The following is a 137,084-nucleotide window of genomic DNA, read 5'->3' as shown; positions in this document are numbered from 1 at the left end:
ACTGCCTTTTGCAGGGATGTCAGTGCTGAATGCCTGAAAAATGCAACCAAATCAGAAAGACAAGCGCAAGGTGAGCAAAGGCTGACCGTGCCTGGGCAGTGGCATTCTAAACAGAGTGCCAGGAGAGATTCCCCGGCCCCTGTGCGGTCCCACGGTCAGGCCCGCTGCAAAGAAACAGTTTGCAGAGCACATGCTGTCACTTGGCGTGGAGAGGCCCCAACCCTGCAGCCCCAGTCAGAGTGCCGTGTGTCAGCTGCACTCGGGGACTTTTCACCTGGCTGCTGAGAAAGCGCTGGCTCCGCTGCCCAGCTCCCATCTCGGGCGTGACCCTGCAAAGTGAAGGCTGCTGCTGAGGCTGTGCAGGTGCCCATCGCTTCCCTCCCCGTCTTTTCCCCACACCTGGAGGGACCTCAGTGTCTGCCCCCCCTTCCCTTGTAGGGGACAGTTGTGGTAGGGCTGCTCCTGGATCTCCGCCTCTCCAGCACTGCTTGGAGGATGCAGGTTCACAAGCTACCCTGGATGCAGCTGCTCATACATACAAGCTTGTGTCTGGGCAGCAGGTCTTCTGGGCTCCGTTCCCAGCAGTGTGGGCTAGTGGTTAGACCACTTAAGAGCCAGGCTGCCCCCACATCACCCTGCAGATGCACACTTCCTTCCCTTGAACTCTCTGTGGGAGCAGAGTCTGCCCACTGAGGGCAGAGAGGGCAAGAATAAGAGGTTGTTTGTGCAGACTTGAAGTATGATAAATAATATTCCCCTGGAACTGCCCTGCTGCTGCTGGTTCCCGTTCATAATAATGATGTGTGAGACACTTTAGGAGAGCAAGACTGTGTCTGCCCTTGATGCCAATGCTTTTAAGGGTTCAGTGTGCTGCCCTGCTCCCAGGCACCATCTGCAATGCTCTAAGCCAGGGCTGCTTTTAGCTTCTCAATCAATTGGATTCAATTAAGTGATAACGTGAGCCTGTGGGTAGAGAAGTGATTGCTTATCCCTTAATCAGCAAATTCTCCCAGGTAGGGCAGAGTGCTTTGCTCTCAGTGTCCATGCGGTTTTAGCGCAGATGTCCTCCGGGTGGGAGATGGGGGTGAGCGCTTCTGGCTCAGCCCCCCGGAGCCCTGACCTCCAGCTGGTGCCTCCTGCCCTCGCTGCCGAGCCGGTGGTGGGAACGGGGGGCATCCTGCAGCCATGGACTGGGCTGCCTTCGCCCTCCAAGGACACTACTGCTGGGCCCCGAGGCTGAGGGTGAACCCTTTGCTACTGGGGTTGCTGCCCCACACTCGCCGGGAGAGAGGACCAGCAGCACAGAGTGGAGGCTGGGGATGCTCAGCACTGGGGGGGCTGCACAGACAGGAGCAGCCGCCTCAGGAAGCAGAGGTACATTTATTTAAAGCACTCTCTGTTTTTTACTCTGTCCTCAATGCCACGTTTCCACTGGGAGACGCCGCCAGCATCCACCCTGACACGTCTGGGAGCAAGTGCGTTAGGGAGGCTGTGGGCATCTTGGTGAAGCGGAGCTAGCTCTGCCCCTCTCCCCGCTCCTGCTCCGTGGCCATGGGATGCGCAGGGCACCTCGGCTATCTGAGGCCAGACCCGGCTGTAAGGGATTTCAGACATCAATAAACATCAGTGTCAAAAAGGACAGGAAAAGGTTATTTATCAGAAAACAGGCCAAGAAGCAGGATTGCAGCAGGGGTGACATGTGCTCTGGCCACGCTGCCGGGGCCGCATCCTGTGGCGGCTCAGAGGGGTCAGAGCCACCACTCCAGCGCTCGCATCCCCACACCAGCTGATAACTGTGCCTCGGCCCTGCAGCCCCTGTGCTGCGCCCGGGGCCAGGCTGTTGCCACCAGCCATGACAGCAGCCCGATATTTCTCTCGCTTCCTGCGGTGCGATTAGGACTCTGTAGGAGTGACAGTCTCCTCGGAGCAAGTCAGGCTTGGAGGGGGCTGAGGTTTCAGAGCGAGCTCTGCTGCCCCGCAGTGCTCTCTTGGCTGCTGGGCTCCCCGGGCTTGGGGGAGCTGTTGTTTCTGTGCAGGGACCAGGGGCTCTTGGGCTGCCAGGGAGCGGCAGAAAACTGTTTGTGGGTGCGTGTATGTAAATAACATGGTGGAGATTTAAGAGAGCAATATTGTACAGAACAAGAATAGAAGAGGTTATTAATTTTCAAGTAGCACCAACAAGAGGAGAATACTGAGTTGCTGTTGAACTGTTGATCGCTTTCTGGTGACTATGGAGTAAAGACCCTCGTGTGCCACGCGGCCTCGTGTTTCTCCTCTGCTGCCACAGGGGACGCGCAGGCTGTGCCGGTGCTGTGCACAGGGCTGACTACAGCCCCACTGACCACAGCGGGGTTAAGCCCGGCGGGCAGTGGGGAAGGACCCCCGGGAGGCCCGGTGCTGCAGACCTTGGCTCGGGAGCAGCGCAGGGGACGGGCGCAGGACGTCTGGTGGCACTCCCGGTGCCAGGGCGGTTCCCGCAGGAGCATATAACACACCGAGGCCTGAGGGACGCCATCAGCACATCCCCGGCATGGCTGGGAGGTTCTGCATCCTTCAAACCTGTCCTGACGCCGCAGTTCAAGGTACAGCCCCGGTGCTGTACCCTTCCGCCCCCCCATCACCTACCTCTGATTAGAGCCCTCAGAACAAACCTGCTAATGCCTTTCCCAAGCTCTCGCCCCCACACTTTTGCCATATAAATCACTATAATTAAAGTGTTTGGAAAATGCTTTGGGAGCCCAGACAAGCATCCCCACATGCTACACACCCAGCTCGGCAAGCCCGACTTCCTGCTGCACCCACCCCGCTGCCCCGGGCACTGCATCCCTTCCCTCCCAAAACACCCGGCAGGACAGGAGAGAGGACCGTTCCCAGGCTGTGCTCGCCCAGGGCTGTGGGCCTGCCTTCAGCCCGGCTCCCGGCCGAGGCTGCGCGCTGAGCAGCTTCACCCAGCAGAGAGGAGCTCGAGAGACGGGGCAGGACCCCTCACAGGCTCCTGGCACTGCGAGCAAAGCCTGGACAAGGCGTCCCGCGAGGGGAGACGAGGGTGCTGGGGCTGCTGGGGAAGTCGCCGCTGTTCACGTCTCTCTGTTACAAGCTCAGGGAACCAGTGCTCTCCACTGGCCGCTGGCACTCGGATGCCGAGGAACGTGGGGAGAAAGCCCCGTCGAGAGGGCACGGAGGGCACAGCACGCTCCACCCTGCACCGGCCCTTCTGCTAATTACAGGGGAATGAGCCCCAGCGGCCCGTCCACGGCCACTTTCTCACAGATGCGGAGGAGGCAGCGGAGGTGAGCCCCGGCGGTGCGGGCACGGCTGGCGGGAGCCACCGAGTGCTGCAGCCGGGGCAGGGAGGGCAGGGCTGCTCCGGGGACTGGCAGAGCCTGCCAGGACGGGCTGGGCACTGTGGCATGGTCACAGCTCGCCCCTTCAGCGTGGGTCTGCGGGGCAGGAGCGGGTCCCAACCTGCCCTGAGCCAAGGCACGAGGAACCCAGGAGGTTTTGTCCCCATCTGTTTAACTTGGAGCCGAACAGTCCTTCAGGAGTTGGTGTGAGCCACTACCTGGGGGAGGAAAGCCATTTTTCAAGCCATGGGCAGCAACATCCATGAAACATTAATTTTTAACAGTGAGCCCCTGGAGTGAAGATCAAAGCAATTACGCGAGGAGGCAAAGGCAAAGGGAAGAAGCGGAGCGGCAGGCGAGGAGACGAGAGCTGCCTGGGTGGGAGCGGTGCGGGCAGGAGCCGGCTCTCCAGGACCCCTGGAGCGGGGCTGAGCGGGGACCGGCTCACGTGCTGCCCAGGGCACGGCGCCCCATGCAGAGCAGCTCCTGGCAGGGGGTGAGCCTCTGGGGACACCGGTGTCCACACGCAGGGAGGTGGTTTCCTGGGCTCGACTGGGTACAGAAATGGCACACATGTCAACATCCCTGTTGGTGGAGGAAGCGCTGGCCAGGGGTCAGGAGGAATCGGGGCTGGAGCCAGTCATCGGTGCCCAGCTGGGCCCCGGCGTTTGCCGCGGCAGTGGGGGGCATCTGCCAGCAGGAAGGTGCCTGACCCCGGGACAGAGCGCAGCATCCCGGGAGCCATGCACTTGCTGAGGCTGTCCGCAGCGGGCTGGGGCCCGGGCTGCCCCCTGTGCTGGGCTGCGTGGGGCTGTGGGCACAACTGAGCAGTTAAAGTCTCTCTGTGCTCATGCAACGTCCTTTTTGTCTTGCCTTGTGAAACAGGAATAACTGCAGCTCCTGATCCCAGCGCCCCTGGACCCGCCATCGCTCGGCGGCCTGGCCCCTCCTGGCCTTCCCCCGATGACTCCCCCAGACCACTTTCGACGGGCGTTCCCAGGCCCCTCATCCCCGCTCCTGAGCCCCACAGTTCTCTGCCCGGACTCCTCCAGCGGGTCCCTGCCCGCTGGTCCTCCTCGCTCACGCTGTGCTCGGCTGGCACCAGCTGTGCCCCGTGCCAGGAATCTTTGAGTCACCCGCACCTTCCTGTTCTGTTCCCAAGAGCCCCGCTGCTCCCGGGTGCCAGCACTGCTGGCCCTGCCACGGCAGCCCCGGTGGCACCCCGCAGCGAGGGCACCTTCCCACCCAGCTCCCCAGCCGCTGCAGCTGGTGTTGAGAGTGGGGAGCCAAACACCCCAGCCTTTTCCCCTGGGTTCAGCTCCAGAAATGGGAGCCAATTCCCTTCCAGCCCCTGTGTGCTGGCTGGCAGGAGCTGGCGGGTAGGCTGCTGGCAACACCTTTTTGGCTAGCAGTGGTCACTGCCGTCCCCCTGCCTGCTCCAGCCCCCTGCCCGCCTGCGCCAGGATCGCCATGCATGGGCACTCCTGCATCCCCTTCACCTTGACGCTCCTCCTCAGCTTTCCCAGTCACCCAACAAGCCCGAGACCTGCATGCGAGGGTCTGCGGGCTGTCCTTGAACAGTGGGCATCGCGGTATTTCACAGGCTGACAGCCTGTGACCAGGTGAAGGTCTGTCTTTTGCTGCCGCTTTCCCTTCCCTGGCAGGAAGGGTTCAGCAGCCCTGCTCTCCGTGCAGACAGAGCTCAGCCCTGCTCTCAGCTCCTGCTCGGCATGTATTTTTCACCTTTTAATGAAAGCAACTGAACTGTCTGAAGTTGCCTCTCAACTCTTCTCTGGGGCTTGGATTGCCAAGAAATGATTGACGCATTTAATAGAGGCAGTGGGTGCAGAGGAATTTGGCAGGAGTCCAGCCTCATGATACACAAAGGACACTGCCGTTCCTGCGCAGGTTTTCTGAGCTCCTGCTCTCTTGGAACAAGCTGTCCTGCGCGGGGCTATTTCACGCTCGCTGGATAGCTCTGCGAGCTCGGGAGCAGCCCTGGGAACAGGGCAGAGTCTAAGCCATGGGCATGGTGTGGGATATCCATGCCGGTGCAAGGGCTTTGGGCAGGCAGGGGTTTGCAGGGGCCCCAGCGCACAGCACTAAGCACAGACTGGGGAAGCCAAGCCTCTCTCGGTGCCTTTCTGGTTTTTTTCACCACTGCTTTGAGATGTAAGCAATCTTGTACCCATACTGAGTGCGAATGTGTATGGCGGATACTTGCATGTTTTTGCATATACATGCTCATGTGTGAACCTGCATGTGAGAGGTTTTTTCTTACCTTTCCTGGAGAGAAGCCCCCGTGCCATGCATAGACTAGTTTGGGAACAGCCCGCACAGATTGCGTTCAGTACACGCACCTCTGCATGCGTGCTCCTAAATACACTTGCATGCACATGTATGTGCTCACGTATACGTGCAGGTGTATGCACCCTGCACCACCACGTCCCTACAGACTGAGCGGCTGGCATGTGCTGTGTGCCACTTGCATGCAATGCAAATGTCAGCCTGGGCTAACCCATTACTTAGGAGTAAATCATAGTCATTACTTGACTCAGCCTCCCCTTAGCAAAGGAACGCTTTGTCAGCCAGCTCCAAGGTTTGGGCCAGTACAGTCTGAAGGCTTTCGTTTCTCCAGCCTTCCTGGGAGGTATCAGCGGGTGACCCTTAACCATTTCTTAAGCTCAGGAGCAGAGTTAGGAACAAAGCCCCCCTGTCAGTGCCTGACCGCAGTATCTGACCTCGGCTTAGCTTTATCCCATTGAAAGGCACCATGAAGCCAGTGCTGATATTACTAATCTCTCCCTACAGCAGAGGGAGCTCACTTGGGTATTTTCAGAGGGGCACCCATTTCAGATATCCCTAGAGAGTGACTTGCAGGAGCAGACTAGATAATGGGTTTCTTGTGCATTCAGTGTGTACATTGCTCATCCCCTGGAGCTTCCCATCTCCTACAGATATAAAGGGCAATTTGTGGAGCTTACACAGGCTTATTAAAATATCATTGTGAAAGTGTGACATAAGTACCTGAACAGAAAAGAATAGAAAAGATTTGTCACATTAACCAGAGACTTATAAGTCTTGTTTCCTCTTCCTTGTGTCTCTTCCCATAGGAGTGTAACAGTCATTTATTATCATGCGTGGAAAAAAAGCCTTAGCTCTTTGGAGGATGTGCTGGTTTCTTGCAGGAGAGCGAAGCCACTGTATCTGACTTGGGATCTGACGCAGGCAGGCTGGTGAAGGGAGCGTGCCTGGTGCTCAGATGCCTGGCACATTCTTTCAAATAATGCCAAATGAGCAGCATTACCCTGAACGCAGTGCAGCCTGAACCTTGTTTGTGTGGCCATGGCAAGTGTGGGCTGGAATACAGCTCGGGCTATTATCATGTAATGAACACAACAATTACTCTGTAAGGGGGGAAGAAAGGGTTAGGGCCAGATAGAGTCTTAAGAATAAAGGCTTGTTTGGGAGAATTATTCACTGGGTCCCTGCTGTAGGTGGACGGCAGCAGATTAGAAGGAAACATTATCTCTCAGGGCAAGTTCAGAAGGACAAATGAAGCCAAACTGGCACGGGCTGAGTATCTCAATACATTATTCTCTTTGCTCTACAAATCTGTGAGAACAAAGTGCTCAGTGTAAATGCTCACCAGGGCCTTTTTTTCCCCTGTAGGACCACAAAAGTTCACCATGAGATGAAGGGCCACGTGTTGGCTATTAGTCCACTACAAAGAGCATTTGAGTTTAGAATTTAGAGTCTCATAAAAACATTATTGTCTGCATCCTGGGACATTTGTTTGTTAGGGCAACACGGACTGAAAAAATGTGACCCTCTGCGCAGCTGTGTGCCTCACCGCTCTTGTCATCGCTGGCCCACCTAAGGGGCTACCTCAGGCCAGCCCCCCCAGCCTGGCTTCACCCTGCAGACAGCCCCGGCGCCCTCGCTGCCCCAGCGCCCCAGCCCTCAGCGCGAGTCCTGCACCCGGGGAGCCTCCCCGCCGAGCACGCACGTCCTGGCCTTCCTATCCCAGGCTCCTCTTCGCCGACCCGTCTCTGTCACGAGACTGCTCCAGCTCAGCTCCACGGGGAGCCCCGCGGGGCCGTGCAGTCCCGCTGGCACAAGCAGCTGAGCGGCTGGTGCTCTGCGCTGTGGGGGGCCAGAGCGAGCGTCAGCCAGGAGCAGCTCCCCGGACCAGAGGGACACCAACCGCCGGAGCAGCTCGCAGGAGAGACTGAGCTCATCCTTCCTTGGAGTCCTCCGGAAACGGGTCTGACACCTGCTTCTGGGAGAGATGCAATGGGAAGGCTGACCGGACTCGAAGCGGTCCCGCCTGGCCAGGGCCCCCTGGTCATCCACCACCTTTGCAGCGTTGGAAGGGAACAGGGAGGTTTGCATTGCCCTCAGGCATGTAATGCACATGCCCTCAGCAGGCATGTCATGCGCTTATAATCAAATCTCCTGCTTTGGGGCTATGTCCTGTCACCTCCAAAGGTGAAGAAGGATTTTTGCCCCAATGAACAGTTGGCCTGATGTATTTTGTTGGGGCAGGAGGTTGCACCTTACCCAGAGGCCTTTCGCGCTACGTGGAGCGAGGCACAGGACATCATGCACTATGGAGCAGTGCCCTGAAGCCTCCGTCAACGTTTCTGCCTATGCTCTGCTCACACACGTCTGTGGTTTATATGTTGACCAGGTTTGAGGCAAGGAAAAAGTTTACATCCAAGTGAAAAAGCCAAGGACCATAGCGGTCTTGCTTTCCTCTGCCCCAGGGGTCACGATTTTGCTCTTGGGAACACCCAGACATCTTTCCCCTCAGCACTTCTCTGCCATCACCGAAGCCCTGGGCAGGGGTGAACCTCCCGCTTGAGGCTGCTGTGGCTCGGCCTCCTCAGGACTGAAATGCCAAAACCCAGCTGGAGCTGCTGGACTCAGTTTTGGCGCTCTGAGTGAAATGCAGTGGATGGCAGCATGCAGGCGATCAGAACACAGGATCTGACAGTCCCTCCTGGACTTGCAGTCTGGAATCAACAAAATTATGGACAAACATTTGCAAGTACATCTATGACACTTTTGGGTTGTAAGCTGCTTGCTGCCTTCCTGGTTTAGAACGATTTTGACAAAAAGCATCCGTATGATCTTGATATAGTTAAGCCCATGGCCAGGCTTTATAAGATGCTTGGCAATCTATGGGACAGTTTTTAGAAGCATTTTGTATCGCATTTGGATTGTCTTCCAACTAACAAGATGATCAGCTTTGGGCTTAGTCAGTGCTGGGAGGAAGGTTTTAAGGACCGTCTCTCCTTTGCAGCAGGAGACGTGGGACTCAGCAGGGCCACTCCAGGTCTGCAGCTGCCCCAGGATGCTGCCGATGGTGCCGTGAGCTGCAGGCAGGCAAGCGAGCGCGGTTCAGAGCAATCGGCATTCCCCCCAGATCTGCTTGTCCTCCTGGCCTTCCAAGGCAGCCTGCATGCAGCAGCCACAGCTTCCTCCAACTGCACTACGAGAAGGAGCATGTGCTTTTAAAAGGCTAAAAAAAAGGTGGAATATATTATCTGTTCACAAAGTCAGTGTAAATATTAAAGAGCCTGTGAGGGGAAATGTCTCTGATGATGTCTTTTCAGGAGTGTGGGAGAAAAATCCATCCAAAGGCTCTATTGAGGGGTATGGCCAAAAGGCAGCAATGCTTTAAACTTGTTAAAAGCCACAGGTCAGCAGTCTTTCTGGGACTGCAATGGGAAGCAGCTGCCCACCTCTCCTCGGAGTCAGCTAAAAGGTCACTTCAGCAAATCCACAATTTAAATAAAAGAAAGTGAATCCCAGAGAGAGCCATTTGAAAATGAAAGGCATCAAATGTGAAGATGGATGTGGTACGTCCGGGTGGCAGAGGACCTGGAGAACTCTGGCTTAGAGAGTGCCTGTCTGTGCGGTGCAGGGAGAGGACGGGTACCCCGGGTGCTGCCCAGCGGTGCACCAGCGAGCGCCTGCCCTGCAGGGAGGGAACGGGAGCCTCCATCCCCGTCTGCGGGGCGCAGAGCAGCCTGGGCCCTGGGAGACCCTCCTGCCCTGTCCCACCAGCGCACTCAGGCTGAGGAATCTCATCTCTGCTGTCGTGGGCCGGTATCGCAGCCGGGCTGAAAGAGGCGTCTGCAGAGAGGCTGAGAACTGGGAGAGAGGTCTGGGTTTGGGGGACTCGTCTCCGGTGCTCCCGAGCTGTACCAGGGAAGAAGGACAGCAGATTATTAAAAACACCGAGGTGATACTTTGATTGATAAAAGCAAACAAAACAGTCCGCGGTGTTATGTAATGCAGCGCTGTTGAAACAGTGCAGGAAAGTTGCCTTGTGCCAATAAATCAGGCGGCAGCCACGGAGGAGCAGATGTGAATCACACCTTGCTTCATATGCCCTGCAGTGTTTTCACTTATTGTTCCAGTTTTAAAGATTAATGGCACTCAGAGATGAGTATTATCTACACTTCTATTTCATACTCGTTATCAGAAGGGCTTTTTTCAGCATAATTAGCATGGATCAAATTTTCCAAGTGGCTCGGCAGATGTGCTGCTGTACCTTGGCTGCCCAGGACGCCTGGGACATCCTGCTGCTGCCGCTGGGCACACTGGACTCCAACTCCCCACAGCACCCTGACCCTGTGCTGAGAGGAAAGCCAGGGCTGGGGCACCCAACCGGGGTACGGGGGGGCAGCCCCCCCGACCCATGCTGCTGCCTCGCTCACGCACTGCTCCAGGACACGCGTCCTCATCAGAGGGGCAACAAGGCAGGTGGCGAGTGGTCCCCTCTGCCCTGCCCAGCGAAGACAAGCAGCCTGGCGGAGACGGCTCCCAGGGAAGGATGCAGCAGCCCCACCGGCCCTGGCCGCAGGGAGCCAGGCTGCCCGCACCCTGCGCCCACAGTCCCAAAGCCAGGCGGCTGTGGTGGGCGCACAGAGGGCTGTGCCCTGTCTGCAGCCCCGCAGCCCCTGGGAGCCCGCTGCTCCGGCTGACCCAGCACAGGCTGGGCTCCAGCGGCGGAGCTGCCGACGCCAGCCACAGCAGAGCCGGTGGAGGCACAGCTCTGGGCCCTGCGCCAGGACATCCCTGTGGGTCCTGAGGCACGAGAGCTGGTGGCACATCTTGCCTTGGGTCTGAATAGGGTTTGTAGCCTTCAAACATGGAGAGAGAAAGGTCACTGCCATCTCCTCCGTCAAGCAGAGCTGCAGCTGCTGCATCCCAGAAACAAGGGTTTCCTGACCTGGGCTGCCAGGAACCCCCATGTTCTGACACAGCACCCCTGCGGAGCTGCAAGGGGCTGACGGCCTCTCTGTTTTCAAACAGGAGGAGAGAATGTTCTCGCTGCGGTGGGTGGACCAGGAGCAGGTGCTGGTACTCACCCACCCTCTGGCCGGCCCAATCGGCCAAGGCAGCAGAAGCCTTAAAGCCCCTGCCGTGGCACAGGCAGGGTGCAGGCAGATAGCTCTCCAGGCTGCTTTTTGTTATCTGGGCGCTGGTGCCGAGGTGCGCAACGAAGATTAGGGTATGGAGTATTTGATGCCTGGAGGGGTAAAGGAGGTGGGTTCCTTGTCCCGGGAGCCCAGCCTGGCTGTGGGGCAGGGGGGCTGGGAGAGGGTGGAGGAGGTGGTGGCTGGGGAAGGGAAGCCTGCTGGCACCTTCCACCTGGCCCATCGGGGACTGCCAGCGTGTGGTTAGGGTTCGTGCACGCTGTGCGTGCTGTGCCTCACGGGTAGGTGTGCGAGGGTTGCAGGGGCGTGGGTCGGTGTGTGCTGTGTCCGCCTGCATGCGGAGGTGTTGGCGGTGCATTGGGGCATCGGTGGGGAGCAGCTGGGCTGTGGGGTGCTTGTGTGGGGCTGCCTCTGGGCTGGAGAAGCCCCGGGAGCACAGTGCTGAGCTCCCTGCTACATACGATCAAGCCGTGATCGTTTCTATCATGAAGATAAACTGGCCATTGTTGCCAAAAATAAATGTTAGTGTTCCAAATCCACACTTCAATAGCACCAGCTCATTAGAGATGCATATCATTTGGCTCCAGTCCCACACCTTCCAGCTCGTTATAAATATGCAGTTGCTGCTGGCTCTACCCCAATCATCTCTGCAATCAGAGCTTTTAATTAGGTTAATTAAATTGTATCAAACCTCGCAGGGACGCAGTTCACTGATGCTGATGAGGCAGCCAAAACAGACCTTAACTCTAGCTCTAATGAAGGCCCTGCTGCCTGCTGCAGCTAATGACAATGCATAATAAATTAGAGCTTCCCTAGAAAGGTGCATCAGGGCTTGTGCTTCAGTAAATGATGATCTATATGCACTAACTTACTATTTCAGTCTTTAGGTCTGCCAAGCCGGGGACATCCTGGGAATATGTTCTCACTAAATAATGGGCTCCTACCTGCTCGAAGCAATGCTGTTCACCTTGGTTCTCTCAAGGCACTAAAAGCTTCCGGTATGTAACTGTAGAGATGGCAAAGCAAATATTTGCTGCTTTCACCTTGCACAGCACTTGGTCTGCTCTGGTGCCTGGCTTCTCCCAACAGAGGCAGCAGCAGGTATTTATTTATTTGAAACCCTCTGTAATGCAATTTGGGCAGGAACATTCTGTTTGGAGGGAAATGGAGGGCTGTGTCCACGTGCGTGGCAGTGGGAATGGGGATGATACCCTGTGCCCAGGCTGTTTGCAGCCCCTGTGCTGCTCCCAGCCAGGTAGGGAAAGGTCTGGGTGGCCAAGGAGCCTGTAGAAAAGAGAGGTTTAGGGCAGCCATGTTGAGCAGCAATTAGTCATTCCTGATTTACATCCTGCTCTTTCAACTCCCTGCTGTGCCGCTGCTTAGGCTTGAGTGGAGGAACTCCACCACCCGTTTCTCCTTGGTGCCCTTGGGCAAGTCACCTTAGCTGAACCTCGCTGTAAGGACATCAGGGTCTTAGTGGCAGTGAGAGCCAGGGCAGCGGGTCCTGCCAGTTGGAGATGCCTGTGATCCCACGCCTGGACCACCGTCCTGCCGGCAACCCTGGGACAGCAGCATCCGGACGGCGAGCGGGGGCTGCTGGGACTCTGGGCTGTCCGACCGCTGGGCTCACGGTGAGTGGACTCGTAACGCGCAGTACAGCACCTGCAGGCACGGGCAGTGGGATGGGTGGGGTCAAAGCCTCCCAGCTCTGCTCTGCTGAAAGAAAACGGTGAGGAGGCTGTGGGGCTTCCAAGTGTCCCTCCGGCTGCCGCAGCGCACAGCTGCTGGTGCAGACCCGGCAGTGGCTGCCCATGGGGGGCTGCGTGGCCTCCCCCGGCATGTCAGCTTCTGTTGCCGTGCCCCAGGGACGGGGTGAGAGATCCCACTGTGCTGGTCTCCAGTCTGGTTCAGGCTCAGAAAATGGGGCCTACAGGAAACCACCCGTGAAGCCTAAGGGCTGGTGATGGTTCTCCTGCTAGTAATATATTGTTGCAGTTGCCTAGAGATAATCCTGCAAGCGTTTTAATGTAACCTGCTATTAACTTTTATAGACAGTCATTATCAATTGAGTTCTTCAGCTTGAACAAGGAATTACATGAAATTATTATACGGCACAATATTATTCTGAGTCATCTGAAACCTGAGCTGTGAATCTGTGGGGTATTTTGCTATCTGTACCTTGCAAGCTGCAGGGAATCTCCTTGCTAAAGAACCTGTTGGTTCAGCCTTTGATACTATAATTATCACAAGCAGAAAATAGCTGTGGGCTGTTTTTCTCTGTCCTTCCCCACAAGGGCCCAGCTAGAGGATGGCAGATCCCACCAAGGTCTCACTTCAACTCTTGCACTGCGGTCGAGTGGGCTGGGTGTTTTGTTCAGTTATAAGGTTTTGACTCTTCCCAGACCCTTGCAGAAACATTTCAGTGCTTTAGGATGAGGAAACTAAGCTAAGGACTTTGGGAGTCAAACCAAGAGCAAGGTCTGAGAGGTGAACTGAAGGGAAGGGTTTGGCCCTTTGCCATGTGCCCTGCGGGGAGCTGTGACTGACCCACAAGGACACAGCCCCGCACCAGAGCCGTCTACTGCCATACAGTGGCAACCATGTCCTAGAAGCCTAGAGACAAACCATGTTCTTCCTTAAACATCTCTTAGAGATAGAGGCTTTTCCAGAACCCCCTGGAAAACATCATTTCCAGCCCAAATTTGTTCCTGGGCAGCTCATTCACAGTTCTGTCTGTGCCAGGACTTTTCTCTGCCGTAAGTATTTTCATGCTGTTTGCTGTCTGTAAGCTTTTTAAGGCACTTGTACAGCCTTTATCTTGCTAGGCTGAACAAGCCAAGTCCTAGTCCTGTTTGTAAGACAGTCTCAATTCCCTTCTGCATCTTAGAGGCTCTTTCATCTGTCCCGTTGTGAACTGTCTTTCTTTAATCCTGGTGCCCTGCATGTGGTGTTCCAGATGAAGTCTCATGACAGTCCTGTAATACTTCCAGTATTGCCTCCCTGTTATATTGGGTTTTTTCCTCTGGCAGCCTGAAGTCATTCTGTGATTGCACCCACAAATTCTGCTTTTTATTTTTTTAAATGTGGAATTAGCATTAACAAGTATTTGTGCAAGTGCACACAGATAGCTGCTATATGAATAGGCACCTGACTTCCCTATTAAAGGTTAATTGTGAAGCTCAGGGGAGAGTCCAATGCTCTTCATAAAACCCTCCTTGTCCTTGTTTATTGCCTCAAATCTTTAATTGTTTTGGAGTGTGATGTTGGATGTGGGAAGCTGTTTTCAGATAGCTCCTGTCCAGCTTCTTTCAAGACAGGAAATGGGACTGGGGATCTTCCTGAGAAATGGCCAAACAGAACCTGGGCACCATTTTTGCTCCCCACACTTTCAAAAATGCACAGGCTTGTCTGCCAAGGAAAATCAAAACAGATTCTCCCTTCCAGCAGGCAGCCCATTTCCCATTCATCTGCGCTGTAGGGAGCCAGGTCTTGGCACCAAAAGATAGTGTTTAACCTGTGATGGTATTTTCAGCATTAACTGCTTGAATGCTTCTCTCGACACTGAGCCACAGTAATACTGCGAAACACAACGATGGATGTTGGTCAGATAAAAGGACTTTGGTTTTGCTCTTTGAGGTGATGCAATTTTTTTTTTTTTTTGCAGAGATCCCAAGAGCCGTTGGGATCTCTGCAGGGCAGTAGGTGTGAGTCAGCCCTCTCTGCTAAGGTGGAAGTTCAGTGATCAGCACCCACCAAATCCCTGAAGGTTGCAGGCAGGAGTAGGTGAAACGTGTTTATGCATGAGAGCTGGCACCTCCTTTCAGTCTGTTGCGGCCACAAGATGATAAACCACTCCACAGCCAACTGGATTTGTACCTAGGCTTTTGTGGTCAGGGTCCAGCAAGAAGTCTGCTGGATGTAACAGTGGATGTACCACGGACGTAACAGTGCTCCGGTTTCCCTTTTCTAAGACTGTCATGTTTTCCCAGGGAAAAGTAACTTGGAACAGGCCCTGCTTTTGCTCCTTATATCCTGTACAGCGAACATGAAACTGTTGTGTCTTCACTGACAGCTTGCAGCTCCTGCGTGCCAGCAGACAGATGAGAACTACCACCAGGAGAATAAGCGGTATGGCACTCGACCTGTAATTTTCCATGGTGAGAGCACTGACCGCTCAAAGCCTCCCAGCTACCTGCTGCATCCCATAACATCTTGCTGCTTTACTGGGAAGAGATGGCTCTCTGCCAGGGATGAGGTCACTTGCGCCCATTGCAACACTTGATCTACCAATGGGACCGGAGGCGCGCCGGGCATTTCGAGCATCAGGCTAATTAGCTGTTCTCGTTCAGGTTGTTACTTTTCAGCTCCTGCCAGACAGTCATTTCTTTAGGGTCTTCCAATGGAATTGCTGGTTTTCTTTCCCATCCTTTCCAGTAACTCTCTTGATGCAGGTAAAATTAACCAGGGATAAGGATCAAATATTTATCCCTTTAAATCTCAATCTAAAAGATTTCACTTCAAAGACACCCAGCCAGTGTAGTGGGGACCTCGACATGCGTTTTCAAAACGATTAAAAGGTCCCCCAAACCAGAGGTGAACTTGACAGTTGCCTTAAAATCTAGCTGGCTTTTCATTCCTCTCGCTTTTTGTAGTTTGCTGAATATTGCCAACTTAAGCTTCCACAGTCAATGAACTATGCTTACAAAATCTTCAGGTTCTATTCAAAACAATCATGAAGGAAACGCAGCCCGCTCTCCTGGCGCGGGCTGCGTGGCCTCGAAGGCCGGAGCCCGGGCAAGAGCGGAACGCGATACTCTCTTCTTAGCCGAGCTGCGGGAACGCGGAGTTCCAGGCAGCCGCCGGCCCAGGGCAGGACTCGCAGCGCGGCTTCGAGCGCGGAGCTCGCTCTCCCGGACGCGCCGCCCACGGCCGAGCCCGCCGGAGAAGCGCCCTGGGCAGCACCGGCCCAACGCTCTCCCTGGCAGGCCGGGACGCCGGGGGCCGGGCTCACGGGAGCCGCGGGCGCCCCGGGCCCCGGCCCCGCTCCCGGGCCCCGGCCCCGCTCCGGCCGCGGGGCGCTGCTGCCCCCTGGCGGCCGGGCGCGGCCAGCGGCCTCCCGGAGGACCGGGGTCCCGCCGCCGCCGCCTCTTGCCGTCTCTGCCAGCGGCGGGGAAGCGACTTTCACGGGAAAAGGCGCCGCACCTTCCAGTCGCGCGTTTTCCTGTGAGGAAGGGAAAGGAGACGCTTTCTCCCACGCAGCGTGTTTACTTTTCCCTCCCGGTCGCCTGGCGCGGGGGGTCCTAGCGTGCCGCTAACGGCGCCACCGCAAAACTTCACCTCCTGCGCGAGAGCATCTTAACTGCTTTTAAGAGCAAAGCATAGTGCCTCCCTTCGTCCTTCCCAGACAGAAATCCACCCCACAGTCGTTGCCAACTTGGGAATCTTTGCCATGGCAGAAGCAACGTCTGAAGCTGCGTTTGAGCACGTAGAAAAGCTGCGTTTCATCTAAGAGAAGTCAGGAAAACTCCCCAAGTGGGAAGAGCTTGAGAAGAGCATCTGGTTTTTTTACCATCTTGCATAGGCATGTGCTTATTATTGGCAGACAGCACAAGAGAGACAGATAGATAAGAAAAGGAATGTTTACGCCCAGGCTCTCTTAACTTGCCTGAACTGCTCCGGGACATCTAGGATGTGTCTTCATTGTTCTCAGTTGAAACCCCCTTCCAACCACCAACACTGCAACAAGCAGGATATAAACAAAGAGGACAAACTTCTGTCCCACGGTTGGCTTCTGTATTGACTCTCCCTACACACAAATTTCGGTATCATCGCCTCTGTTCGAACTTGGTAGGCAACACTGGAAATTCCGTGTGGCGCGGGCACTACCCCATGGTACGGTAGAAGACAGAATAAGCACAAGCAGCTCCTCAGCTATGGCAATTACTCATAAAGGTCGAGTTTTTCTTCCTTTCTATCCCGTGGAAGAAACAATTCCCTGCTTCTAGCACCATTCCAGAATAGTCTTTGGCTGATACAGTGCCTGAATTCAGCAATGCGCCCTTAGCAATGCCTTTCACCTCCTATGTTTTAAAGTAAGTGAAATACTTTGTGCAGATAAAGCAGAATGGGAAAGTTAGAGGGATTTGGGGGTGGGAGGGCAAGTGATTAGAAAGATGATAACTCAACTTTAACCTGCTTGAAAAGACAGCTAAAAAAGCTGACCTGAAATCTCTTACGGTTTTGGACATGTCGTGGTCACCGGCCACAGAGCTCAACGTAACAACCGCAGAGCACCTTTTCTGTCTGTGTGCAACCCATCTCCCAGCCTCTTAATTTTGACCTTGACTATTCAAGGATTGTTTATGATGTGTATTACTAAGACATTCAGGCACCTCTTGTGGCTTCCCACTGTAAATACTAAGAGAACAAACTCTCTGATTTATTAATCAATTAATTAGATACAATATATTTATGGCTACCGCAGGCCCACAGTAATTTGTTTTAACAAAGTGCTAGGCTGCAGTGAAAAAACAAATTGATACGGTGCATCAGTTCTTCCTAAGGAGAACCCTCTTTCTTTTGAAGCAAAGACGGTAACAATTATTTAATGGAATGGCTAACGTTTCCGCTGAAATTTGAATTTGTAAATAGCTGGACCACTTGTTGTCTCTTTCTTCACCTTTACTTTATGAGTTTTGTCCTGGAAAAGAGAACAGGAAAAAAAATATTTGCTGGCATGTAAGAAGAAGGAAAAAAAAAACCCAAACAATAACAACCCACTCATATAAATAAGAAAGTCCCTGTCTGGGACTAACAAGGCATTGGTGAAAAACGGTCACTTTTAGGTGGGAATTATATTTCCGTCTGCTCTTTCGGCCTTCAGGTTCTCAGGCCCAATCTGTGTTGTTCACGAGCACCAGTGAATGGTGAGTCCCATTGAGACAAGTAATTTTTTGGTCGTTGGGATTTTGAAGATCTTCTTGTAACCTACAGAAATGGTTCCTTGCCTCTGCTACTTGAAAGTATTAATTTAGTACTTGAGAGATGGCAACAGTACTTTAGAAAAGACTTGTGAGCACCATTTCAAAGTTGAGTCTTTGTCCTTGCTGACCTGATAAGACTTGGACTAGCAGATACAATTTACTAGCCGTGGCACAACTGGAATGCTTCGTGTCCTCGCTTTTTCCATATTAATAGAGGATTACTTATTTTTGGGAGTTATCTGGAAGTGTCAGTATAAAATCAGAGTGAAGAAACACATACATACAAAACTAGACCTAGTGACCTTAACGAAACAGATTCAAAGAACAAGAACTAAATCCCTCACCAAGAGATCTTTACGTGTCTGGATTTTCTGTGCAACAACAAACATGGCCTTTTCTCTTTCAATGCGCTGCTTCAGGAGGTCATACTGATTCTTCCTTTGCTGGGATAATTTCTGGAGAAAAAAAAAAAGGGCATTTTTAAGACAGAGAGAGGAACAAGACGCTATGGTCTATAACTGACCTATTCTGAGGCACTTGGACCTTACAAACATTTTTTACATGTTTAAATCATAATCGTCTTAAAGAACGCTGCTTCAATTCTGTAGCTAGATTCCAGAGAACCGACTCAACCAACCAAATCAACTTCTTGATTCTCATACTAGAGGTTTTCTAGTTAGGACTAATTCTTTGTGCTTGTTTTAATCTCCTAAATTCAAACATAAAAAAACAAACATCATCTAACCTAGTTTAGATGCTGCGTAACCTTGTCCAGTAAGTGGCTGGAATTTCATTTTTCTAAATCCTCTGAATTTCAATGTTGAGTGCAAGATAACATTTAACTCCCTAACGAAAATCCAGGGTTGGTTTTTTTTTTTTTTGGGGGGGGGGGGGGGGGAGACCAGAGACCAATTCCTGAAGTGCTTAGAAATTGTGCAGAGGCCTCCCAAAATGCAACTTGTTTGGTCACGTTTACCTACTAAGAGCGGATGGCTTTCCCAGCACAAAAATGGTATTACTGCAGATGTGATTTAAGTAATTAAATTAAGGAGAACAGATCCCAACATGCTTAAAATATGACTCAGACATTTAGAGGAGAAAACTTGTCAGTCTACAACTTGTCCAACTGCTTTACTGGCAAGCCAAACTGAGACAGCTGGCAAGAAGAAAGGGACCACAGGGTGTTTGTTATCTGACTTCTGATTCAGAAAACAACAGGTTACAAATTTACCAATCGACAATTTTAGACAACTTTATTTTTTACCTTACACATACCACCTCAAGCTTATAGGACTGCCCAATATATCTAAACTAATTAAGCGGAATTTACAGTGTTAAAGCTGAGTGTCGCTACTTTTAGGACTGAAGTGCTGTGATATTAAAACATCAGAATCAAACTTGATTGCGTAAGCAATTCATCCTGAAGGATCATGAAACACTTCAAATTAGGAAAGCCAATACATGAGATGATAGCTTAAGTGTCTTTAAGAAGATAAGGGGGAAGACAAATCCTGAATCTCAAGCCACTTCAGGCTCAAAACCTAACTGAAAAATACCATGAGATCAGAAACCCAACAACAGATGCATCTATGTTGGAATAAGCTGCTTCACATCCCTATTCAGGGGTGCAAGGGTTTTTGGGGAGGTATGAGGGGAGACTTAACAGTGGATGCTACAAAAATCACATTTAAAACTGAAGCAATCTAATGAAAAGATAGTCCCATGGGTGTATGTCGTGTAATGGAGGAGAAATATATTAATTTTGCCAAGGAAACTACCTAATCAGATCTATACCATTCCTTTCTGGCCCATATGTCACAACTCTTGATTTATAATCCACAGTGGACTGGGATGTCTCCATGGGGTTTCTATGTCTCCATGTCTCCACTGAACAAGCTCTCCATGCCAGTCCAGGAGAAGATTTGACTGTAGACTCCAGGCCCTCGATGATTAAGTGACATCCACTACAGCCTTGTGTCACCAATAAAAATTCTAAGACAACAGAACAACTTTGATCTTCTCCACAACAGTCCAACAAATCCTCTTTAGTGCTTATTATATAAAAGATGTAAAGCATTAAGAAAACTATAATACAAATAGTGGCAGTACAAACTACCTTTAAGTGGGCAGGATCAGTAGCTCCTTTCAGTGTCTCTTTCTGCAGTGTTGCAATGGTCGGTCGGTTGTACACTCTATCCACGAGCTCTGGAACAGTATCCAGATGAGTTGCAATATCAAACTCCTGAACTATAAATAAAAAGAAATTTAGGAATAAACTCACATGGACTTCTTGGACTAATGCTCAGCAAACCTTCCAAACGTGTAGCTTAAGTACAGTCAGTGATGGAAGCCCCAGCAACATAGCTCCTGCAGAACTGAGGTCTTACCTAGCGATCAAAAGAGATTTCTAGAGCACCTGAATTATTATTCCTGAAAAAAATCTTTACGATAACAGCATAAAGAAAGCACCATACTATTTTAACCAGCCTACAACAAAGCATGACAGAACGAGTTTTCTGATACGACCTATTTAAATCTCACCTTCTTTATGGGTATCGAAAAAGAAGACGTGCTTGTTGGGACTCTTCCCCTCAGCGCCCAGCAGATGGAGCTCCGACTTCAGCCTCTCGATTTTCTGCAGGAAAGAAAAGTTAATCTGTTTCGCCAAACATCCATAACAAGGTAAATAATGTCTCCCTGAAGTAAATGCCTGTTTGTTCCTCAAGCATACAAGCATCTAAGCATCTGAACTCTTCCTTCCTTTTTAATCTTTGAAAATACATCTAGCCTGTATTTATGTCATGTCTTCATAACCTTTTCGGGTCATTTCCGGTATTACCCAGCCAAATATGTACAAATCAATTTTCAAAACAGTAAGTTATCTGTATGGCAGACAAAGTAGAAGTGATTACTGTGAAATCACTAGCAAAAGTATGAAGGAAAATTCAAAGCTGACTTAATTTTTTTATCTGCAGTGATGGTGTGTGGATCAACATCAGAACATAAAACATTTTCAGAAGCGGGTCATATTTCTGTTGATTGTCTGCCTACCATATTCAAACAACCCACTTCAGTAACAATAATCCTCAATTCTTTATAAATACGAGAAGCAAGAGTACATGTTTAATGTCTGAAATTTACATAAGAAATTGCCGTGTTTTGTAAGAACACATGGTATAGTTTTTATTATTCAATATACCTTTAGGCTCTGTATACAGAGCTCCACTGACATTTCTATCTATCATTTCCAGTATTGCACAAATCAGAGTTCACTAAACATAAACATGATAGCCAACAACAACAAAAAAACACAATAAAAAGAACAATTCTGAGCAAACTGGCAAATGCTGAAGAAGTGAAGTCTTACCTTGGCTTCTGCCACTCTTTTCATTTCCACGTATTTAATATCCTGTGTCCTCATCAATTTAACCTGTTCCGGCGTCACTTCATCCTTTGGCTGCTTTATTACATGAACTCCATCCTGAAACAAGGCGGAACATAGCACTTACAGACAGGTACCATTCTAGCTATAGCGTATTATGCGTCCCAATAACAGAAGCAAAAGAACCTCTTTGTCCTTTGTCCCCCATTTTCTTCAAAGTCGTCCACAGGCACCAAACCTGTGATCTGCTAATTTATTTACTGCTAACAAGTCTGCTAATTTATTTGCTAATTCATAAATTAAAAACAAAACAAGGTAGGAAAAAAATGATGTTACTTAGAGCAACAGAGTGTAACCCTGCTTGAAGGCAACTTAGATTCTCACCTGGAGCTCTGCACGTATCATTTTAAAGTAGAACTCATCAGGATTCTTGTCCAGAGCTTTCTTTTGAAGTGCTCTGAGGGCATTCTGTTTCTTGTGATAGTCACTGGCGAAAAAAGAAAAAACAACAGAAGCTGTTCAGCAGTTTCTCCATGTTCACACCCCCGATGAGATGCTGAGCCCTTAAAAGCGATGCTCAGAGCTTTGAGACAGCAAACAAGGCTCCACATATAGCGCTGGACACCAACAAGCGCCTTTACCTTTACAGTGTATTCCTTAGCAAAGCTGGAAATGAATAGCGTCCAACAGTAAGTGTTAGAGGCATAATGGAAACACGTTCACCCCCTACGGAGCTGCTATGGGCTCCCAGATCTCCTACAGAATGAGCCATTAAGGATGGAAGATAACGCTTATAAGTTTTGTATTAATCACAACAGCGAGGATTTTGTGAGGCCTTCGCCCTCCACGCCCCCTTCCGCTCCGACTCGGCCACGGGAATATGTGGCTGTCCGCGCACGTTGCGCTTGGTTCCGTGAAAGCGCCCGCTCGCCGGGGCCCGGTACACCGCTTCCCGCGCCCTCGGGCCCACCGGCTCTGCCGCCTGCGCCGCTGCGCTGCCCGAACCACCCCGGCCAGCGGGCACCGCGCTGGCGCCCGGCGAAACGCGCGCAGCCGCCGGGGCCGCCCCCGCTCCGCCCCGCCCCGCGCCGGGCCGGGCCGGGGCCGCCCGCCTTCCCGCCGGCGCCCAGGCCGCGCCCCGCGTCCAGCCCGGGGCCAGCCCCGAGGCCGCCCTCCCCTCGCGCGGCCCGACTCACTCGGCGCGGAGCCTGTAGTCCTTCTTCTTCTCCAGCAAGCCCAGCTTCTTCCGGGAGGCGGGCTAGGAGGAAAGGCAGGAACGGCATGGATGGGCGGCGATCCGCCGCGGGGCCCGGCCCGGGACAGCCCGGCCGCGGCGGACGGCGGCCCAGCCCAGCGCACTGACCTGTGCCCGCTCGCGGTGCGGGCGCTGCCCCGACTTGGCGGCTTTCCTGAAGGCGGCCGACATGGCGGCGGGCGGCGGCCTCCGCTCGCCTGACTCGGGCCTCGGGCCTCGGACCTCGGGCCTCGGGCCTCCCGCACCGCCGCGGTGCCCCGCCCCGCCCCGCCTGGCCCGGCCCGGCCCGGCCCGGCCCGGCCCGGCCCGGTCCCGCCCCGCCCCGCGGTGCCCCTGCCCGGTTCGGTGCCGCCGCCGCGCTGTGAAACGCCAGGCGCTCTGCACGGGCCGGAAGGGGCGGGGCCTCGGGGTCAGAGGTCGCGCGCGAGGCTCGCCGGGCGGTGGCGCCGTCTCCGTGGCGACGGCGGGTCCCGGTGCTGCTCCGCCCGCCCGGCGGGGTCCGAGCGCAGCCCCGTCAGGCCGCGGCGCTGCTGCGCGGTGGGAGGCGGGACCGACGCGGCCTCCCCCGGGGCGGGGGCGTCTCTGCCGGCCCTGAGGGTCCGGCCGGAGCGCGGGGACCCGCGGCCCTTCTCGGCCGCGCCCCAGGCGCTGCCTGCCGCCGCCGGCTGCTGCTGCTGCTGCTCGGCGGCCGGACCCGCTCGGGAGACTCGGCCCCGTCCGTCGGGCCCAGGCGGGAGGGGCGCCGGGCGGCTGGAGGGCGCGGGCCCGCGGGTGGCTTGAGTTTTATTGTGGAAAGGGCCCCGGCGCCGCTGGGGACCGCCGGGCTCCCGCTCGCCCTGGGCGGCCCGGGCGGGGCTTGCCGGCGCCCTCCCGGGGCGCGCAGGCCGGGCGCTGCACCGCAGCCCCGGTGGCCGGTGCGGCCAGGCGCCCCCGAGCTCCACGCGCGTTCCAGCCGCGGGGCTTTGCCGCCAGCCCACGGCTGCGCCGGGACCAGCCGCGCCGCGAGGGAGCGGCGCTTCCAGCAGAGGGAGCCGCAGGGCCGGCGGCGGCGGGAACAGCGGCCGGAGCCCGCCGCCGCCGCTCCCCCGTCCCGCGGACAGCCCCGCGCCTCGCCGAGCTGAGCAGCGGGGCCGGGCGGCCCGGGGCGGGCGGGCTCTGCGGTAGCCGGGCACCGGGATGGCCGCTCGAAGCGAACGCGGAGGCGAAGGGATGAGCGCCGGGCCGGCTGCCTCGGGAGGGGAGTTCCGCCGCGCACCCCCGCTTCACGGGGCACACGGGGAGCAGCCCGCGGGGCTGGGGTACGGGCGACGCCGCTGCTGGGGCGCACGGACGCCCGGGCTGGCGGGAGCGTCCCGCTCGCACCCGGCGGCGGCGGCGGCGTGACCCCCCCCCCCCCCCGGCTCTCGGAGCGAGCGCTCCTGCGGGGCGGGCACCGGCCGGCCCGGCCCAGCCCAGCCCGCCGCCCCCGGTCCGGCCCAGCCCGCCGCCCCTCGGCCCGCCCCGCCCCAGGCCAGGCGGGGCCGGGCTCCGCGCCGCGCCGTGGGGCTGGGGAGCCGCGCCGAGCCGCGCCTCCCATCGCCGGGACGAGCAGCGAGCGGGGCCGCGGCCCCGGGACGCCGACCAGGTGGGTCGGGGCAGGCCGGGCCGGGCCGAGCGGCAGCGCCGCGGTGGGGCGGCGGCGGGAGCCGGGGCGGGAGCGCTGCGGGAGCCGCCGCCGCCCGCTTTGGCCGCAGCAGCCCCGGGCGGGTCGGGGCGGTCGCGGGGCGGCGGCGGGGATTGCCCCGGGGGAGCGGGGGGGGGTTGGAAGGGAAAGCGCCGCCGCGGCGGGTGCCCGGGCGCTGTCCGGGGCCGGGGCATCCCCGCGGGACCCGGCCGGGCTCGCCCTGTCGTTACGCGGGAGGGAGCTGGCTCCCAGCGCTCCGCTTCGGTCTGTGCCGGGAGCAGAGCTTGCACCGTTTTCCGAAAGAAAACAAAGTCTGCCGGCCGAGCCTCCTCCCCAGACCGCCAAGTCGCAACGCTTAAGCTGCGTTTTATTAAGCAAGCTCTGAAACCACCCGACCGATCGGCTCGGAAGTAAGCTTAAACCAAACGCTCAAACGTAATGCAGGGAAATTTTCGACACATCCCAAATGGTCGCTGTGTTTCCAGAGAATCCCAGGGTAGGTACGGGGAAAGACTGCTCAAAGCCCTGCGCTTTTTATGTGTGTGTTAAACAAAGACTCAAAAGTCACCGTTTGATTCTTGCTATTAAAAAATAGCTCAGCATCTTCTCAAAATGTTTTTTTACTGAGCACGATTTTGTTTCAGATTGTTACGTTTTCTTAAGGTAACGTTTTCTTTTTTGGTTTCCAGTTTTGTCGGTATTTTGTACTTGTGGTTACACTAATCGCTTCGACTCTTTCATGAGAATTCATGGAAATGTTGGATATACTTTGTAGTTGGCCTGGGTGAAGCGCGTTGGTAGGAATTGCTCCGCACTGACTCAAAGCTCAAATGGATGGCATACGATGGTGGTGACTTATCTTCACCGTGCAGGCTTTGATACTGAGGTCTCTGTACTTAGGTTTGAATTTAATACATTCACTTCTTCCCAGCTATGATAGTCGTAAAGAAATCTTTCCAAAGGGGAGAACCTAGCGTAGGCGTGCCGGGAAGGCCACCCGCGGCCAGGCCGAAGGTCCGATGAAGGCAGCGTCCTGGTGGCAGCACTAGTGAAGAGCTGGGGAAGAGCGCGGGGAGATGTCTTTTACTTTTCTGACTCCCCTACCAAGCGTTAGGAATTTGTGGCTCTTCTAGCTGCTATGAATGTGTGATTGTCAAATACGCCTTTACTGTTAATTTTTGAGAAGCGTTTTCTTGGGTATTTCCTTAGGAGTCTCTCCTATTTGAGTATCTGCCTTTGGCATGAGTAATATTTTTCTGGTGTTCACAAAGGTGTTGAAGCTGCCTCATTTCCCTGATCTGCTTTGTCAAAACGTGGTTTAACTTCCTGATAGGCAGGCCATCAGCAGGAAAGGGGAAGTCTGACATTTCTCCTGTCTTATTTTTGTGCCATTTTCTTTCCTTTTTCTAGGATGGAGACTGTATGGTTGCCTCCTCCTCTTGCTGGCTACTTCCTTAGAGGCACAGAGTTGTGAGCATTAGTTTAATTCTTACCCTGCTAGGTCTGTAATTTTGTCTAGTTTTAAGGCTGGTGGCATAGCATAGGAGACAAAAATATAGGCAATATAGTTAGTTGTGGGCACTAATTATAGTGGATGCTCTACAGCAAAAAGTATGTTTTGGAATAAGAACTCCTTAAACCTGTACATAGGGAGGGGTGGGGACACACCGAAGGCAGGGTGGCGTTTGGAAATATCCAGAATTCCCTAGCAGGGAGCCCTGTGAACAGTTCCGTGGTCTCAGCTTCTGGAGCACCACTGTCTCTCCACGTTGGATGTTTTTGAGGTGCCTCTCTGTGGAAAATCTGTGCATCGTCCCTGCCTGCAGAATAGCATCCGAAGAGCTGAGCGGTGACTAGCGTGCCGAAGATCAGGCTGGTTCCTTGGTCTTTGGGAGGTCGGTAGATCACTGCCGTTCCCTCTGCAGGATTTGCAGCCATCTGCAGCACGTCTGCTGTCAGCTCTGCTTCCTGTTTACACTGCAGTTCGTTTTAGAGCGGACTCTGAAGCAGCCATGCTGTCCAAGGACACAGCCGGCTGGCTCCGCTCTCCGAGATCATCATGGGGGAGAAAGGCAGGAGTCTCTTTCCTGGCCCGTGTCATTGTGGTTGCCCTCATCACACATGCTTTTTTTTTTTCTGTACAGTACCAGCCTTGTGTGCCTATGGGCAGTGTTCACTGGGCAATACATTTCTGAGGGGTACAAGCTCAGCGATGTTCTTTTGGGTTTTGGACCTAGCAGCTTTAAGATGGAGGTGAACCCTTAACTGATGGAGCCAGGAAAAACTTCTCTGCGGGCGGGTTACTGCAATACCCAGTGCACCAACTTTGGAAGCACTTGGTTCTGTTCACAGCCAGGACTCGCTTGTTCTATTGCTTGCTCTACAAGATAAGATGCTTTCTGCTGTGTTCCTAATTGCAGCTGAGCTGATGCTGTACGTGGCCTGCTGTTTTTTGAAATGCCAGCAGGAAAATGGAATAAATTGATTACTCTTAGTGCTCTAGAGATTCCCGCCCCCTCTCCCTGGAAAAGGACTTTTACGGTAATCACAGCACTGATACACAAGACTTCCATGGTGGCCTGCTGGGGTCCTCGTTCATGTCGGTGGGATTTTCACTGCCCTTAGCTTGCATGAGGTCATGCTTGAAGAGCCCTAATTGCATCAGTGGCCTTGGGAGAGAGACGCGAGTGTAAACCTTTTTGCTTCTGCCTCACCTTTCGTGTGAGAACGTTTCCATAGACAAAGAAGGTGTTTATGGAAAACTGGGGACCGACTGGCTGGCTGGTCTGAATAAAAGCCAAACTTCTTAACTAGACAAACAGCTTCATAATTTCTTGTAATTGCTCAAGTAAGGAAGCCATTTCTCCTCTGGTGTTCTGTTCATTATTCAGTATCCCTGGTCGACATCCACTGTTCTTGGGTTGCCTGTGCCCACCATGGAGCACCCAGCTTGGTCTGGCAAGAAGGTGATGCGAATGACACTTGCAGTTTTGCTCAGCATTTGACTCCAGAGCGCAAGCTGCTACTCCTTATTCCTTAGGGGACTTTGACTATTTCTGCTGAAATAGTTGATAATTTTGATGGCCAAACTGGAAAAATTCAGAGACAACTTGACAATGTTTTGCCTGGTGATGTCATGAAAACAAATGTAAATGGTTTACTCTGTTAAAAAAAGAAAGAAAAAAGGACAGCTATAACAATAGACACCAGCTGCATCTAGGAAAAGGGAAAGACCAGTTGCTAGGGGGCAGAGAAACTTTACCAGTATTATTTAATCTTCAGATTACTACCAAGAGTTTAGGATCACTCCTAAAGGATAGGACATTCAAGTATGAGGGCTGAGAGTTTGCAAGCAAGGGGTTCAGCTGCACAGGCTTTGTTGGTTTCAATGGGACTTGGGTCTCGCAGCCAGACGCGACAGCGCTGGCTGCTCTCTGTGGAGCAGCTGCCATGAAGCTGCTGCAGCGTTCTCCGTCCTGCAGTCGTTCGCCAGAGAGGAGGTGGCGTTTCCCGTGAAGGCTGATATGTAGTCACTAGACTTTGTCCGTTAAGAAGTGGTGTGTCTTTGGCTACAGTTGGAAGAAAAATGCTCCATTCTGCAGAGATGTAGTTGCTGAGAAAAGTCCTTGGTCTTTGTTTCTTCTCTTCCTTCCGTTTTGCACTGGTTTTGCCAGGTGTAAAACACAATTGTCAGCAGTTTACAGGGAGGGGGAGTGTCAGTTTTCCTGTTGAAGACAGTATCAAGGGTCTGATTGTGAAAGGAAAGGGGAAACTGAAGAATGCCACATGGCTTCCACCTTCCTGTATTTCATCCTAGCAGAATTGCCTCTGCTGAGTGACTCACTTTGTGTCTGTTGATATTTGCTAAATGGAGAACAGCTTTAACAAATGATTGTGCCCTTACTCAACAGGAGCCACTGAGAGGATAATATTACTCTCGGGGGAATCAGAAAGACATCTCCGTTAGGGTTAAGTTAATAGTTAATCAAGAGTTATTTAGAAATGTGTTAACACAGAATCCAAATAGCAATGGAATTAAAATCCTGAAATTTGTATTCTTGTTCTTAGTTCAGTCTCACTTTGGCTTTATTTGGCCTGTGGTCATCTGACTGTTACCATTAACTCATATCATTTTTTATTTGGCTCTGAATATACTACTGTAGATTGTCCCAGGCTTGCAAGTTGCAGAGTTCTCTTATGTAAAGTATTTTGAACTTCTCAAATACAAAAAAATTTCCTAAATCAGCACCGTGGATAAATATAACTCTAGACCCTTCTGATTGGTGTCATCGCTGGACGAAAAGCTTGTTGATGTTTATGCCCAACCTGGCCAGTGCCAGTTCTGTTCGGGAATATAAATCCTCCTCCAGCACCAACCTGGTGGCTGATGCCAAGGACATAATCTTAACTGCTTCCTAACTTAGTTTTGAATGTCTGAGCTATAAGCCAGAGGAATGTGCTGTATCTAACCTGGAGCTGTTAGCAGCCTCCAATGTCATAAATCCAGTGAGTGGAGAAGCCAGTGCAGGTGACTGGACAGCTGGAGCTGTTTTCTGTACACACGAGGGGGAAAGGGACCTCTGAATAGCTCAGGGAAATGCTCAGTGTTGTTGGAACGGCTGCGGATCTGCTTCCCTAGTGCTTCCTTCAGCACATGTTACACTTGACCCTGCCAGTACTAAACGCCAATAGGAGTCAAGTCATTGTCCCCAGTGGCAGATTAAACCGCTTGGCCATTGTTGAGAGTCCAAGATTTTCCTCTCTCACCCTGTTTAAATGACTGCTTGGATGTGCAGCCAAAGTAAACATGAGCTAATAAAAAATTTAGAGATAACAGATACGGACTAGCTGTTGTGGACTAAACAGGCATGCTGTAGCACAAAGATGTCTGAGTTTTGCTTGCATCTTTTCTGCTTTAGTTTTGGAGCTCAATTGCCTGAAAAAGAGGTGGTACAGATCAAGTATAACTTCCTTTCTGTTGCGATAGGAGAACTGTATTTATGCGTATGCTTTGAATAAGAAAGGGATCTCTCAGGCTGCTGAGGATCTAGTGCTTGCCTTGCAAGTTACAGTGTGCAAACCCCAGGCTAGAACTTCCTCGCTTGAGAGCTGGAAGTGCTGTGGCAGCCCATGCAGCTTTGGAACGCTTTCCTGTATTTCCCCACAGCCCATTTCCTTGTTGGCAATAAATGCATTTTCAATTGACTTTTTACTTTTTCATTTACTCGGTGCGTAGCCTGTGAAGGCCCTTGCTGTAAGATAACATTGAAATCAGTAGTCTGTGGGAGGTTGTAAGGAGGCGAGATATCTACGCGGCTATTGGGAGTGCCTAAACTTATGGTAAAGGAAAGAATTAGATTGGGAGAGGATCGAAAATCTTTCTGTGTGTGAAGCCCCTGTGGAGTGATAGGGGTTGGATTGTCCCTGTATTCCTGTGATGCAGTGCTGTTGAATACCGTGTTACAAAAGGGGCGGAAGTGAATAGCTGGAGAGGTACTATAATTGTTTGGATATACAGCTGTTTTAAGTGCTTGTATGTTGCTGGATACGTAATCACTGTGTCTGAAGATGGCTGACCTGCTGAAGTCCTTTTGCAGTGGCTTTCTTCGCTTTCCTCTTCCCGAGGCCGGGGTTGGCATGCCTTTGGCTCCGGTGGGACAGTGCGGTCTTGCACTCTGTCCTCCAGCCTCTGTACTGGAATGGCAAGCGGTGATCAAAAGGTTATAGAGAAACTGAGGGCTGAGAGTGTGAGGTGACATTAAAGGACTAAAGGCTGCCAGGCAATAATTACCATAAACGATGCAGACAAGTCCAGATTTAGGAACAGTTTTGCCTCTTTCATCCCGAGCCAGTCGTGGCTCATGCTGACAGCACACCTGGAAATGAGGTAACTGAATACTCTGCCCACATTGTTCGGATTAGCTGGGCTTGGGCACAGACGTAGCATGTGTTTTCTCTGCTCCTGGGCAACCTTTGTTCTCCGTCAGCCAGGAAGTCTTACGGACGAAATGAGACAAGACAGGGTGCTTCTCTTCCGTTCTCGGGAAAGACGCTCCTAACCCACCTGTGGTGTGACTTTCCTGAGAAATACCCTTTCCAGATGCGGAGATCTTGCTGGTATTGAAGTATGAGGCGGAAATACTTCCAGTGCTGCCTGAACATGTTATTTAGGTCAATTGCAAGGAAGTTGGCAACATGAATCAGAAAAGGAGTTGGAAGAGGAGCAAAGTCATTAGACAGCACCTTGACGTCCCCTGCCAATGCAGGATTTTTCTCTGCCAGCACAGAAGCATAGTTAGAGATCACATTCGTTGCCTTCTGTGCTCTCTCTACACTCCTGTAACTATGAGTAGCTGGACTGGAAATGAAAGAGGAGGCTGCAAACAAAAGCTTTGCCTTTATCGCTCTGCATCAGTGGACCTATTTCCTGGTGCGTTGACTAATCTCTGAAACAGAGAGATAGAGCAAGGTCTCCTCCTTATCCCTCTGGAAAACAAGATACATCAGAATAATTGCTCTAACTGCATCCATTTGGGGCAAATGAGCCTCCAGAAGATGCTTTTGTGGAGGCACAGGCATCCCATTCTTGTGGCAGCGGCTGGCTGGTGGAGCGCCGGCCGGAGCAGCCCGGGTGATTCTCCCACCGGGTGATGGGCCGGCCATGCCGGGTGCGCGGCCGCAGCGCCGAGGCGTGCGGGGGGGCACGGGGGAGAGCAAAGCCGACAGCCCGGGTGCGCTGGGCCGGGTGCTGGGCCGAAGGGATGTCAGCGATGGTGGGAAACCTAAAAACGTCCCGTTGGGCAGGGCTTTGCCGAGCACTCCGTTTCCCTTCCCAGAGGAAGCAGCCTGAATTTACCCGTTGCTCTGTAGAGACCTGTAGGCTAAAACAAATTATTCTTACGCAGTAGAAAACATTGGGACCAATCTTAACTGATGAAGCAATTTGCCAGCTTTTAGCCTCAAGGTCCCTAGTCCCTCAGGGCTTTCCCGCGTAATGACTTGGGTCGGTTTCCCAGAAAGATTCTCTTGGATATGTGCTGTTGGCAATGCTCTGGCTCATTACTGGCCGTTTTATTTTTCCAAGAGCCAGCTCTCGTTAGCTTCGTTCTCACAGCATTGTTTTCTTTCTAGAAGAAGCTTTTGCTGGCTCTCCTAAACTATCGCATGGGAATTGCTTACTAGCTTCGATTTATTTTTTTTGTTTTGACCCAAAGCTGTGCTTCGCTCCCCTCTGTAACACTGCCAACATCATTTCCAGTCTCTTTTAAGCATATGTTTTGCAATAATATCTAAACTCTTGGCTCCAAATAACTGCCTTACAGAGAGATTAGTATCTTTTAACGAAGGAATTGAGAAGCAAATAGTGAGAACAAAAGCAGTATCTTGAGAGCCTGTAAGACTATCCTGACCCTTCCCAAAGGCCTCGGCCTAGACTTCAGCGTTTAGCTAGCAGATGGCAGAAATCAGGGTGGACTTCAGCTTGCGTAGTCCTCTGCCCAGTCGCTGTGTTTGCTGGAAACGTGCTCTGCACGTTGTTGCCATCTGGGCTTGACTGTACTATTCTTATGATCTCCAGGGAGCCTTCTCTAGCAGAGCTCATCTCTGATGGAAGGCCTCTTTGGCTGACCTTGCGCTGGGGCTGGCATTAGCAGCGTGGATTTTTGAGATTTGACAGCAGCATTCTTCTGAGGAAGAAAACCGGCTTGGGAAATGTTTTGTCCTGGCTGGGAAAGGAGGTATGCCACTCGCCGGCTGCGTTCTCCAGGTATCCGGCTGGGTCCGTGGTATTAAACGAGAGAGAGGGGAGGCCAATATGAACGATTTGAAAACTTCAGGAGAAAGCGCTACAGGAGCGCAAAGGCCTTCAGAAAACCAACAGAAAAATTGCCGTTGCTTTAGATGGGAGAACTAGAGGTCGAGGTGGGAAGGAAGCTGTATGAGGCCATTCGGGAAATTAGCAGCAGGGGTGGGAGTATACCCCATATCTTCTGATATTAAAAAGCTCCTCCTTGGTTTGCATCAGTGCGTGTCTGGGAGGCTGTGTCTGATCTGCAGAAATGAAGATTGACGGTTAGAGAGCTGGCATCTTTGGAAGTGAAATTTCTCTCCTAATTAGCAGATTGCTCAATTTGGGTTGCAGGCGAGTTGAGTTCCAGTTGCTTCATGCATTTTTATGAGTTTGTTGCTTGTTAGTGCATATGACTACATATGAGTGCACAGATTTCAGCATCTCCCTAGGACTAAATAGCACCAGGGTTAAATGTATTTGCTTTTGTTGAGTCTTTAGCTACCAAGTTTTGTGGCAGAATAGCAGAAGTGTGTAAAGCTGATGCTCTGGTGAGTGTTAAATGGGACTATCTACGCATACGTTTCTATCCTCATTGATTCTGCCTTTGTATTGCAGTAGTATCATAGATCTGGAGGGTGCAAATTTCAATTAAATTTGCGCAAAATGGCTTTGGGGCAGTTTCTGCTTGGGGATCTTTGTTGTTGTCCTTGTAAATATAAAACCTGATGCACCAGACTAAAATAATGCAATCAGAATGGATTTTCTAGAAACGTTTTCTAATCCTTCTGAATTGTGATTCTTAAAATTTATATTCAAATGTCTTCTGCCACACAGGTGGAATGAGGGCTCCAAATGGTGTGAATAACTGCTCTTGGCAGCACCATTTACCAAAGTAGTAGCTACGCTGGATACTCTTACGTTCTGACCTGCCCGAGTCACAGGTCGTCCATTTGCACCAGCTGCTGCAGTGTCCCGGAGAATTTTCTGCATTGCTTTTTAAAGATTCATGTACGCAGGGACAAAAAATAGATCAGAAGGCTCGCATACACCATGAAGATCCTTTCCTGATGTTACGTGCTGTGTAGCCACCTTTTCCTCCAAGCTCTTGCCAGCTGGCCTCATGTCTCCATGCTGTTCCAGGGTTTTTTACCTTTATTTGCATGAGTGAGCCTGGGGTTGTGGTGTTCTCTTTTGCTCATCCGTTGGTAGGGCAGGCAATTGAGTTGTGTTGAGCCTGGAGCTGGGAGTCTCAGAATTGCACGGGATCTGACTAACAAGCGGCTGCTTACCGAGGGAGGCGAGGGTCGGGTGTGGGGGTCCCAACGGGAGGCAGAATCGTCATCGGAATCTAAATGAACAGCCTGCTTTTCAGAGGAACTGAGCTGACTTTGCCTGAAATCAAAAGAATGGATAGGTGCTCAGCATCCCTGGAATTGAGAGGCCAAGGTACAGGCTGCCAAGTACAAAAACAAGGCAAGAACAAAAGCAAAAACCCTCCCAACCTCTGTTCTGAGGCTGTAACCGCTCTGGCTCGGATCATTTCAGGTGCAGAAGGGTATATCCCAGCTTGAGCGGCTGGTCCCGTGAGCTGTGCTGTCCTCTGGGGAGCAGGGTGTCTGTGTCCCCGTTTGCACTGTGCGTCTCGCAGCGTGCGCTCACAGACTTGTGTTCACTTCTAGATCACACCGCTCTGTACTCGTGACACTTCTATGGTGGATTGCTGGGCACTGAGCCTGCGGCACCCATTTGTCCTCCGCTCCCTCCTGCCTGTCCCAGCCCATCGTTAGTGAAGAGTCTCGCTCTTTCCTCGGCCTTTTGCGCTCTCCAGCCGTGCGCCGGTTGGAGCTCACTTGAGGCTACTTTTGATACAAACTCCCAGGAGAATTTGTGTGATGGTCCCAAAGCGGCTCCTCTCCACATCTGTCCCGTTGCAGCTTTGTCCCTTTGTTTCCCAGGCCGAGGGACTCCTGCCTTTTGCAGCCGTCTGGGGCTCAGCTGGCCAGCCCTCCAGCCCTCCTTCAGCCACGCTCTTGAGAAATCTTAGTGGAGAGTTAGACCTGGCAGATGGAGGCTGTTACCTCATTCCACAAAAATGCTTTGTTATTGAGAAAATGGAAACTGTCTGAGGTTTGGGAGCTGAATAGAGTCATTGGTGTCTGTTTTAACCGCAGTTTGGTGGTGACTGCTGAAAGTTCCCCTCTCCGAGCATTCCCTTTTCCTACACCCATAATCTTCAAGTCATCGGAGAGCTGCAATGATTTAACTCATTAGCTGAGCAAATGCTGAATACTGTTGCGTACTCTGCAGAAACTTTGCTAAAACCTCAGCATCTTCCAGCAAAAGAAAAATGGGTAGCCAATAAATAACGCTTTGCAAACTGTTGGCCAGAAAAGTGATCCCTATGGATACTAAGCCAAATTCAACTCTCTTTCACAATCTCAGCTGTGCCTCTTGTTTACTTGATTTTTAAAAAGCTGTATTAAGATTATGCAGGAACTTCGTGGAGAGAAAAGGCATGCATGGAGGCTTATGTTTTGTAATTCTTTAACACAGGTATTGAATCCCAGTTCTGAAGAGAAATTTCATCAGTAATTTTTAAAAGTAGATTTCAGCACTGGGGATTTGGGAGCATAGGAGGCAGAATAAAAACAGGGATTGAACTATTTGCAAGCTGGTTTTCATATTGCTGTGAATAATGACTGGAGTTAGTCAGTACAGAAGAGCATTAACCTAAATATAAGACTTGTTTTAGTTAACAGATATTTGTATGCATTTGTGAAACTGTGGCATCTGATACCTCCTGCTGAGAACATTGCATAAGCATTATTCACCAAGCACCCTAATAGAGCTGAAAGCAGCAGTGTTAGCTTTCTGGAAATAAAATGAACGCTTTATTTATGTATTTTTAAACTAATGAATCTTAGCAAACCAAATGAATGTCTTCCAGCTGCTACAGATGGTTTTTACATGACTAAATATTTTGGTTCATAGAAAAACCTAGAATACTGGAACCACAAGATATTAAATATTTAATTGTTACCCTGGAATGTAAATATGACCTTGATATTTTGAATTTGTTTACCCAAATTTCGAGTGTTCACTTAGAAATTAATCAATTAATACGGTTCTGATCTTGTTATCTGGGAAGAAGAGTGACTACTCAGCATCTTCTCCAAATTTCTTTAAATATCAGAGTGGGTTTCAGTAACAGGAATTTGCCTGACTGGAGAAATAATCCCAGCTGTTTCAGGCAGAACCCAGGATCAGTATTTTAGCTGTAATGAACTGTTTCCGTTCTAGATCCCTGCTTTCTGTGGGTTTACAGTGTAACCATAAAAATCCTTTCCAGGCTGAGCTCTGCCTCCTGAGGTCTGTGGGAGGTTTTTTTAATATAAAATGCAAATTGTAAGAACAACTAGCAGTTGATTTTCAGACTGTATCTTACCAGTTTAGAGCCTATTCTGGACACGTGTTGTTCCTGTAACTGTAAAGCAACCTTATTTCTTGAATAATCCAAGCCCACAGGATTTCCCTCATGTGAGTGCATCAGAGGTTAGGTCATTCCTGTTGTAGTTCAGATCTGTGTGGCCACAGATCATGCCATTTTCCACTAAAACAGCGTGTATACTAACTCAGCACTGCGGGTGAAAAATGTCTGGTTTTTAAGGCTCTTCTAATGAAACAAAATAAATTTAATAATAATATAAAATGTCTATCTGAAAGGCGTAACTTCAGCACGGTTGAAGACAAAAATTCCTCTCTGAGGTCCACATCTGATGACAGTATTTCTAGATATTGCTTAGGATGTGAAGATGGTGAAGAAAGAGCAGCAACAAAAAAAAGTGGATCCCGAACTGTCTCTGAGTGCAAGGGCTACTTTTGTCAGCATCATGATCCCACGAACAAGCCTAAACTGCTGCCTTTTGCCAGGCTTTTGACCTCACTTTGGAATTCCACTACCCTCATTTAAGGAAAACGTGGGGTTTTCTATTCTGAAGAACTGACACGGTTTGAACTGGCACGTAACTCCTAGTGCTGCACTACTCCAGCGCCTTCTTCCAGCTCAGCGTGCTCACTTTTAAAGCCCGGAGTTTAAATAGTAGGAGCGACTAGCGAAGGCATGGTGTTGCTTGGTTGAAAGATCTGGAGTCTGGATTAACTGTACTTTGTAACTGCACGGTGCTGTGTCTGTCTGTCATAGAATGGTTTGGGCTGGAAGGGACCTTAAAGATTGTGTCCTTCTCTTACGTCCTTTTTCCCCTGCTTCTCACAAAGGGTTCAGTTTGTGGAATCTATTTGGACGTAGGTCTATAACATGCATTAGTGGGTGTCACAGTTTTCAGGCTGACGGGGATATGTGCTGCATCTCGGAGAAGAAGGATGGACAGGGACTTGGATCTTGGCTCCATTTTTAGTTCTACCAGGCTTGCTGTGTGCCAAAACCCTCCGAGGTGCAAATCCCAGGAGGGAGATAAAATAACTCCCTGCCCTGCAGGTGTTATAAGGGTAAATAATGTTTTTGCTGGTGACAGCTGTTAGGGAATTGAGGAAGCAACAATCCTACGAGAGGTACAGGATGTCAGATCTGTGGAAACTGAGCGCTCTTGCATTTATGGTCTTGTACTGGATCAGCATCTATATTTGTGTTATTTGCAGTAGGGAGTCAGGGAGCTAAACTACTTTCCAAGTAAAGAAACTAAACTTCAGTTTGTGTCCTTAAATGTGGATTATTCTTTCTCATCTGCCTCTTTTCCCAGCACATGGAAATTTTCAAACAGAAAAGTCAGTGTTGAAGTTTTCAGGCATTTCAGTGGCTACCTTTAACTCAGTGAACACTTCATATCAAGAAAATTGCTGCGATGCCTAACTCAGGGGGTTCTGGAACATGTAGAGTAATAGTGGTACTTACTAAAGAGTCATTAATAGCAAAAAGTACACAGTGTGGTGCATGTAACTCAGCCCAGAGAAGTTTTATTTCTAGTATTTCTCAACCCTATGCAAACATCATGTAACTCGCAGGAAGATTAAATGTGGCCCATTCCGCTTGTATAGAAGTCTTGGATGTGTCGCTTTTGGAGAGCCTGAAGAGCTGTGTGTGGAAAATCACAAAGGCACTTCAGGTTGGTGAAGGTGTTAGACCATGTGCACAGGCTGTATCATGCTTCATGCTCTGTGAGACAATGACTCAACTGTGGAATGATGAAATAAGTGCTTTCAGATCTGTGATAGCTTTGAGTATTAATTTTAGAAGAAGACGCAAAGCGGGACTTTGAATAAGAGTGGAGGAGGGCAATGCAGAGATTTTGAGTAAGTGGTCCCCAAGGAGATCGTGCTGTTTGAATAACACTGACCCTCTCCAGTGGAAATCAGTGAGTTCTGCTGCTCACCTCGCTAGCACTGGACTTGGGAAGTCAGGCTAATAATGATGTCCATTAGCTTTTCACTTTCTGCTAGGAGTTTTGCTCGTTCTCTTTTTTTTCCTGTCATCGTGACATTGAGAAATAGAAAGGGCTTGGAAGTGAAATACATCTACACAAAATTGGAATTCTTATGTCTCTTATGAAAACTTAGAGTAACTTGAATTGTAAGTATCCAATTTCCAGTCACAAGTAATGACATTTAAACCTCCGTAGGAAATGCAATCCCTGTGCTGATGTCACCCTCTGGTTTATGATGCGACTGCTTTTGTTTCTGGGCAAGCACTTGAGCGTTTTGCTAGTGAAGTGATGATTTACTAGCGAGAGGCTCTTGCTGGCCGCACCTGCTCTGTCTGCAGCCCGAGTCACGGGAGAGCCAGCCGCGCGCTGCCGCTTACAGTGCCGCTGCCGTTGGGGCTGTTGGGGTTTACCTGGTCCATCACGTTCGGCAATGCAAGGTAACAGAGAACTGGTCTGAGTTTTTGTTTCCAGGGGTTTGCCAATTTGGGCCAAATAGCTTGTAAATAGAGCATTTTTGTTCTGGCCGGTTAGGAGAACAGAGGGAGGGTTATTAGGGCATTGGTGGTGACTTGTTGCAGTGAAGCCCATGATCCTCGAACTGCCTGAGCATGCAAACAGCTTTGGAAAATCTTTCCGTCTAGTCAGAGAGCAGGTTGCTGTTGCTTCCTTCAGCGAACGAGTGTGGAGCATCTTCTCTGCAGCAAAGAAATGGGGCGTTGCTTCATATCTGCTGCTTCAGGGGCTGAAACATCAACTCTTCTTGGTCTCTACCTGGAAGTCATCGTGAGAGGAGTCTCTGTTAGTTAAAATTCTGACCTTTCGGTTCCTTTTCAATCTGTGACAAATCTGTTTCATGCAGGTTTCCTTGTAAATCAGATTCGAATGAGAGAATGAGGTTCTGTAAATGAGCCCCAGTCCTGGATCAGGGGCTCTCTAATATTGTTACTTCTTTCTTTTGATGTAGGGTTTTTTTCTGTAAAGGAGTTTTCCTCTCATGAGTTTTTAGGCACAGTCAGCATGTGTGCTTTGCCGTGCCGCCTGCCAGCAGCAGTGCTCCGTGTTGCCCAGACCGAAGTGCTGCCGGCGTGGTGAGCAGCAGCACTAGTTCAGAGAGCAGACACATCCAGTGGGCAGGGGCATAGATGTTGGAAACTCAACGTGTAGCTGTGTGATACAAAGGCATTCATAAATTCTGTGCCCCTTAAAATAGCTGTTTCCACTTAGTCTTTTGGATGTGGCACCAGTTTTCCCTTTCATGGGTACCACCAAAGACTCTTTATCTCAAGGTGTGGCAGCACAGCATGGCAGAAATTGGAAATTCTTGCAAATTTCTTTTTAGTGCTTGCAAGGAGTTATATCTTAGAGATTCTATGTAAAATATATGACAGTTACAACTGATGGCTTCTATTACTTAAAATGTGCAGTACTTAAGAGTAATTTTTAAAGGTGCTCGTGAGAAATGCTTTAACAGGGAGACTGATTTGAAGATAACCGGCTCTGTATAGTAAAAGTAAATGACACCTGATGACCAGATCACCTAGCAGAGAAATCTGCAGCCACAGAAGAAGGAAACCTGTTTCACTTCTACGTTGGCAAGGCAGTGGCTAAAAGAAGAGGTTATCTTCCTCTCTCAATGATCCCCGCTATGTCCCCGTTCTGTACTTTCTTGTACTCTGAGGGCTCAGCTATGCTGTCCTTGCAGAGCTCTACCTTTTTTCAGGAGGGTTGCGGCTGGCACATACAGCATCTCCCAGGCAACAGATGATCTTAGTTTTGTTTCGGACCACAGGCAAGCAGTTCTCGGGATGGTAACCTGAGACAATTTGTCTTTGCCAGGATTCAGCCCTTCCCCAGATTTAGAAGCTGCTCACATGCTGCAGGCTACAGAGCTGTAATTAATTGCCTTTGCTTGCAAGGGACACCAGCAGCTGTACAAAGCACTTTAGACGGAGACTGTCCTTACTTCTCGTGCAAATAGCCAGCACAGGTGGAGAGGCCCACAGTTAGTGATCGGGACGGGGGGAGAGAGGCTGCTGGGCAAGCGCGTGTGTGGCACGCGAGTGTCATTGCAGTGTCTCCCCTGTCACCTTCCTGGCTTTCTCTTCACTCTGCTGATTTTGCGTGCGGGTGGAGATCCCTGAAAGGCACGAAACTGCCAGGGTTACAATGCCGGTTACCTTTCCCAGTCGGTACGTCTGCTTATACGCAAGAAACCGACTACAAATGCTCATGTTTGGGAGCCAAAGAATCAAACCGGAAAGGGACTATTTTGACCAAATTTGGTGAAAAAATTCATTTTGCCCTTTAAGTAATAGGCATGCATTAAATAAAACATGTCTGGTTTGTATGTCTTTTCCTGCTACTGTAAGTCAAAGTTGCTTTGTTTATTAAAAAACCCTGAAGTTGAGCAGAGCCTTAATCAGCAAAAGAGCTGCCAGGCTTTCTGGAGAAGACAGTTAATAAGGGATTGGGCTCAGACCACGCAGGTTTGCTTTTCAGCACGTGAGCACAAAACGTGCACTCTGACTGCATCCGTCTCCTGCAGCCGGTCTGCAAGCTCACATGCATGCTTGGTCAGAAGCAAGCTTGAAGCAGCCCCTTGATTGTCTTTATGTGCAAAATAGAGGTATAATCTCATAAGTACCTTTTATTCAGGGACTACAAAAAGCTTTGTAAACACTAACTGAAATTATGTATCACCTCAAAAATAAGAATGGCTTCATCCTCAATTTAAAAAACAGCTGCCTCTAAGGGAAAGAAAAGTGAAAACTACAGCGTAAGGCTAGAATTGTAAGAGAACTTTAGGGAAGTCGAGTGGAATTCCATTATTTTGCGGTGATATCTTTACTGAGATGCACAGATTCCAAGAACTAGCAACTACACCAGTCAGATTATTTTTTTCGGCATATAGGCTGTGATGTCTGATGGAATTGCAAGATTCTTGTGTGCTGAGCAGATCGATGAAGGTAAATTGGCCTCAGTGTGCAGTTAGTAATTTCCTGTCATGCTTTCATGTTTGAATTCTAGTGTACTGGATATGACCATTATTTCGTGGGGCAAAGAGATGTTGAAACACTATTGCCGGAGTCCTGGGTTTGTGCAGTTGGATAAGCAGTTAGGCGTTTATATGGCTGTGGGCCAACTTTGCTGGGTTACGTGGGCATAAATTAATTCAGTCCAAAATTAAACTTTCATTGCTAGATTATAATCTTCACAACATGCTTATTCTTTGGGACTCCCTTTTTCTTTCTGTAATAGCCAGGGCGTTATAAAGATCTCACTGGGTTTCTGCATTTGGAAGGTTTAGGACATCGTAGGCTCTGTGCAACAGAGTTCTGTCTTTTGAGTTTGGGGCATGGATGTGTTTTCCTGTTTGATCTTTGTGGTCATATGTTTGTTTCTGGAGAATACTGACTTCATGCAGGGAGCCTGTACCTCGTGTGAGGTTGTAATTGCAATGAGGTGTGGTGTTATGAGGCTGTAGCACACAGAACAAGAAATATGCTACAACAGGCAGGTAACATGAAGCACCTTATCTACCAATGTGTAGTTTCATGTACACTTATATATACTCTCTCCATTACTTTCTTGATGAAACCTCATCCAGTTACGATCCCTTCTCACCACCTTTTCTTGTCTGTCACTTCTTAATGACACAGGCAAAGAAGATTCACAGAGAAATTATACCACTTCTAAGCAACGGGCATTTCACTGTCCAGATTAGCTTCTGCCTAGACCTGGTGTGAAACCTGGGGCCTGGAGGCCAGCCACTGCCCATTAATTTGTTTTATATGGTTGATGACTATCTTTAGGGTTTGTTTTGTGTTCTTGCATTACTGTTTGTTGCCAGTAGGATGATGGTTAATGTACCGTCTGCAAGGCCTATTGAGCCCTGCACAAGCAACAAGTTCCTCATTCTTGCCCCATTTTCTAGTTGAAAGAGGAAAACTAAGGGAAGTTGTGGATTTGACATTGGCAGACTCTCATGATGTGATTTGTCAAGCACCCACTAGCTGATGGCCTTTTTGCCAGGGCTGTTGAGGCTGAGACACCACAAAGCAGAGGGGAATTGTGTGTGTTCCCATGTTGGGGATGTAGCGTGAGCCGATGGTGCAGTCCAGCGCCGGCAGCCTCTCTGCAGCGGCACTGGAAGTGCTGCTGCTGGGCTGGTGTTGTGCCCACTGGCTGTCACAAACAAGGAAAGCCCGAAGCTTGTGTGCACTCACTTTCAGTATGCACTCCAATGTTTTTGATATCACTGTTACCATAATTGAATGGGAGCGTATCCTTCTCTCTTAAAGGGGATGACTAACGTGCTTGAGAGGAGAAGGCAGCAGGAGTTCAGAAAGCAATTGCACGCCTGTTCCTTGCTCCTTTTTAAGAATTGATACGAGCAGCCGTTTCCCTGGCCTGCGACTCCCGTTCCTCTGATCACACTGAAGCTCCTGTGATCAGTCACGCTCCCTGAAGCTTGGCTCCGGCATCTTTCTTCCTATTATGGTCACCCTGGCCATGTCTGCAGCTGCTGCCCCTCGGCCCGTTACGAGCTTCAGTAGCAGGCTTGTGCTGTGCAGGCTAGCGCTGCCGCAGGCTCCTGCTTGGTCAGCGTCGCAGGTGGCGGGGAAGGGTTCCTGCGATGTGGAGCTTGGGCCAGGCCGGCGCTCTCTTCTCCCAAGGCTCTTCAGAGACCGGCCAGAGTCTCTTCTAGCACATTTTTAAGCCACAGATTTCGTAACCGTCTGGTAAAAGGGACTTCATTTGGCTGGGGAGAAGTTTCTGATGTGTTCGTATCTTACTCCTCTGCTCTTGGCCTTCCTCCTTCAGTTAAGTGGTCTGTTTGAATCATGACAGGTCCAAACTGCCCAAATGGTTTCAATTCCTGACTTCCTGTTGAGTGCGCAGAATTTGCTTACTTTGTATACATTCTGAATAAGATTAACAGCTGATCTCTTGAGCAAACATTCGGTTCTCATGTCAGCAGAATGACACAGGCTGCTTGTTCTGAATGTGTCCTGACAGCTCTGCTGCTGTTAGCTGTGCCCTCGGTCCAAGCTGCCCTCTGAAGAGGGAGGATTTTGTTCAGAACCTGAAATAGCTAATTGACCCTTACAGGTGTTTAGTAATGAATTTTTAACTCTGAAATCGTTCCCTCCTTTCTTCCTGGACAGAGTTTTTCGTTTTATGGTTGCATAGTAGGGACTCTTAAGCTTCTTTTCTGACCCTGGTAGAATTAACTTTCCCTAAAGAAAACAGGTCTAGAGCAAGGGCTGAATTGTCTGTTGCCTTTCTCCTTGTCAGCCTGCGCTCTGCTGTCCCTCTGTTGGGGTTTTGGAAGGTGGGTAGACACAGTGAAGACGGGCACCCGTGGGAAGCCTGGCGTTTCTCACTGGTGGTGCTTGAATTATCTTCTCTTTCTCTTCCTCCAAACCACGCATCTTCATGCTCACCATGTGGGTGCTTCAGCTCACAGCTGGATTCAGGGGACCTGCTTGGGTAGGAAGGATGTAGGGAGGAAAAGGACGAAATAGCTGAAAACCAAATGCAAAGCAAGGTCTTGGCCACAAGAAATTACAATTTGAATCTCAGATGGGCAAACCCGCCTGGTTTTCCACTGTAGCATGGAAAATTGGATTCCCCTGCAACTGTGTCCTCATTAAAAAGAGATTCTTTCTTTAAAGGGTAGAGAAGGGACAGAAGTCCCAGTGTGCACAAATACTGGCTTAGAGCTTTGTCCCATTACCTTGTATGGGGATGCTGCCTTGTGAGAGCCTGACTTACCAGCAGCAGGTTTTCCTTTCACATAGGAGAAGTTTTGGTTTATGTTTCCTTATCTTAGGAGAAAGAATGAGGAATTTAGTACTAGAGGGAAAAGGCCTATGAACTCATTGGTGTTTTGAACCTAGAGCAGAGTTTTGGAGTTCCTTAGGACCCTGACAGCCCCGTGCCCCGTCCGCAGGCACAACAGCTCACGGCCCGGGGGTGTTGAGAGTTCTTGCAGACTCTACTGGGGAGTCTGCAAGCACATCAAGGCCAAAACTATTTCCACATGCCGATAGCTGACTCTGCATGTGGGCTCTGTAAGGTTCGTTGGCCTTCCTGAGAGACCTGGCCAGTCATTTATGCTAATTCAAAAATTTAATTTAAACTTTAAAAAATCATTGCTGCTTTCCAGATCTTTTGAGTATACCTGGTCTGGCAGAATTCAGCAGGTACTTAGGCCAGGCATCAGTGGTCATTTTCCTCCCAGAATCAGCGTGCTGGCGTTACAAGAAAGCGTGAAAGTGAGCCTCGCCTCCTGGAGATGGTGCCTTCTGGAGATGCATCCTGTCACCTCCTCCTCTGTAGGATAATGCTGATATAGAAAATAAATATTAGCATACATACTGTGCCATGTCACTAATGTGTAAAGTGATAAAGACGCTTCCTGTCTCTCATCCTGTGTGTCAGCCTGTTGTTTGAGGCAGAGGGCACCTCTTATTGCACTTACCAGAGTAGGCTTTGTCTCTATTAGGTCTTCCAGTGCTCTCGTTGCACTTGTAACCTCACTCTTCAGCCTGCCCTCTCTGCGGGAAGCTGCTTTTGGGTAGGACTGGGCTCCGTGTACCTGCCCTTAGCGGCACCCTCCTGCAGCCCTCTTGCTGCGTGCGCAGGCACCGCTCAGCTTCGGCGTGCCTGCGCCTCTGCCTGCGCTGCCAGGGCCTCGTGTGAGTCCGGCACAGCGGCAGTGGCCGTGCCCCGCACCGTGATCATTTGCCATTGCTCACCTTGGACCGGGTGTGATGTCTCTGTCACGGCCGTGCAAACAGTGCAGTGCTTCCTGCAGGGCACCTCTGGGCAGGCTGTGGGCTGACATCAGGTGAGATTTTCTTGGCTTAAGGGTAAGATCAGACGTTTGTGGGACAGTTGTGCTTTTAGCACTTATCTTGATCTATATGCGGAGCTGTCAGGAGGAGTCCACGTGGTTTGTTCTTTGGATGGAGGACACCTCAGAGATCTCTTCTGAACATTAGGAAACCCTCAATTTGCCATTCTAAGACTGTATTAAAATCGTGCAACAATCTAGGCCTACCTTGTGACTTGTCAGATGCTTTAACAGTTTCTGCTACTTCTTCCTCTGAAAGTTGTGGGCGTTTTCAGAAAGCTGCCTACCTTGCTGAGCAGCAGTGATTCTGACAGCACGTATTTCATTTGAAATACAGGGTGTTTCCTTACAACTGTGCCAGCCATTTTGCTAAATCTGTTGCAGAGCCCAGAGCAGCCCATGACTGCTCTGGGCAGGAGGTTGGTCTGCCCATGCTTGGGGAAACGGCTGCGGTGCAGCTGGCTCAGCAGAGCTCGGTATACACACATGTGTAAGCGCAACATCCCAGCGGTGCAGGTGGGGGCTGTGCGGCCTTATACCCAGCTGATTCATTTGTCTCCTGCCTCCTCCTCCTCAAGGCCGATTTGGTAAGAACCAAATTTTCCCTGCGTGTTGGAGAAACGACCTGCGGCGTCCTCCCGTTGTGCTGGTGATGGGGGAGCTGCCAGGTGAGGTCCGTGGCTGCGCTGATGGTCCCTGCGAGGACTCTGCTCCTCGCTGCGCCAGAGCCCCCCGGAGCAGCCCTTCATACTTGAGACTTCCGAGCTGTCCGTGGGGAGGCTCAGGCTGGAAGGCAGCTTGGAGGCGAGATCTGAGGGCAGGAAGTGACTCGGCGCTACAAGCAGGCGGGTGAGGGCTTGACGCAGCACTGCTCCTAAGGGTGCTCCGTGCAAGCTGGGTCCAGCTGGGTCACCCTGATGAAGCACTCGGCACCTTTCTGGCAAGCGGCCTCCAGCCTCTCGCCCAAAAGCAGGATCCCCTCTAACAGCAGATGTTCCCACTGCCCCAGGTCTGCAGCCGCGCTCGTGGGTTTGGGAGCAGAGCAAGAGGGTACGGACAGAGGCAGCAGCGTGAGGAGGTGCAGAGAATGCCGTGCGGTGCCCCAGGGAGCTGGCCCCTGCCGCCCCGCAGAGCCTGGGCTGGCCGTGCCGGCCCCTGGCTGGGGCGCGCAGTGACCCTGAGCGGATCCGCAGAAGCGGTGTCAGGAAACGTGGACTGAAAACATTCCCAATCTAACGGAGGGGCTGGAGCTGCTCCTCAGAGCAGGCAGCTGGTTTCCCTTTTAGGGTCGTCAGCAGGCAGAAACAATTTCACACAGATTCCAGGACCCATAATGGTTCTGGAAAGCCAACAGGAACAAAAAGCGTTCTTCTCTTCTGACCTTGGAGCGAGTTGAGGACCGTCTTCCAAAGCCTTGTCCCTGGACGGTTTCATCCTTACATGGGGAACGCTCGCCTGTCCCAGCGAGGTTGTGCTTTTTCTGCATATCTGTTTAGGTGTGAACTACAACCGCACAAGCTGTGCTCAGGGCAGCCCAGGGAAGATGAGAATAGGCAGGAACCTGACAGACAGTCAAAGGCAGGTCTATTCCTGTGTCCTGGAAAGATTAAGTGTTTCCCTAGGAATAGCCTTATGGGTTGCTCTAGGATCACTTCGTGGAGCAGCTGGTTGTGACCTGACAACGAACAACAAACTGGTGTGAAGTTACATAGGGTTATAGGTTCACCATATACATGAGACCTCTCGCTGAAGGAGTTCATTGTAGCAGGAATCGTCTCAAAAGACTGATTAAACTCTTAAGTGATTGTGTGTAGCAGAAAGCCTGGCCCCGGACAGTCTGTACTGCCTCCTTTGCATAATAGGTCCCCAGTTTACCGACACTAAAATTAATGTAATAATCTCCCGGGGCTGTTGCTAAGCCATCTGCTGTGTTGCTGCGGACAATGACACCGGGGTGGTGTTAGGTGCATGTTACTCTCTAATTAGAAAGTGGACTCTGCTGCGCGTCCTTGACAAATTGCTGACCTTTCTCATACGTGAAGCTATTCTGAGCTCTGTTCCAGACTGATCAGATTTGCATCCCAGAGCACTTTAAATGTTGTTTGTGAGAGGAGCTCTTGTTCCCAAAGCTGTTTGTTCATGGGCACAGGAGAGGAACTGAACTTCCTTTCCTCCATGAGCACAGCTATATCTGTCAAAGGGAAAGGGTAGGCAGCTGGCAGGCATATATCTGGTGTTTATTTTTGCCCTCAGACAGCCAGCGAGGCAGCTGAGAGAATAGCCCACATCCAGCTCCACCATCCCCATGTATGAGGGACCTGCTCCAGTGGACCTTGTCCCACAGGGACCGCGGCCATCTGGTAGTGGGCAAGCAAGCACTCTTTGCAACTGGAATCCCATCATTTTAGGGCAACACCTTGGTTAGTATTTGAAGGCGTTACTTATAGCAGCCTAGCACACAGCTAATGTTTACAGGGTGGTGCAGACTGCAGAGTATGAGCACGTGCTAATTAGCACGCATAGTGACTGCCTATGTTGTGCCTTCTAAATCTGAGCCTCAAAGTTTTTTTTTTAATGCGTTTTAAAACCCTGCCTCTTTTCCTCATGAATGGAGACAATTTCCAGGTTCCTCGTTACCATCACAGTAAGAATTGTGGCTTTTGTGCTATTTCTTTTACTTTGTTTCTTTTGTCCCACCTTCCTCTTCTCCATGAACTTGGTCTCCGGCAGTGCCATGTCCTCAGGGGCAAGGATGCAGAGTTTGCTTTGGTGTTGCACAGGGCCTTGACACCCCTGCCCAGCACTGCATGTGAGAGCAGAACAAAGAGAGCAAACAGCTTATCTAATACAAATAACCCTGAGCAAACTTCCTGGGCCTCTTCGTTTTTCTGTGGAAAAGGCAGCACAGAGTCTAATCCTGTCCGCTCTCATAGCAGTCTCAGCCACGTGACGCTCTTGGGACGTGCCCTGCTGGCAGTCCCTGCATCTGCCAGCCCGCTCGTGCTCCGCAGCCTGGAGAGCAGGAGCTTGGCTCACACAGCACGCAACGGACATAGGTAGACTTTGGGGAGAAACTACTCAAAGCGGAGGCAAGCGTGGCACACTGACTTAAGGTCTTCCTCGGTATATCATTTTCAGAGGGATTATATGGTTTCCACTTCCTCTTCTGTGGCCGCTCTGTGTTGCGCGCCCTGCAGTGAAAGCGGCACTGCGGGGCACCCGCCGGCACTGCCTGCAGTATTGCTGGCGAGTGCCGGCCGAGGGCTTTGGCCAGCAGAAGCTAGCTGGGGGTCCTGGTGGGCTCGGGAGTGCCACCTGCCCTCAGCAGTGGAGGGGAGGAGGACTGGCACTGCTGGGTGCCTGGGTCTGGTGACAAACAGCATTTGGGATTGAAATGTTCCTGTCCTGTCGCTTTGTTTTTAATCCCTGTTTCGATCACGGTGATAGCTCAGCTGCCCCAGGGGAGCAGAGCTCACTCTGGCCGTGCCACGGCCCTGAGTGCTTGCTGTGGAGCTGGTGCTCGCACCCCGTAGCTCTCCTGTGGTTTGGTGGCTGGCACCAGGTCCCAAGGGTACGTGTGGGGCCAGGGGACGGCACGTGCTCGGGGCAGCAGCACCTGCCTTGTCAGGGTGGCTCGGGGGTGCGAGAGCCCCAGCAGTCCTTGGTGGGTTTGTCCTGCCCGCCTCCTGCCCCTGTGCACGGGGAAATGCTGTCCCTTGTTTTGAGTTTGGGGACGGGGGCTCACAGAGGGACAGTGTCTGGGTCAGGCGCAGCAGTGCTCGGGAGGCTGTGTCCGTGTCGCCGGTAAAACCCAAGGCTTCTCCCATCAAGTTGTTTTTCCTTCCCTCACGTTTTCTGACGTCCTCTGACCCTGTATTACCGGACCACACAGATAAAGCACAGCCCATTGAGCAAACATGGCAGCTCCCTGCTCCGGCGGTACCACAGCTCCCAGGGTAGGGGTGCTCATTAGAGGCCCTTTTATTACAGACACACCTTGGAAAGTTCCCTTCAACGGGGCAGGGAGGAGGAGGGTTATTAATTTGGTTTTCATTCTTTGCCAGAGAGAAAGGTCCCAGGTGGCTTCAGGGAGTGAAGGCAAGTGGGGCGGCAGAGGAGGAGGCGGTGGCCGAGAAGCGGCCAGGATCCGTGTGGGGTGCAGGGGGGCGCGGGAGCTGCTGGCTGGGCGGGCGAGCACCTCGTGGGGTGCCCCAGAGGGAGGGGGCACTGGGGGCCAGCCCCGGCTGGGGGCAGAGATGAGGCAGCGGGTCCATTTCGGCTCCCTGGCCCTGGCACCCGCCCGGCTCCCCTGTGCAAACCGCTCCGAGCGCCTGCCCCGTCTCCAGTAACGGACTGGAAATTGCCCGGCCTGGCCCAGGCCGCCTTGTTCCACGGGCAGCAAGCCTGGGGCTGCTGGCCGGGGCTCCGGAGGACAGGCTTGGCGGAGCAGTGGCCCCAAGCCCGCGCTGCTCGCGGGGGCACGCCGTGGAGCTGCTTCCGTGGCCGCAGCCACGCGCACCAGCCCGCCGTGCTGGAGGGCACGGAGCGGTCAGCGGAGCAGGCGACGGCCGGGGCAGCAGCTGGGTAACGAGGGTGTCTGAAAAGGGACTTTGTTCCCCCTCTGTTGGTCACGTAGCCATGTGGGAACACTGGATTTATTCACCGGCAGTCCTATCGGCACATACCAGGCTTGACAACAGCTGGGAGCTGTGCGGCTTGACCAAGAATAGCCCTGGGGAGCTCTCTGCCGTGAGTCAGAGCTGTCTGGATCGGCTCCTGCCCCGGAGGCTGCCTCCCAGCCTAAGGCAGACGGCCGCTGCGGCCGGGGAGCCCGTGAGGAGGGAGGCACAGAGGGTGGCGGTGAGCTCCCTGCCCCATTAAATGCTAAACTCTAGATTGAGCCATAATAGCTCTTTCTGAAGTGGGTGGGTTCATGAAGAAAACTGCAGCGTGTGGCGCTCTGCAGCTGACTGCTCAGATGTAATTCCATGGGCTTGTCTACACTTGACAGCAACCTGTGTTAAAGAAGGGTGTGATTTTGCAAGTGGAAAACTCCATATTTAGGAATAACCAGGTTAAAGCAAACAGAAGGAAGATATTCTTGTTCTGGAATTAGTGCTCCAAAGAAAGCGAAATAGTTCCACAAACCTCTTGTCTGAGAGGGAGACAAGGGGCAACGAGAGACATCTGATCTCCTGCGTGCAAAACCCCAGCACCCCTATTGCTTGTAAAACACCCACCCTCCCCAGCACTTTCTCCCTGAAGAGTGTTTGTAGTGGAGCAACGTGTGCGCAACGGTTTGCTGGGATGTGGCTTCATAGCTGGGCATAGCGTGGGGTGCCTGATTTCTGCTTGCCTGTGGAGCAGCTGCTTTAAAGTTCTGGAGAAGTTCCAGAATGTGAAACGCTGACAGCCCCATCAGGCAGAGCATCGGCTCAGCGGCCGTCAGGAGGAATCTTGCTGTTGGTCCAGGGCCATGCTGGTGGCTGAGCGTGGGTCTCTGAAGGGCTGCTTGGTAGACAGGTCTCCCTCAAGGTGGCTGGCTTTCTGATGTGACAGGGATGTGCACCCACACAGCCTGTGCACGGTCCTGTTTTGGGTGCCAAATCAAAACTTGTCATGCAAAAAAATTCTCTCTTTAGTCATCGTTTACACTTTGCGTCCCAGCACGAAGGCAGACAGTAAGAAGCTCAACTGCATGCTTACATGTCTAGGTTTCTCTGAGTGGAGTCTAAGTGCTCCAACTGTTGATCTTGAGTATAAATCTGAAGCAAGATTCATCCTAGGTCCTGGATGTGTGCAGGCTTTTTTGGAAGTGTGTACAGCCACAGAGCAGGCGCAGAGGCTCAGGTCTGTGTCCTGTCCTGATAGCGGCTGTTTGTTGGCTCAGTGCAGGGATCCGTGGTCCTTGCCCTCTGGAGATGGCAGGGCTGTGCAGGGACATCTCCGGTAGTGTAAGCTGATACTGACCCAGCATCTCCGGACCTCTTAGCAGGTGAAGGAGGCCCTCAGACTGGCACCATGACAGAGTGCTTTGACTGTGACAACTGCAAGGAGTCCTTGTATGGGCGCAAATACATCCAGATGGACAACGGCCCGTACTGCATCCCCTGCTACGATGCCCACTTTGCCAACACCTGTGATGAGTGCAAAGAGCTGATCGGCCACGACTGCAGAGTGAGTATGGGACCCTGCGGCCGGGCGGTTCCCTGGCACGATCGGTCCCCCCCTCATCTCGGCTGTTCTCCCCAGGAGCTGTACTACGAGGATCGCCATTACCACGAGCACTGCTTTCGTTGCTTCCGCTGTGACCGTTCTCTGGCCGACGAGCCGTTCACCTGCCAAGGCGAGGAGCTGCTGTGCAATGACTGCTACTGCAGCGAGTTCTCCTCCAAATGCATTGCCTGCGAGAAGACAGTCATGCCAGGTAGGAGCAGGCAGACTCGAGCACTGCAGTTTGTTCCTGGTCCCAGCAGCGTCAGCCGGGGCTGCAGGGTCCAGCGCTAGGGCAGCAAGGAAGAGAGCTGAATTTCTGCTGTCATGCCCCACTGTCACTGCACAGAGTGGGCCGGGCGCTTTGCTTGTCTGGCAAGACAGCAGGATCCCGAGCTGTGATCACCACAGCAGCTGTCTGTCTGTTCCCCTTTTTCATGGGGAAGTGAGCTGGGAGGAGATAACAAAGGGTTTCCTGGGCATTTTCTGGTGTGTGCTGACAAGAAGAAAAGGAATGACTGAAGGTGTGTGAGCGTCTCTACAGATGGCCTGAGGCAAGGGAGTGTCTTTGCTTGGCCATTCTGGCACCATCTTCAGATGTAGGTTACAACAGGCGTCTCTGCCGCGGCCTGCGTGCCGGTGCTGGGGGCATGTTCCTGCAGCCCTCCCCTTGCGGCTGTGGGGTGGGCCTGGGGCCTCCCCCTCCCCAGCTGCCTGCGGTCCCGCGCTGCCACGGGGAGGGCAGGCACAGAGCCGGGCGTGCAGGACCGCGGTTTGTCCTGCACGTCCTCCCGTGTCCCCCGTGTGTGCTGTGCTGCTCCCTCCCGTCACCCTGTGAACGGCTCTCTCTGCAGGGTCCCGTAAGCTGGAGTACAACGGACAAACCTGGCATGAGCATTGCTTCATATGCAGCAGCTGCCAGCAGCCCATCGGGTCACGATCCTTCATCCCAGACAAGAAGGATTATTACTGTGTCCCCTGTTATGAGAGCAAGTTCGCTCCTCGCTGCACTCGCTGCAAAAAGGTATGTCTGGCCTGACAGCCCGAAGCCACCAAGTTCTCTGACCCAGGGACACGTTCCCCACTCCTGTTTGAGCCCCGCCAGGGAAGAGTTCAGGTGCCAGCACCCCGACTAGCCATTGGTTGTGCACTGCGGCCTGTTTCCCCGTGCCTGTGTGTCACCAGTGTGCGCTCTCTTCCCGCAGACCCTGACCAAGGGAGGAGTGACCTACCGGGATGAGCCGTGGCACAAGGAGTGTTTCGTCTGCACAGGCTGCAAGACGCCCCTGGCTGGCCAGCAGTTCACCTCCCAGGATGACAACCCGTACTGCATCAAGTGCTTTGGGAACCTCTACGCCAAGAAGTGCAGCGCCTGCACAAAGCCCATCACAGGTGAGCAGAATGGCCCCGGTTACGGGGCGCTTCCGCAGGGCAGGGCGTGACCTACCTGCCCTGTTTCCAGACATGCGGCGACTTCTCTGGGTGAAGCTGCCCTCTCGAGTGCATGTGTGACCCAGGCCCATATGACGTTCATACGCGTCTCCACCATGCAGGCTTGCTCAAGTGTCTCCAGGCACTTAGGCCTCCTGGGGACAAATGCTGGGGAGTGCAAGGTGCCGTCAGGCATGTCTCCCACAGAAACAATGGCATCTGCTTTCCAAGGAACCCCATGAGAGAGGATCTCTTTGTTGCAGTGGTCCCAGGGCCACTTGTGTCCCTTCATCTGCATCTTTCAAAGCGGTGAACTGTCCCCCTTGGGAGGAATTCCCTCTGCCCAGGGGTGAAGGCTCCCAAAATGACCCCTCACAACGTGACCTCGTGTCTCTAGCTTGCCTTGTTTGAGGTTGGTTGCCACGTCCTGTGGAAAGATTGCTCACAGACAGGGAAAGCCAGAGACTTCCAGCCATAGCTGGAGCAGGAACTGCTGCAGGGGAGCCTGGACCTGTCGTACCTGCCGAAGTCAGGGGCAGCAGGGGATCCTCTTCTGCAGAAACCCCTGAGAGGGTCTGGCCACCTCCCTGTCCTCCCCCACTTGACCTTTCCCTTTGCAACCCGTGTCTCTTGCTGCTGGGAAGGCAGGCAAAGCCATGAGTCAGCTGGTGACTCAGAGGATGACTCTGGCTGAGGACAGGGCAGTTCCTGGGCACCCCGCTTCCCGTCTGGTCCTTATCTGTTTGTCGCAGTCCCGGGGAGAAGGGGGTCACAGCTGACAAGTCCAGTCGCCACCAGCAGAGGAAGGAAGCTGCCCGCGGAGCCTCTGCGGGAGCCCAGGCCTGGGCTGGTGGCAGGAGGGCTCTTCCCAGGATTTCACTAGCATTGTCCTTGGAAGGAGCTGCTCCAGGCAGTGCTGCCAGGAGCTCCCAACAGCCCCCTCGTTCGCTGCGATGGTGCAGCTCTGCTCCCTGCTCCTCTCTGAGGAGAAAATGGTGATTCTGGTCCAAGGATCCCAACCCTGCAAAATCTGGTGTGAAATCAGTTTGGGCTTCTTCCCCTCCAAGAGTGGAGATTCGTATTTCAGACGCATTCGATGCTGGGGGGTGTTTGGGTGCCACAGCGCAGCATTGCGTGTGAAGAGCTGACTCGGAGATGAGCAGGCCAAGACTCGGTCTGTGCAGGAAGCTCGTCCCGGTGTCCCCAGGGGTTCTAACGCTGCACTCTGTCCCTCCCATAGGCTTTGGTGGTGGTAAATATGTCTCCTTTGAGGACCGTCACTGGCACCATAATTGTTTTAACTGCGCCCGCTGCAACACCTCGCTGGTCGGGAAAGGCTTCATCCCTGACAACGATGAGATTCTGTGCCGCGACTGCAGCAGCGACCTATGAGCCTCCGAGGACACCGTGGGGCAGGGGCTTCCTCTATTCTTCAGGGTCTTTGTGCCAGATACCCCAACAACGTTTCAGGGGCAGGGCACAAGGCACAGGAGATGGGGCTGACCCCAAACCGCGGTGTGTTCCGGGGGTTCCTGTGCCCCTCCCTGAAGGCTAAAGTACGCTATGCTATGGCTCTGTGCAGAGTCAAAGCTAAATAAAGTTGAAAAAGGAGCTTCAAGACCCCCCATTATTTACTCTTTCCTTTTGCTTCCTGCCTGACCAGGCACGAGCTGAGCCCAGGGCCCCAGCTGAGCGAAGGGCAGCAGCAGCAGCTTCAGCGTTGGGCTGCTGGACCTGCACGCTGGCAGCATGTATTTGCTCCCCTTGGCATAGTGCTGACTTCTCTCTTTCCCCCATGCGCTTCCCTCGCTCTGTGTGATATAAGGCAGCAGCTCCTGGTCCGCGTGGCTTGGCCGTGCTGGCCTGCGTAGCGGATGGCCTTGCAGCACAGCCTTTTCCGTACGCACGGCTGGCCTGTGGCACTGCTTGAGCTGGGCATGAAGGGTGCGCTCTGCCCTGTTCGGGGACACCAGGCTGGAGCGTTGCCAGGAGGAGAGCATGTGTCTTGCCAGATGGGATCCACCTCTGGATTTCTGTAGCCACCTCCCCGTTTGCAGGCCTGACCCTTGGCTGTGCACACCTCTGTGGAGGTGCTCTCACTCAGATGTGGATGAGGAGCTCAAATCGCCCACAGATACGGGGCATTCTGCCCCCGCCACCTCCCTGCCCCGTTCCCGTCCATCTGTGCTGTGATGTCCCGCAGCTGCCCCTGCGGTGTCTGAGCTGGAGCTGGTGGGTATTGGCCCGCTGGTGGTCCCCCCCGAGATGCGCCTGGCTGAGCCCCGGAGAAGGGCATGCTGAAGGCTGAGAGCACCGAGGGCTTTATTCCTGCTCCATCCCTCTCACGGGGAACCTCGGGATGGGGACCTTGCTGAGCGCAGCCGCCAGCAGCACAGGTAACGCTGCAGACCTTCCGTCAGTTTGGGGAGGGGAGCGTTGCCCACAGGCTGTGGCTGCGCTCGGTGGCTGCTGGAAGCGCTGGAGGGGAGGGTCTGTGGGAGCACAGGGCTCCAGTGCGGGGGGCAGCCGCAGGGGCAGCCGGGGTGTCCACAACCTGCTCCTGCCAGGGCTGAGTGTCCCCCTCTGTGGCGGGCAGAGAGCGGCAGCTCCCCCGGCCACGCTCATCCCTCGCCGTGTCCCAAACGAGAAGCGAAGCGAAGCAAAGGTGGCCCCCGGGCTGCCCTGAGGAGGAGCTTTGCATCTCCCAAGTCCCTGCATTGGCCCTAACTGTGCAAAATAGGACATCTTGAGCCATCCCAGACTGACGTGAGGGCTTGAGCTACCCTTGCCTGATGGCTGAGCTGGCCCTGGGCCCCGCTGAGGCCCCTTTGCAGTGGGATGCTCGTGTCTGCCTTGTCTCTACATCCCTTTTGCTTCTGTCTTGCTGGGGCACTTTACGCTGACCCTGCTTTCCTGCTTAGACAGCCGCGTGCTTTTCTGAAAGCATCTTATTGTGTTTTTTTTTTTCCTTTTGTACTCTTTTTGTCACGAGTATCTGTCATTTTGTAACCAACTGCAGGATGAAGGGGCTAGCCCCCCCGGCTTCACTTAGGAACAGAAAATGTTATGCATGTTGAAGTGTTATTAACTCTGTATTCAGATCCTTGTTGAACCCTCGTTTGAAAGCTTTGATGCAGGCAAATCAGAGTTTGTGTGTTTGCTATTCGGAGGAGCTTGGAGCAGTCTCTAGAAGGAAGTGTCCTAAACCTCAGCCTCCTGTGTATTTCCCACGGCTTTATATAATAAACCGTTTTAGTGATCCTTGCTCTCATGTGTTTCTCGAACAGCAGGCACAGGGCAGACCGCTGCCTGAACCAGTGTTGCCGCTCTGTGCTCAGCCTTGTCCTCGCCCCTAACCCCGTGCTGGGGACGGCTGATCCCCCTGGTGCTCAGGCCTCCCCCTCCCCAAACCACCCACCCAGCAGCTCTCCCAGACCCGTGGGTTACGGCAGAGGAACAGCAGCTCCCTCTTCCTGGTGTGGGGCTGCAGTGGGGTCCTGGTGCCGGGGCCGCCTGTCTGTCCGTGCCTGCTGTCTGTCCGGGCACGCTCTTCTACAGGACGGGCCTGAGCAGGACTCAGCCGGTGCCGGTGCCGCACGGGCACGGTGCCGCACAGGCATGATGCCTCCGGGCTGGCTGTCAGGTCGGGCTCGGCAGCAGCCAGGATGCTGCACCGTCGCGGGAGCTGGTCTGGATCGCTGCGATACCGGATCGTATCCCGCTGTGCAGACGAGGTTCCTTCCCCCTGCGAGACGTACTCCCCAGTCCGCACACGGAGGCTCTCGGGAGGAGGTTTGGTGGGGAAGTTGCTGTAGTCTCCAGTGCGGGTAACAGTGGTCTCCTCCTGGCAGCCTTCCCCGGAGCAGTGCGTGCTCATTACTCACTTTTATCAGCCGGGGAGCCATTTATTCCCCTAACATCTGAAACTATTTTCCACAGATTCCTTTACGTTTACTAACAGTTGCCAGGACTTCCTCTGGGCTTGCCTGCCCCAGCCCCCTGCTCCCTTCCCCCTGCACGCTGGCTCGGCTCCTGTGGGTGCTGCTCCGGCAGCGCAGCACGGCCGGTGGGGCCCGTGTGGGACCACGGCATGGCTCTGAGCGTGCACATTCCTGGCTCCTTCAAAGGCTCCTGCTCTGGCAGCTAACGGGGTTTGTAAAGTAAGATTTTTGTTGCTGTTGCTGCCCTGTGACTTGCTCCGGGCTCTGGTTTTGCTGCTGCTTGGCCTCAAAGGGTGAGCGAGCAGCCCCAGCCCGGGAGGTTTCCAGCTGAGCCTGTCCTCCAGCAGGAGCACCACAAACCCTTGTTTCTGCAGCGCTGTTTCCAGGGATTAACCACAAAAGGTTTCTGTACAAAGGGCCCCTGGGCTCCTCTTTCAGTCAGCCTCAAGAGCCTCACGTTTTTAGCCAAAAAAGGAAATGGCCCAGCTGCACGTAGCACTGGAACATCTGGATTTTATCCCTGTCATGAATGGGTCATGGCTATGCACGGCTCAGTGCCTGATTTACGGGAGGGGGAGGGTGATGTCATGCACAAACATCCCCCGAGACTCCCAGAGCGCGGGTCTAAAACAGTCATGAAAATATTCTTAAGCACAGGCGAAGAGTGCAGGGGGGAGGGCAGGGCCGGGGCTGCTGCGCAGGGTGAGGTGGGAGCAGGGAAACTCCCTGGGAGTCCAGGGCAGCACTGGGGGCGTAGAAAGAGGCCCCGGCATTAACGAAATGTGCCCGAGCTGTGCTCGCTTGCACCGCCAGCACAGGGTCAGGGACTGCGTTTGCAGCCCCGGCAGGCAGAGCCAGGTCCAAGCCGCTGCCTGCCCCGGCTCCAGCGAGGTGTCCCAAAAGGGCTGCTTGCTCTGGGCCAGGGCAAGTGCTGGGGTGAGAGCAGGGCCCTGCCGTGGGCTGGCTGGTGCAGCCGCAGGGCTTGGGCAGGGATGGGGACGGGGACAGGGACGTGATGTTCCCCGGTGCCTGGAAGCAGCCTTGTGTCATGGCCCAGGGCACCAGAAGCAGCTTAGCTCAGCAGTGACGATGGCTGCTTGCTGCTGGCCGTGCAGCGGTGCCCGTGCTGGGCACGTGCCGGCCGTGTGCTTCCTCCCCTGGAGACGGACACGGCTGCTCCTGGCTCGGGCTCGCTGCAGGCAGCAGTTTCACTTCCCAGGGGTTTGTTCTCTTTCCAGACAGAGTTTCCCCCGAAGGAGAGCTGAGCCACTGGTGTGTCGGATGCGGACTGCGCGGCAGCGACATGTGCCCGTGTCCCAGAGCTGACGAGAGCTGCACGGCTGGGGAGCAAGCTCTGCCTGCTCCTGCCTGCAGCTGAGCAGGAGGGAAGGGCTAATTTCAGCTCCCAGCTGCCTGCTGGCGTTTGCTCCTTTTCCCGCTGTAGCTGCATACAGGTTCAGACAGCATTTCAGATTACTGTGCCGGTAGTGCCTTGCCTGAGCTCCCCAAACTGGGCGCGGACCTGCCTTGGCTGCTCCTGCGTCCCTCCAGGTGACCGGTCAGGAGGCTGCGCCGGTGCTGCGTGGAGCTGGAGGCTCGGGCTTGGCCCCGCAATGGTAACAGGCAGGTCTCCAGGGCAGTGGTTGCAGGTCCCAGGGCTGGTGGGAGAGCCAGCGTTGAAGGGTGAATAGCTCTCCTTTGTCTCTAGTGTTAGGAGGTAGGGATGTGGTTATAGCCAGGCTGAACTCTGCAGGCATCCTGTGAATACTCCCCCAGGTCTTTTTCGTTGTCCCTTTGTCCCCACCCTGCCAGAGCAGCACCTAGTGAAGGTCCTGGGGAGGCGGGGAAGGAGCAGGAGCTCAGCACAAGTAGGTTTGCTCCCACCATCCCACCTTTCCTTCCAGGAAAACTGCGTGACGCCCCTCCCTGGGCTGTCCCACAGCCACGGGCACAAAGGCAGCTGCTGCGGCACACGGCACGGAGGGGCTGCAGGGGCTGCGCTGCTGCCCCGGGGCAGAACGGCACCTCCCACCAGAGCCACCTTCTCCCACCAGAGCCACCTCCTCCCACCAGAGCCACCTTCTCCCACCAGAGCCACCTTCTCCCACCAGAGCCACCTCCTCCCACCAGAGCCACCTTCTCCCACCAGAGCCACCTCCTCCCACCAGAGCCACCTCCTCCCACCAGAGCCACCTTCTCCCACCAGAGCCACCTCCTCCCACCAGAGCCACCTTCTCCCACCAGAGCCACCTCCTCCCACCAGAGCCACCTTCTCCCACCAGAGCCACCTCCTCCCACCAGAGCCACCTTCTCCCACCAGAGCCACCTCCTCCCAGGTGCACTCATTCGGGGGGTGAGGAGGAGGGAGGCCCCACCCGGGCTGGTCTTGTCTCACCTCAACCCTCCTAATGCCAGCAGCCCAAAATAAAGAGGCCATGTGGCTGGATGGGACACTGCTAGATTTCAACTCCTTCCCTTTCCAGGGATGAAGTTTCATGCAAAGGGAAATGGAAGAACACTAAGTTCAGAATCTTATCTCCATTTTTATTTTTAGACAGGCATTCATGAGGAAGAAATGACGTACTTTGGGGCAGCCTGTAGTGCAAGAGAGTAATTAAAGACAATATTCTTACCTTCAGGATCATTCTCTTCTCGGTGAATTGGCTGTTCCCAGGGCAGGATCATGTTTGTCTGCCATAATTAAGCCCAATTTTTTTGTTGTTGCTTTTGGCTTAAAGTAATTTATCATGCATGGTAGAAAAATATGAATAATTTATTTGTGAGTTAAAATTTAATTATAGCTTTGCATTTGGCAAAGTGGGGGCAAAGCACTGGCATGATCTCTCCTTGGCATTTAGGGTGGATCTGAAGAAGGCAATTAAAATCCAAGTGAAAGTGGAAGGTTGCAGCCACGGTTTCTGTGGGAGGACTTCCACCAGGACCGTGTCACTCAAGTGCAGTCACGTTGTTGAAACCTGTCAGGCAACAAAAGTCTGCACTTCCCAGGTACCAAGGGCAACGGCTCCGACCCATGAGAGGCAGAGGGCTGCATACCAGATCCTACATGCCGATTTCTTTCAGGCGTGTTCCAGTTTGGACTCTGATTCACGGCCGTGTAACGCTGCTGGAGCCCGTCAGCTCTGCCAGCCGCTGGCATCCCACCTGCGCGGGATGGGGAGGGTTTCCTCCCCCGGCCACAGGGGCACAGGGGCTTGTACGAGGGCGGGCGCACGGTGCTGGCCGTGGGGCCAGGAGCTCTGCCTGGGGGGGCTGTGATGAGCACAAGTGACAGGGACGCCCGGCTGTGCCAAGCCTGGGCATTCCCTCCTGCCCCGCGTTCAGCCCTTACCTCAAGCCCAGCTGCAGGGGGTGATTTTACAAGCCGTGTGCTATGGGTCACAACTGCGTCTGGGCTAGCGACCATGGCTGCGAGACCCCGTCTGCCCTGCTTCCTGGGGCTCAGGGGTTTTCTCGGGAAGACAAGGCGGAGGCAGGCTTGCAGGTAGCTCAGAGTCACTGCGTGCTCTGCCTTGGTGCTCAGCACCCAGTGCTGCGTGGGCTGGACACCCGTGCTGCCCACCCCGTCCCCAGGCGAGCCCTGAGGAGCCGTGCTCCCCAAAAGGCAGGCCTGCTGGGGCCCTGATGCCGCATGAAGGCAGCCTTCTGCTTTCAGACAAGTCCTGGAACATGGAGGGTGAATGTTTACTTAAGCAAGCTCACAATAATTAATATCTTTATCAATGATCTGGACGAGGGGATCGAGTGCACCCTCAGTCAGTTTGCAGATGACACCAAGTTGTGCGGGAGTGTTGATCTGCTGGAGGGTAGGAAGGCTCTGCAGAGGGACCTGGACAGGCTGGATCGATGGGCTGGGGCCAATTGTGTGGGGTTCAACAAGGCTCAGTGCAAGGTCCTGCACTTGGGCCACAGCAGCCCCATGCAACGCTACAGGCTTGGGGAAGAGTGGCTGGAGAGCTGCCCGGCAGAGAAGGACCTGGGGGTGTTGGTCGACAGCCGCCTGAATATGAGCCAGCAGTGTGCCCAGGTGGCCAAGAAGGCCAATGGCATCCTGGCTTGTATCAAAAATAGTGTGGCCAGCAGCGCTAGGGCAGTGATCGTGCCCCTGTACTGGGCACTGGTGAGGCCGCACCTCGAATGCTGTGTTCGGTTTTGGGCCCCTCCCTACAAGAGAGACATGGAGGGGCTGGAGCGTGTCCAGAGAAGGGCAACGGAGCTGGGGAAGGGTCTGGAGCACAAGGCTGATGGGGAGCGGCTGAGGGACCTGGGGTTGTTCAGCCTGGAGAAAAGGAGGCTCAGGGGACACCTTATTGCTCTCTACAACGACCTGAAAGGAGGTTGTAGAGAGGTGGGGTCGGTCTCTTCTCCCAGGTAACAAGTGATAGGATGAGAGGAAATGGCTTCAAGTTGTGCCAGGGGAGGTTTAGACTGGATATTAGGAAATTTTACTTCACTGAAAGGGTTGTCCAGCACTGGAACAGGCTGCCCCGGGAAGTGGTGGAGTCACCATCCCTGGAGGTATTTAAAAGATGTGTAGATGTGGCACTTAGGGAGAAGGTTTAGTGGTGGACTTGGCGGTGCTGGGTTTACGGTTGTACGCGATGACCTTAAAGGTCTTTTCCAACCTAAACGATTCTATGATTCTATCATTTTGATAAGGGTAATTAAAGCCATGACATTTTCTAAGTACTTCTTCCTGTTTTCTCTGTTGCATATATTCTGCAGCAATCACGGCAGAGGGGAAGAGCGCGTGTATGCGGAGGGCAGCGTGGGGCTGCACGGCTGAAGGACGCTGTGCGGGGTGGAGTTGCTGTGTGGCTGCGGGAGGGGGTGTTGTCTGCACACCCTGCGCTTGTACGGGGGTACGAGTGAGTTTTGGAGCAGTTGTCCATGGTTAGGAGGACTTCAGGCACACGTGCCACCAGGCCGAATGCTGTGCTGAGTGTCCGGGAGATGCCAAGGCTGTTTCAGAGTGCATACAGTTGCATTTGTGCACGCGTAATAGACGGGAAGCAGCCGTGCTAGCAGTGTTTGGAACAGGACTTTTGGGTATCTATTTAGCTTTCCCCTCCTCCGTTCCCCTCTCTCCCACCTTCTGACACCAGCCCAGCCCCTTCCCACCCCTCAAGATTGCCCCGAGGCTGCTGCCTGCTGAGACGGGAATGGTTTCACAAGTGTCTCCTGCTTTTAACTTTGCCTTCTCCACTTTGCTGTTGCTTCTCGAGAAAGGCCATTGTGCCTCCAAGGCTGGGGTCGGTCCTGATCCCAAATCCAACGCCAGCATCTCGGGGCAGTCTGTGCCACCAAATGCGGCCAGCGCTGGGGAGAGCGGCGGGCAGGCCTGGAGGGGCTCGGCAGGCAGCCACCGGGAGGGCTCCCGCCTGCAGAACCCCCGGGCGCTGCGCCCAGCGGGGCTGGGCTGGGCTGGGCTGTGGCGGTGCCGGGGTCCAGCCGCTGCCACAGAGGGGCCGGCAGGACTCCGGGCAGGCAGGCAGGGCTGCGCAGCGTCGCAGCTCTCCCGGGGACGAGGCTTTCCCTCCTCTCCTGGCAGCGACTGCCGCGCACCCACCCCGGCTCTCTGCGCAGCCTGGACAGCACGGAGCCCAGCTGCTCCGCATAAACCAGCATTTTCTTAGTGACTGCTAACGATCTGAGTACAGTTTAAGCTGATGGCCTCATATAACACGACACTCTCCTTCACTCTTGATTTACTGGACTAGGAAGCGTAAGCAGTCGCCACAGCGGCAACCCTTTCCTCTGCCGAAAGCTGTCTGCAGAGGGCCCGGTGCGTGCAGCCAGCCCCGTGCACGGGGATTCAGCCCCGCTCCCGGCCGCGGGGCTCTGCCTGCCCCTTGCTGCGGTTCCCTCTCCAGCCCCTCTTCTCTCTCGACCATCAGACTTGCGTCCCCTCCTGCAGAGAGGGCGGCTCCAGGGCCCGGCCCTGGGCTGCAGTGCAGGGGGCACCCGGGAGGCGAGGGGTCCCCTGCTCCCAGGCCGACGCACGGGGGCTCGCGGCTGGACACCCTCTGCCCAGCCACCGGCCCAGGGAGCCGCGCTCTGCCCCCGAGGAGTCCGGCGGCGGAGCGGAGGCACGGCCCGCACAGGCCCACCCGGATGGGTCCTGGCCGGCGCGTCCCTGTGGCCTCGGGAGCGAGGGGCACTCGGTGTGCCGCCAGGCCCGTGCCAGAGCAGGACGCTGAGCCTGTTAATAACAGCGCTGGTGGCAACGGTGGAAAAAGGGGTGCCGGGGAGCTTTGCGAGCCCCTCTGTGGGCTCCAGTGCCCAGATTCTGTCCAGGTCACGCTGTCGGCACCTTTGGTTTTGTTGTTGCTTTTCTGGCACTTGCGCAATGATGTGTCTCTCCCTGGCAACAGAACGACTAAATAGCTGCTCGCAGCTGAGGCACTGGGGAGCTGAGACCACAGAAATGCCAGGGACCTGCTCCAAGGGGACTCCAGCTCCTCAGGCCTTCTCTGACGTGGGCTTCGGCCCAAGCCCTGCCTCCCCCCCTCCCCTGACCCCGCCGCCGCGGCTGCGGTGTGCCGGGTGGGTCCCACCACGGCCTTCAGGCCTGTGATTTCCTCCAGCAGCCGCTCTTGGCACCGAAACACCTCTCCCGCTGGCCTCAGCCCCCGCTGCTGTTTTCTTCAGCGGGCAGATGGGACAGAGAACAGCAAGCTGCTCCTTTGGGCGCGCTGTCAGCTTAGCAGCCGTCCCGTGCCTTACCGCCGCGCCCAAGCGCGCGCAGGTGACGTGTGAAGGAGCAATCGCTGGCGGCAGGAGTCCCTTCCCCCGGCTCCCCGTCCGCAGAGGAAGCGCCGGGGCGGCTGCCAGATCTCTGCGGGCTTCTGCAGCCCCGTGGCATCTGCAGAGGCGGCACGGGCCACCACCGCGGCCGGTGACAGCAGGGCCAGGCCAGGGCCACCCGTGCCCGGCTCTGCCCGGGCGGCTCCCGTGGCACCGGGCCGGTTGTTCACGGGCAGGTGGACGCCCCCGAAGCCTCCTGCGCCGGAGGGTTTCGCTCGGCGGCCGCCGTGCCGGCGGGGACCCCGCGCCCGGCCTGCCGCGCCGGGGCCGGCGCCGGGGCTGAGCCGGAGCCTGGGCCCGGGCCGGCAGCACGGCCCCGCCGCGGCAGCGAGGCGGAGCCGGAGCCGGGCCCGGGCCGGGCGGTGGCGCCCGGCGCCCGTCGTGAGGGTGCCCGGAGGAACCGAGAGGAACCGGCACGGTCCCGCCCGGGGGACGGGGACCGGTGGGTCTGAGGCGGCTCCGCGCCGCAGGGGCACGGCCGGGCCGGAGCCGCCTCCTGCCGGCGGCCCCGAGGCGGCCGAGGCCGTGCGCTGCGGCCCGACCCTGGCCGCCCGGCACCGGGCACCGGCGCTGCCCCCGCCCCGCCCCGCCCCGCCAGCACCGCGGCCGAGCGCCGCCGCCGCGCCGGAACCTCCGCGCCGGAACCTCCGCGCCGGGCGCGGGCGGGGCCGGAGCCTTCCCGCGGGACACAGGCCGGGCCGGAACCTTCCGGCGGGGCGCAGGCGGGACCGGAAGGGGACAGAGGCGGCTTCCGGGCGGGCGCGGGAGGATGGAGACCATCCTGGAGCAGCAGCGGCGGTACCATGAGGAGCGGGAGCGGCTTATGGACGTGATGGTGAAGGAGATGCTCACCAAGAAGTCCACGGTGCGTCCGGGGCCGTGGGGAGGGGGAGCGGCTGCGGCTCTCGCTCGCCCTCGCCCTCACCCTGGCCCTCGCCCTCACCCTGGCCCTCGCCCTCACCCTGGCCCTCGCCCTCACCCTGGCCCTCGCCCTCACCCTGCTCCTCTCCCCGCAGCTCCGCGACCAGATCAACTCGGACCACCGGACGCGGGCCATGCAGGACGTGAGTGCGCCGGGACGGGGGCGGGCGGCGGCCCCGGCAGGCCTGGGGTGGGCTCCAAGCGCGGCCCCGGGAGCAGCGCGGGGCAGGCCAGGCCTCTGCGAGTGCTGCCAGAGCGCCCGGGTCTCGACCCTGGTAACGTTCTCTGTGGCGTTTGGGCTTTCTGTTGTTTTCTAGAGGTACATGGAAGTGAGCGGCAACCTGAGAGACTTGTACGACGACAAGGACGGGTGAGTGGTTGTACGAACACCTCGTGTGGTGTGTGTGCACCTGAACGTCTGCTGGATGTGTTTTGCAGATGAGAACTTGGGGGCTCTTTAAGTCAGTTGTAAATATATGAGGAGTACTGCTGGTATGTGAGCCCAGGAATCAGGTTTTGGAGACTAAACCTGCTAGAGCACATGGGATATGTACATGCTGGATATATGCTTTTTGTTATTTTCTTGGTTTAAGTCATGGGGGGAGGCTGTGAGTTGCCTGGAGGGTTCGTAAGCGGAGCCTACAGCATGTTCGGTGGAGCCTCAACTCGTGAGCCTGGCGGACTGTGAGATCTGATGTGACTTTCTGAGGTTTGCAGTCAGTCTGGCTGGAGCTTTGTGTGATCAAAACACAGCACTAGGCCTGGAAAAAGATTGCATTGGTGTCAACGTGTTTTCCTTTCCACTTGTAATTTGTCCTTTTCCATGGACTCATAGCTTACGGAAAGAAGAACTCAGTGCCATTTCAGGGCCAAATGAATTTGCAGAATTCTACAACAGACTGAAACAAATTAAGGAATTTCACCGGAAGCACCCAAATGAGGTAAGTAGTTATCTGCTTCATAAGAATAGGTGATTTGTGGTCTGTTGGACCTCATCCCTACAATAAACAGACTTTTTTTCCCCAGTTTAATTGCCTTAACATACAAGTATTAAGTACACTAAAACATTTCTTGAGAAAAGGAGATGTCCAAGGTTAGGCAGTGCTGCAGAGGCAGTATGTAAGCTCCTGTGAGGGCGGTGTGAATAGGAGAAGATGCAAGACGCTAACTGTGTTCTCTGCTTGCTGTGTGTTAGCTCAGGAACCTTCTGCTGCTGAGCTGGCATTTGGTCTTGCCTTTCTCATGCTGGCTAAAGTCAGACTTGTTTTTTTGTGCAAAAGTAATGCTTTGGATACCTTTTCAGTTAGCAGTTTTGTTGTTTGCAACCTATTCTGAGACGTGAGCTGAAGTAATCATTTTTTCTGTAACTTCTCTGTGTTCTTGAAGATCTGTGTTCCGATGTCCGTGGAGTTTGAGGAACTGTTGAAGGCCAGAGACAACCCGAGTGAAGAAGCTCAAAGTAAGTTTGTAGTTTTTCTCTGAGGCCAGTTTAAGTGAAAATACGCTGCTTGCTTGAGAGGCGTTATTTAATGAGTTGTTCGATCTGTTTTGCATGTTTCAGAGTTCCACCTCCCTTTTACTAAATGGCTTCTGCAAATTGTTCTTTTGTCATTTAAATTCTTCTGAACTGCAGTCCCCTGGTATATTCCACAGTAGCAGTGCTCCTCTTGAGGAGCGTTCTAGTGTGCTTACACAGAGAAGCAGTCAGGTGTCTGATCAATGAGCGTCCCACTTGCATCGTAAACATTTTCCTTAAGCATAAATTATTCCACGGTGAATCCTTTTCAAGTTCTAAAGCGTATGTATAATAAGTAGGGAAGATTAAGCTTGTAATAAAGCTCTTTGTGATCTTTCCGACAGATCTGGTGGAGTTCACAGATGAGGAAGGGTATGGACGATACTTAGATCTGCATGATTGTTATCTCAAGTACATTAATCTAAAATCATCAGAGGTAAGTGGCTGCACTGGGCAACTTCAGTGCTTGAGGCCGAGGGGGTTCTTTTTGGCTGGTTCTTCGTTATTTGTTGCTTTTGTTTTTTCTTATGTAAATAAGTTTATTTCCAAACAGCTATTTCAAAGTCACTTTGTTGCACATACAGTTTGAAAGCATCTGAATTCCGAATGCTGCTTTATGACCCTCCTCCTTTGTTCTCTTCAGCTGATTTCTCTCTACCGTTAATGTAATGATGGCCTTGTAAAACCCTCTGTTTTCTGCTGTCAGGTACTGATAGGTGTCTAAGGCAATGTGTTAGCACACAGGCAACCCCAGGCCTCTGCAGTCCAGAATAATGGCATAAGCTAGTGCTTTTCTTCTGGTCTGGTAACTGGAAACTGGATGTTAATTTGGCTGCCTGTGTATAAAGTCTGACTCAAACTTCTTCGTTCTTAGAAATTGGATTATATCACTTACTTATCCACATTTGACCAACTCTTCGATATTCCCAAGGAGAGAAAAAATGCTGAATATAAGAGGTGAGCCTTTGCCTACCTGCTTCTTTTATGACAGCTGATGAGAAGTAATTTGCTGCTTAAGTGTACAGCTGCTAAGAACATAATTAATAGTCAAATTAACTCATGTAAGTTGGGTCACTGAGCTATAGTAACTCAGTCGTTACTACAGCCCTGAAAAAACAGGGCTGAGCCCTGAGAAAGCATGCAGCGCAGCAAGAATGTGGAAAGCCACATTCTACTCTGTGGAACGACCTTACTTTATCCTGGTAACTGATGCATCTAGAAGTCGTGTGTTGAAAACTGTCATAGTCTTGATGACTTCCCTTTGAGGTACTAGAGGGTAATTACTTTCCAAAGGTGTGGTTAGGGAAATACGTTAGAGGTTGATACTCAATTGCCTGTGCTCATGATTACTCTGCCAGGTACCTTGAGATGCTTCTTGAGTACCTACAGGATTACACAGATCGAGTGAAACCATTACTGGACCAGAATGAACTTTTTGGGAAAATTCAGACTGAGTTTGAGAAGAAGTGGGAAAATGGAACATTCCCTGGCTGGCCGGTGAGCAGTTGTGTGAATGCTGCTGTGTTTGTGATAGGTTTTCTGTGAATCATTTGTGTAAAGTCATCGCTGAGGTTAAGTCTGGTGTGCAAGGTGCATAGTCTCAAAGATGCACCTTGTATCTCAAAGATGCAATTTAATACTAACTTGAATTTGAAAACCAATGTAACCAGTTTGAAACAAACCTTTCTTAAGGTTTGCTTATTTTTTATCTTTTCTGTTGTTCCTTTGCTCAGTTTGGTGAGAGAATTTTTCTCTGTGAAATGAACTGCTTCTCTTGAGGTTAGAATATTATATTGCATGAAGTGTTGTAGGATGTCACAAAGATCTTGCATGTGGTTTTTCTTGGCAGAAAGAGACCAGCAGTGCACTCACTCATGCTGGAGCCCACCTGGATCTCTCAGCATTTTCCTCTTGGGAGGTATGTTTTCAGTGCTCTGCACTTAGTGCTAAATTTTGAGCAGGTGGAAGCTTAGTCATTTTGTTTCCTTTCATAATTTTACTTGCTGTGCTTTTGCCTCTGGCTCTGTGCTCTCTGAATAAAACTTGGATTATGCTGATGACTTAATTTCTCCCGTTAGGGGGATGTAACTTGAAAGATCTGGTTAGATTTGTCACATTCCTTGTTTTTCAGTGAGGAGTAATGCATCCTTGACAGTCCTTTCTTGAATGTTGTTTGGGGTTTTTTTTCTTTTTTAATGAGTTAAAATGAACGTACATCCATATTGTATTTGTTTAATAGCTTCTCTCTCACTGTGATTTACTTTGAACAGGAATTGGCCTCCCTGGGACTGGACAGATTAAAATCAGCTTTACTAGCCCTGGGACTAAAGTGTGGCGGGTAAGGTGCAGTCCTTTTATAGTTCCTTTTCCTTTTTGTATAGTTCCTTTTTGAGTTCTTCCTGTCTTGCATTCCTTTATGGGATACTTGTTTTGTCATCTCTGTTGTACAAGAATTACTTGAATGATGTTTGAAAGACAAAATGTTGAGAACCAATCAGGGGATACTGCGATCTACTGTTTTGAAAAGTGTCCTGTTCTGAAGTCTCTTGTATAGAAGAATTTGGTTTAAGGAAGACAAAGATAATAGGAAATCTCATGATCTCTTAAAAGCTAAATTTGGAATTTAGTTGCATGAATTCAGATAGTTCTCGGGAAATGTAAAACTATGGTTTGGACTCGTCTCCTCCCTGCTTCTCCCTAGGACTCTGGAAGAGCGTGCTCAGAGACTTTTTAGCACTAAAGGCAAATCCCTAGAAGCACTTGATCCTTCCTTGTTTGCTAAGAATCCAAAGACGAAAGGAAGCAAAAGGTGAGTTCCTAACGGTCATTCTCAGGTCAGTGTCGTTCTCCTCACTTGGATGAGAAGTATTCTATAGATGTCACTCTTGTGTAGTCGTGACAGAGAGATTCTTAGAGTAATAGAAGCTTTTCATGTTGGACCAAATAGTCCTGAACCAAATGGAAGACCGCAGAGCTGAATGGTTTGTGTGCGGTTTAGTTTACACGAGCTGTTTGGTACATGTTTCTGTTTTCTTGCTGTATACAAGTCAAATGTGTCCTTAGGAGTTCAGTGTACACATGATGTTTGCAGTTCTGGAATGGACTTCATAAAGTTTCTTTATCTATTTCCAGAGACACTGAAAGAAATAAAGATCTTGCATTCCTGGAAGCTCAGATTTATGAGTATGTAGAAGTTCTTGGGGTAAGGATTTTATTTTGCCTTTGAGCTTTTTATTTCGGAGCTGTCAAATAGTGGCTGGAAGGTCCTCCACATCTTTACCCAGTGCTTTCATAGTCAGCATGCCCAGAAAAGTTATTTTCACGTCCAGAGTCATAATGTTTTAAAGTTCATGTTAGCAGATAGCTTTTTCTGTCAGTAAGTAGAATATGATGGATTACTTACATTTCCATTAGCTAATTATTTGGCAGGCTTTTGTGAACAGACCCAGATACAGAGGCTACATGTTCCCTTGGGGGAGCCTGTCTTTTTTTTTTTTTTTTCTTCTCTCCTAGGCACCACATCCATGTAGATAATTTTATTTCATGCCTAAGTCACAGGGTATTGCAAACCTTTACTTGTTCTGCCTTGATGCTTGCCTTAAGTCCTTGCTTCAGTTTGGGGCGATTGCTTTTAGCAGGGTGGCTATTGCTGTTAGCTTGTTATCCTGGAAGTGCTAATGGTAGTACAAGTTTTTCGTTCTTTGGAAGTAGGAAATGTTATACTAAAACCTTAAGGTGGTGGGCTAAATAAAATGAGAGTTCTCTGTTTCGTACTGGTCTTCCATTCTGCTCCCTCTGTACATTGAGCAAGTGTTTCACACTGCAAGAGTTTGCCCTTATTTTGTTGCTGTCATGTTGTGTGAACAATTCCGTCTCTTTTCTCACACTCTAGGAGCAGAGACACCTCACTCACGAGAATGTGCAGCGTAAGCAAGCACGGACAGGGGAAGAGAGGGAGGAGGAAGAGGAAGAGCAGATCAGTGAGAGTGAGAGTGAAGATGAAGAAAATGAAATTATTTATAATCCTAAAAATCTGCCTCTTGGTTGGGATGGCAAGGTAACTGAGATTGTCACGTCTGGAAAAGTGGGAGATGTCGCTGACTCCACACTACTCTTCCGGTTGAACCCGCCTTGCCATTTGGCCTAATCTTTCTTTCTCTTCGCTTGTCAGCCAATCCCATACTGGTTATATAAATTGCATGGTTTAAACATCAACTACAATTGTGAGATTTGTGGGAACTACACCTACCGAGGACCCAAAGCTTTTCAGCGTCACTTTGCAGTAAGTAATGTTTTGCTACAGAAACGTCAGTACTGTGTTCAGATAATCTTTATAATAACTAACTAGTAAATCACTGGAGTCCCCAAGTGGCTCTTCTTCCACTTCTAAAACGGGGGTCTGGGCTGATGCTGCAGGGCCACGCGATTGGAACTATAAATCATGTAGGGCATACTAAGATATCTCTTGCAAATTTCTGCACGGTCCCTTCTTGTTTGAACACTAATTCCAGTATCCAGGTCTGATTGGTGCAGAGTGCCTGTTGACTGCCAGCGTATTGTTACTGTCAGAAAAAATATTGTTACAGAAAAAATATTTTTATAGAGGTTTTTAGGACTGGTAGATTTCTATTTTGATAGTATTTGTTTCACCCTGTCCAGATGCTAATATTATATTATAATATAATACTTTAGTCTCTGGCGTTGCGGATGAAGTGGCATTCCTTCTCATACACTGACCTCTTGCCTCTCCTCCCCAGGAGTGGCGACACGCTCACGGGATGCGATGCCTGGGCATTCCCAACACCGCGCATTTTGCCAATGTCACACAGATTGAGGATGCAGTCTCGTGTAAGTAGTGACGGCAGAACAGGGAACGTGTGGCATAAGAACACTCATATTGGCGCTCTCCAAAAATTTGTCTTACCCTATGACCAGAGACTAGTTTCAGGAAAGAGGGTAAGAAACATGGTGCATGTGGGATGACCCTTCCTCGGACCATCCCACCCAGCTCTTAAAAGGACAGTAGCTTTTTTTCCTTTGTTGGATACCTGCACGAGTAGATGCTTGCTGGGATTGCCAGCAAAGTGTTAATTTGTTGCCAGCTGTTTTGTCTGTGATGCTTCGTGTGTGAAATCTCAGCCAAGTGCTATGGGACACCATTTCTTGAGGCAGAGTGTGGCTACATCATCCCGTGTAACTCTTACTAATTGATGTTCGTCAACATCGTCATGGGGAAGCCAGAAAAACCTTCAGAAATGGTAGAGCCTATAGGCAGATTTTGAAAGCCTACAGTACTTGGGACTTACAGGGATCATAATTTAATGCAGCTAGTCTGTGCTGATGTTTTGAGGAGGCTACCTCATGCAGAGGTTGTTTCTTGAATCTGCCCCACTTAAGTTAACAGATAGAGGTTATGGTTCCTGGAGGTAGATTACTTCTTGCCTAGAAGAAACCAAACAGGTAAAGCCTTGATTTCCCAAACAAGCTATTATACCTTTGGAGCTGTATCTCTGAAGTAGTGTTTTTGGACCTTTGTCTCTTGTGTCCCATCCTGAATGATCACTTAAAAGCCTCGTTTGCTTTTGTTCTTGTGCCTTTCGGTAAATGGTACAGGGGAATGATACATTTGTAGTGGATATTAGATACATTCCTGGACTGCTGAAGTGACAGTGTTTTAAAAGAAAGAAGAAAGAAAAACCTCATGTGTATATTTTACTAGATTAAAAACTAGTATCTCGAGGGAAATGGCATCAGAGCCTGTATGACTTTGTATTTCCAGTGTGGGCAAAGCTGAAACAACAGAAGGCTTCAGAGAGATGGCAGCCCGATACAGAGGTGAGATGTTATAGAGGCATTTGGATGTCTCTACTCCTGCGTACATGGGAACCCCCCCTTTGCCTTGCGTGAACTGTCTGGCTCTGTCAAAAGAATTTCTGAGTCCCCTGCATGCTGGAGAGAGAAGCAGGAACCCATGCTGCTGGTTGCACAGCTCCCGTTAGTGGCGATGTATGAAAAGCACTTCTTGTGCCGTGAGCAGTGCGTTCACTTACACTAGTGCCTTTTCTTAAACTTCTGTCTCAAACCATTTTTCAACAGTATGCAGGGCAACTGTGGGAAATGCATTCTGTAGTACAGCTTGTAATTACTCTGACTCTGGATGAGCTCTTCTCATGGAGCCTGCTGGTAGATCCACTGCCTGCCGTCCCGTAGAGGGGTTCTTGGCAGGGTGGTCCCGTTCAGTAGGTGCTGCTGGAGCTAAAATTCAAACGCTGTAGTACAACCCGTGTCAGGCTGTGTCCAGCTGTCTCTAAACTGTTCATTCCATTCTAGGAGGAATACGAGGATTCCAGTGGGAACGTGGTGAATAAAAAGACCTATGAGGACTTGAAACGTCAAGGGCTGCTGTAGCTTTTCCCAAGTGAAGGATTTCACATCTGAAAAGCAAGTGGAGATGAGTCAGCAGCTCTGGCTCTTCTTCAGTTTCTGGATTTTCTATGTGCATGAATATAGATTTCAAGGATACTTTATAGAATAACTTTCTAGTAAGCCCCTTGTGAAAAGTAGACTTGTGACATTATTTTATATTAAAAAAACCCCACCAAACCTTGAAAAATAAAGTGGTTTTAATTTAGGAAGTGCTGAGAAACTTGTCTCCTTTCATCTGCTGGAAGGAAGAGATTTGATTACGGTATTTTTAAAATGCTTTTTATGTAGTTTGAATTGTCAGAAACAATTGCTTCTCTCTTATTCCCATTCTGATGGAAATTTTTTATGATGAGGATTGACTTTCTGTAAAGCATGCATGAACATTGCATGCTGACAACGAGTAACGATCCTGTACTGTATCTTGCTGTAAGCATATAGTTTTCTTTGGGCTCCTTTGCAAAACAAATGTATTTGGCTTGCATTGCTGCTTTTACCTCAGGCCTGTCACCCTGTGGAGGTTTGGCCACTGGGATTTTTTCAGGGAATTAATAATAGAGCTTGGTTCAGGTTGGGCTGCGTGGGCAGTTTGTGGTAACTTCTCAGCACTGTGGCAGTCCTCGTGCCCCCTCCAGCCCCTCAGCTGGGGTTTCGTTTTGGTACAGAGTTGGCTTGCGTGGCATCTCTGGCCTCAAAACACCCTTTCTCTGTTGTTGCTGTGCAGGGCTGTTTGCGTCTCCAGATGCCATGGAGCTGCAGGTAACAAACACTCCCCCCAGGTGATGGTTTGCACAGCCGGTGGTTGGCAGGGGTGGGGCTGGTTGCTGGCACCAGGGTGCGAGCCTACGCATCAGGTACTACAGCTGCCGTCGGTGCTCGGAGGCACTCCACCGCTAGCAGCGGCTACAGGCTTTCACTGGTGCGCTGCGGCTTCGGGGAGCAGAGGGACAGGGTGAGTCAGTGCTGTGGGCTCCTTCCTTTCCCTGCCCTGGGGGAAAGTTGTTCTCCTTGGGATGAGGCTGTGTCTGGTGGGCGTTCGTCCCCAGCCTGCCCTGGAGCTGGGCTGGGCTGTGCTGGAGGGGCACCCTGCTCAGTAAGGTTGTCCGAACCTGGCCTGGGTGGTGGCTGCCCTCGTTTGGAAGGCGAGAGAGACGCCAGCCTGCGTTGTCTCCTTTCACTCTGCATGAACAGCCTCAGTGGTCTCTATGCAAGCTTCAGCCGTTCCAGGTCCTCGGGGAATGCTAACTGGGCCTAAATCATAAGACAGGAGGGGAGCATTACAGTGCTCCTTGGAGAACTAGGCCACGGAGCCTGTTTGGAGTCACGTCTCCACTGTTTCCTTAGCTAAACCCGTAAAGATTTTGAATGAAAGCAGGGAGATTGCGCCAACAGAGAGCTGGGCGTCATGGGAAGCACCAAAGCAGGTAGAATCCCCTAAACCATGGGGGCGAGCGAGTGGCAGGGCAAGGGACCGGGCAGCGAGAAGCTGTGCAGACACCTCTGTAGTCAGGACTTGACAGCAGCGTGGAGGCACATGCGGGGACGTAACCAGGAGCTTTACAATAGAAAACCTCTGTCCATTGAACCCGCTCCGTCTCGAAGCCTCGCCACTGTTGGCAAAACCCCATTCTCCCTGCCGTGAAGCAGCGGTGGCTCCTGTGCCCACCCTCAGGAGCAAGCTGCTGCAGCAGCTTTGCCAGGCAGCTCGCGTGTCACGGCAGACCTGCCTCCTGCCCCAGTGGCTGCCCTGTAGTGCTTTCCCAGAGGTGCTGCCTGGTTTCCTCGCTCAGTCTGGGCAGCGAGCTGCTCACAGCCTGAGGGCTGTGGTGCCCAGGCCGGGCAGATGGGAAATGCAGTGTGAAAGGGATGTGTGTGCCACTGTCCCGGGCTGGGGGGCTGCAGGGAGGGGAGAAGCGCACGGAGGTGGACAGGTGGGAAGGATGTGACTGTTTATTGTGAGTTAACCAGAAATATTTGAGCATTGGCAGTGCAACGGCTTTTTATGATCCAGAGCACTTCCACCTCTCGCTAGGGAAAGCTACTTCAGCTGTAAATGTTCCCGTTTATGTTCCGCACGAGTTGTGTGCCAGAACTAATAGACCTGTGTTTTGCTCTTTGCCAGGTCCTGAGGGCCTGTTGCATGGGCTTGTCTGGAAATGGGCATTTTTCACACCAGGCTTTCTTTGTCCATCCACAGCAAGAACTGCTATGGAGTGTCTCTTGCTGCCCTGAGCTCTGAGGGCTGGAGGGCTTGGGTCCTCCTGCGACGGGCGCTGCAGCCGGTGGGTCACAGCTTCCTTTGCAGCAGCATCAGCAAACTGCTGCATGGTGCAAAGTGTCATCCGTAACTACCCTGCCTTTGTGCTCCTGGCAGCTGCCTGCAGCTCCTTGCAGCTCTGCGCATTGCCTGCGAGCACCGGTGGAGGGTTACCACACCAACGGGAGCACGTGGCTCCCCGGGGGCTCTTGCTCGCCAGCAGCCGTCCGTGCCCACGGGCCCCATCAGCAGCAGGTGGCTGCAGCAGCCTCGGTGGTTTTGGAGACCTCATCGGGAGGGAGCGACTGTGGACGTTGTGGGGCTGAGCCCACGCGGCCAAGCACCGCTCCTGCGAGCACGCGGCTGCGCGCAGCACTGTGCTGCGGCCCCGGGGCTCTTACTGGAGGTAGAGTGCGGACCCGTACTGGGGCGTCTGCCACGCACCTCTGCGGGGGCAGCTCCCTGCACCCTGTGGCAGCCGACCGCGGCGCTCAGCAGCAACGCAGGCAGGAGCCGGGCGAGCCCCCAGCAGCTGCCTTCTCTCCCCAAAGGTGCTTGCAGCCGGTGTCCTAGGGGTGCTCTGGGCCTCCTGCGCAGCCCAGGCACGAACAGCCCCTGGGGACAACCCGTGCTCCCGCTCAGCGATGCGGCTGTGCCTTGCGCTGGGTGCACTGCTGCTGGCGCAAGAGGTGGAGATGGAGATCGTGCTGGGCTGAGCTGCAGGGGAGAGGCAACCGCCCCTGGGGAGCGGGCACCCGGCGCTGCTGGGGTGCGTGGCTGTGCTGGCCAGCGCTGCGCTGGTGGCTCAGGGGTTTCAGTCTGGGATAGGCAGCTCCCAGGCCCCCTCTGCGCTTGTTCAGCTGCCTCCTGCTGCAGCTGTGGCTGAAAGGGCCTGACTGTTGCTCCCTAAAGTCCAGGCAAGCACAGTGACAAGGGTGCTGAATTATTTGGTTATTTATATGTTAGATGATTTCTGGGTTGAGAGCCTGTTGAGACGACCTGGATGGCACTTTTCAGAGGTGCTGTTGATGGGTGTTGTTATTGCCAGGCACTTATTCCTGCCTGAAAAGCATGTCCTACCACTACAGGGACCAAAAATGGAATGCCGAACAACCTGGATTTCTCTGGTGTCCCATGGTGTCCAGAATAAAGGCTGCAAAATGTCCTAGGAGAAAGGTTTCTTCAAAAAAAAACTCTCAACAGCAAAAGTCTCTCTTATGTAACTTGTCCCAATATTGTTTCTGCCACCTCATCCCGGGCCGTGTGCCAGGCAGACTTGGAGCACGCGCTGCTGTGACCATGGCAGCGACCGCTGGACTGTCCCCTCCTGCTGTCCAGCTCTGACTGTGCCTCTTCCTGCCAGGTCCCAGGTGAAGCTGCTGGTGGATGAAGATGGCAGGTTGCCAATGGCTCGTTCCCCCTGTTCAAGGTAACAGGGGCTCTGCTGCAGCATGGAGAGCGGCCTCCCAGCGTGCCCAGGCTGTCCGTCCCTGCCCCAGCTGTCGGAGGCTGTGCCAGAGGCTCCCTGGGGCGAGGGGTGGCTGCTGGTCACCCGGGGCTCTGGGGGGGGTGGGGGGGTGTGTCTTTCTGCAGCAGGGCTGGTCCCCTGTGGCCAGCACGGGTCCCTGACCTCAGGTGTGTCTGTGGGGCTCCCCATGACCTCCCCGAGGGGAGCTGGCCACCACCCTGCGCCAGGGAGGCTGGTGGGGGCTGGACTTGGTGTTTCGAGGGCGAGCTGCCTGTGCTGCTGGGGAGGCTCTTCAGGCTGTGGGTAAAGTGGGGAGCAGACACGGTAGTTTTGGTCATCCTCCCTCCGTTCCAGGCCTGCTGCTCTGCATCTGGGCTCTGCATCTCTGCGTCCAGGACCCTCTTGCCACGGCAGGTGAGCTCTGCACCCCAAGGGAAACCTGGGGCTCCTGTGGGCAGCGGGGCAAAGGCAGTGTGGTGCAATGGGGACTTTGTCCCTGTCCCCTCCAGGCTGTATTCTGTAGGATGGAGCTGCACTGAGGAAACTTTTTTCCAAGGTTTTGACCCCAGAAAAGCCTGTTCTTCACATGCAGTGTGGCTGGGAGGGGGAGGGAGAAGCTGTTGTAACATCTGTCTGAGGTGCTGCTGTGGTAGTCTGTTGTCTCTGACCTGCTTGTCGGGCTGCCCAGTTGCTGGCTGCAAATGGACCTTGTTTGGGACATCTTGTCACTTACTGCCATCCACATCCCAGCCACAGTGTGACTGATGCTTCCCACAGATGCCTTTGGACCGTGCAGAGGCTCAGGAGGGGATGCAGGGCTTGCTGAGTGCGAGGTTGGTGTTTCCTTCACCAAGGGGGAACTTTGTGTCTTCCAGAGCACAACATGGCCGCCAACGCCTCGGTGGCCGCCAACGCCTCGGTGGCCGCCAACGCCTCGGTGGCCGCCAACGCCTCTGTGAATGGTACAGAAGACACACTGGTAAGGAAAGGAAAGGGAAAAGGAAAGGGAAGGAAGCCACTGGCTGGGCTGTTACAGCCCCGCGGGCAGGGTCTCTAGCCCGACTGGTGTCTCGTGGGAGCCAGGAGTCCCATGACAGCATCTCCTGGGGTGGAAGGGGAGCACCTTGGGCATGGCGGGCGGGTGCACAGAGGCAGCCCCTCCAGACAGCGAGGCCGTGGCTGGGGATGTGAGGAGGCTTTGCTGCACGGTGACACTCTGGTGTGTTCTCCCTCCAGCTCACCTGCCAGAGCTTTCAGTGCTCTGGGGAGAGGTGTTACCAGGATGAAGCCCATGCCAACGAAACGGTGACCTGCCATAATGAGACTTACTGCGAGGTACGGAGCTCGCTGAGATGGAGGCACAGGGGGGCTGTGATAGGGAAAGTCTGTTTTCCCTTTCTTTATATCGGGAATCCGCAGTACTCTGTTAAGTCTCTGTCAATCTCCTGTTTCCCTTCTCTTTCTCTGTTGCAGTCTTGTCAGTTATTTTTGGTCCTTTGTAATGGCACCCGTTCACACTCCTAGCATTTTTTCCTTTGGTTCTGCTATTGCAGCTTTATCGTTTCTCCAGCACGAACTACACAGCCAGGTGCAGCAGCGCATGCGGCACAGAGATGTGCAGGACCAACGGCAGCGTGAGCACGCAGCAGTGCACCCTGGACTGCTGCGACTCCCCTCTCTGCCTGCAGCTCAATGCCAGCTCCTACGGTAACTGCCCGCAGGGTCCCCTGCAGCGGTCTGAGGGCCTGAGGTTAATCCTGCTGCACAGGAGGGAGACGGGTGGGCAAAACCCTGTTGCAGAGGGCTGGCCGGGACTGCATCGCCACATTTCCTCTGCCCTGGGGCTTGCCCTCCTTCAGAGCTGAGGCGAGGGGAAGGGGTGGCCCAGCAGCTCCGGCCACAGCATGAGCCTCGCTGGTGAATCTGCCCCGTGTGCAGCTGTGGAGGGCTCTGTGCGGGCTGCGTGCTGAGCACAGCCTCACAGGGCTCCTCGTGTGTCTGCAGGTGACCTGCCACCCGCCACTGCGCCGCCTACGACCACCACCACCACCACCACCCCCCGAGCTCCCCCCCGAAATGTAGGTACTGGCTGGGCAGATGCCGCTGTGGCCGTGGGCTCTCCTGGGGGCTGCGGCCGCTGGGATGGCTGAGCTCCCACCTGGGCGTGGGGAGAGGGAAAAGTCCCTCCTGTGCCTGCTCTACAGGGTCGAAAGCTGCCTCCGGAAGGGGCACAAATCCTTAACGAGCTTTGAAAGGAAAGAATGCATAATGAGCCCTGTCAAACAGGCCTTTTCCCAAGCCCAGCACTTTCATCGGTTCAAGCAGTTTGAACCGACTGTGTGGTGAGCCTTCCTCACAGCCGCAGGGAGGGCGCGGGGACCGACAGGGCATTGCAGCCTTTTCTGAGCCTACATGGAGGGGAAGGTGCTTATCTTTGCAGAGCCCTGTTAAGAGGAAGGAAAAGGAGACTTGAAACTTGTTTGCTACGCTGGTGTTTCACTGAAGTTTCCTGCAGTTTCAGACGGGGCGCTGTTAGTCTTTTATCTCTCTCTATCTAAAACACCTGAGACAGCAGTGGCCAAATACTGAGAACAGAGGGGGATTTAGAAAGGAGCCCTCAGGAAAGAAGGGCTGTCTGAAGTTCAGTTCTTGTCCTGGGAGTCCTGCTCTCTGGACTGATGAATATACAGTGTCTCCTCTGGTCCTCTTTTGTAGGGGAAAGTGTGTGCAGCGTTCTCCTGTCAGGGGGACGGATGTTTCAAAGGCAAGAAGACTCTTGCTAAATGCATTGTCGGGCATGACTTCTGTGAGGTATGGCCTTAGGGCTAAAAAGCAGGACAGCTCATGAGCTGGGATGTGCCCAGGAGCCTGAGCGAGTCCCTGTAATGTGAATACTAAAGGCTTGGCAGGACCCCCAGGCTAATGTCTCTCTCCTCCTTCCAGATTAAGAAGATGGGCTTGAATTACGTGGCAGGATGTAGCAGAGCCTGCAAGGCTGCCAAACCAGTCTGTGCCGGTGGGATGAAGGCTGCCTGTTACCAGGAGTGCTGCCCAGCTACCCCGAAAGCTAGCTGTCTGAAACTGGATGGCAAAGTTCATGTCAATAGCGCTGGGCAGGTGACTCCGGCCCCGCTCTTGAAGCTCATGGCATCTGGGGTGGTCCTGCTCCTGAATTACAGGGTCTCAGCTTCCCTCTGGGGGTAAGCAGCAGTCGGGGTGCTCCGCAGCCTGCCCTCCTGCAGCTCAGCTCCACAGCGCTCATTAGGGTCCCTGTCTCTCTCTGACTTCAGCCAAGGCCGCTACCCAACGCCCTCTGTTACGTCCCTGTCCCAGGAACAAGGTGGCCCGGTTGCAGGTGGCTGCTTCTCCCCCTGTGCAGGTGTCTCTCACCCACGGGGTGACCCCAGGCCTCTGAGCGAAACACGGTGGCAGTGGCTGCAGGTTGCTGATGGGCTCCGGTCTCTGTTCACGTTGTCCTGCAGCACAACGTTCCTGCACGCTTTGCTTCGAAAAGAGGCTGCGGGCGTCTGCTCGGGTGCTCTGCCCAGGGACAACGACTCCCATTTTTGAGCTGCTCAGTGGATGGGTGGATGCGGGGCTCCCTCTCGGCGTGGTGAGCTGGCGTTCTGCTTTGTACCTCTGGCCGGTCACAGCAATGACACTGGTTCCCTGCTCGAGCTCCTGCGGAGCAGGGGGGCTCTGAGCAGCTGCCCTGCGGGATGCCCTGCTCTGTGGGATGCTCTCCCCTTTCCACTGTTGCAGCACCCTTTCCACCTGCTTCCCAGTCCCAGTTGAAGCCTCTTCGGGGTTACAACTGGAGAGGATGAATTTCTGGTGCCCCGGTGCCTCGCTCGTGCTTCGTGTGCACCCTTTGTACCTAAGCCAATATCGTGTGCAAGAGACACTGAAGCATGCGGCAAAAGCCAGGTCTCCTCTTGTGCCCCGTTCCTGGGTGGCTAGTTAGGCAGGAAAGCCCTTTCATTAGCATGCTTAAGCAGCAGTAGTTTTTTCCCCTTGTCTTTCCAACAGCAGCTCGTGCAGCCGCCCTAAGGGCTGGGGCCCTCCCGGCTCAGCTGGCAGGGCGCAGGTTCCTGACGGGCTGGCTGAGCTGCTCCAAGCTGTTCCTGAAGCCCACGCAAAGAGAACTTCTGTCACCTGGGGGCTGCTCACGCAGCATGGTAGCACACGACTGCCCCTCCTGCACAGCTAGCAGAGGGCCACCACCCTGCTCCTCTGGCTGGCCCTTCCTGCCTGCTTGCGGGCAGCTACACTTGCTTGGAGTTCAGTGCACTTGGCTCGGTACTTGCCCTGCACAGGACCCTGCTCCTGATCCCAGCCCTAAGCTCCACTCTAAAAGCCTGCACCTTCCCAGGACTGGCGAGTCCTGGCTCCTGCTTGGTGTCTGACATTTCAGTGAATTTTAAATACTTGTAATTGAGACTCCCCCAGTGTATCCAGAGGAAAAGCACTTAATCTATGCACTAAGGAAGCTACAAAGAGGTATTCTTCCCTGCCCTGCCAAAAACCTGTAGGCCTGTGAGACTTGCAAGCTAATTATGGTTTCTGAGAGCTGCTGCAGTGTGTGCCTCTGTGCTGCTGGGACTGCAGATGCTGGAACGAGTGACCTCAGGAGTAGGAAAAAGAGGGTGTTAAGCCTGCTTAAAACCCAGAAAATTCTGCCTTGACTGAAGGCACAGGGTCTGCTCTAGTTAATAATCTGCTTGCAGCGCAGCCTTTCTGGGCATCCTCTTACATGTTAGTTTAAAACTGCTCTGGTATTGAAATATCCCACCTGGGTAGGTCAAATTAGTAAGTCTGTGTTTCATCTCCAATTCTACGGCAGGAAAAGGGGCTTAATCTAAAAGTGTCTCATGTTTTAGATGATCCTGTATCACATCTGTGATTCTCTACTGCTGAAGGTAGAGCAGAGACGTGAGCATTAGCCTGTAACATGACCCCCCCCCCCCCCCCCCCCGGCGCTTCCCCAGCCTGCTATTGCATCACCCGGAGCTGGCGCGTAGCTCGTCGGGCAGAATTCACCGGTGTCAACGCGCTGCTGAGCATGCAAACGCATACTCTGCTGTCCTCTGTCGCTGTTGTATCTTTAAAGAAAAGATTGCAAAAATATAAAAATCTGCATGCCAGTCCCCCTGGGCAGGGACAGGGGTGTTTGAGTGTGGCTGAACACGCGCGACTCGGGGGAAGGGGCGGGAGAGCCTGGGTGCGCTGGTTCGAGGCGCAGCGCTGGCTGGCCCTCGGGAGCCCTGCGCTGTCGGCGGCAGAAAGGCTTTGCTCTGCCAGCCCTTACGAGGTGCTGCAGGCTGAGAAGTTCTCGTGCAGCGGATGTGGGAACTGGATGAAAAAAGCCTGACTGAAGCGATAGCCGGCCCCTTCCACGTTGCAGGGCAGCCTCAACCAGCCTGCTGTTCTGGCAGATCGAAACCGCAGCACAGGGCCTGGGGCGTGTTTTTAATTTGTTTCAGGCCACAATGTCAGCGTATCCATAGCAAGTGAAAACAGGATGAAACTCGGGGCTTTTCTATCTCAAAAACACCATCCAGCACCACATTTCTTGTAAGAAGAGAGGTTTAGCGTTTACAGCAGATATTTCGGACTGTTCTCCTTTCGTTTCCTCTCTGCAGTCCCTCGTCTATTCTGCACAGCTGCTGGAGCGCAGAGAAGGGAGCGGAAAGGCAGACAGCAGTGGTTACTTGAACAGGCTGCTTGGCTTTTCCATCATCTCTAGATCTTGGCTATTGCTCCTGCATTTGTGGAAAGAGCCGACTTAGCCCAAACTCGCCTACCTCTACTGTGCAGAAGACAGCGTCGGGCGTCATGCGTTCATTTGCTAGCCCCTGCTTCCAGGCTCTGCAGTAATTCATTGGCATAATACACCGGCAGCGCCAAAGGTGCCTTACGCCAGCTGGGTCTTCCTGAAATTCAACAAAAAATTAACTCGAGGTGCTACTGAAACGAGAGCATCTCCTGAGTTCAGTAGGAAATGAACCCTTCCGCCTTCCCGCTAACGCCAGAGCCTCCTCCTCTCCCCTTCCCCTCGGGAGAGGTCTGCAGCACGCTCCCGGGCACCGGTGCCCGCCAGCCCCGCCGGTTCCGCGCCTTCCCAGCCGTTCGCATCCCGCCGTGCGGGTGCGCGGGACCCGGTCGGCTGCGGAACCGCCCCCGAGCCCGCTGCCCGGGGCGGGGAGCGGCGCCGGGCCGGCCCCGCGCCGCGGGGAGCCGCCGTGCGGCTGCGGGCGCCGGGCGCGATCGCTCCCGCACCGCGCGGGGCCGCCGGCGGCTCCTGGCGCGGCGCCGGGATGCGCGGGGGGCAGCGCCGGCCCCGCCGCGTCATTCCGCGTCCGGCGCCGTCCCGGCGAGCGGCAGCGCGGGCCCCGCCCGGGGCCGGTCCCGGAGCGAGGGGCTAACGGAGCGCCTGGGTGCAGGCCGGGAGCCGCGGGGCCGGGCCGGGAGGGCGGCCAAGGGCGCGGGGCGGCCGGGGCGGGGCGGCCCGGGCCCGCTGCCCGCCCGGGGCTGGGGGGGAGCCGCCGCGGGGGGGGGGGGCCCGGCCGAGCGGGAGCGGGGCGGTGCCGGCGGCCGTAGGGCCTCGCCCGGGCAGCGCGGCGGGGGGCGGGGGGCGCCGCGGGCCGGGCACGACGCGTCGCGACAGCCGCGCTGAGCGGCCGGGCCGGGGGAGCCGCTGCGTCCCGGTCCCCGTCCCCGTCCCGGGGAGCGCGGCCCGGCCCGGCCCGGCCGGCGCCACCCGCTGCGCTGCCGGTGCGGAGGATGGACCAGTCGGTCGCCATCCAGGAGAGCCTGGCGGAGCGGGCGACCTGCCGGATCGTATCCTTTGCCTCGGCCCCGCTTTGCGCAGCCGCCTGCGGCGAAGGCCGCGTCCCGTCTGCCCCCGCCCGGCCGGCTCCGGCCGCCCGCGGGCTCCCGTCTCTCTCCGCGCTTCCTTGACCCTCGGCCGAAGGCGGTGCAGGGCGTCCTGGCCGCCGGCGAGAGCGTGGAGAGCCGGCTCCTGGGCCTGGTGCAGAGCGGCGGGGAGCACGCGTAGGTGCCGGCGGCCGTATCCGCGGGAGGCGGGCGCGGGGCGGGCGGGCAGGGTGGTCCCGGCGGGAGGAAGCTCTGCGGAGAAGCCGAGAGCTCTGCAGGCCTCTGACAGGCCTCGGAAACCGCCCAAAGCTCCATCCTGTCCACCGGGATGGAGTCCGGCAGGGCAGCGATCGGAGGCGGTGTGCCTCGGCCTCGCTCCGGCTGCGCCGTGGGGGTGGTCAGGGGGAAAAGGCCGGGCCGCAGGGGTGCTGGTCTGCTGTTCTGCCAGTGACACAAATACGTTCTTACGTAAATGGCGGGGCAAGCAGGTGGGCGGGCACGTGGTCGAGAAGTCTGTGGGGTCTGCATGAGGCTGCGCTAGCAGGCACTGCAGGGTGGGACGGGGTCTGTCCGTACCTGCAGAGAGGCCAGAATCGAGGAGGCGTTACCTCCGTGTCTGCTCCGTGCTTGCAGGATCTATGTGTACACTCACCGGCGGATGGCCATAACAGCTGAGGATGTCTGGCTGGAGAGAGTTATCCCGATCACAGAGGGGTTTGCAGTGGAAGAAGGTACTGACACACTTTGGTGGCTTAGCGGCCGCCTCCAAAGAAGGGGATGAAGGGGTTTGGAGTCCAAATTTTGTTGTTCTACTTGCTGAAATTTGGGATCTCTTCAGCCTTTGCATTTTTTCTTCAATTTGTAATCCCTGGTGACACTTGGGCGTCGCATGGCATAGCTGGAAGGGCCCTGCTAGGTCAATTGCTCCGCAGTCTGGAGCACCCTGTGTCCTACCAAGCACCAGCCGTGGCCTCCTGCCCCAGGAGGTTTGTGCTGCCTGTCTCTGTTGTAGAAGGAGTATTTGGGTTTGAGGAACCCACCGAGCTCGCTAACCTCAAAGTATCAGCGCGGTCTGCAGACGTGTCACTGAGCTTCGTCACTGAACTTTGTTTTGCTTTTACAGTTGTACTTGACAGTGACCTTCGTGTCATCGGTGAGTTCTGTTGTTGCTTTAACGCCTGTGTTACCGGTGCCCCTGGGCCCTGCACCAGCTGCACGCGGTGAGGCGGGAGCGGGGGCTCTTGTGGTCGGACTGTTGACCGGGGGATCTTGTCTTGCCGCTGCGGGGGAGCTCAGCGTGCTGTTTGCCGTGATTTGGTTCATGGTAATGAGTTTTGTCACCCCAGTTCAACCAGAGGGATGATTTTTCCAAATGCTTTTAAACTGCTACTGGAAGATTAATTATTGTCACTGAATGAGCAGAATAAAAATTATTATAAACACTGATTTTTACATTTTAAAATGGCATTCTCATGTAGAATGTGGAGAAGGACCATGATAGGAAGGCATGGGGAGACTTGTTGCTGAAGTCTGTGCGCATGCACACACCGGCTGCTGTAGAATGGAGAAAATGCTCGGGTTCGGAAGGCTTGTCAGCGCTACCCACAAGAGCTCTTCTTCTCCCAATGTCTTTAGGCTCCGACGTGACTATCCAGATAAGTTCAGAAGACGATCGACTCACGGTGCGGTTGCCTTTTGGTTCCCACACGCGCACGTTCCTTCAGGAGGTCAGGAGGTGCAGCCCAGGTACGAGCTCTGTCGTGTGCTGGGGGTGCGGGCAGTCTCGGCTGGTGTGTTGCATTTGTGCATTTCTCCTCCGTGTGGAAGAGCAGCGTCAGCCTTTCTGCTGCTGAAACTTGCACAGAACTGTGGCGATTTGCAGGGGTGAGGGTTCTCCATCGTCAGACAGCTCAGCAGAGCTGATCAGCGTTTCGGCTGAGCAGATGTGAGTACCGTGACAAGCAGCCCGCTGCCTGTGCCGTGCAGAGGCCAAATGGAAATTCGTTGTGAGCCGGTGCTCTGACAGACCAGGCAGAGTTCCCACGGTGGCAGCTCGCTTCGTGTCCGCTCGCCCTGCTCTCCCGTCGTGTTCAACCGCCTCCCCGGCGGGCGCAGGCTGGCACATTTTCAGGGGCTGCCCGCTCGGCGCTGCCCGCTCGGGTTCCGGCTCGCGTCCCTCCCCACGGCCGCGGCCGTCCTGGCCTGGCCCCCGTTTCGGCCGGGGGGGGCTGGCCGCCGTTCCCGCGGGGGGCGGCCCCACGGAGCTTCGAGCGCCTGGGTCGACCCCCGCGGGAGGCGCGCTCGTAGCTGCCGCCGCCACCGCTGCCTGCGGCCACGCCGGGGGCGCCCGTGCGGCGCTGGGCTGCGGCGCTCCGGCTCCCGGGGGCGGGCCGGGGCGGGCCGGGCGCCGGGGCCGGGCCGGGGCGGCCGGCGGCGCCGAGCTGCGGCGATGTCCGCGGGCGGGCGGCCCCGCCGAGGTGAGCGCGGGGGCCCGGCGGGCTCCCGCCGCGGGACGGGACGGGACGAGGAGCGGGCGGGGGCAGCCCGGCGGGGAGCGGGGCGGGCGGAGGAGCCGCCGCGGGCGGGGGAGCCGCGCAGCCCGGCGTCTGTCCGGGGGCCGCCCGGCGCTGGCCCCGGGCGCTCGGGCAAGGCCCGGCCGCCCTGCAAGGGGCGACGCCCGCGGCTCTGCGGAGGGGCGGCCGGCGGGGCCGGGGTCTGCCCGCCCGCCCTCCCGCGGCTCCCGGCGCTGTGCGGCGCGGCCGGGCGGCGGCTCCGGGCGGCGGGGGCAGCCCGCAGGCACGGCTCCCCGCCGCCTCCGGGTGCCCTTTGCGGGCGGGTGGGGCGCGGGGAGCGCGGGAGCGGGGCCGATGGCGCGGGGAGCGCGGGAGCGGGGCCGCCCGCGCCGCCGGGGCTCTGTCGGCGTCGGCCCATCCGGAGCCCGGCAGCCTCCAGGCGCCCCGGGCGCTGCTTGCGAGGATCGCCAGGGTCTCCGCGGCTTTGCGGATCTGGTGCCGCTGCTCTTGCTCCGCTTGCCGGCCCTCGGCTGCTGCTGGGCTCTGCTGGGCGGGGGCAGCCCCTTCCTCTGGCGGGGGGATGCTGGCGGCCCACGCCGCGTCCCCGCGGGTCCCGGTGTCCCTGCAGAGCGCGCGTGTGAGAAGATGCCGAGAGCTGAAGCAATTCCTGGAAGTCAGCGTGGGATTCAAAATCTGAATTACCCCATTTCGAGTTTGCCCACTTTCATTTAGACTGGGCTCCTCTTAATTCATGAAGGCGCAGTTTGGTGTTGCTGGCATTCCTTCTTTTTAGGTCTGTGTTTATCAGTAGTGTATTAAAAAAAAAGAGAAGGGATGAACTTTGTAACTCGGGTGACAGCGCAGCATGGGCTGAGCCAAGGTAGGATGTGGGAACGTTCCCTCAGACGTGGTGTTTTAACTGGTAGCGTAGAGCTGACTGGGAGAGGCTTGGGCATATCTGCGTGCTTAGGAGGAAAAACATGCTGAATGAAACGCAGCCCTGGCTCCTTTGTTGGTGTATTTTGTTGTATCTGGAGCACAGTAACGCTCTTTGGACGGTAAGCTCCTTGGGAAGTAGCTCTCCTATCAAATAATGCTTTTCAGCTTTGACAAAATTGCCTTTTCAAGGCTTTGTTGTGTTTTTCTTGAGTCGGAGGAGTCTAGCGTTCTCCCCCCCCCTTGTATTAGCAGAAGAAAATGCTCTCTGCCATCACTTGGCGTCTTGGAACATAAATTGATATAGAATGAGGTTTTGTCTGCCATTTTCCAGGTATAGCTGTAACTCATTCTGTCCTTAAATGAACACGCCTACTGAGTTAGCAACTGTCATACGCAAATCGAAGCACATTTAAATACTGTGTAAATGCTGCTGTTTGCTAGTAGAGTGATATTAGTTCATTGTATCTTCTGTGAACTAAGGCTGGCTAATGAATGAGACCATCTATAAAGGGATTTAAATGTGCTTTAAACATGCTTTACCTTGTATGGTTTATGTTCACAATTTCGGTTAAAAACCCTACCTAAAATCCTATCTGTGTGCATGCGTGTGCAGTCCCTGTCACAACTGCAGCGTTGCTTCATTTGGAACAGCGCAAAGAACAAACGTGCTTCCCTGAAGCCCGGAGCGGCGCGGTCCTGCGTGGGCTGTGGCTTACACTTTCAGTAAGGAAGGAGCAGACTGGCTAAGACTGATGTAACTAATGGCAAGGCTAATTTAATTCTCCCTTTTGAGCACTAAGCGTGGGTCCCGCTTAATCCAGAAGATATGATACATTTTCCTGCTGTAGAACAGTACTATACTGTACTGCACATTTTTAACAAGAATGTCTTTATTACTGCTTAAACCTCTTTTAACTGCAAATCCTGTCTGATTCAGGCCATGCGCCTTCTGCTGTTCTGTAATCTCTGCACACAGCCCTTTATTTCTGTGCCCTGTTCAGTGCTTGAACGAGGCCGTTACCTTGCTAAAATATTCCACTTCAGATTGCTAATGAATAGACCCCTCTGGCTAGAGCAATCTGTGTCTAGATATAAATTTATCTGAAGGAACAGCCCTTTTCCAGGGCTAATCTCTTTCTTAGGAGAATCCTACCTAAAACTGATTGCCGCTAATGAGGTTAGAATGCAAAAGTGTGTGATATGACCGTGATCTTTGGATCGCATAGCAGCCGTGGCAGCAGCACTGAGCAGGCTCGCAAGTCTTGCCATTCTGGCACTAATGCCTTCTGCGTGCTGGCAAGCGGTGTCGTCCTGTATAGGTAATAAAGCCTGAACTTCTGCTCCTTTCCTGTTACAACAGTAACAGTTGTCCGTTAAAGTGAAAGGTCAAGTTGGTTCTTGTCACTGTCAAGACACATTGCATGGTCTTTATCGGGAGAGCTTGCAGAGGCTCAGGAGGTTAAGTACTTAATGCCCGTGGAGAAAATTTACGGCTCTGTCCCAGCTCACTGAGACCACGCTCCACAGTGCATCTCTGAACTGCGTATGCTCCTGTTCAGTTCTATGTGACTTTGGCCGTGCGATCTGTAATGAGGCTTGAGTCACGTGCTCTTCTGCAGCCAACCTCTGATAAATCCTCTTTACACAGTCTTTACTCTCAGAGAGCTCTTGGGCAGAAGAGGTTTTCCAAGCTGAGAATATGGCCACTTCTTGTCAGCTTGTTTTATTGTAAGTGCTTAGGTAAAGTACTTCAAGTTCTGTTTCTGGTTTGTGCTCTTGTCCTGGAGAATGTGCTATGACAGCAATAACGTTTTAATTTTTCTGGATTGTGCTCACTGAAGGAGAAGCTCAGCTGAATGACTGGAACCTTATAAACTTAGGAACAATTTCTATATCATCATTAGATTTGTGTGCTAAGTAGCACAATCTTGAGATTGCTGTTTGTGCATCTTAAACATGGAAACCTCCATGTGGAATCCTCTTTTTTAACTGCTATTTTGCCACTTGTAGGAGCAGAATGTCATAACTGAAAGAAAATGCTGAAAGACTGGTCAAATTTTGCTAACGTAGTGTGGTGGTCACACCTGTATTTAGTTACATTTGCATGATAGCTGCCCTGTTATTTTTTTAGGAATGTGCAGTTTGCATCAAGGCACTTGTTTCTGCTGAGGCACCGTGGTTTCATGTGGTGACTCTGTACTGCACTGCCTTGAGGGGGGAGACGCTTGCGCTTTACTATGTATTTGCAGATAGGTAGAAACCCTTTAAATTGTAATGTGAGATTTTTTCGTTTTCCCCCCCCTTTTCTTCCTTTCTTTGTACTTCCTGTTTTGCTTCAGAAATAAAAAACCTGTTATTAATATACATTTTTTTGTATTCCCCCGATAAAGCCCTGGATTTTGTGCTGCTAAGTCCTGGTTTGGCTTGGCTGTAAGGAGAGCCAACAGGAACCTGCTCCCGCAACGGGCAGGCAGCATGCAGCAGTTCTGCTGCTCTCCGTGGCCACACGGCATGCTAGGGTCAATTCTTCCTCTGGAGGGGAAGCTGCATGGTCACAGAACAGTTCTGTCAAAATAAGCTAAATCTATCAGATAACTGAAAGAGAGACTGCGGGGCACTTTGTTTCTCCACACAAATCTAAATTATATTCTGCTCACAGATTTTTGCCAGTGTTTGCATAAGTGTGTTGATAAATTAAAGAACACTTTGTGTTTAATGTGAAACTTCTTGGTTTTTTCCAGAAGTGGCTGGCTCTGAAGGTGTCAAACAGAATGGAAAAAAGGTAGCAGTTAGTCAGAACCGGAGCCACGACAGCACCGATAAAAGCACTCCCAGGTACGGTATCTCTTGCTTCTTGTGTAGGTTTGGTGAAGCAGTTGAAGGGAGAGTTGTGCACGTCAGCTCTTTGTGGAAGGTCTAGTGAGGAGTAGAAGTGGTGGCAGTGTTCGTTTGCCGGTTTAGCTATGCCTCCCCTATACAGAGGATCTCTGCATAGTGACAGTAAATATATATAGCACCAAAGTTCTGGGTACTTCTGGGTGATTGTGTATGGATGGAATGAACTGCGGTGGGCAAATTGTTGATGCTTTGATGTCTAGAGGAAGAAGAAAGTGCAGAGAGCTTTCTGCCTGGGCTTCCTGGTTTTCAGCTGGAAACCGAGTGGGGAAGTTGGTCTCTCTGGTGCCTGCGTGTGAGGTCTGTGCACACACCAGTGCTCGAGCAATCTTGCGGCTGCATTATCTAGTTCCATCTGCCGGCAACCGTGTCGGTTGCGGTCCTCAGAGGTGGTGGGATCTAGAGCAGAAGTTGGCAACTTTTTGTGAAGAGAGTCTGCAGATTCTAGTTAGGAGAGAAAAAAGTTCAGCATATGCATGCTGTCAAAACTTCAGTGGGAATTTCAGCACAGTCTCTCAGGACAGTCCTGGCTAGTCCCCTGGTTGGGCATATTTTTGCTGTTTAGTGGGACAGGACCTGCTAGCGTTGTTTATTTTGAATTCAGAGAGCTTTGGCTCAGGGCCACCATGTCTCACAGATACACTCTTAAAATGTTACTGTTTCATTTTCCAGTTCCCAGGACTTTGTGGACCCTGCTGCGTGTCCTTCAAAGTCTGTCTGCGTGCTGTCCTTGGCACTGGTGTGCAGGCTCTTGACCTTAAAATTTATACCATCCACTTGCTTGTGGGAACTCCCAAGCTGTGGCATTATTATTGTTGCAAAAGGAGTTTGCAGAGCCATGAGATACTAAATAAAACCACCTCTACCTCCACCCACTCTGTGCTGCCTCCTTTCTAGGCAGAGCTGGGAGTTTTCCACCAGAAGGCTTTTTAAACAAACACAGTTCTTCATTCTTCTGCTGCGGTCAGAAGGGCTGAGCAGAGGCAGCGGGAGATGAGGTGTGCATCTCCTTGCTCCAGTAAGCAGGAAAGGTGTACAGGTTTTGTATCAACATCCACGTGCGAGTAAGGCCTGCTCTGAATCAACAGGCTGCACCAGGGCAGTGAAAACCATTTGTTACTTCAGTTAAACTGGTTTTATCTAGAGATGTGAACTGTTCCGAGAAATGCTCAATTGCAGTCTTGTTTGCTTATCCCAGACATTTATTATCTGTCTTTAGTGAAACAGACAGATAAATGCGAACCAAGTCCTGGGTAGCAGAAATAAGCTGTTTAGGGTGTGTGTATATCCTGGGTTTCATCATGCAGTTTTGCTTTCGTTTGCAGGCAAAACAAACTCAAACCTGAAGTGACAACTGAAATGGTGCGGTCCTCCAGCGTAATGGTTTCAAACAAGGCTTCAATCTTATCAGAACCAAAGTTTGGACTAAGAGATACTATTGTTAAATCTCAGCTTGTGCAAATGGAGGATTCCTACACACACATCCAGAGCTTCAGGTAATGATCATTCCTGAGAACTTATTTTTGCGGGAGTAAGTTAGTTAGCGTAAGCTGTCAAAATATCTCATGTTCGCTATTTCATCTAGTATCCCTGCAAATAGGAAACTTTGTAGAAAAGCATGATTCATACTTTCCAGAACAGCTTTCTTTCCTCGTTTAGGCATTAGCAGAGAAGAATTTTGTGCATGTCTCTGTCAAGGCTTGCCTCATGGTTCTTGTTGAGAAAACGGCCTTTTTGAAATTACTTTTCCCTGTGCTTATTTCAGACTGGGTCTGGAAATGCATCAATTCTGTGCACCTCTGGCCTTCTCTCTCACTGCTTCTGTTCACTACTTATCCATGTAGTTGTTCCAATAAGCTCATGAGAGCTTGGGTGAAATATGTAATTAGGACCAAAACTTTACTGTGTCTGAAACCCTTTTATGCATGTCATTCTATGAATTTATCATTTCAAACTGCTAGCGCACAGCTCTAGGTTTTTTTTTTTTAATATACTATATGTAAAAATGTGTATCCTTCTGTAAAACATGTCTGTAAAGATGCTACTGTAATTAAATAATTTTAGGGATTTAAACTTTGTCACATTTTCCTAATTGCCCCCTCGAAACATGTTGCTCCTAAATAGTTATATGTAGTATTAAGTACACGGGTTAATAATGGTGGTATTTCCATCAGCTCTACAATTTGCACCTCTGGGATTTAGTTAATTTCTTTGCAGATTTTTTGTTGGGACTTATAATGTGAACGGTCAGTCACCCAGGGAAAGCCTCCAGCCTTGGCTGAGATGTGATGCTGAGCCTCCAGACATTTACTGCGTGGGGTGAGTGTCTCTTTCTGGCCCATCCTTCCAAACCTGGGCTGTGGGTTGCTTGCTTGTGAATCTGTAGCATGGAGGTTTTCAGCCGAGATGCCACAGCTGAGGAATGTTTGCATCGCCTTACTCCATTGCGCAGCTTTAGAGTGTTGTGTTTGCGTAGCCTGAAAGGGCTGTTATTCTGGTGGTGTTTGGACTCTCTGGCACTGCAGCGTTACAAAATCTTTAACGCCATTCAATTTAATACTAATAGTAATTTAGCTTTACATTTAACATACCTCTAAAATCAGCATAACTGAATTTGAGGTTATAAATTTAGTGAGTATAAATTGATTTAGTTCTTTCCCAGAGGAAAGGGCTGGAGAGTTCTAAACAAGTGCATGCATCCATGGGTTCCTTCCTCTAACACAGTTTCCAGGAGCTCGATCTGAGTAAAGAAGCCTTCTTTTTCAATGACACACCGAAGGAAGAAGAATGGTTTAAAGCTGTAACTGATAGTCTTCACCCAGATGCCAAATATGCAAAGGTAAATGTGGCTTTTGGGGAGGTTTGAGCGTGGAATCATTTTCCACTTGGGCCTCTTTTCCCTTTGCTTTTTCTTGTTCTCAAGTGCTCTGTCTTCCAGACGCTCATTGCCTGCAGGCTTTTGCTCAGTCAGAAACGTTCTGAAGGTGAAATAGGTAGTGCTGCTGTGCGGGTGCCGAGGCAGGGGGCAGGACAGGAGACCAGAGCTAGGCATCCACGCATAAAGGAAGCTCCTGCTATCTTGGGGGAAGAGAACAGGAAGTACTTTAGTTTCTTCCGTGTCCGTCTCCACAATGCATGGTGGAATGAGTTGTGAAGGTATCTTGGTAGGAATACTGCTTATATTTTGGCTCCTGCTCCTTATGTCTGCTTTGTGTCTTGTCACTGTTGTTGAAGGGAAGCTCTTTCCATGGGCTGTGCCTGTGCTTTAGGTTTTGCTTTGGGCTTCAACTTTTGTTTACCGGGGTGTTGGTCCCTGGCTCCTTCCTGTGCTGTGCTGCTGGAGTGCCTGTGTACTGTGAGCCCAGCTGGTCTATCGGATGAGCCTGGAAGTCTCTTTTTCTTCATCTGTATTTTGGTGACCCGTGTCCTGGACAGGGGGGTGATGTGCCTTCTCTCATCAAACCTCTCCCATTCTAGTATTTAATGGAATAGGATCTGTTTTTCAGGTGAAACTTGTGCGGCTCGTGGGAATCATGCTTCTGTTGTATGTGAAAGCAGACCTTGCTTTGAACATCTCCGAGGTGGAAATTGAGACTGTGGGAACTGGAATCATGGGGAGGATGGTAAGAATGGCAACTGTGCATGAGAAGGGGTGAGGTTTAAGAGAGCCCTGGAGAGACCCTCTCCTTAGATGTAGTGGTTATTCCTCCAGCTAAGGGATCAGCTGCCTTTAGAGTCACATAGTCCTGTCCCCGTGCCGGCTCAGAGCGTTGCTAAGGGAACTGCCATGTGCTCGTAAAGGCTCAAAGACCCTGAGGGAGAATCTTCTCTGAAGGCTTTTTTTCCTGATAGCATGTGCTGGGCTGTGTGGGGCCTTGCTCTCATGAGATTTGGATGCTGGCTGTGATTTTGCCTAAAGCAAATAACACAAGGAAACATGAGTAGAAGAAACATGTCTATCCAGATTAGTTTTCCTGAGGAGGACTTCCTGGTCTCTTGCCATTCCACACCACTGGAATGAAGTCTGTGCCCTTTGAACATAGTTTCTGTGAACACTGCAGCTGTAACTTGTCAAAGGTATTTTTGACCAGCTAAGCCATGTGCTTCCTCCTCCATTTACAATTTTTTTATGGTTGTGTTGAAAGATCCCATGTGTTGCTAAATAGGTTTTGGGACTTGCTGAAGTAACTGATGAGCTCTCTTACTGATTTTAATTTCCTTTTGTATTAGCTAATTCCTGAATTACAAACCGAGTTGCATGTGCTTGCTTGCTGTGTTCTGTTGTAACTAACTCACATGAGTTACTGACTTGAATTCATTAAGTAGTTATCACTAATTGACATTTTCAGCCTTTTCCTTCCTCTGGAATTAAATCGTCTGCCTCAATGTCTTCTGGCTTGTCCACTGCTAGTAACTCATTTGTGGATTCATCTGTTTTGTGGAAGCTTCTGACCAATGTCTTTGTCTTTATCTTTCAGGGTAACAAAGGTGGTGTTGCCATAAGGTTTAAATTCCATAACACTAGTGTGTGCGTTGTGAATTCTCACCTTGCAGCTCACACGGAGGAATATGAGCGGAGGAACCAGGACTTCAAAGACATCTGCTCTCGGATGCAATTCTGCCAATCGGATCCAAATTTGCCCCCTCTCACTATTGGCAAACACGAGTATGCTTCCCATCTGACTGTGTGAATCACTGCATGTGGCAAGCAGGAACCTTATGAACGTACTGGGGTGTGAGGTTCTCTCAGCAGGGATGTGAGAAGGGCTGCCCAGTGATCTCATCATCAGCCCAGAAGGGCCAGAAACGCTTTACCGTAACCCTGGTTTTGAGAGTGGTCACCTATACAGTTCTGACGAGTCACTTGCCTTCTTATGCTCTTCCAGGCCTTGTTTTATTTTCAAGCATGAAGTGGGAATGGGGCAATAATATGCATCGATTTCCCCAGTGGGTTGTGGGATTTAGTCGGTTTGGAATATTAAAAGCACCAGTTATTAAGAGGTAGTGACAAACATGCAGAACAGGAATTAAAAACAGCCAAGGTAGAAGATGTAGCTTCTCTTTGAAGTTTTCACTCTTGCTTGTTCTCTCTGATGGAGAAGCAGACACAACATCCACCTGATCACGTTGCGATTAGAAGAGCTCATGCTTGCATTAGATGGTTTAAGGCACTGCTGCAGGGCTGTGCTTCCAACTCACGGCCAGCTTGCGTTTTGGACATCTTTAGGCCTCTGTGCAGACTTCTGGTGTACATTCTTTTTCAGTGTGATCTTATGGTTGGGTGACCTCAACTATCGGCTGGAGGAACTGGATGTGGCAAAAGTGAAGCAGCTTGTAGATGAGAAAGCATTTCTAGAGCTTTGCCAATATGACCAGGTACTGATGTCTCACCTACCTGCAGGTGGTGCTGAGGATGCTAGTTAGAAACTGCATGCGTACTCCTTAGCCTTCTCAGTGCTGAACATCTCCCTTTTAGTTCATACAGGAATTATGCTTCAGCTTATTTAAAATTAAATTTCTTGTCTTTTTTTTTCTTTTGTAGCTAAAGAGGCAAATGAATGCAAATGCAGTCTTTGAAGGCTTTACAGAAGGAGAGATTTCTTTCCAGCCAACATACAAGTATGATGCTGGCTGTGATGACTGGGACACAAGGTACGGTGATTGCCTCATATGTGATGCTACCAATGGCTAATGTTATCACTGAAGGAAGTAAAAATAAAGCTAAAAAGAATTGCAGATCTAATGGCTATAAATAGGAACAGTTCTGAGATTATTGCTGCTCCTCTCCCTTGGTTCCAAAATCCATCTCCAGTTTACATCTATTTGTGTTGCTTTTCTTCCATTGCTATTTGTCAGATACTCCTAATCTTTTTCCCAGGAATAATCCATTGGGTTTCCTCTTAGTTAGAGGTGTACAAAATTAAGGAATAATTTTAAATTATTTTTGTTTGGTTTGGGTTGGGTTTTTTTTCCCAAGCCAAATTTTTAGGATCTTTTATTTGCTGATATCTGCTATACTTACTCAGGTCAGACCAGCTAGGGTTCGAAATGGTGCATTTGTGCTGTCTGTAGCTGAGTGCATTCTCCAAAAGACTGCGAGAACCATCATTCCTGTAACACACTACACAGAGTGGCTGACCTGTTCTTAGTAAACTGGGAACATTGGCTTCAAGTGCGGGAATGAAATCTGTGCAGCAGTCAGTGAAAAAAAAAATTCAAATGTGAACTTTAAATGTAGAGCCCGAGTTCTTATTTTTCATGGTTCTTATGGTCAAAAGTATCTCCGAGTATTGCTTTGTATGTTAATTGTATCAAAAGAACAAAACAAATAATTGCATCTTTGAAGAAGTAGAAAGTAAAGTATGATACAGAGGTACCTAACAGTAGACAGTAAAACTTTTTATAACTACTCAGAGAAACTGTGGAAAATACAACTTTGACGGAGAACTAGCTCCAGGCCATGTCAGGAAAACAGAGTCTGGGAGAGCGCTGTTCTGCCTTGCATTGTTACTCCACCTGAACTGTGCCTGGAAACTGTAATTTTTACCTCTGTTTTAGTGAGAAGTGTCGTGTTCCAGCATGGTGCGATCGGATACTCTGGAAAGGGCACAACATTGCTCAGCTGAGCTATCGCAGCCATATGGCTTTGAAGATCAGTGATCATAAGCCAGTTAGCTCTGTGTTTGATGTTGGGGTAAGTACATCAGTGCTGAAGGAAATAACTCTGCTGACCTTGTGCTCTGTGTGGGGAGAGGGTGAAGGAGGAGGGGGGTTCTCCTGCTGATTTCCCTCTCCTCCTGCTTTTATGGCATCCACAGAGAACAATGGCTTAAAAGGTGGGCTAGATAAGATCCTGCGATAGGATTGCTGTTCATAGTAAGCTACGGTTGTGTTAAGTGATACTTCAGTTAAGCAGAATAATGCATGGATATCTGTAGGTGTTTTTTCAGAAGCGTTATTTTGCCTTTTTTCTTATTTTCCTAATAATTTTCACAGAAACTTGTAGTGCAGGAATGCTACCTCATTGACAACACAGCAGTGTGTTGTCAAACTTTTTTTTTTTTAAAAAAAGTTGATCTAGTACTGACTGGGTGACTCTTGCTAGTTATGGCAAGGTCCTTTACTGTTGGATCCTGAGGACAACTTGGAGCATTAGTGCTCAGGTGGCTCTGTTCATTACATGTGTTGTATGTGCTAGTGTGCTGCTAAAATCAAATCACTTCATAGGTTTCCAGCTGTGTTACAGCTCTCCTGCAGAGGCACAGTAAATGCCAGTTGGTGCAGCGTGTGTCCTTTTCAGGTGAAGGTTGTGAATGAGGAGCTCTATCGAAAAGCCTTTGAGGAAATCGTGCGCTCCCTGGATAAGCTGGAGAATGCCAACATTCCCTCGGTGACCCTCTCCCAGAGAGAGGTAGGGTATGTTCGTGTGCTGTGACTGGGTGGAGGAACTGAGCAACCCTACACCCCTGGAGTGTATTCCAGCAGTAGAAGATGGATTCTAGACGCCAGGGTCTGGTTCCTAAGAAGCAGAATATTTTGACTCCCAACTGTTCTCTGTTTACAAGCCCTAGAAATATTTGTTTCTGTTTAGATTCAGGTAAATTCCATTCACAGTACCAGGCTGAAATGTAGGGTGTGTTACTCCCTGAGGTGGGGAGAGAGAGAGTAAAAGGGTAGTTTGCGGCCCTTGCTCTGACTTGTTCTTTGAAACATAAAATGTAAATTCTGAAGGATTTGGAGAAGGTCACAAAACTGGCATTTGCTTTGTGTGTTGGGGACTAAAAAAGATAAGCAAATGAGACATTTGAGGCTACAGCTATTTTGTTCTCAAGTTTAATCGAGGTTATTTGAGGGGAGCGTTTGTTTTAAAGGGCCCACTGATGCAAATGACTTTAGCCTACAGAGTAAGCAAATGTAATCCTTTGTAATCCTGGAAGAGATGGGATGCGGGAGCAAGAGGGTTAATCTGGGTGTCTTGCTGCTTAATGATTAAACTACAGGACAGGGATTGCTGCCAGTGCTTGGCAAGGTGGAATCGGCTGATGATGTTGACTGACATTTGTTTCCAGTTCCATTTTGAGGATGTTAAATACATGCAGCTGCAGGTAGAGAAGTTTACAATCCGCAATGGACAAGTGCCCTGCCAGTTCGAATTTATCAGCAAACCAGATGAGGAAACCTACTGCAAGGAGTGGCTGATCGCTAATCCCAGTAAGGGCTTTCTGCTATCAGGTGAGCTCCTCGTTTTCATCTCATGTTAATGAGCTAATATGCCACCTTCTGGCTTAGTTCTCTCTGCTGTTTTGAGAATGCTGTGCCTATTTGCAGGCTTATTGGTTTAATACCTTTTTTAATTGAGTATGGGTTTTTTATCCTCTTCCGGCAGATGCTGAGATCACAATTGAGTTGGAGGTGTTTGTTAATAAATCAACAGCTACACACTTAAACTCTGGAGAGGAAAAACTTGAAGATATCTTGGTCTTGCATCTTAACAGGGGGAAGGATTATTTTCTATCTGTAACAGGAAACTACTTGCCAAGTTGCTTTGGGTCTCCCATTCATACGCTGTGTTACATGAGGGAACCGATCCAGGACATGTCAGCAGAATCCATTCGGCAACTTGTGAGTTAAAGACAAGATTCCCTTCCGAACCCACAAGAACCATTAAAACTAGATGTTAAGTCCTGTTTATAGCTAAAGAGCCTTCTTCCTGGTCCGTAGTCTGAGAATGCTGATAGAGCTTGTGCTCTCCAGTGCACCATCTCCACACCTTGCATTAGTTCTTCACATGGATGAACCAACCCATTTCATATAGAGAGCACTGAAAGTAAGGTCCCATTTGCTCTGCCTGCACATTTAGAAAAGGTGTGCAACTTCTAAACATAGACCTTAGACCTTTTCCCTGGAGCCTTTGGCTTTCTCCGCATTGAACGGAGATGTGTGTGTATATGTGAGGCACGATGTAACGTTTCGATAGAGCTGAGTGTACGTGAAGCGTGTTTATGAGAGCAGTTTGTTTCTTCTGTCTGGACTTTTGATATAAATGTGCCTGTTGTACTAGTCCTATATGAATACTGGTGAGTGAAGCTGCACAGTTTCTTAACAAGTCTTAATTCTCAGGTATAAGCTCTGTAAAGCATTTTTGCAGAGTTGAATAAGAACTTGGCTAGCTACCTTTTTTGTTTTTTCCCCTCACACCTCTCTCTCTCAGACCCTGATGCCACTAGAAATGAGTGATGATGCTGTTCAAGCTGAAAAGCCTATGGACATTCCAAAAGAGCTGTGGATGATGGTGGATCACCTGTACCGCAATGCTTCCCAGCAGGTTGGCAGTGTTTGTACTGGAAACACAAAATAATTTGTTTGCGTTAGGTTTAGTTTTGAAGAAGATACTGGTAATAGCAATCACTGCTAACTGTGGATGTTTGGCCGATGGTAGAGAGAGAGAAAGGACGTCTGTGATAAGTGATCCTGGTGCCCCGGGTTGCACCGTTTCGTGATGGTGACCCTGTCTGCGTGTGGCATGCATCAGCCACTCTACTGCACTCCCACAGCCTTACTGCTTGTGGTGGGATTTGTGCTGATAACTACCAATCTGGAGAGATTTTTCCAGCCAGATTATGATGACATTGCTCTGTTTACCCAAATAACTTTTATTTTCCTTGAGACTGACTAATTGTCTTCTTTGCAGGAGGACCTGTTTCAGCAGCCAGGCCTCAGATCAGAATTTGAGCAAATCCGAGATTGTTTGGACAAAGGAATGCATGATACCCTCCGTATCCTTTTAGCCTGCTGTCCGGTAAGGCTCACCTTAGTGATCAAAGCTGAAAAAGATTTTATCAGTCTTCTATGTTCCACCATGTTTTTTAAATTACCATCTCACATCTCGGGGTTACCGAGATCTGCAGTTCCTCACTACTCCTTGTAATGAGTACGAACGCCTCTGCTAAGTCCTTGCGATGTTGATGAATGATTGTTGATGAATCACGTAAGTGTCCGACTGCCAACGGAAGCAGCTTGCTACGTGGAGTCAAGTGATTTAACTCAAAGCTGTGAACAGTAGGAGGAGTTCCTGGAGACCAAAGCAAAGATTAATGTTTCAGCAGAAATACGACCAAAATAGATCACGCTGTGCTTGCCTCTTCCTTAACTGTCTTTGGATCAGTTGGCAGCAACCACTCGGTAGCAGAAGCCCTGCTGCTCTTCCTGGAAAGCCTGCCGGAGCCTGTTATCTGCTACAGGTTGTACAGCAGCTGTTTGGAGTGTGCCAGCAACTACCTGCTAAGCAGCCAGGTATTGCCAGCTTTGCCGTGAGACTGTTTCTGTGATTCCGGAGGGAGGGAAGGCAAACTGTTTTATGCCAGACCAGTAACAGGTTTTTGCTTTCAGAAACGTAATCTGCTGATGATAGAAAGGATCTAGAACTGGTGCTTCTTGGTTATTAAGAGCTGTTAGTATTTGCAGACAGGGTGATGTTGGTAGTAGATAAAGCTGCTAAGCCATTGCCATATCTTCAATATAAATGTTGGGTTTTTTTCCCCCTCCTCAGATCATCTCTAACCTGCCAGGGTGCCATAAAAATGTATTTGAATACCTAATGGCATTTCTACGAGAACTACTGAAAAATTCAGGGAAAAACCATTTGGATGTGAATATTCTCGGTAAGGCGAGCAAAATAACCATTCTGTTCAGAGGGGCTTTGCAGTTTGTATAACAAAACACATTTCTCCAAAGTGAGTGCAGTCATGGCCTCAACTGTTTTGAAGCATTTACTAATGAGCAAACAGTCCAGAGAAAAACAGTCATTGCAGGAGCCTGAAAACAGTTGTAAAGTGACTCAGAGATGCACAGGTCATCAGGTTTATCTTACCCCATTCTGAAGCCAGGCACTCTCTCACTTTGACTGATTGGGGTTGGTGGAATTACCCTCGATATCCTGCTGCTGCCAGGCTCTTATTGTATGTTTGTGTGACTTTTTTTTTTTTTTTTTTAAATACAGCTAGTATATTTGGTGGCTTGTTACTTCGACCTCCTCCTGGACGTCCTACACCTGATATAACTGAAAAGAAGAAAGCTCAGCAATTTATCCATCAGTTCCTCTTGAGAGAAGACAATTTACCATGAATTTCAGATGCAGCTAATCTGATTTTTAGATATCAAATTACTGTAAAAATTTTGGGTTTTGTACAGTATACTGGCTTTTTTTTTTTAATATCATGGTATTTTATACAATCTGTTGCTTTTGAAGGTGCAGATCAGGCAGTTTGAATCAGGTGTTACTTTAAGCTGTAAAGTATATCAAAGTTCTAAATAAGCTGTATGTAGACAAGCAAAAATATAAAAGCTGATATTTACACTGTATTTTATTTAACTTGTATTAAAACTCAGAATTTTTAAGTCCTTGTTATTTAAACAAAACGATCTTGGTGCATTTTTCCAGCCTATCTGCCCGTTTTCACTGTTGGCTGGTTTAGGCTCTTGGTTTGACAGTGATTTGAGTCACGCTGCGGAAGGCTTGGAGCAGCCCCCTGCCATGGTTTATCAGCACCGCGTCTTGGGTAGCAATATGGATGCGTTACCTGAATCCGTGGGGTCTTCCACTCCCCACTCGTGCAGCTCTGTGAGACCACCTAGCAAGGTGGACCTATGATCCAATGGCGGTGAGGGACTGGTCTGCAAGAAAATGGGTTTATTTTAAAAACACGCGCCAGCTGGTGCGTAGGGTGCTGCGTCTGGTGCTGCAGATGGGGGAAGGGTGTGGGGAAGAGTCGCGGGTGCTGCTGTGAGGCACGGAGGCCCCTGCCCTGCCCCAGCTCCCTCACCCGCCGCAGCTCTAGCTGCTTGTCTGGACTGTATTGTGCTTGGGCACTCCATTCAAAGGAGGTGCTTGGCAATCCTGTATCTTGATGAAGACTTTGAAAGCGCTGAGTAATGCCTGAAGGCGTTTGCTGCCTGTCGCTGGGCACTGACGACCGGTAGCAGCTGCCGCCTGACCTGTCCTGCCGGGATGCCGAGACTTGTTTTTGAACGTGCTGAGGTAAAAATGGAGTATCGAGGAAAACTTAGCTTAGCTTTGTGTGCTCTGCCTTCAACGTGTGCCAATTACGGAAGAAATGGCTATTTTTTTCTATCGCGTAACTGTGTTTCGATGCTATAAATCTATTTTACACGGGCTGTGGTGCGCGTGCGGCGTCTCCTGCGCTGCAGTGGCTGCCAGGCTGGGCCACGGCCTTCGCGGCCCGGGCCCGACGCGGGGCCTGTCGCTCTGGCACGGCCGCCCCCGTTTCCTTTCCCTTCTGGCGCTGCTGGCGCTCCTTCCGCGCTCCTTCCCTGCTCGGGGGCGATTTCGCTCCGTGTCCGCACCGCAGCAGCAGAAGCCGCTCGGGGCAGGCGGCGGCGCGAACGGCCGCTGCGAGCCGCGCCGAGTGCGCAGGCGCGGCCCCGCCCCCGCCTCGCAGCCCCTTCCCGCGAGGCCCCGCGGTGGGCGCGGCGCTCCCGTCGGGCTGTGCGCGGCCGGAAGCGGAAGTGAGTGTGCTGGTAATCATGGTGCCGCTGGGGTGGGGAAGGAGGTGCCGCCGCTGCCGGGAGCTCGGTGAGCGCGGCGGGGCCGGCTGGAGGGCGGTGGGGCTGCGTCTCGGCGCCCGGGCTGGGGGGCGGTGAGGTCTGGCGCAGCCCTGGTAGCGGCTCTCGGCGGGGCCGCGCGGCAGTATGGGGCCGGGCCGGGCGGGGGTAGCGCCGCGCTCAGGGAGGGGACGCTTTCCCCGGGCCGCGGCGCACGGCCCGGCACCCCCTCCGCCACCGCCCGCCCTGAGCCTGGCTGGGCGGCCGGGGCCGCGGGGCCCCTGCCCGGCCGCGCGGCGCTGCGCCTGCGAGCGGAGCGGGGGCCCGGCCCGGCCCGGCCCGGCCGGGGCAGAGCCGCCTGACCCCCCGCCGCCCGCCCTTCTGTTGCAGATGAGTCGTTACGGTCTAACTTCACGATGTCGCACTGAGAGGCGGTGAGCCATGGGGGAGAACAGTCCTGAAGGCAACGTTATCTACTATGAAGTGGAGGAAGACGATTTAACCCAAGATGACAATATGATGAGGTTTGCTGATAAGAACGGGCTGGTTTCTTCATCGTCTGGGACGGTCTATGACAGGACAACTGTTCTCATAGAGCAAGACCACAGCGTACTGGAAGATGATGAGGATGAAGGACAGTGTGGTGATCACTTGCCTTTTTTACCAGAGGGTCATGAAGAAGGATTTCATTTAATAGCAGATCATGAAGGAATGTCCCAGGGTTATGTGCAACATATTATTTCTCCAGATCAGATTCATCTAACCATAAATCCTGGTTCAACTCCTATGCCAAGAAATATCGAAGGAGCAACGCTCACTTTGCAGTCTGAATGCCCGGAAACCAAGCTTAAAGAAGTAAGTAGTTAAATGTGATTCTGAATTTTATGCTTATTGTGAGTCCTTTTCACCTGGTGATCTTAAATGCTTTGAAAATGCGTTTTTCTAAAGCTGTTTGACAGAAGGCAGACAGAAGCCTCCCTTGTTCTTAAAGGTTACTGTATAGTGGAGTGAATTACGCTCCGTTAAATCTGCTGTTACTTTTAGTGATAGTAATGCTTTGTGCTGATAGGCATAACCGTTTCCCACAGTCACGTAGTGGATCAGCAGCAAAGCTGCGAGTGTCATCAGTTTTCACTCATATCCTGCTGCTTTCTTGTGAAGCAGCCAGGAAGCACTTTTTGACATGCGACAACACACTAGAGAGCAGGAGAATACGGTACTGAAATTGTGTTTATATTAGTAGCGTATGTGATTTTAGTGGTCTTTTATTTTTCTTTTGGTTGGACAATTATTTCCTGAGTTCAGAGATAACTAAAAAGAACATGAACTCAGTTATTTTGTGGTCAACCACATTCTTGAGAAAAGCGCATCCGAGTTACAGGCTAAATTCCAGACTCTTGGCAGTAGCTAAAGTATGAAACTGAGGATGCCAAACTTAAAATTGCTTGTAGCTTTATTGTGTCACTCGCAGGGAAACTGTGAGAAGAAAATAAGGGAAACTTTGGAGTACCTTCTGCTGTACTTTGAAAGCTTAAGTCAGCTTACATCTTTAAAATGGTGATTCCTTGTAATTCTGTTTCCCTAATGAATGCTACTGGCACGCAAAGCAGTGAGGGCCTGTACAGACTGACTTGGGATTCTTGCTTTTTAGGTGCAAAAGCAATGCAAAGTTGACTGAAATACCAATGCAGTGACAACTTTGTGCTCCTTTTTTGGCCTTTCTGAGTTAAATACGGGATGATCTAGATAAGCGTCTGTGCTAGTATCAGTGGTAGTAGTATCAACTACTTGTGTAACTGATATTCAGTGTAAGAGAATTGCAGAAACAAGCTCTTGCTGAGAGAGGAAGCTGGGTTTGAATGCTCTGAATAATTTAGATTAGTGGGGAACCTTCATTATTGCTTGCTCGGCAGTGAGGAAATGGGGCTGTAGGAGGTCAGCCTTGCAACTAGTTATGAAACTTCTGGACTGAGGTTTGTTCAATAAGCCCATTTAAGTCTAAGAAACTCCTTTTGCTCCGTTGTTATTCATATTAGCAGCTGCTGTATCCTGCCTTCTTAGCTGCTAAAATACTTAATTTTTGTATGCCAGTCATATTAGTACTTTCTTTTCTTTTTATAGGATAATCAGCTTGCAATCTGCAGTGTCCGAGAACAGTGTGTACTAGCTAAACAGGTGTTGGTGACTGCACATGCAATTAAACTGGTTTTATTTCTTCACCCCTCCTTTTTAAAAAAGGCTTGTAAGACCTGGAATTCCCTAATGAAATCCTTTATCTGAATTTATTTTCCAACTCTTGAATGGAAATGGCGGGGGGAGTTACACTATAATTTCAGTGCAGTAGAAATCAGCCCTAAGCATATGTGACACTCTTCCATCTCGTAAAACCCTTTGTCCTGCTGTTTCTAATGCTTGATAAGTTGTTTGGAGATGGGGAGGGGAAGGCCCTAACACCCCTGAACATTTGGCTCATCTCTCAAAGTCAGCAGTCCAATTCTTTGGTACTTCCAAAACATCTGTAGCAGTTCTAATACTTGAGATAACTTTTTGAAGTCTTAAATTTTCAGGTCAGTCTTGGACATTTATGAAGCAAACGAGGGGTTTATGCTTCATTAATTACCTTTAACTTCATTTTCTTATATTATACTTCTCTCACTATAATTCTGCCTGTAAGAATAAATGTGATATAGTCTTCTATTTCAAATTCATTAATTTTTTTGTTCAATGATGACAGAAAAAATAGCAATTTAAGGGGAATCTCATACACTCAAGGTGAGTTGAAGTTAAATGAAGTAGTTTAAGTAGACTTTGGCACAGTGTGTCAGGCTCAGCTTTTGCCAGTTGTGTTGATTATTGGACAGTTAGTTCCTACTTCTTAGGTAAATGCTTAATTAATGCTCTTCTAGCTTCCCTCTGGTGCATCTCCTCAGGAGAGACAGCACACTGTCCTTTGCAAAAAGCATACGTGATGCAGCCACAGCCTTTATCTTCAAAGCAACTTGTTTCTGTACGCCATCTATCCTAGCCATCTGTGGTTTCTCCTGTTGCTGCCATGTTTCTTTTTTGTTGTTGCTTGCATATGGCAATGGTCTTGAGTACGTGCTGCTGTAACTGTGAGTCTTTCATGGTCAATATCTACATAATTTTATGTGTATAATCAGTGCTTATTTGATGTGCTAATGTGAAAAGAGAATTAAATCCTTTGCTGCTTTACAGAAAGTTTTATTTTGCTTAGAACATGGTGGTAGTATCGCTTCTGTCTGCAGTATCCTTCTCAGAATAATTTGTGAAATAAAGATTTGGTCTTTGAGAAAGGGGGTAGCACTGCAAGGCCTTTGTCATAGGTCAGGCCATTAAGCTGGAAGTGGTACTGCCATCTTCCTTAAATATGTGCATTAGCAGCTAGGAGCCAAATCCGTAATCTATAATTAATATTATCCTTTTCTTTGACTTTCTAGACCTAAATGTAAACACGTAGAAAGCTTCACAGAACTGTAATCCTCACTTGATTTTTAGGTAGTTCATGCCTGTGTCAAATCCCTTGTTTATTATGGGAAGTACTGTGGAGAATGTCCTGTAATGCAGTATGTAAAGTGTTAATTTCCAGCTGCCTTAAAACTCTTAACAGGGAACACTTACTTCAGTACTGATACATAAATTGTACTGAATCTGATGATCCCTGGTGAAGATAATGTACCCCTTCTCCTCTAATAAAATATACTTTCTGACCTAGTGTCTGTGTTTTATCGGTCTATGCTCTTGTGTTTTGGCTGACTCAACATAACCAAACTTCTTAATTATGTTGTAACTGTATCATAATGCTTGGATATTTATTGATAACTTTTACCCGATTTGAACTATAAATTAAGGGCAAGTTGCTTTACAGTGGAATTACTGTTTCCTTCTCTGTATGGTGCTTCTTATAATGCTAACTGACTAGACAAAAATGTGAAGACCTCCAAAATCTCTTCCTCTTCAAGTTACTGTTGGTCCTATCGTCCAGATCATTTGTTCAACTTAAACACTTGATGTTTTTCATCTTTCTTCTTTTTACTATCTTGTACAAAATCAAGGGAGAATCAGATGCAGACATTAACAGCTGGTTTTGGTGTAGCACACCACTTCCATTGCTTTAGCACACTTGTATTTCTTGACTAGCAGATCTACAGTAAGTTAAATGCTTTATAATAAACCATGGATCACAGGAGGAGAAGGATTTGGCAGGAATTTGCCCTGTATTGTGAATTTCATGGTAGTCTGGCAAGTCATGAGTCCAAAAGGACATTTTCCCACATGTTCTGATATGATTTCATCACCTTTCCTGTACTTAGGGCAGCCTAGGTAACTAGTGTCTATAGAAATAAAGAGGAAACAGTGTATCTTAAATAAAATACAGTATCAGAATAAATTGAATTAATATCTCCCAACTAGCTTTTTTTTTTTTAGATTATTTAAAGCTGTTATAGTGAAGTGTAGAGTAGGTTCTATTCCCCGTCCCTTTTATAAAAAAAAAAACAACCAAAAAGCCACGAACAAATACACGGTCTCTCTTGTTAGATGGGAATGTAGTGAGGATTGGAAGAAGTGGCACTTCAGCAGGGCAAGATATTTTGAAAAAGGAAAAGTTTTTGGGTTTTGGCAGTAAGGCTCCTGAACTGTAGTTTTTAATAAGCCCCTTATGGGTAACTTTCTCTCAATCTTACTGGCACAAAATGCTTTTTTATACTTGTTCTTTTGCCATCCTCTGTAACTTCTTTCTGCTATCCTTTCCTCCCCTACTGTATTTTGCAAGAGCTAAGTATTTTTTATGGTAGTTACAATTCTGTGGGATAATGTTGCTTCTCATCTGTCATGTGAAATTAGAAGAGCATGGAGAACTAGTTCCTGGATATGTAATTGTCTGTTCAAGTCTGCATTTGAGAGTAAAGTTTCTCCCTGGATTAATCGAGTAGTAAGATAAGTGTTGATAATAAATAGCGTGGAAAACTCATCTCCATTTAGCAATATGCTGCTAGCATCAACTATATCTAAGAGGCAGGAACTGAATTCAGTACTAGCCAAATGAAAACTACTGCTAGTTATTTTATAGTTGTCTTATGGCTTTCTAGGTTTATAGTTACAGTACTTCTATGCTCCATGTAAGGATCTCTTGTATGTCTAACCTGCTTTAATATTCTCCAAATACTAAGGTTTTATCAAAGGAAGGCGAAGGTAGATGCCAGCCTATTGTTGTGGCATCAACAAGAGGCTGCAGACTGAGACCACACAAGAGATTACTCAGCTCCTATACACTCAGATTTTATAACGCTTTCTTAAAGGGGTCCTACTGGCAATTTTGTCCCCTACAAAATAGGGGGGAAGTGACTGAGAGACTATTTATTTCTCTTTCCTTATGGAGGGCCAACTAGAACCCAAATTATACCTGGTATGAGTTTGTGCCAGGGCACTGTATGACCACAGTGCTTCCTGGGACGCTGTTGGGATGATGCGTTTAGTTAACTGCAATCCCTGCCCGTACGGAAGAGCTCGTTTCCTGGGTTACCCTTATTCTAGAGGTGATCTTCTGGACAGGCAGAGCCTGGGCCTTAGTTACCCGGTTGTTACAGCCCTGAAATGCATACCTTAGTGCATTAGACCCTTGTTCTGTTATGAAGGCCTTAAACCTGTATATCAAGAGAGGGGAGTGAAAGCATGCAATGAAATATCCTTTGGGTGCCTCAGTTCTCAGGTGCTTCATGTAGGATCTAGTAGGCATGCTCTTAAGAGGAAATGCTGAGTGCATGTGGCTCAAATTGACACCGTGAAGGGCTGTTACTTGGACTATTTGAGAAACAAAACCTGGAGGTGTGTACCTTCCTTTGGACCTTATAGCACTGATACGGTCTCCAACAGTACCAACAGCTGTTGGCATAAGAAATAATGTGTTCCTGATCCCCTCAGCTCTCCTTATTCTTGTGCCATTGTAGTACATCAATGGGAATCGATTTTTGGACAAAATACATATGTGTTTGAGAGCCATTTACAGATCTCGTAGTGATTTTACTGAGGGTCCATTGTTTCTTTCATTTATGTGATATTACACAAAGCATTAATCAGTTATTTTATAGAAGGATTAAAAAATATTCAGTCCTTGATTAGGCACACCAAGAACGATGTGTTTTTGGTGTTACTCCTACTTAACACATCTACCTCAATTCCCATTATTCTGAGGAGCATGACTTCAAATAAAGTGATTTTTATACTTACCTGACAATAGGTCAAGGAATCCCATGTTATTCTGTTCTCAGCTTCCAAGCCATGGTAGTAAAAAAAAAAAAAAAGTGTTTATCAAATGCTATTTTCTGATGAGTGTATATAAAGAAAAAAGAACAGTTGTTGAGTCATGGGATGGGTAGAAACCCATAAATGTCACACATTGGTTACGTATAGGTTTGTCTGGTTCTCCTGGTATCAACCCCCAATTCAGTATCTCCGTTTTTGAAGACAGTCTGCAGCCTTTTCTAAGCAATACTACTAGGTACTGTGAGATAGGTGCTTTGTGCCTTGGAGAAGAAGGAAATTGCTGGCTATATTACCCTCCTGACTAGTTGTTAGAATATGAAATCTGCAAGTTTCTGCTCCTCTGTTGTGAGTTTGCATTACCTTTCTAAACATTTCCAAATCAATGGAAATACTTTTGGAATACTCTGCTGCTTCTTGCCTGTCAACCATCAAGTCCTCTCTTGGGCTCCATAATCACTTTTAGATGTTAAGGTTTCTCAACTGTGACAGTCAAATAAAAGCCATCAGTCTGATAATGTCGAAGATAAATTTATTCAAGCATGTCAGATGGCTTATTCCTTCTACTTCACAAGAGGGAATGGGATTTAACTAAGCGTTATGACTTGCACGCTGGAAGCTTCTACATGGTCTCTTTCTGCCTGTTGCAGAAGCTGGGAAGGCTACCAAATCTAGTTCAATATGGAATTGTTTCCTGGTGATCTAGATAGCTAAGAAATCTGTAACACTTGCCTTTTGATGTAAAGCACCTTGTTTGATTCGTTACACTTCAGACACTGACTACTTAAGTAAACACAGGAGAAGAACAAAGCACAATGAAGGCTGCTTTTGAAAGTGAAGTAATAAATGGACTGATGGTTAGACCATAGGAGACGCTGAAAAGTGTAGTTCTCATTCAAGGTGTTAATGGGAATTCAGCATACAGGGCAGTGCGTTTGAGGGTCAGGTTGTGAAAGTACATTTTCCCCTGTCTTCCTCCTCTGTAAATAAGTAGCTCTGCTAGAAGCACCTGCGTGGAATGTAGGTGCTACATATGGGAATAGCAGGTAGGTTTGTTAGCCTCTCAGTGTCTTTTCCAACTATTTTATCAGATTTTTTCCTTTTTTCCTCTCTTCTATTAGATTACTATTCTTCTATAAGGTCAGCCTGCTTTCCAGTGTGTGCCACTCCTTCCTCACATAGTGCAGCAGAAATATTAAGTTATCTGATAATTAAACAGAAATTTTTTTTTTTGCCTTTTGGGGTGAAAATCTATTCCATTGTCTTTGATGTTTAACTGCAGTTCTACCCTGTCTGGATTCCAGAAATGCTTACAAATTATTAAGTATGCAGCATTTTGTCTCTTAGGTTAAGAGATACCAGTGCACCTTTGAGGGCTGTCCACGCACCTATAGCACTGCCGGAAACCTGCGCACTCACCAAAAGACACATCGTGGGGAGTACACTTTTGTCTGCAATCAGGAAGGCTGTGGCAAAGCCTTTCTTACCTCCTACAGCCTCAAAATCCATGTTCGAGTGCACACTAAGGAAAAGCCGTTTGAATGTGATGTGCAAGGCTGTGAAAAGGCATTCAATACACTGTACAGGTAGGAAGTCTCTGCCTATTTCTCTTGCAGATGTGGCTGTTGCTGTTTTGCAGGTTGCATCTACCTTTTGTTTGTGTCTGAATACAATTGTTATGCTTCTTCCAGGTACAGATATGAACATAAACCCCACAAAATGTGTAAGTGCTATACCAACAGTAGGATGACAGAACCTATGATGACATACTTAGCTTATTTATATTACAATAGTATTGAAGATGGTGCACAGACACAAGGAATTCTCAGATTTGCTTGAGGACTTTGGAAGTGATAACATTTATTTTCATAAGCTAGTTACCTTCAATTCAGAATATGTTTAGCCTTTGATCCTATCCTACACGTCGGAATGGATGGCTTGCTTGCCTCAGGTAGGGGCCGTCTCATACTACAGGTCATAAGAGGGATTTTTTTGGCATGCTTTTTAGGTTGAAAGCACATCAGAGGCTTCACACAGGGAAAACATTTAACTGTGAATCAGAAGGCTGCAGTAAATACTTCACAACGCACAGTGACCTGAGGAAGCACATTCGAACACACACAGGAGAAAAGCCATTTCGGTAAGTTGCTGGATGGCAATTTTTACTTCTGTGGGACTTCTGTAGTGGGCCACCTGTGCCAAAAGGCAGCTGTTCGTGTCCTGTGAAAAGCTATTCTCATGAGAAAAGTGCAAGCGGCTAGCATTTGAGCATGTCTGTTCTAGAGCTCCCTCAGTTGCCTGTAAAAGTAGATGAAATGACTGTCTTCAAAGACAAGAATAGTCAAGCTGGTTTTTTAAACGTAAATGTGTGCCATGATGAGCATGTTTTTAAAACATATTGCTGCTTCTCTGCTGTGATGCAGTGTTTATTCCATGAAGGAGTGTCGTGTCGTCCCCCTCCCCCCTCTAATGCTGACTTCGTGCTTGAATTTTAAAGTCCTGTTTGGATCCCTCCTTTAGTCTGTGTAGCGTGCATAGCAGCTCTTGGGAGATACCTGATTACTAACACAGATTAGCATTAGGCCTGCTTTTCAGAGTCCTGGGACTATTGCAAAGCGTGATCTAAGGTTGTAACTAATGCATCAAAGAAGCCTGATGCTAACTCTTCTCTGATGCCTCATTCAGGTGTGAGCATGACGGCTGTGGAAAGGCTTTTGCTGCAAGCCACCACCTTAAAACACATGTTAGGACACATACTGGTAAGTCCCAAGGGTTTGTTTTTTATTTAATTGAGTTTATTCGGTTTATACTAACTCTCAGAATCCTAGTATGTGTTTATACTTACATATAATATGCGGGTGACACCAAGCTGAGTGATGCAGTTGATACACTTGGAAAGGATGCCATCCAAAGGGACCTTGACAAGCTGGAGGAGCACACCCATGTGAAGCTCATGAAGTTCAACAAGGCCAAGTGCTAACTCCTGCACCTGGATCAGGGCAATCCCCAATATTCCATTTATGCTTGATGGGTCTTGAATTTCATGAGCGTATTTCACAAATGTATCAGTAATGATGCATAAAAATTAAATGTTGTGTTCTTGTGTCAGTTCATGTAGTAAAATGGAAGCTTTTATCTGCAAGACTCCAAAGAATTCTGAATGCATGAGGTGGCATTGAACTATCATGTTTGTACAAAATATTATTACTCTCCTAGGTGCTTTAAAAGTATGTGTCTGATATAATGTTTCTAAGTCTGTTATATGTGTTTTGTGCTGCCTGTAGGGGAGAAACCCTTCTTCTGTCCCAGTAATGGCTGTGAGAAGACTTTTAGTACACAGTATAGTCTCAAGAGTCACATGAAAGGTCATGAGAAAGGACATTCGTATAATGCACTTCCCAATAACAATGTATCTGAGGTTAGTAGTGCTTCTTCGTAATGCTTTGGTGTTAGATGGAGATAAAACCATACTTTGGAGAAGAAATTATTTGGTCTGTAGCTTGTTCTAAAGGTATAACATTTAAGGCTGGGACTTTCAAAGGGAATTGTAACTACTTGGTGCCCCGTCTCGCATGAAGAAACCCACGGGTGCCTCTTTTGAACCAAGAATTCAATTTCAATTCTGAAATTTCTGGCATTCAGGGTGGCAGTGTAGGGTTTATTCTCATATGCTGTGCTTACAGTGTGCTGATAGTAAATGGTGGCATCAGTATTTCTGAAACTTCTAGTGTGGTATTTGGTTACCAAGTTTTACTTAAAAAAGCAAATCTAAATTTTTCTATTTTTTTAATCACATTAATGCTTGGGCTACTGCTGCTTTGAGTGCCACGTACTGACACAAGTTTATAGGCAATTATATATATTATCATGCTTTCCTTGTAGATTCTTATGTTTTAATCAATACTATGTAATATGTGTGTGAAGTAAAATAAATACTGTTAAGGTTTAAATTTTTTATTTTCTATAGGCTGATTTGTTCCTGTGGTAATTAAAATTCTAGGTTATTTAATTTTTTTGAAGTGATGTGAAAGAGATGTTAAGAATCCTTGATAGCTACTAAATATCCTTTGCTTAGTAATATTGCTCCTTTGATTTTGGAACTGAGACTTGGGTCACATATAGGTAAAAAAAATTATGTGTAGACAGAATTCTGTGGACTCTAAAAAGTAATTTAAGACACTCTGACACTATTTTTTTAATCTAGAACTCAATTTCTTTTTCTTCTTTACAGGATACAAGCCACTCACTTTGTCTGAGTGACTTAAGCCTCATATCAACAGATTCAGAATTGCGGGAGAACTCTAATCCAGTGAGTTACTGTTACTGTAATTTGAGTTCTGCTTTTTCCTGGCTTGTCCTGTCAACTAGGACACAGCAGATTAGACACGTGTGGCTGGTGGCTTCTGTTTCGCTTGTTCAGGCCTCTGGCATGCTCTACTTCAGGCTTTCATTTCGCTAGTGGAGGTGGTGTACTCTTTCACAGAATAAGTGACTTTGGATAGAATTGTTTTAGATGTACTGAATACTGCTTTTTTGTGTGTCCTGTGGCAGTTTGCAGGAAGCTCTCTCTTGACAAAAACTGTATGTTTCTTACACACCCTATTGAGCCTGTAAATATGACATTATTGCTGTCCTTTTTGGAATGTTGGAACAAAAAATAAACATTCCTGTCTAAAAGCAGAATAACTGAGTGAGAGAGAGATTTTCCTCCAAAATATGCAGTGCTTAATTCAACCTGTTTTTAAAGGCTCTGCATCTGATTTTACCGTAATAATGTTCTTGCTTATTGATAACTGTTGACGGAGCTGAAACTTTACATAGAGGAATATTATATAATGTTGAGACTGTGTCATTCTTTTGTGCTTCGATGTGGAAGCAGTAGGCAGCTTTTTAATATATTCTGTCCCTAGAGCAGTGTGGGTCACAGTAGTGCATAGCCCAGGATATAATCTAAGTGGAGGTCTTTTGTTTCTGCTCCAGAAAAGGCTTCACAAACAGCCAAGAACAAATTAATATCTGTTTTTGTTTCTAACAGAGTATTACAAGAAATAAGCGTTAAACAAAGTGTGGATGCAGAAGGATATATTTTACTTTTGAAGGACTTATTTTTGTAAGGATTTGCTCATTATGTGTTGGTAAATTTGATTGTGGGTGATAAAAACTAAGTGTCATTTTATACTAGGTAAGGGAAATATGTTGCCTTTCCTGAAGGGGGCTGGTTAATTGGAGAGGTATTTCTGACATTCATATGCTGCTTGACTGGGATTTGTGCAAAGTTTACGGAGACCTGAGATATAACATTATCTGATGTCTTCCTCTTTATTTTCTGTTTGCCAGACACATGGACAAGACCTTAGCACAATCTCACCAGCAAGCATCTTTGAGTCTATGTTTCAGAGCCCAGATCATACTGCAAATCAGGATGACTCTCAGCAGACAGGTAAAAATTGTGTCTGCACTATCCCCCTCTACATGCATGTACTTAATTCGGCATTTCAGACTGAAGATTACTGCCCCGCATAACTCCAAGTAGCAAACGGAACTTTAACTTCAGTGTTGCAGTTCTTTTGTGTTGGAAATGCATTGTATTCACAGACGAGTAACACTCAGGCGGTGACAGGGGAACTGACCGAGTATTTACAGTGCGTTGTCATACTATGCTGACATTGATGCTCTTGGACTTTCCACATAAGCGTTGTTTTCAAGCTTCCTCTCTCGAAGTAGCTGTACAAACCCGCTGATAGAAAGGCTTCTTAGAGAGAGCTAATGAGGCTGATCAGCTTGTGTGTAGTATTCAGTGTTACCGGCTTCCTGAATTTAGACCTACTTTTAGATTTCACTGTTTAGCGTTACATGTTTTTGATCACTAGTCTGAAGATGTGAAAGTGGTAATGCCTTACTTAGCAAAAATCCATCAGCTAGCTGATAAGGTCAGTGAAAAAGTTGTTTATTCAGATCTTATGAGAACTGATGTATTTATATTTTTTCTTTGCTTCTTTTGGCAGCTGCCTTGATTGAAGGTTTTAACGGCCATGCAGACTCAGTCACTGCTGTTCCGCCTTCTGCAGGAGACTCAGCACCGTTGTCTCTTCCACTTGTACTGCAGCTTGGCATCTCTGAGCCTTCGCATTCAGCACTACAAGCCTCAGCAGCACCTGCTGCTCCCTCCTCCATAGGAACCAGCTCACAGCAAGCTGCATTTGGAAATCCTGCAACTGTTTTACAATCCCCAGAAGTGCCTGTTCCTCACAGCACACAGTTTGCAGCCAGTCACCAAGACTTCCTGCAGCACACTCAGACACCGCCACAGCCCATTGTACAAGGACTTTCAGTGGTTGCTGGGGCATCTGCCCCAACAGGATCAAGTGCCACTGAGCCCTTGCCAGCTGTAGTTCAGACTGTGCCTGTTGGTGCGAACTCTGTTCTGACCAGTAATCCAACTATAACAATTACTCCTTCTCAGAGCACCGCTATTCTGCAGTCCAGCATTGTCATGGGAGAGCAAAACTTACAATGGATCTTAAATGGTGCCACTGGTTCTCCACAAAGCCAAGAACAAATGGTTAGTACGTCCAGCACGGCTTTGAAACAGCTTGAACCATCTCTCTTCCTCCTAGAGCCCTTGCTTTTGAAAAGGAAGGGGGTCAAACCTGTAATTGTAAGATACAAACCAGGATGCAGTATCGTATAATGCCTATCATGTTAATGTGTATAAACGTGTCGCCAATGCAGCCCCTAAAATAGATAAAGAAATAAATAGAAAATATAGAGAAATCCAGGGTGCAGAAAAATCTTGCTTTCTTCTTTTGCCCAGCGACAGACTTCTCACAGCAGGTATCAGCTTGGTTTATCCACGACAGTGCACGACATGTCCTGAGAATATATGTGGGTTTTAATCTATTACTTCTGACAAGTAGAAGCACAAAAAAACTTTGTAAAGTTTGTGTTAGACATTTTGTTATCTGTCTCTTCCTAATTTAGCCTGATAAAGATAATGAAAAGTTTTCTGGGAAAACAGAATGTTTCTGGTTCTCCAGTAAATCTGGATAGCTGAGACTTCAAGTGTTTTATCTGTAAGAATACTATTGCCATCTTTAGACTTTCTCAGTTGCAAATGGTCAAGAGCGAATGGCAGCAGGTACAAGCAGTATGAGCAAGCAGAGCAGTTTTTTAAGAATTCAGTCAATCAGTTGTCAAAAACCACAAGCTGTGTTAGCAAGCATGTAGTGGGGAGGGCAATTACTCCCCATCTTTAGGACTACTGAAATAATACTCTGAGTTTTGGGATAGCCAGAACATAGCCCAGAACCAAACTGTTACATTTTTTTATTAGTTTTCCTGTGTGTTCCTTTTGGAATGTGTGTATGGCTGTTTCTAAACACCTGATTTTTGGAATGTGTGTATGGCTGTTTTCTAAACACCTGATTGCAGGTGTTTAGAATTTGAACAATAGAAATTTGATTGGAATCAACTCATGCTTTTTTCTTTTTTTTCTTTAAAGCCACAAGTTCCAAAAGTAGTAGAAAAGGTTTTTTTTACCACTGCATTACCAGTAGCTGGCAACACAGGTAAGCTTGACACTGAACTTGTTTTTCTGTCTTTCTCTGTTTGTAGTACTGCTAGCTTGACCAGGATTTGTGGTGATTTTATTGCTTGCAGAAATGTTGAAGACAATCCTTTCATTTTTTTTTTTGCCTTCCTGAGGTGTTTTAAGTGCAGTCTGCTGTAGACTTGTAGGTTTGTGCTGAGATCTGTCCTGTAGTAGTTTCTCTAACAACTTGTAAGATAATCAGGTTCCCAGATCAGATCCAGTATTCATAAAAATGGTATTTTAATGGAACTTATTAGAAGAATAAAAGACAGAAATGCAAGGACATAATTTGTTTTTTCTTCTTTTAAATGAAGATATGAAACAGGAAGTAAACTAGTAAACTTAATCAGTTCTTTAGCAATTGTTTTTGGTAAGCACTATCTGTGAGATTCATCAAGATGATACACAACTGTAGGAGTTCTGTTCCATAACATGATTCCTACACAGTGTTATTGTATTGCAAAGATGAATCAATCAGAGTCAAGAGCGATCAGGTAAGTTTAAAACTTAAATTTTAAAAAAGAATGGAAGCCAGGCAAGTAGAGCAGTGTAGGAAGAGTGAGGAGGAAGCACGAGAAGCAAGATGGGAGAGGAAAGCAGACTATAGAAAATGAACAGGAAAATACCTGTGTTGGTGTCAAGGAGTAGAATCACTGGTGTAATGTTGTATCATCATCTTCAAAGATTGGTGAGTAGGGACTGGGGCATTTGAATGCCGCTCTTTATTGGATTTTATGCTGTAAAAGTTACAGTGGTTGTCAGAAGAGACATACTGTGCTGTGTAAAAAATTTAGATCAGACTTCTAATGCCTGGGTTCAACCTAGACAGGTTGCTCATCAGCAGAGAGTACCTGCCACTTTTTTCTTATTTATCATCTGCTAGGGGTATTCATTGTGCTTGAACATAGTAACACGTAATCTCTGCTGCAAGGTGCATACAGTCTAATTTAAAAAAGATTGTCTCTCCCTGCTGTGAAATTATGTAGTTCCATTGTGTTTTGTCTTTGTTTCACCTTCAGGAAACCCTGTTCAGCAGATTGGTCTCAGTGTTCCTGTCATTATTATAAAGCAGGAGGAGGCCTGCCAGTGTCAGTGTGCCTGCCGAGACTCAGCCAAGGACAAAGCCACCATTAAGAAGGAATGTTCCTCACCTGATTCAAAAGCTTTGGAGCAGCCAGCTCCCCAGCTGCAGCCTCAGACCTTTCCTTCCTCTTCCCCTTCGCCTTCGTGTGGGCAGAGCAGTCAGATAGTTAACCCTTCAGACTCACAGACTGAAACATTAAGTGCCATGGATGTATCGGACTTCCTGTCCCTCCAAAGCCCTGAAACCCCATCTAATATAATTCCAATCGAAGCACTACTGCAGGGTGAGGAAGAAATTGGTTTGAATAGCAGCTTCTCTAAGTGAAGATGTTCCAGATTTTCCTTTGCACCTGGAGGGTAAAACCCTTCTCCTTAGAAGCAGAAACTGAAGGATCAATTCTTTTTCCTTCCTCTTTGGAAGTTTTGTGGCTTATTTCTGCTTCACAGATGTCATCTTAGTCACGTCCCAGGTACATCCATCTTTGAGAATCTATCTAAAAAAAGAAAAGGAAAAAAAAAAGAAAAAGCTAAGTTATATATGAACTGTTTTGGCTGCACTGTCTGTCACTTTTGCTTGTCATATGTGAACACAGAAGTTAAGGTTACTCGTGTGCAAAAAGATTTTAAAAAGAAAAAGGGGGGTTAGTTTGTCTCCAATTGCACATCACTTATGTTTGGGATTAAGGTACTGGCAGTGAGTGGGTCTTTGTTACAACTCCTTGGGTCTATAATTTTCTTCTCTTATGTCTGATACTAACCATGCACTATAAGGGGAGCCCAGGAAAGGAATTTGCTGTAGTAGAAAATGGGATTATTGTAGAAGGTGATTTATCTGCAATTTTATTGGAATGTGATTGTCACATCACTGAGTTGGGAGCTGATACCTGGGTTTGCTTTGTACTAATGCTGTTACTAAAGCCTACAGAAATTTTAGGGAGTTTATTTCAGTAGAGCACAATCACCTTGTGCTCCTGTTAGATCTGTTAATTTAATTTCATTAGGACTTAAAAGTGTGGTGGCAGACACACTGTTTCACAATGTGGAAACCCAGTCGGAGCCCCTGCTTACTCAGGCTCGAGTCTGTTTTCTTTGCCTCTCTTTGAAGGATGCAGTGAGTCCCAGATGTAGTCAGATTGGTGCCTGCTGCTCTTTTGATTTATTTGGCTCTGTTCAGAAACAAGTCATCTTCTTAACCCCCGCGACTGTTTAATCAGGAGCATGGTGCCTTTGCTGGTTACTCTCATCTTTAGTCAAGAGCAACTCTAGGAAAATTTGCAGAATGATTCAACATAAATTCAGTTTGAATTCAGTGAGTCTATCCTTCAGCTGTCTGTAAATGCTTCCTTTTTTTCTGTTAAGCTATATAATTTCTGCCTGAATCTGCCTCCAACCTACTGCAATGCCAGCTTTTTGTGCACGGGGCTATTTCTTGACTAAAAGATGTTACACAACGTAGTAGTTTTTCATATCAAACTGAAAGTCTATATTCTAACCTACTCAGGGTAAATAAAACACAACCCCCCCTTCCACCAAAAAGCCTGTAATGTTGCAATAAATGCAGTCTCATTCTAAATGGTTTATTTATGCTGCATTATTTTAAAAGATGTAATTTTATAGTGTTTTATCCATCTTTCTGGCTTTGGCTGTCTTTTTGTGTTAAAGGAAAGAATATTAAATAGTCTTTATTGAGTTTACAGTGTTGTCATTAGTGAGATACAAAGATAATGACTGTAAGCCAATTAACGTGGAGTGTCTCTGCACACTAAATTTAGGAATGCAAACTCCCGGTGGATAGAGATCTTTCACTCTTTGTATTTGATCAAAGCTGCTCTTTGTACCTGCTGGGGGGAGAATTGTATGAGTGCAGCCAGACCTCCCCAGGATACCGGATGATTAGCAGGTTTTTTAACCCTCTCGTGACATGCTCTGTGTAGCCTTACCAACACCGCTGTCACAGTCTTAGCTGAGACAGTGGCTTAAGCGATCTCGCGTTCTATTCCCTTGCGAATCCGCTGCCACAGCACAGGTGGAAATGGGCTGAAGGGAACTGGCTTTTTCACCTCTCTGACAACTTGCTGCCAGTTGTTAAGTGCAGACGGGTTGAACTGTCCTGTTAGGGCGAACGTGAGGGAGGAGAGGCTGTGCAAAGAATGCTTTGTGCTTGGGAAGCGTCGCGTCGCTCTACTAGGGCAGAGTGCTCTGTTTTGGTAATTGCAGTGACGAGCTTGGGGGCACCAGCTGAACTGGAAACACGCTAATTGTGTTTCCTCTCTGTGCGTGTTGGCACACGTTGCAGTGCTGTGCAGTGCTGTCGCAGCGGGGATGTGGGTCCTGCAGCAATAAGGTTTGCATCCACGAAATGCAGATTAACGAAGCATTTTATGTTTTGTTCTTGTAATGGTAATCCCTAGAGGGCAGTGAGATGGTGGCCCCCTTGGTTTTTCTCCTACAGCTTAATTTTGTGATGCAGTTTGGTTGCACGGCAGCAAGAACTGCTTTGAACACAAAAGAAGTCGTCTCAAGCCTCTGTGGCTGGGACTTGTCCTCACAGGGGTGAGTCTCCTGCCAGCTCTCTTGCGTAGAGCTCCGCTTTGGAGGAGTGTGAGCGGTGCCTGGAGCTGCGTGGGGGGTCCCCCAGGGCACAGGCCGCTTGCAAGGGGCCTTGCCCCTTTCCTGTGGCGTAGTGTGGCAGTGGTGTTTGAGGGTGAGTGGATGTACGCGTGTGTGCATGGGAGAGAGTCTGCTAATGCGGGAGCACATAGATTCCCCTGGAGTTGCGGGGTTTTCTCTGATGGGGACAAGGGTACCAGATGTGGCCCGAAATGTGACAGCTGGGGGATTTAGCAACCTCTTCTGAGCCTTTCCGTCCTTCAGGGAAGCATTTTTCCATGCTACTTTTGCTACTCGTGACTTAGTCCACCTAAAACATGCTTCTGGTCAGACCAGATAGCATCTTCAGAAACTCCTTTGTGACAGAAATGAGTAGAATAATCTACCAAAGGCTTTGAAATCAGAAGCTAATTTAGAAATGTGGTGCTTGGCAGCCGTGAGGTGCTGCATGCATCCTTTCTGAGTGGGTGTCAGAGGTTAACCTCTCCGCTGTTTTCTCTTCACAGCTACTGTTTCTATTGGTGTGTTCTAGGAAAAGCAATGTGTTCCAAATTTATGCTGACTTTTAGGTGCATTGGGTTTGCCGTTACCCTCTTGTATGTGCATCAGGCAGGGTGCAATTTAGGTGAAACTAATTAGAGCTCGTAATGAGGCAAGAGCAGCGTGATTCTGTGAATGCACAGGCCGCTGCACCATGGACTGTGCATCCCACCCGCTTGCGTTGTACAGATGTCTGCTTTTGTTGTTTAATCATTGGTCTGCTTTCCAGAGTGTTCCATGCCGCATGTATCTGATACGTTTCACAGTGAACATTTGCATCGTCCCCAGTGCTGTGTGATCAAACGTTGTACTGCCGGGGTGGTCACTAACACGCTTGGATGGGAGGAGATCCGTGAGCAGCTGGCAAGAGAGGGCAGTCGCAGCAAAGCCCTGAGATTCCTTCCTCAGTGCCAGAGGATTTTCTGTCCTTCTCCCCTTGTCGCCCCAGCATTTAGCATATTCACAAGGACATTTCTAATAAAGGGGGGGTTTCTACCATTGTAGATCTGGTAAGACATTGGATTCCCAGAAGGGGGCATGTTCTGTCAATACGCTGGAGCCTCAGAACAGCGTGCCCTCCCTCTGCAAAATCTGCATTTCACAAACCCCTCTAATGATCAGTCAGAGAGCAAAACTGCACTGCTCTGGATCGTTCTGTGTTAAAGGTTTTGCTGTTTTGTGGCTCATGGGGATTTACTTGGTTGCTTACAGTTTCTAGATGGGTGCAGAAGCTTAAACATGTAGAATGTGTCTAATTACCAATGTCGGTAGTTCTAGTCACCAAGCAGTGACCCAAGCGAGCAGACTTGGCCTGCAGTTGAAGGCTGTAGAAGTTGCTTTTCATGCTTGTAGACGGTAGAGGGATGGAAAATCGGCACTGTTTAAATGCTGGTACTGAATCGTATAGAACAAAGTACGAATTGGGCACTTCTTTAATGCTGACTGTGTCCAGAAAGACTAGTTCGCAGAACCTCATACAGGTATCTAAAATGCACTTTAGGTTATTTTTTCTTTAACCCAATTGCTGCAATTTCTTTTGTATATACTTTCACAAAGTTTATTTTTGCTCTGAGTAAAAGTTAACAGGGGTGTGCAAAGATGAGCACTTAACTTGGTGCAATACTTGTAGCTAAAGATCATTGTCCCATGTGGTCAGTCTGTCTGTGTCTGTCTAACAATATATATAGTAGCTAGCTCAGTGACATAGTGCCCTTCCCTGTCTATACCCAAGAGAAATTATGCATCATTAGCAAACGTCCAATCTATGCAAATACTCCACTGAGAGCACTGTGCTTCAGCAGGCCTTTTCTCTCACGCTTTCTGGTGGGCTGCTAGTCACTTCTGTTGGACACAGCTGTGTTCCTTGGCGTCTGTCCTTTCTCCTTTGTCCTCTGCTCTGTTCTGCCAGATGAGTATGAACAGAAGTGACAAGCTGTTCTGAAACAGGCATGTTGCACCTTTAAAATTTGTCTTCGAGATAATTTTTGATGTCATGTTATCTGCCTTACTTCATGGAGGATGGCACTTCTGCAGTCGTCCCAGATACTGGTTTTGCAACTGCAGCAACACTGTTAAACTGTTTACAGTACTCTTCCTGCACCGATTATAAATAAGGCTTGAGAACAAACTTACGACTGGCCTGTTGGTTGTGGAAGTGCTGGGGGAGAGTAGCTAAGGCGTAATTGACCTTGGAGCTGATTGGAGATGAAAAGCTGTTCCTGATTTGGGGGGAGCACAGCTGGCAACTGAAGCGAGGGGCAGCCAGGTCTGTGATGTGGAGCAGGCAGGGTCTTGGTGTCACGTTCTTTGTTCTGCTGCTGGCTGGCTGTGAGACCTCGGGCAAGTCACCTAACTTCTCCGTGCCTCCATTTCCTCCCTGTGAAATGAGGACAATGAAGCTTGTCTTTGTAAAATGCTTCAAGATCTATGGGTGAAAAGTCCTTGGCATTAGTGATCTGACCTAGCTGGGCAGAACTGTTTGAGTCAATTTGGACTGTAAGGCAAAAAAAAAAAAAAGAGCATGTCTTTAATAAACCCTACAAGTTTCTGATTGCATAGTTTTTAATTGGTACACTATTTTTTCCGTAACATATTTTGGAAACAATGTCAAGTTTTTATAAATGTTACCTGTAGTTGATACTCATGGACAGGGCTGAACTTTTAACTTTTTTGCGTCTTGTCTTGGTATATATCCTATGTTCTAGAGGTTGGATTCTGTGTCTGCACTGAGAAATGCAAATTAAACTGGATATTTATGTAGTAGTGTACATAGTCTAAGTGTGTGTCTTCTTGGAACTAGTTTAAAAATCCCACACCATGCTTTTGGTGGTGTGCAAGCTGGCCAAAATTTGGTTCATTATGCAGTGTACACTTTCTCAAATAAATGCAGTTTCTACTTTTTCTTACAAGAAGTTTTTTTCATATGATCTTTTTCAGCAAAATCAAGGGTATGTTTTTGCAGTACCGTAGTTACAGTAGCTGGTATTTCTTGCTGTGTAGCTTTGTGTCCTTCCACTTGCTTACTGAACCGGAGCGATCTGTCTGACCCCTGTTTGGAGAGAGAGTTGTAGTTGCAGTTCTATTTCACACAGACCAGCGTCAGCGTGGTGGGCAGGGATGCGCAAACCTTGAGCCTGGTTAGCTACCGAAGCAGTCTTCAGCATGGACAGCGGTGTAATGGTCAAACCGGGAAGTCTAGGAGAACCGTAGATTGTCTACTTACTGCTTTTGTTTTGTTTGACACGTACGGGGAGCCGGGCAGTGGGCTTGGAGATGACAAAATGAAAGAACCCCAGTTTTTCAAGAATGTGTGTATGGTATTAAAGGAATTTATTTAACTATGAAACATGGGAACAAATGTGCTTACATTGAGCAATGTGAATATGTTAGTTACAGGTACAGTACTTCCAAAGGAAGAGCATCTCCAAAACCCAAAAAAGAGTAAATATGAATTTGTATTTTTTGAAGAATGTAAAATGTGAAATAATGGTGTTTGCTTAATTGCTCATTTTGTATGAAGTTAATATTGTACTTTGAAATATCTGCAAAGAAGTGGAAATTAACTTTTTTGGAACTGAAAGCAATATTAATACTAATGGAATCCTAATTAAATGCTTATTTAAACATTGTGTTACAATAGTCTTTCCTCAGAGTATTTATAAACTATTTGGGAGATGAGCGTGAGGATCCTTCCCCTACCCCCTTAGGATGGGTCAGGACACGAAGGTATTTCCAAATCCTGACAGACAACAGCGTTTGCCTTAGCAGACGCCTCCCTCCCCCCCGAACAATGACCTTCACTCGGGTGTGGGCAAGAGTTAGAGTAGATGTTGTGAATCTACAATTCTTCTTCATTTTTGAGAATGGTTTCATGCAAACACCAGCTGTGTTGAACGCAGGTACCACCATGCCAAATGCCAGTAAGGCACTCTGAGCCAGCCGAAGCTGCAGGGGAAGTGAGAAAGGCAAAATTTCCTGTGGTAAAGATGGTAGTTTTAGTATGTAAAACCTTGAAAGCGGGGATGCTAAGTACTTTACAATAAAGAGGATAGAAACTTTGGGGAAAGCTAGTGCCAATAAGGAAAATGGACTGACTCTCCAAGCCAAATAAATCAAGCTTTCAGTGTAGCAAAACATTTCCATGGGGCAAAAACCCCACCCCAAGGGCTGAAGGGCATCTCCCAAGCCCAGACCTGCAGGCTGGGCCGGCTGTAGTTCGTTCGTACCTCTCGGATCACGCATCTACAACTTCAGGGTTGTGGTTATCATCGGAGATTGAGTTGCTACCCACAAAACAATGCACAGCTTTCGTGCTCCTCCAGCCCTTCTCAAATCAAGTCAGCCGTTAACGAGTCCTGATCTCGTTAGGTCACGGCAAGAGCCAACGCGTGGGACGCGCGGATGCAGTTGGGCTGAAGGCTGTGCCTCCTCCAGTACGAAGCAGATAAGCTCTACGCAGGCAGGGGGGATGAGACACAGACTAAGCCAATATTGCTTTATTTTAAAGTGCAAATTGAGTAAGATAAGATATCAGTGCAACAAGAGAAAGCAAAGTCCAAGGCCCCAGCCACGGGAATCGGCCGTATTCACTGGCGTATCCCCCGTCGGGCTCTCCCCCGGCACCAACTAGGAAGACTTCTTCAGAGCGAGAGCCTTCGGGCCCTTCGTGCTCCCACCGCGGCCCCCGCCGGGACGAGCTCCTCCAGCCGTTCCCGGGCAGGCCCGCGTGGTCGCTCGCCGAGGCTCCTCAGGGCTTCGCGTCCCCCTCGCCGCCAGGCACGGAGCTCCCGGCCCGGGGCCGGCGCCCGGCGAGCTGGAGAACGGGGAAGGGCGGGCGGCGCTGCCTCCCGCCGCCGGCCCGGGCCCGAGCCCGAGCCCGGGCCGGGGCTCACGCAGGGCGGGCGGCAGCCAGCGCCCAGGGCGGCCTGGAGAGCGGCCATCTCCGCCGTCAGCTCCTCGCAGGCGGCGATGCGGGCCCGCAGGTGCCGCTGCCGGGCCTCCAGCAGGCTCCGCAGCCTCCGCAGGCCGTCCTCCACCTGCGCGGAGACAGCGGTCACGGACGGCGCCGCGGGCCGCCCCCACCGGCCCGCCGGCATCCACCGGGGCCGTCGTGTGTCGTTCCCCCGGCACCCACCGGGGCCGCCCCCTGCCCCCGGCACCCACCGCGGGCCGCCCGTGGGGCCGCGCCACCGCCTCCATCCCGGCCCCGCGCAGGTACCGCCCGCCCCGCCCCGCGTCGCCATGGGAACGGCGCGGCCGCCACGCCTCCGGATGTGCGTCACCGCGCCGCCCTCCGCGGGCCGGAAGCGGCTCTTGCATGCGGAGCGCGCGGCGGGCGGCGGTGGCGGCGCTGGCGCGGGCCGGGGAGGGAGCGCCGGGCCTGGGCCTGGGCCTGGGCCTGGGCCGCGCCTGCAGCGCCCGCCTGCTGCTGCCGCCCGGCGGCGCGGCCCGGCCGGACCCGCAAGGTGCGGGCGGGGTACCCGGTGGAGGGGGAAGGGTGAACCGGGAGGGGCGGTGGCCCGGCGGGGAGGGGAGCCGAGCCGAGCCAGGGCCGGCGGCGGCGTGGGCCGGCACGGCGGGAGGCCTGGGGGCGGGATGGGCGCGGGGGCGGAGGCCCCGGGCCGCCCCGCTGACCCGCCGGTGTCGGGCAGGCTGGAAGGAGGCGGTGACGGCCGCCGCCGGGGCCCTGCAGGCGGGCGGGCTGGTGGCGGTGCCGACGGACACGGTGTACGGCGTGGCGTGCCTGGCCCAGGACTCCGGCGCCGTGCGGAGCATCTACAGCCTGAAGGGGCGGAACGGGCGGAAGCCGCTGGCCATCTGCCTCGGGGACGTCGACCGCCTCTACAGGTGGGCGCGGGGGCCGCGGGCGGTGTGCGGAGCCCCCGGGGGCCGCCGCGGCTGCGCGGGTCTCCGCTCGGCTCCCAGGGCCCTTGTGCCGGGGCAGCGGCCGGGTGCGAGCCAGGCTGCCCGGGGAGGCCAGCGCCCGGCCCCGCTGCCCACGGGGGCCGGGGGCTGCCCGCGCTCGGCGCGGCCCGGGGTGGGGAGCGGCTGCCGCCGGGTTACCGCGAGCTGAGGGTGGGGAAGGGCCGCGCCGGAGCCGCCGGGCAGCGCCCAGCACCAGCGGCCCGGGGGGGGCCGTGCGCCCGCCCTCACCACGCCGCCTCTCCCCGTGCAGGTACTGCCAGGTGAACGTGCCGGACGAGCTGTTGCGGGACCTGCTTCCAGGACCTGTGACCCTGGTCCTAAGGCGTTCGGAAGAACTAAATAAAGACTTGAACCCCTTCACGTCGGTAGGTCTTTGCCACGGCATACGTCTCGGCGTTTCTGAGGGACCGTGTGCTGGTGTTGTGCTTCTGCTGTAGTGGCTTCCGTTCTTACGTGTGTGCTTAGCGTGCTGAGCAGTGACTGGCGTTTTCCCGCAGCTGCTCCCTGTGCTGTTGTGCTCCCCGTGACTTACTTGAACACGGCATAGCCCAGCGTTAGGGCTGGCTTACGACAGCACGTCTCTCGTGATTGCTGGTTCAGCGGGTGTTGATGTATTGATTCTCCAGGGTATCAGTGTTCAGTACCGGTGTCATTCTCTAGAGTATCGGTACGGTCAAGAGGGCTTTAGGCAATGCAAGATTAAAAACGGTTACTGTGTGTAAAACCACGCTCTCTTCTTCCTCGTAGCTGGTTGGTGTTCGTATTCCAAACCACCCTTTTATTAGGGATTTGGCACGAGCTTGCTCTGGACCACTGGCTTTAACAAGCGCTAACATCAGCTCTCAGGCGAGCACGCTGACCGTTTCGGTAAGGCTGGTTTTGCTACTAAGTGACATTATTGTGGTAGTCTGTCAGAGCCCCAGGCTCTCGCAATTGGAAGCCAGCTTTAGCAATAAAACAAGGATTTCCCTGCTGGTATTATTTTTTTTTAGCGATAGCCTCTAGCTAAAACAGCCTGCGGATATGTGGTGTGGGGTAGCTGTCTTGCTGTGATCCTCACCTTAAAAAGCGAGGAGGGCAGAGCTGAAAAGTCATATTTAAAGGCTTAGATGCAGCTTTTGAAGTGGGTGCCAAATCTGAAAGATGGAAATTGCTGTAGGAGGGATGGCTGTGGAATGAGGCTGCTGCTGTCTGTACAGCTCCTTGCAGTCCGGTAACTAACCGTCTCTCAAGGAGATGTCTTTTTGCAAAGCTTGTGACCCTGGTGGTGGTATAGTTGGGCATAGTACCAGACAGACACCCTGTCCTTGCCCCCAAACATCTTGATAGACTTCTAGCTTTTTTTGTGCGCTCCTTAATAAACAGTGGTGCAGCTAAGAAGCCTTCAACCAGACAATCCTTGTGGCTCTCCTGCATGTCTGAGATAAAGCTGTTCTCAGAAATCAAACCGGGATGTGTTTGTGACAGAAAAAAAGTGAGCCAACCTGACAGAGGAAGGGGAGAGACCACCTCCCTTGGCACCGGGACGTCCAGTAGTGTCTGTTAAAACACAATCACAAACCATCTTCAGGACTGTTAGCCACATCTCTTTTTTTCAGGAATTCCAAGACCTGTGGCCTCAGTTGTCCTTAATCATCGACGGAGGCCCGATAGGGGATGTCCAGAGCCCAGAGTGTCGTTTGGGGTCAACTGTGGTTGACTTATCTGTGTCGGGGAAATTCACCATCATTCGTCCTGGCTGGTGAGCACTCTTTGCTGAATGTAACTGTAGCTTTTTCTTTACTTTAAACGAAATGAAGCTTTCAAGTGAGGGTGGGTTGCGTTTTGCTTCTTTTCCCATAGCAGTTAAACAACGCCAGTATGACGGTTCAGCTTAATTACCAGCACGTTCAGAAATCCTGAAAGAGCCCTCCAAATTCTGAGCCCAGGGGACCCCTTTCTAGAAGCTTCTGTGTGAAACACTCTAGTTTCTGGAGTTCATGTTCTCCTTGATTCAAAATGCAGTACTGTGTCTAGCTGATTACTCTTTCCCGGAAAATGCAGTTTAATCCTTAAAAACCTCTTTTCTGTTGGTTCTGTTTCACCCCACAGTGCACTGACATCTACAGTTGAAATCCTGAGGCAGAAGTATGGCTTGATACCAGAATCATCCTAAGACTTCAGACTCCGAGGAGACTCTGCAGAGCTGGTAAAGCTGGGCACCGTGTGCCTGCGCATTCAGGAAGTGGGCGTTCATGGCCTTGTTTAATAAGGTCGATGGGTTATGTCAAGGTGAATAAAAAAAGATTTAAAAAAAAAAAAGATAAACAACCAGAGCAACAGTTGATGGGTATCTGTTAATTAGTATCACATCTGCTATAGTCTGAGAAACCAACCCAGATATGTATGCTGACCTCTGTGTGCTGCTGTACCATTCCCAAATGCCTCTCTGAAAGAAAAGCGAAGATGGAAAAGAGGTTTCTCGAGCTTTCATGATGTTATAGCTATGGTGTCCTCCGGCTGTTTTTCTCTGTTCTAAATGTAATCAAAACCTACTACTGAGATGAAAATGTAAGTGCTTTTGAAAAGTGTCAGTATTCAGATGGTCCCTATCTAGACAAGAGCTGCTCAGAAAGACCTGACTTCCTCCTAATACAAAGAATGCAAACGAGCTCTTAGCGTGCTGATCTTCATTTTTTAAATGTGGACTTCCCTCTCTCGATTTTGTTCTGAAAACAGTGCTAAGCGGAAGTAAATAGGGAACGGATGAAAGTTTCCTCTGGTATTTTTTCTTCATTGAAAAGTAAAGTTTATGGAGCTGCTATTAATTTAAAAACTGGTAAGCAACCTGCATGGTTTTGTTATAAATGCTTATTTTTCGACATTGTTGTCCATCTCTCTTGATTTACTTAGGTGCTTAGCAAGAACGTGTATGGAGTCATCATGAATAGAACCTTGTTTCACATCCAGAGCTGCCACTTCTCATTTTATTGATATAGACAAGTATAAATTAATTTCATGGCTAATTTAGAAGGGTCCAAGCATGGCTAAAATCACAAAAAAGGGAGAGCTACTAAAGGGAGAGAACCTCTTTCAAAGCGCAAATTAATGGTGTTTTCCATTAATTTCCATTTCCAAAAATGCAATGCATTTTTATGGCAAATATTTTTTCTCCTTGGTTCTAAAGGAGATAAAGCAACTTCAGATCAAAATTTTCGAAACATGGAACACTAAACAATCGGTTAAGAGCTTTTAGTATAGATCACTGCATTTCCTTGGCTTTCAGCACATACCGCAGTAGTAGTACGTAGTGTCTAGTGTTCCAGCTCTAATTACCAGTAGTTATTTGGATACAGTGGACCACAGCAACAACACCCACCACAGAGCTCCTTGGGATAGGAGAGGCTGGGTGAAGTCAAGGGTATGTAACGGCATGGCTTAGTTTCACCTACTGTAGACAATTTGGAGGAATATTTACTCCTCTTTACAGTAAGCTGACACAAATGCTCTGACAAGAGTTGCTAGCGGAGTGAGGGATGTGTGATCACTGCAGGCAGCGGGCCAAGGACGTACAGTGAAATGCATGCTGGAACCAGCTAATCAAGTCGAAGACCACAGAACATACACACGGTAAGGAAAACCAGATCTTTGGCCCCCAAGCCAGCGCCCCTTGTGAATTCCAGAGGAGCTCTGAAAGAGTCATCTGTACTAAATGCAGAAAATTAGATTTGACTGCTGCTTGCAGATTTCCTGCTCCCTGTAACACTTCTTCCTGTGGGTCCATAGCTGGGGCTTACGCAGTCCTCGGGATATTGCAGATGGCCGCTTGCGTTCCACAGCCTGGTTAGGCGGAAGGTTCTATGGCTGCGTCTCCTCGAGTGCTTTTTTCTGAAGCGCTTCTCTGTGCTGCAGCTTTGTCAGCGGGACGTTTTTCCGAGTAAGGCAAATCCTGAAGTCACATCAACCACTGCTCTTTCTTTGCTGAAATGTTCTGCCCACCGGTGAGTCAGCTCCAGGTACATGCTCGGCTGATGAGGAAGGTAGCCCAGATAAAGGTGTGTCAGCGTCATCTTGGGTACAGCTTTCTCAATCTGGGTGCCTTCGTGCCATTCGCTGAAGGATGTGATGGAGACGATCTCTGGCCTGACCATCAGAGCAGCCTGCAGAGCTGTTTCGTAGTACTTCCCGCTGACTCTGTTCCGAGTGTTGTGGTTGTTCCAGGGGCGAATGCTGGTGTCGATGTAGCCTGGGCCAACACTGGGGATGAACATCAGGTTGTTGGAGTCCCAGAAGGTTTTGATTGCTTTCCAGTTCTGGTGGGATGAGCCAAAAGAGAAACCATTGGATGCAAAGTATGTGTACGTGCCATCCATAGCCTGTGGAGAGGATGTCATGCTTGTGCCCCTCCTCCTCCACCAGCAGTGCTATGAGCACAGCGTTGTAAGCGGTGTTGCGGAGAGAGTGGGAGCCTGATGGTCTGAGAAGGCTGGCCCAGGATTCAGCCGGTGTCAAGTAGGAATCGTAGATATAAAACAGTGGGAGACTCTTGCCAGTGCTGGTCTTGTACTTATAAAAAGCTGGGTGTGATCTGTACCTAGAGGAGAGCACAAAGCTTTTTCAGAGGCTGGGGTGGTAAGCCCTCAGCAGGCATTTCCATTATAAGGCAAGCATGGTGTGAGACTTGGCTTGCTGTAGGGGCCTCCTTTCCCAGAACCTTTATCTCCATCTTCATGTGAGCGCCTGTGCCTGCTCCTTCCCTTTTTGAAAGAAAGGGTAGAGGTGCCAGCCTGCAGGTGATAAGCTTAGAAACTTCAGCAGAAGAAAGCAGTTTTGGTTCTGACGGCAAGGTGTTGAAGTACCGGAGAAAGCAGGATTTGATTGCGACCCCTGCCCGGTGTTGCCCTCTTGGCTCGCTCTTGGCAGCTCCCTCCGCTGTGCGCTGGTTTTTGGATACTATTCTGATGCATTTAATTCAAAGTTCTGCACGCTGTTTGTGCTTAAAGCAGCACGACACAGCTGGATTTAGCCTACATGAATAACTTACCTGTCCGTGATGTATTTGATATTCTCGTGCACAGCGTGGTCATCGTGCCCTTTGTATGGCTGGCCATGAAAGGCAACCTTCAAAAGAGACCATGGAGATGGTTATTTTCATACCACTGGTATTCCCTTCTCCGCACCCTGACCTCCCAGAAGACCCCAGGTCTGCTGTAAAGGTGACCGTCTGTCACCTGCCCTGGGCAGGCTGGGAGGACCCGTTCACGACACCTGCAGAATACAGCCGTGTACTCGGTGAAGTCAGGGCTTTCGCTGGTTTTCCCTAATGCTAGTAAAAAGTAAACTGAAAATCCCAATTATTAAGAGGAGGAAAAGCCCTGTATTTAGCTACTGAAAAATTGTTCCCATTATCTTAATGGCAAGTACTCATTTATTTTAACGCAGCCACTGAAGCAGGAGCAGGGCCTCTGCCCAAGCACAGCATCGGCTTTGCGCTGGAGTTGAACGGCGAGTTTAAAGGCCTCCAACAGCAGACAAGAGCCTTGCCTTTATGGCGTAGCTGTGCGCCGCGTCCAGTATGGAGGGCACAAGGCTGTCTGACGCTCCCCCTTGTCGTCTGCCAGGACAGGACCAGCACTCCTACAGCAGCATGGAACAGAGCAGGTCTCTGTCAAGTGTGTTTTGTTCTAAACTTTTCCTCTTGCCGTGCATCAGCAGTGCAGCAAAGGTTTCTCGTCATTCTAACGCCTTAGAAAACCCGCGGTGTTTAAGCCGTGGTGACGAGACCCCGTGGGCAACGCTCCCAGCCGCTGGCTCCGAGGCGGCTGCCGGGGGCCGGGGGTGCTGGCAGCCCTCTGCGGGGCGCGGCGGGAGGGGCCTGGTGCCCGGTGATGGGCCACTGCAGCCGCTTGAGTTGTGGCCCGGTGACACGGTGCGGGGTCGGCGTCCGGGGGAGCTCCGGGGGCCCGGGCCCGCCCCGCCTGCCTTGGGGGGCCGGGGCCGGGGCTCTCGCTGCCCGTGGCGGCGGCGGCGCGGAGCCGGCCCGTGTGCTCGTCCGGGGGGCGGGAGCTGGAGCCGATGGCGCCGGGCGGGCGGAGGCGGCCGCGGGGGGCGCCGGCCGGGAGCCGGGGATCCCGGTGCCGGTACCGGCCCGCGAAGCGCGGGCTGCCGTACCAGGCGTAGCAGGAGGGGCCGCCCGCCGCCGGGCCGGGAGGGGCCGCCCGCCGGCCGGTGTCCCCCAGCGCCCGCCCTGCCGCCCCCTCCCGGGCGGCGGGACCGGGGCGCATCGCCGGCGGGGCTCTCGGTGCGGGCGGCGCGGGGGCCGATCCCCCGCGGGGGCGACGATGCTCCCGGCAAGGCCGGCCCGTAGCTGGCGCCGGCGCTGGCCGCGGCCCCGGCCCCGGCCCCGGCCGGGAGGGGGGCGGGGACGCCCGGGGAGGGGCAGGGGCAGGGGCAGGGGCAGGGGCTGCCGTCCGCGCCGGTTTCCCGGCCCTTGAAGCGGGCGGTGGATGAAGGACTAAACCCGTTCGAGGAAGGAGGAGCACGCTCCGGCGAGCACGGAGCTGTGACTATCCGAGCTGTTAAAGGAAATAACGCTTTAATTGGGGGAATCTGTTATGCACAAATGTTACAGGCGATAAAACTCCTGCTAAATGGAAACCCAGTAATGAGATGAACCTGTCGAGGGAACAAATTGCCGGCAAATCAGAAACAGGCTTCCGAGGCGCACCAGCAGCTTTGGGGCTTCCATTATTTCGCTTGGCTGAAGCTCAAGCTGCCCCACAGCGCTGGAGCCTTCTGGCAGCGTTTCCACACGACAGCCACCCGTGCAGCGTCGTGGTCTGCGGGAGGAGTGTGGGTAAGCATGAGCGAGCTGTAGAAACAGCTAGAAGTCTGCCTTTCAGAGCTTTCTGCGGTTTTTGGCTGGGTTAGATGTGTGCGGGAACTAACTGTGGGCTGGGTGCCAGGCTGGCAGCAGTGGCTCTGGGAGGACATCAGTGGAAAGGGGTATTGGGAGAGCGACCCGGTTCTGGCTGGTGCGCTGGGACTCGGGCGAGGAAAGTGCCTGGCCAGCCCTGGTGTGGTCCTGTGTGCTGCTGTATCGCCTCGGGTGTGTTTTGGCCTCTCGGTTCCCTGTGACTAGTGCCGCCTGAGTTTGCCAAAGAGATCCCCCTCTCTTCCTGGGGATCGCAGCGTCCTGTCTGAAGCAGCTAGTTCAGGTCCTAGTCCCAGCTGTATTTCATGCTTCACCATATCTGGAGGCTACAAGCAGCACAGAACCAGCTTTGGAAGAGCAGCAAGGAGCAGCCCCCTGCTCAGATCAGCAGTTATTTGTAAAACAGAGCCTCATCTTTGTCCTCTGTCTCATCTGGGCATAGGACACGAGTACTGCTGGAGCTTGAACTCTGCAGGCACGGGACTTGCTCTAGGAATGCTTCATCTCTGTGTATAAATACCGTACAAATGCTGCACTCGAAGGAGCGGAGAGAGGCATCCAACTCTTACCTCTCCAGCTTCTGGATCTATTTGGTCAGAACACAAATGCAGCTATACCTTCCTAAGGGAGCTGCTGGACCTGATTGCAGGGGTAGATCAGAAACCGTGGTGCAAATGTACTTTAGTGGCTCAGAGAGCGTAAGGCAAGCAAAAGCCTCTCCTGCTTCCCCCATTTGTTTTTCAAATCTCTTCAAGGCCAGTGTGATAATTTTGGAGGCCTGATTCATGCTTGGGGGTGACGCTCCTGTGTGTTTATTCATCAGCTCACGTCTGCTTGGGCCTCTTCAGGGACTCGGTGAGCTTCATTCCCCCTTTGCCTCTCACTTGCTGTCATCCGCTGGAGACGGGGACAGTTTTTAATCTAGTTTCGTGGCTGCCAGTTGTGGGTGCAGTGAGCGTCGTGCTGAGCCAGCTAGCCCGGGAAGCTAGTGGTGCTGTGTTCATAGTCTTTTTCTGAGTCATTTCTTTCATTTGCTTATGCAAAGGACGCTGCTGTTTGTGCCCTGGCGGTTGGCAGACCCTTAGCCTGAGCACGCTAGAGCCACCAAGAGCTGTCTGCGGGGCGGGAGGCAGAGGGGCTAAATACGACTGCGTTTTGATGGACAGTTTTAAATTGCTCTATTCAGCCCGTCATCCCACAAGTAGCTGCTGTCATTTTATTTCAAATAGCTACCTTCAGGCTGCTTGCAGAGGTCAGGCTGCAGAGGGTGGATGCTCCAGGGAGGTGGGAAGAGCTTTCTCTTTCTGTATCTGGTGCCAAGGACAAGGGTACTGGACAGGAATCTGCAGACCAGTGAATTTGCTGTGACTCTTCTCCCTCTGTGAGTTCAACACTTCTAGAAGCTGTTTTTGAAGTTTAATTTATGAACTGGCAGATGAAGGAGCTGAAGGCAGGGCAGAACCATCTAAATAAAAATTATTTGGAAGCAATGAGCAGGGGGCATGTGGTATACGAGTTGGGATCTTCAGGTCTCACAGCCACATCTAACCGGGTAAAATGGTGCTGTGTCTCAGTTTGGGTCCCCACGCTGCCCGTGTGATTTGTGTTCCAGCAGTATCACAAGGATCAGTTTTTACTGGAGTCCCATCCCTGAGCCCACCCGACTCAACCACCCTGTAGTGCAGAAGGCCCAGAAACACGAATTCCCAAAAATTACTGCAGCAGGGCACTTCTCACTACTGCGTGGCTGGAGATGATGCTTGTCCTAAAGGTTAGGACTCTCCCGCTGGCTTCCCTGATGCCTCCGCCCATACAGGTTTGCTCTCTGAGCAGCCCTGTGAGCGGAGCCGGACCTCCAGCCTTTTGCTTCCAGGGTGGCCGAGCTGCCGGAGCCGTGTCTCCCACCACTAGACAGTGCTAGGCCACAGCAGGGAGCCGTGGGAGCCGGCGGCCGTACCGGCTCATGGCGTGTATGATTGCTTAAAAGCATTAATGAGCGAGTGCTGCGCTGGGGCCGTGCTGACGTGGGCCGGTGTGGCGCAGATGGTGGGTTGCGTGCCGGGCTGCCCGCTGCAGGCGAGCGGCTGCCGGGGAGGGCAGGACGCGGTGCTGCTCTCCTGCCTGTGCCTGGTCCTTGCAAAGCACACGCTGGGATGATTTTTCCCGGTGTCTGAGTGCCATGGAGTGGTTATGTATCTTTATTGCTCATGAGCAGCTGTCTCAGTCACTGCTAATGGACTGTAATACACGCAGAGCTGACCCCAAAATGATGTCTTCACAGAAATTGCCTGTCTGTGGAGCTTCTGCTGTAAAAGCCCAGAAGCACCAGGCTGGGTGAGTTACTGTCATCTGCAAAGTGTGTGCGTGAGGGGTCTCTGGGTGCTTCCCCTTCTCTGAGCCTTTGCTCTTACCTCGTCTTTCCAAATCAGATATCCTGCAGGGCAGAGGGACCGAGGGAAATAGAAGAGGGATCGCTTCCCTTTTGTCTGCCTGCGCAGGACCCTCTCCCCTCCACGACTGTCCCCGCGGTGCTGACGGGCACTGCTCCGAGCAGAGGGCGTGACTTGGTGGAGCGGACAGAGCGGGCACAGGGGGTCCCTCCTTGGGCCCTGGCAGGCAGCGAGTGCGGGCGGTCTGTTCTCCACAGCCCCCGGTTCGCACCGACGCTGAACAGAGCCAGAGCCAGCTGCCCCGGAGCCTGGCTTCCCCCACGGCTGTGGCGCGGATGCGAAGGCTGTTTGGGGCCTCGCTGTAACGTCTCACCACAGCGAGCGATTCTCCTACTGATTCTGCTCCCTCTGTATTTGCATGGTGAGCTTGCCCCCCCCCTCCGTCGCGTTCCTCAGCTCATCAGGTATTCATTGATCTTTGCTGGACTCCTTCAGCACTCATTCATCACTCTCACGCCCGCCATCCACTTTCCAAATGTTTCCTATTTTTCTGGTGATGTATTTCCCTGTTCAGACAAGCTAATCTCGCGCCATCAATAATCGGGGTGCAGCTGCGCTCCTGCCCTCTGCGCCGGCACAGGCACGGTGCGGGCACGCGGCTCTGCCCTGCGTGGAGGAGCCAGCCGAGCCGCAGGGACACCGAGCGACGGACGCAGCTGCAGAGGCCTCCCGGGAGTCGCTTCCCCGGTGTCTGGGTCTCTGCTGCGGGAGGTCGTCCCTCCCCTTGGGGACTCTGAAGCGTGCAGATGGAGGTGATGCCCTTACGGCCAGGAGGGGCTGTTTTCCATAGCTGGGTGGGAGGCGATGGTCTTCGAGAAGGTGAGGCAAAGCCCTGAGGCAGGGCAGCCTCGCTTGAAAGGGGCTGGCTTTGTGGTGTGCTCTGGGGTGCCCGAAGCCTCGTCTCTCTGCCACAACCTGGCGTGGCCTTTGCGAGCAGCCTTGGTGGGCAGAAAACTGGGGAAACGTGTCGGCATCTCAGCTGGTGCCTCTGCTTCTGGCTCATTCCACGCTGCTGGCATTCAGTGTCCCTGCAAGTGACAGCTTTATTGGTGCCACTAGCATCAAGAGGATGAGCCACGCGTCAGGCATGGGCGAAATGGCTGGTGCCCTTGTTCCCTTGTGGGAAATGCAGGCACTATAAATTACGTCTTTCCTCTGGCTTCTGGGTGTCTGCAGGCCGCTGTAGCTGTCAGGGTGATGTACTCAGCGCCAGCTGAAGTGACCCGCCTTTGTGTCAGCAGTCGGGCGCTGTCAGCACCTCTGGAACGCACCCGCACGGAGCAAACCCAGGCTTTGTTGCTTATTCAGGTGTTCTTGGTACTTTCCAAAACGGGGACCCTGCTGCTATGCTGGGTGGCTTTGTGCAAAGACTCAGTGCCAGGAACCGCGGGTGCAGCGGGCGGGGGGACGCGGCATCAGGACCGATGGCCGTGGTGAGTGTCTGGGACACTGCAAGCTGTCTGCTGAGATGCATTGTGAAAATGCACTCATCACCAGTCAGGATGTGCTGATTAGACAAATAGCTTCTGCTGGAGTGGAGAGAGATGCCTTTTTAGATCTTGTAGGTGGAACTATAAACGCTTTCATAAGCCAATTCACAGGAGCAGTACAGATCAGGGTGACTTTTGTGTTCGCAACCCTTGTTGAAATCACATTGGCATGAGCACTCGGAGAGGAAATACATGGTTTGCATTTTAATTAGTGCTTGCCCTCCAAATAAAAATGCATCTTTAGAACCTCATTAGCAGAGCCAGTTCAAGCTCATGTAGCGATGATTCAAATGAGCGACAACAGACGAGGCAGGCTTAGTCTGGGTTGGTATCAGGGGTGAAGCTGCTGAGTGTCTGACCCTTTCCAACCCTGTTGAAGCCGTTGGGGAAAAATGCTGTCAGGGGTTTGTGTTTGGAAGCCTTGGCCGAGTAATCGGGTCTGTCTGCTGTCGGGCAGTTGCTGGGTAACTCTTGCTTCTCACCATGATCTTATCTACTGATGTTTATTGAGTGCTTCCCCGTGTCCACAATGTCATTCTTGCTGCTGCAGTTGGTGGCTAAAAGCCTGTGGCTTTTCATGCCCTTTTTTATTTCGTGCAGCTGTTACATGGCAGAGGTGGTTGTGCTGAGAACTTTTCACAGCTGGAGCTGGAACTTTAGTTGTAACACCCTTTATTGTGGACTTTTGGTTATCGTTCGGAGTACTGTAGGAAGCAGGACATAAATTAGAGCAGCCCAGGAATAACTCTTGTTACAGGAAGGTGTCTCAGAGAATGTATTCAATTGCTTTAGTATTTTTTACACCTTTTTGGCCATCTCTAGCTATAATTGATTGACACTAGATTTATTCCTTGTCCTTCCTCGAGCTCTGCAGGTCTGAGTGAATGTGTGTGGCTTCACAGTGCCACAGTACAGGCGTGGTCTGCCGGGTGCGGATGTGCCTCGAGTCATGTCTTTGATGGGGCAGCCAGGAAGTCTTTCCAAAACTGCCCCGTGCCTGGGCAGGGGTGAGGTGCTGTCCCTGGGGAGACTCTCACAAATACCACCTCCCTGTCCGAGGGCTCTTTGCCTCTCGTGCCGCTGATGTCGTTGAAGGCAAAGCAGCTAAGTCCTACTTTGGCGGGTGCAGCAGCAATGTCCCTGCAAGGCTGGAGCATCCTCCTTGTTGCAGAGCGGCAGAGGAAGCCCCTGGAGCACCGTTCTTGCTGCAAAGAGCAGCCTTCCCGCGAGATCCTGCTGTCCGAGGCATCTGCTAGCCCCAGCCAGGGAGAAGTTTTCCTCCATCACTGCAAACTGAGATCTGCAATGCTGCTTCTGAATGCCCTCTCTCTACTTCACAATACAGAGCAAAGAAAACCAGGCTTGGGCTAATTAAGCTGGAAACATAACATTGCAATTTGTAGCTGATTAAATCTTTCAAACAATATTTATGTTAATCTCCTTCTGATTTATTTTCTTCTAATGCCTTGACTAGGAGATAGCCCAGTGCATGGGGAAATGCTTCCAGATGGAGCACAGTCCGCCTTGCCAGATGCTTGACGCTCAGAGTGAGGATTTTTCACTCGCTGTGGTTACAGCCAGGAGAGATGATCTTGTCCATCTAGGCCATTTTTGTACGTAGAGGGGGATGCTGAGCTGCCGTTCTTGTTTTTGCTGCAGGAATGAGTCCGCCTGTAACAGGAGAGGGCTGTGAAACGGCGCGTGGGAAGGGGCATCCATGAGACAGTGCTGGGCTGGGGCTGTTCTGCCTCTCTT

At 51.0% G+C, this 137,084-nt stretch overlaps 8 protein-coding genes across 11 annotated transcripts; 6 read left to right on the top strand and 2 right to left on the bottom strand.

Annotated features, from left to right (window-relative positions):
- Nucleotides 1–17,193: 17,193 nt before the first annotated feature.
- Nucleotides 17,194–50,289, bottom strand: UTP11 (UTP11 small subunit processome component). Of its 2 annotated transcripts, XM_072885241.1 has the most exons (8): nt 22,527–23,124; nt 22,360–22,421; nt 21,548–21,650; nt 21,149–21,262; nt 20,323–20,416; nt 19,898–20,028; nt 18,126–18,236; nt 17,194–17,498 (listed from the first exon to the last, which is right to left on the bottom strand). In XM_072885241.1, the coding sequence occupies exons 1-8, from the start codon at nt 22,587–22,589 to the stop codon at nt 17,415–17,417; spliced, it is 762 nt and encodes a 253-aa protein (XP_072741342.1). In that variant the 5' UTR covers nt 22,590–23,124; the 3' UTR covers nt 17,194–17,414. The 2 variants fall into 2 exon arrangements, 1 of the variants encoding a protein (XP_072741342.1); XR_012045987.1 differs by lacking the exons at nt 17,194–17,498; nt 18,126–18,236; nt 19,898–20,028; nt 20,323–20,416; nt 21,149–21,262 and adding an exon at nt 50,163–50,289 and having other exon boundaries at nt 21,573–21,650; nt 22,527–24,042.
- FHL3 (four and a half LIM domains 3) lies at nt 24,258–55,073 on the top strand. The gene is made up of 6 exons (XM_072885242.1): nt 24,258–24,577; nt 50,163–50,347; nt 50,423–50,597; nt 51,238–51,407; nt 51,589–51,775; nt 53,055–55,073. The coding sequence occupies exons 1-6, from the start codon at nt 24,520–24,522 to the stop codon at nt 53,204–53,206; spliced, it is 927 nt and encodes a 308-aa protein (XP_072741343.1). The 5' UTR covers nt 24,258–24,519; the 3' UTR covers nt 53,207–55,073.
- Nucleotides 55,074–62,313: 7,240 nt separating this feature from the next.
- SF3A3 (splicing factor 3a subunit 3) lies at nt 62,314–71,894 on the top strand. Its single transcript, XM_072885138.1, has 17 exons — nt 62,314–63,445; nt 63,597–63,644; nt 63,819–63,871; nt 64,337–64,442; nt 64,888–64,960; nt 65,362–65,453; nt 65,892–65,974; nt 66,376–66,514; nt 66,867–66,935; nt 67,288–67,355; nt 67,719–67,826; nt 68,150–68,219; nt 68,910–69,074; nt 69,189–69,299; nt 69,775–69,865; nt 70,797–70,852; nt 71,348–71,894. Exons 1-17 carry the CDS (start codon nt 63,350–63,352, stop codon nt 71,423–71,425), a joined length of 1,506 nt encoding a protein of 501 aa, XP_072741239.1. The 5' UTR covers nt 62,314–63,349; the 3' UTR covers nt 71,426–71,894.
- A 4,154-nt stretch (nt 71,895–76,048) lies between these two features.
- LOC140662253 (uncharacterized) lies at nt 76,049–80,352 on the top strand. The gene is made up of 6 exons (XM_072885490.1): nt 76,049–76,144; nt 76,402–76,500; nt 76,719–76,872; nt 77,170–77,243; nt 77,881–77,976; nt 78,109–80,352. Exons 1-6 carry the CDS (start codon nt 76,049–76,051, stop codon nt 78,367–78,369), a joined length of 780 nt encoding a protein of 259 aa, XP_072741591.1. The 3' UTR covers nt 78,370–80,352.
- A 1,392-nt stretch (nt 80,353–81,744) lies between these two features.
- INPP5B (inositol polyphosphate-5-phosphatase B) lies at nt 81,745–99,725 on the top strand. Of its 2 annotated transcripts, XM_072885133.1 has the most exons (22): nt 81,745–82,005; nt 82,139–82,218; nt 82,675–82,772; nt 83,165–83,194; nt 83,677–83,787; nt 88,235–88,328; nt 89,714–89,884; nt 90,606–90,707; nt 91,113–91,227; nt 91,895–92,011; nt 92,867–93,054; nt 93,653–93,764; nt 93,931–94,040; nt 94,947–95,082; nt 95,689–95,799; nt 96,458–96,620; nt 96,775–97,010; nt 97,600–97,713; nt 98,080–98,164; nt 98,554–98,681; nt 98,938–99,049; nt 99,388–99,725. In XM_072885133.1, exons 1-22 carry the CDS (start codon nt 81,949–81,951, stop codon nt 99,510–99,512), a joined length of 2,595 nt encoding a protein of 864 aa, XP_072741234.1. In that variant the 5' UTR covers nt 81,745–81,948; the 3' UTR covers nt 99,513–99,725. The 2 variants fall into 2 exon arrangements, with proteins under 2 accessions (XP_072741234.1, XP_072741235.1); XM_072885134.1 differs by lacking the exons at nt 81,745–82,005; nt 82,139–82,218; nt 82,675–82,772; nt 83,165–83,194; nt 83,677–83,787 and adding an exon at nt 84,432–84,518.
- Nucleotides 99,726–100,893: 1,168 nt separating this feature from the next.
- MTF1 (metal regulatory transcription factor 1) lies at nt 100,894–122,149 on the top strand. 2 transcript variants are annotated; one of them, XM_072885137.1, is made up of 11 exons: nt 100,894–100,913; nt 101,340–101,804; nt 108,576–108,814; nt 109,237–109,368; nt 109,914–109,987; nt 110,513–110,646; nt 111,460–111,537; nt 112,566–112,668; nt 113,234–113,790; nt 114,730–114,796; nt 115,839–122,149. In XM_072885137.1, the coding sequence occupies exons 2-11, from the start codon at nt 101,391–101,393 to the stop codon at nt 116,225–116,227; spliced, it is 2,187 nt and encodes a 728-aa protein (XP_072741238.1). In that variant the 5' UTR covers nt 100,894–100,913; nt 101,340–101,390; the 3' UTR covers nt 116,228–122,149. The 2 variants fall into 2 exon arrangements, with proteins under 2 accessions (XP_072741238.1, XP_072741236.1); XM_072885135.1 differs by having other exon boundaries at nt 100,897–100,980.
- Nucleotides 122,150–123,841: 1,692 nt separating this feature from the next.
- YRDC (yrdC N6-threonylcarbamoyltransferase domain containing) lies at nt 123,842–127,337 on the top strand. The gene is made up of 6 exons (XM_072885311.1): nt 123,842–124,016; nt 124,203–124,398; nt 124,727–124,841; nt 125,224–125,343; nt 126,075–126,217; nt 126,568–127,337. The coding sequence occupies exons 1-6, from the start codon at nt 123,869–123,871 to the stop codon at nt 126,629–126,631; spliced, it is 786 nt and encodes a 261-aa protein (XP_072741412.1). The 5' UTR covers nt 123,842–123,868; the 3' UTR covers nt 126,632–127,337.
- Nucleotides 127,338–128,058: 721 nt separating this feature from the next.
- Nucleotides 128,059–130,739, bottom strand: MANEAL (mannosidase endo-alpha like). The gene is given in 5 exon segments (XM_072885489.1): nt 128,059–128,825; nt 128,827–129,049; nt 129,500–129,576; nt 130,000–130,069; nt 130,438–130,739. Coding segments are annotated over 5 exon segments (1,125 nt in total). The 3' UTR covers nt 128,059–128,372.
- Between the last annotated feature and the right edge of the window lie 6,345 nt (nt 130,740–137,084).

Source organism: Ciconia boyciana, chromosome 21 (assembly GCF_034638445.1).
Source record: "Ciconia boyciana chromosome 21, ASM3463844v1, whole genome shotgun sequence".
Lineage (NCBI taxonomy): Eukaryota > Metazoa > Chordata > Aves > Ciconiiformes > Ciconiidae > Ciconia > Ciconia boyciana.
Note: the sequence above shows the minus strand (reverse complement) of the source record. Positions and strands in the feature narration are given on the sequence as shown.

Coding starts and splice junctions, on each gene's coding strand:
- UTP11 (XM_072885241.1), bottom strand. CDS start 22,589: ATGTCGGCCGCCTTCAGGAAAGCCGCCAAGTCGGGGCAGCGCCCGCAC. Junction 21,651..22,359: donor GACTACAGGCTCCGCGCCGA/GTGAGTCGGGCC, acceptor TTTTTTCGCCAG/TGACTATCACAAGAAACAGA. Junction 21,263..21,547: donor TGATACGTGCAGAGCTCCAG/GTGAGAATCTAA, acceptor GCCTTGTTTCAG/GATGGAGTTCATGTAATAAA.
- FHL3 (XM_072885242.1), top strand. CDS start 24,520: ATGCAGGGAAATTTTCGACACATCCCAAATGGTCGCTGTGTTTCCAGA. Junction 50,348..50,422: donor TGATCGGCCACGACTGCAGA/GTGAGTATGGGA, acceptor TGTTCTCCCCAG/GAGCTGTACTACGAGGATCG. Junction 51,776..53,054: donor CTGCACAAAGCCCATCACAG/GTGAGCAGAATG, acceptor TCCCTCCCATAG/GCTTTGGTGGTGGTAAATAT.
- SF3A3 (XM_072885138.1), top strand. CDS start 63,350: ATGGAGACCATCCTGGAGCAGCAGCGGCGGTACCATGAGGAGCGGGAG. Junction 64,443..64,887: donor ACCGGAAGCACCCAAATGAG/GTAAGTAGTTAT, acceptor GTGTTCTTGAAG/ATCTGTGTTCCGATGTCCGT. Junction 70,853..71,347: donor GATGGCAGCCCGATACAGAG/GTGAGATGTTAT, acceptor ATTCCATTCTAG/GAGGAATACGAGGATTCCAG.
- LOC140662253 (XM_072885490.1), top strand. CDS start 76,049: ATGGCCGCCAACGCCTCGGTGGCCGCCAACGCCTCGGTGGCCGCCAAC. Junction 76,501..76,718: donor ATAATGAGACTTACTGCGAG/GTACGGAGCTCG, acceptor CTGCTATTGCAG/CTTTATCGTTTCTCCAGCAC. Junction 77,244..77,880: donor CCCGAGCTCCCCCCCGAAAT/GTAGGTACTGGC, acceptor CCTCTTTTGTAG/GGGAAAGTGTGTGCAGCGTT.
- INPP5B (XM_072885133.1), top strand. CDS start 81,949: ATGGACCAGTCGGTCGCCATCCAGGAGAGCCTGGCGGAGCGGGCGACC. Junction 98,682..98,937: donor ACTACCTGCTAAGCAGCCAG/GTATTGCCAGCT, acceptor CCCCCTCCTCAG/ATCATCTCTAACCTGCCAGG. Junction 99,050..99,387: donor TTTGGATGTGAATATTCTCG/GTAAGGCGAGCA, acceptor TTTTAAATACAG/CTAGTATATTTGGTGGCTTG.
- MTF1 (XM_072885137.1), top strand. CDS start 101,391: ATGGGGGAGAACAGTCCTGAAGGCAACGTTATCTACTATGAAGTGGAG. Junction 111,538..112,565: donor TGCGGGAGAACTCTAATCCA/GTGAGTTACTGT, acceptor TCTGTTTGCCAG/ACACATGGACAAGACCTTAG. Junction 113,791..114,729: donor CACAAAGCCAAGAACAAATG/GTTAGTACGTCC, acceptor TTTTCTTTAAAG/CCACAAGTTCCAAAAGTAGT.
- YRDC (XM_072885311.1), top strand. CDS start 123,869: ATGCGGAGCGCGCGGCGGGCGGCGGTGGCGGCGCTGGCGCGGGCCGGG. Junction 124,017..124,202: donor GGCCCGGCCGGACCCGCAAG/GTGCGGGCGGGG, acceptor GGTGTCGGGCAG/GCTGGAAGGAGGCGGTGACG. Junction 125,344..126,074: donor CGAGCACGCTGACCGTTTCG/GTAAGGCTGGTT, acceptor TCTTTTTTTCAG/GAATTCCAAGACCTGTGGCC.